The sequence below is a fragment of the Gopherus flavomarginatus genome, chromosome 12 (genome assembly GCF_025201925.1).
Source record: "Gopherus flavomarginatus isolate rGopFla2 chromosome 12, rGopFla2.mat.asm, whole genome shotgun sequence".
Classification (NCBI taxonomy): domain Eukaryota; kingdom Metazoa; phylum Chordata; order Testudines; family Testudinidae; genus Gopherus; species Gopherus flavomarginatus.
In genome coordinates, this window is record NC_066628.1 from 49,781,812 (window position 1) to 49,921,760 (window position 139,949).

The 139,949-nt window shown below is 58.5% G+C and overlaps 1 protein-coding gene and 1 long non-coding RNA gene across 8 annotated transcripts; one reads left to right on the forward strand and one right to left on the reverse strand.

Annotated features, from left to right (window-relative positions):
* Window positions 1–372: 372 nt before the first annotated feature.
* Window positions 373–86,279, reverse strand: BAHCC1 (BAH domain and coiled-coil containing 1). 7 transcript variants are annotated; one of them, XM_050921435.1, is made up of 29 exons: window positions 85,375–86,279; window positions 84,747–85,061; window positions 69,477–69,765; window positions 41,799–41,978; window positions 33,514–33,639; window positions 29,699–31,414; window positions 29,005–29,110; window positions 27,906–28,114; window positions 27,250–27,408; window positions 26,846–27,039; window positions 25,495–25,855; window positions 23,552–24,331; window positions 20,720–20,895; window positions 19,880–20,016; window positions 19,365–19,493; window positions 12,698–12,812; window positions 12,035–12,317; window positions 10,731–10,889; window positions 9,961–10,286; window positions 9,453–9,560; window positions 8,446–8,578; window positions 7,828–7,942; window positions 7,286–7,361; window positions 6,748–6,856; window positions 6,136–6,264; window positions 5,714–5,887; window positions 4,174–5,309; window positions 3,364–3,600; window positions 373–2,809 (listed from the first exon to the last, which is right to left on the reverse strand). In XM_050921435.1, exons 3-29 carry the CDS (start codon window positions 69,649–69,651, stop codon window positions 2,603–2,605), a joined length of 7,755 nt encoding a protein of 2,584 aa, XP_050777392.1. In that variant the 5' UTR covers window positions 69,652–69,765; window positions 84,747–85,061; window positions 85,375–86,279; the 3' UTR covers window positions 373–2,602. The 7 variants fall into 7 exon arrangements, with proteins under 7 accessions (XP_050777392.1, XP_050777393.1, XP_050777395.1 ...); XM_050921436.1 differs by lacking the exons at window positions 84,747–85,061; window positions 85,375–86,279 and adding an exon at window positions 73,438–73,601; XM_050921438.1 differs by lacking the exons at window positions 84,747–85,061; window positions 85,375–86,279 and adding an exon at window positions 70,224–70,419.
* On the forward strand, window positions 75,696–77,829 carry LOC127033408 (uncharacterized). Its single transcript, XR_007769094.1, has 2 exons — window positions 75,696–76,129; window positions 76,675–77,829. It is a non-coding gene; the product is annotated as an uncharacterized LOC127033408 (long non-coding RNA).
* Window positions 86,280–139,949: the final 53,670 nt, after the last annotated feature.

Here is a 139,949-nt window from a genome sequence, read left to right on the forward strand (position 1 = left end):
AGGGCACCCCAATCCTCCCCTCTGATCCTCACCCCAACACCCCTCAAAGGCAGGACACCCCCAAATCCTCCCTTCTGATCCTCACCCAACACCCCTCAAAGGCAGGGCACCCCCAGTCCTCCCCTCTGATCCTCACCCCAACACCCCTCAAAGGCAGGGCACCCCCAGTCCTCCCCTCTGATCCTCACCCCAACACCCCTCAAAGGCAGGGCACCCCCAATCCTCCCTCTGATGCCCCCTTGTTTCCCTGACAGCCCCCCCACAGCTTGGCACCCGCAGTACATAGGCCAGAGCCCTGGCCCAGTGCCTGTCTGCCCCGCAGGGCTGGTTCCACGCCCCATCCCACAAGGGACTGAACACCCGCTGCCCAGCAAGGTTTCATATATTTATTCATAAGCCAAGTTATTGATAGAAAAGTTCCATACTAAAAGGCCTTTACATCATCTGCTGTTCAGAAAACTGGGGTGTTGCCCCCTTTTTTTGTTGTAGTTTTTTAGTGTTTACATTGAAAAAACCCCTCCCCTCGGCGCAGAACGTCCCTTTACACATTTACAGCATAGCGCGGCCACGGGGAGGGGGGCACGGCCGCTCGGGGGGGACTGGGGGGTGTCGCGCGCGCTCATCAGGAATCTGGGTTACTCTGAGACCACCAGGGGGAGGGGAGGCTCCTTTCTCTTCTATCTGGAGCTTTGGGGGGGCTGGGACGGGCCAGCGTCCCCCTGCCCCAGTGAGGGTGCAGATCCTGACTGGAGTGGGCAGAAACCACAGACAGCAAAGTACTGGGAGTGTGGGGGGCTGCAGGGGCACCTCCGAACACATTACATCAGCCCCTGCTGCGGCCCTGGGAGCTGGGGTGACTGCCAGGCCCTGGGGCAGCCCGGGGGCTTGGGGACGTCTGCTCAGTGGGGCCATGCTATGCCGAGCTGGCATGGGCCACACGGAGCCCAGTGTTGTGCCCAGCGGGTGCCACCTCCCTGTGGGGCAGGCCTGTCAGGGGGAGACTGTCAGACATGCTGGCAGCCCCTGGGTGGGAGAGCTGGGATGTCACCCCACAGAGCAGGTGCAGGGGCAGCCAAGGCAGGGCCTGCTCCCGCGTGTCCCTGCTGGCTCCCCACACAGGCCCCGAGGGGGAGGAGCAGGGGGCTGGTGCTTTGGTTTGTCTGCAGGAAGCCACCCACTGTCCCTCTGGCAATGGGATCTAAGCAGGGCGCGATACTCGCTTCCCACCTGCCCAGGCACCTTCTCTCTGGGTTCTTCTGCTTTCAGAAAAGCCCCAATTCCCCCATGTGGGCAGCCTGGCCGGGGGGGTTGCTGAGCCCCACTGTCAGAGCTGCAGGCCTGAGAGCGCTCAAAGGGCAGAGACATCTCGGCTCCAGCCCGGCCCCAGCCCAGGGCATCGGGGCAGTCACCTCCCACGGGCAGCGCTGGCTCCAGCTGGGCCCCTGCGTCTTCTCCTGAGAGGGTCTGGGGGAGTTTGGGTTAATGAGATTCAGAAAAGAGGGTTAGGGCTGCCCGGCCCCAGCTGGGATGGGGTGCGGTGCTGTCAGGCAGCCCTGCACTTTGTCCTTTCAGTGCCTGTGCACCCCTCCGCATGCCCACGTCCACATGCGAATGCCCCCGCCCACTGTCTGCACAAATCCACCCACGTCCTTTAACTGGAGTCCTGGAGCGGCTGGGAGCCACAGGGAGACGCCCAGCCTGGCCCGTCTCCTGCTTGTGTGGGGCGTGGGTGCATGCAGGAGTGGTAGGTCTGTGCGTGGCGGGCGTGTTTGGTTCCTGCGGGAAGCTGGCTCTGGCTGTGTGCTCCCTGCCGAGCGTGGCATGGCCTCCCTGCCCTAGTTTATAATAATATATATACTCTCTCTGTTCCCCCGTCACAGGGCATGTGCCTCCTGACAGAGCGCGGGGTCATTAGCATCAGAATAATAATAATAATAATAATACACCGAAGGACCGAGGGAGCGCGCCGCGGGGGATCTATATTACACAGCCGGCCAGGCGGGCACCATCCCGTCAGCGGGGTGAGCGCGCCAGGGGCCCTCCCTGCTCCCTCCCTATGTACAGAAAACCCCAGCTGTCCTCGGCCGCAGCCAGGCTGAGGGCAAACAGTGCATTGCAACCCCCCTCCCCGTTTGTCTGTCGGTTTCTCTGTTTCCATAAAACTTCCCGGAAGAAATACAATATTTACACGAGAAATAAATAGAATAATACACCTGATTTCTGCTTTACCTGCTGGCAAACAGTCCGAGGTACTAGGGACAGTATGGCTTGAATTCAAATCTCTCCGCGTCTGCCAACGGGAAGGAGAGCTCTGTGTGCGGGTCTCCGGCAAGCCAGGCGGGCTCTGCCCCGCGGCCGGCATCCGGGCCGCTGCTCTGTGGGAGCTGCCGGGGTTGTGCCGCTGGGCGGGGTTTGCATAATTACCGGGCCTGGCTCCAACGGGCAGAGGTGGTGCTGCAGAGGGAGCTTCCCCGGTGTCAGCGCAGCCCCATCGTCAGCCAGCCCACCCAGAAAGGGAGGCAAAAGGCCCCAGGGTGCCCGGCCATTCCTGGCCCTGGTTCCCGGCTCCTTTCCCCTGCGTGTTTGCCGGTGGGTGGGTGGGTCAGCACAGGATGGGGACACCGTCGGCAGTCACCAGCCGGCCCGTGGTGGGGTCATAGGTCCCCGCTAGGTAATAGAGGTCCTGGCGGTCCTGGTACTTCTTGCTCCTGGTCAGTTGCTCATAGTGCTCTCGTCCCACCACCTGGCACTTGTGCGAGATGGTCTGCACGTCGTTCTCATCCTCGTGGCACGACTGGTACAGCGCGTTCTGTGGGCAGAAGTCAGGTTAGGGTCCCCTGCAGGCTCCACTGGATGGGCTGCCTGCCTGGCCCTGCCCAGCATGCTGGGAGCTCCGTGGCCATCCTGTTCGGAGCACAGCCTGTGGGCTCTCCTGGGGGGGCCTGGGAAAGGGGCCATCTAGTGCCTGGCTGCCCAGTGCCCCATCCTGTGCCCGTCTGCCCAGCACCCCTGTTCTGTGCCCACCTGCCCAGTGCCCCGTACTGTGCCCATCTGCCCAGCAACCCCATTTTGTGTTCATCTGCCCAGTGCCCTGTCCCACGCCCGGCAGCCCAATGCCCCATCCTGTGCCCCTCTGCCCAGTGCCTCCATCTTGTGCCCCTCTGCCCAGCACCCCTGTCCTGTGCCCATCTGCCCAGTGCCACCATCCTGTGCCCATGTGCCTAGCAACCCCCATCTCACGCCTGTCACCCCCATCCCAGGTCTCTCCACCCAGCGCCCCATCCCATGCTCATCCACCCAGCCACCCGTCCCACACCCGTCTGCCCCCATCCACGGTCCGTGCCCAGCCGCCCACCCCCTCACCTTGCCGTCGCTCTGCCGCTTGCCCAGCTTGGTCTCCTCGGGGTGATAGAACCACTTCACCTTCACCACCATGTTGCTGCCCCACGACTCCCACATGCTCTCGATGCGCCCGATGTAGGGCAGGTTGGGCCGGCCGGCCGAGAGGAACACGGCGCAGTCGCCAATGCGCAGCGTCTCCTTGCCCCGCACAATGGCCTTGTAGAACAACTTCCGGGCCTTGCCCTTCATGCCCCTTCTCTGCGGGGCGTGGAGACACTGTCAGGCCCCAGCTCGTGACTCTCCAGCCCCACACTGGGGTGCCAATAGCAGCATGGCTGCCCTAGTGGGATTGGGGGTGGAGGGGTGGTAGCAACGCAGCGGTTCCAGGCCCCCTCAGCGAGTCCATGGGCTCCCAGAAAGACAGGGCAGGCCCAGGGCTAGCGGCAGGGATGGGGTGCCTCTGGTGGGGGTGGGGAGGCTCTGCCTGGATCGGAGCTAAGTGGGGACCAAGAACTGCAAACCATGGAGGGAGTGGGCTGGGGGAGACGCCTCGGTGTGCCAAGCCGGTGCCCTCTCAGGCAGTGACTGTGCCTCCATGGCAGGGGTCTGCTTGGGGAGGTGCTGGCCTGTTCCAGCATCTCCCTGACCCAAGACATCCCTGTTAAGGGCGTGCCCTGCCCCTCATCCCATCTGCTGGCAGTGCCCAACCGCCTCCCTTCGGCACCAAGCTAACAAGCCAGGGACAATCACATGGGAGGCCTCTACCTGCCCTGCCCCTGAGGCTCCCCTGGGGGCCGGGCCAGATGTACCCGGGGGCAGGGCTGGACGTACCTGCGTGGGGTTCCCCGACCACTTCCAGAGCTGCCGCGCTGGCAGGAAAGCGGAGATCTTTGGCCGATTTTCCACCGACGGCAGCCGCTGCCTCCGGGAGAACTCTTTGGCTTTGGAGAAGCTCAGGGCCTCCTTGCGCTTCAGCTTGGCCTTGGTGCTGGCAGCGGCAGCCTTGGCGATGAAGCACCTCTGCGGGGCGCTGCCCTTGGAGCGCAGTGCCTGGGACTGTGCCAGCAGGGTGGGCACGGGGTGGGTGAGGCAGGTCTGCAGCAGCAGGGTGGAGTCCTCGTCGTCGGAGCTGTAGGAGGAGTCCTCGTTGTCGGAGGAGCACAGGCTGGAGGTGGAGATGGAGCCGGAGGAGGAGGAGGTGGAGGAGCCGGAGGAGGAGGAGGAGACCGAGAGGCGCGACATGAAGCGCGAGGGCACGTTGGCGCCCAGCCCGCCAGCCTCCTCGTCCTCGTCCATGTCGGAGTAGGAGCTGTGGCAGTCGCTGTCACAGTTCAGGGCGTAGTCGGCCTGGCCCGAGTACTTGCGCAGCGCCAGCCCCACGGGCAGCTGGTGCATGGGGGCCCGCCCCTTTTTGTCCTTGCCCAGCAGAGCTGCGTGGGCGTAGCCATGGCTGGGCAAGGGCCTCTCCAGCTTGGGCCCAAAGCCCTTGTCGCTCATCAGCAGGGCCTTGCAGTTCTTGTTCTTGGGCGACGTCACGCCCTCGTGGTCCAGCTTGACCAGGTACTCGCTGCCCGACTTCCTCCTGCCCCCCTTGCCCACCTCCGCCTCCAGCCTTTCCACCTTCTTGGCTCGCAGGAGCTTCTGGGCGCCGGGCAGCACCAGGCCGGTGCCGGCACCGAAGGAGGCATAGGAGCTGGCGATCCTGCTGAAGGAGTCAGCACCGAAGCCGTTGCCAAAGATGGGGGCGGCCATGCTGTGCACGGGGAAGAGCGCCTCTTTGGCCCGCAGTTTCTTGCTGCTGCCGTTGAGCTGGAAGAGGTTCTGCAGCACGGCCGGGTTCTTGCTGGCTGCCTTCCGCTTGGTCTGGGCCACCGCTGACCAGCTCAGCAGGGGGCTGCTACGCCGGCCCAGGAAGTGATCAGCCGGCGGCAGCGCCTTGGCACCCATGGCCAGCACATCGGCTTTACCTGTCGGGGAGGGAAACAGCCAAGTCAGGGCGATGGCTGTGGCTGGGAACACCTCCGGGCTCCACCAGGCTCCTGATCCACAGCCAGAGCCTCCCAACTGTGCCCCCTGCACATATGGGTCCCAGGCAAGGCTCTGCTAGTTCAGCTCTCAAGTCAGGCACGAATGCGCAGCTGGAGAGGAGCATGATGCCAGCCCCCTGCTACCCAGCCCTGGGCTGCACCACCCAGCTCTGCTGGTGCCCTTCCCGCCTGACCTGCAGCTCCCTGCTAGGTCAGTCCCAGGTCCCTATGGAGTTTCCCCTCCAGGGAAGAGCACAGCTCTGCTGGCTGGCTGGCTGTAGCTGCACGGGGGAGGGACCCTTGGCCTATTGGGAGGCTAATTCCCAGCCCCTGGCTCTACCTACCGGCTTTCTCTTTGCTAGTGGCCTTCTTGCTGGCGTTCTTGGCTGGCTCGGCGCTGTCATGTCCATCCACACACAGGCTGGGGACCGCCTCGCTGGGCGGGGGGGCATCGCTGGAGGACCGCTTCGTCCGCCGGCATGTGCTGGATACCAGCAGGGCGGGGGAGGGCTCCGTGCCTGTAACCACAGCACGCGTCAGGGCTGGGGAGGAGACTCACGCCCATAGCCAGATGGGCTGGCCTAGGCCCCAGGGGCAAGGAGACCTGGCTGAGTCCCGGCCCGGCCCCCCAGCAGTGCAAGGCCAGTACTCTGGCCCCTGGCCCTGCACACCCAACTTGTGCCTCTCTGCGGGGCTCCCCCTCAGCCCCAGGCAGGGCACGCCCCCCCCCCCCCCCCCACAATCGGGGCCCAACCAGGCGGCTCACACTGGATCTGATAGTCCGGTGGCAGCAGGCGGATATTGGACACCGAGATGTGGCCTGTGTCCCCGTCGTCAAACTCCACCACCACCGAGTCCAGGTCCTCCTCCTCCTCCTCCTCCTCGCTGGAGGGACCTGCGGGGACATGCTGTCAGTGCGCACAGAGGGGAGGGGGAGCCCCAGCGCTGAGGGAGTGAGGGGGCCACCCCACTGCCAGCGCAGGGCGTCCCTGAGGACAAGGCCCTGAGCAGGTGAGGCTGCGCCAGAGCCAGCAGGCCAGGGGAGGGACGCGCTGATGGCAGGGGCATCTCTGAGCCACAGTCACATGTGCATGTGGCAGAATGAGAGTCCTCCTCCAGCCAGGCCCATCCCCAGCTGCCCCGCCCTGCACTCACTCTGCACGCTCCTCCGTACAGCCCGTCTGCCCAGGCCTGCCAGCAGGGCTGTGTGCCAGGGAGGTGCCAGCCCTGCTGCCCTCTCCTCTCGCTGCCCCTGCCCGGGGACCCCTGCCTGGCACCTGGGCACCAGCCTCAGTTCTGCAGTGGTGCTCATGCTGCCCCATAGCCCAAATCACCCGAACGGCTCCTACCCCGTGCATGCACCCTGCAGGCTCCTCACCTCGCACAACATTCCCCGGGTAGAGGCAGCGGGACTTCTGGCTCCAGTACGCGCACACCCTGGCGCCTGGCGGGAGGTGGTGGCTGGACTGGGGTCTGATGTCCAGCACCTAGAAGGAGACAAGAGCATGGGTCACTGGAGGCTCCTCGGCAGGGCTGGGGCCTCTGCCCCCAAGGGAGGGGGATGTCTGTCGCAGCCAGGGGGGAGCTCTGCCTGGGAAGTGCACACAGGGCGGGGAACCAGTGGGGTTCTGGGTCAGCTAGTCCTTCTGGTGTGCTCCAGCCGCTGCCCGGGGTGCTGTGATGCTGGCCTGGCCTGGTTCCTGGCCCCACGCTGGCCCCAGCACATTGTGCACGTCTGGCCTTGTTTGCCTTGGCTGGGTGCTTGCCAGCCCCTCCCTTCCTGCCCGTGCTTTGAAGGCTGCCCTGCCTGCCCTGCACAGATGGCTGGGACCTTCCGATTGTCTGAGGCAGGTTGTTTCCCTCCCCAGGGCGCCGGGCCAAGCCCTGTGTTTACCCAGGGTGAGCAGAGCACTCACGGCTTCCTGCAGGAGCTGCTCCAGGGAGTAGATCCGCTGGCGGTTTCCTCTCTCCCCCTCAATCACAACGCTGTAGCTGCATGGGGGATTCAGCGAACAAAGGGGTCAGGCCAGCGCGACGGGAGGAAGGGGCTCCCTCTGCTTTTGGAGCTCACTCAGAAGGGGGAAGGTGGGATATCCGGCCCGAGAGGCCCAGAGCCCAGTGAGTGGCTCTGCTGGATGGCAGTCAGTGGCCACAGGGGCAGCCTGGTGATCCAAGGACCCGCAGCCCAGCGCTGCTGTGAGAGGGGAAGGGCCAGGGTGCAGGGGGATGGGCAGAGACAGGACTCATTTCACATCCCAAGAGCGTTCCCAGAGAGCCAGCGCTTTCATTGGCCTCTCCAGGGGAGAACGGCTGGGAAATCCAAAGGGGTCAACCCACCCTCATACCCGGGGGCATCAGGGTAGCTCTTGCGTGCTGGGGTTGTCTGTCCATCTATTCGTCTCCGTCCTTGTGGGTCCCCCCACCCCTCGTCTCTCCCCCACGCCAGCGTGGCCCTTACATGTCCGGAGGCTGCAGGGTCTTGACGCTGCCGGCGTACAGGAGACTGTCCTCCTTGGGGATGAGCACCCGCAGGCCGTCCCGCAGGTCCTCCTTGCGGATAGTACAGGAGTGCACTGAGGGAGAAGATGGGGCATGAGTCCCCCAGGGGCCAGCACCTGGCCCCCTGCCCACACCATGCCCACAAGGCAAGCCGCACCATGGGTCGCTCGCATGCCTCACAGCCCGTCCCGTGGCTTAGGGATCCGGAGCTGCTCATTGGCTTCTGTGGGCTGCATATAGGATGCTGGCTCTCGTTACAGAGCATTGAAACGAGCTGTGGGGTGTGCTGTGCCCCCTGGGATCCTGCCCCACCACTCTGTGGCTCCACCTCGCTCCAGGGATCCCAAAGTGCTGCGAGACGTGACTGGATTGAGCCCCACAGCCCCACTCTTGAGAGCCCCATGGGGAAACTGAGCCACAGAATGGGGCAGTCACACACAAAGCCAGGCAAGGACCCAGGGGTTCTGACTCTGGTGCCTTAGCACCGACTCCTCTGCCCTGGCCCCCCCGATGTGTCCATTCGTCCCATCCCCAGTGGCCTGGCAGCCCTGGGCTCTGCCTGGGGGGTGGAGCTCACCATGGGCTGCGCCCTGCTCAGCCCCCAGCCGAGGGCTCTCCTCCTCTTCTGAGAAGCTGCTGTTGTCACCAAACTCAAAGTCGTCCTCCACGGTGAAGCTCTCCAGCAGCCTGCTGACTGCCCGTCCCTTGCACTGTGGGGACAGAGTGCCGGGGGCAGTGAGCAGCCAGCCCCTTGTGGTCCGGGGGCCGCCAGGGAGCCCCTCACTCAGCCCCTGGCCAGGCCTTGAACCCGGGTCTCTCCCGACAGCACCAGCGGCCTGGCCAGCGAATGTCTAGGGGGCCCAGGGGACGCCTGGGAGTGTCTGGAGGGAGGAATGGCCCCAAGGGGTTTCCCCCTGCCCCACCAAGGACAGATTCCTGCTACTCCTCCCAACCCCCACTCCCCCCTGGCTGGGACTCCAGCCCCGTGCGCAGCCTCGGTCTCTCCAGGCGGCTCTCCGCCCACAGGCCCCTGACCAGCCCCTTATCTCTGGATGGGTGGCTGGTGATTAGTCAGGGGACCGCAGGCCGTTGGCCTCAGCGTCTGTTCCCAGCCGGGGCAGGTTGGGCAGGATGTGGTTCAGGGCTCGGCTCCTATGCCAGAGACTAGGGGCCGTGGGGGCTGCTGCCATGGCTGGAGGGGGGACAGATGGCAGAGGTGGGGGAGGGGTTGCTGAAGAGGGGGTGGGAGCAGGGCTGGCAGAAGTGGGGGAGGGGTTGCTGCAGCGGGGCGGGGGCAGGGCTGGCGGAGGTGGGGGAGGGGTTGCTGAAGTGGGGGTGGGAGCAGGGCTGGCAGAAGTGGGGGAGGGGTTGCTGCAGCGGGGCGGGGGCAGGGCTGGTGGAGGTGGGGGAGAGGTTGCTGGGGCGGGGGCAGGGCTGGCAGAAGTGGGGGAGGGGTTGCTGCAGCGGGGCGGGGGCAGGGCTGGCGGAGGTGGGGGAGGGGTTGCTGGGGCGGGGGCAGGGCTGGCGGAGGTGGGGGAGGAGTTGCTGCACCGGGGCGGGGGCAGGGCTACGAGGCTACCTTACCTGTTTGGTGGCCACCTTGCTCTTCACCTTGCCCAGCTTCTTGCCTTTGCTGAGGATGGCCTTGGCACTCCTGGGCGAGAGGGCCAGGGCCAGCGCCCCGTTCTTCCGCTGTCGGGGGGAGACGACGGGTTTGCACACCGACCGTGCATGGCACTGGCCTGGAGACCCCCAACACACCCACAGCCCTCTGCCCTGCACCGTGCAACACGTTCCCCCCGTGTGCCCGCAGCCCCCCCCAGGAGCCGCTGCCCCCCAGCACTCACCCGCAAGAGCCCCCTACCCCCCCACGAGCCCCTGCCCCCCAGCACTCACCCACAAGAGCCCCCTACTCCCCCAGGAGCCCCTGCCCCCCAGCACTCACCTGCAAGAGCCCCCTACCCCCCCAGGAGCCCCTGCCCCCCAGCACTCACCCGCAAGAGCCCCCTACCCCCCTAGGAGCCCCTGCCCCCCAGCACTCACCCGCAAGAGCCCCCTACCCCCCCAGGAGCCCCTGCCCCCCAGCACTCACCCGCAGGGCCGACTGCAGCACCTTGCTCTTGCGGGTGGCTTTCTTCAGGCGCTCGCTGGAAATCTTGGCCCCATCCTCCCTGGGTGCGAGCTGCCTGGCGTCGGTGCCGGGGAAGGGGCTGTTGCTGGCTGCCAGGCTGCCCGCGGCGGATTGCACCAGCTGCCGCAGGCTCTCCTTGGGCTTACCCTTCAGCTTCTCCTTGGTGGTCCCCTCGCAGGCCCCCGTCTTCCTCCTGGTGGGCACTTTCTCCAGCTTCCCTGCGCTGGGCTTCCCCGGGCGCCTCTTGATCTTGACTTCGCCCTCTGGGCTGGAGATTCGACACGGCCCTGCAGGGAGAGAGGAGAGGGACGGGCTGCTTAGGCCAGGGGTCCGGGTGACTGCCAGCCTGTGCCCGTCCTGAGCCCGCCATGGAGCAGGGACCCCCTGCTGGCATGTGGGCCAGCGTCCTGGGGCACCGGCAGGGGGGGCTCTCCCGGCACTGACGCTGAACCATGGCCAGCCGGCCACGTTTCCATCAGGGAAGCTGCTGAGCAAAGCGTCTGGCTTTGCTCGCTGCCTCTCGAGGTGGGCGGACGGGGTCGGTGCTGGGGAGAGCCAGACGGTGCCAGCATGAGCCCCTCCAGCATGCTGCCCCTGCTCCAGGCAAAGGCAGCAATGCCTCTATGGCCTGCCCCCCACTCAGGAGGGTGTGTGCCAGGGACCCCCTGCCCCAGCGCTCTGCGTCTGGCACCTGCCAATCCCCGGTACCCCCAGCCTGCCTTTCCCGTTACCTAGCAACCCCTGCCTTTCCTTTTTCTTCTTCGCCTTCTGATTGGCCTCCATCTTCACCACCGAGGATGGGGAGGGCCCGACCACGGCGGGGGGCACCGAGGGGGGCAGGGTCTCGTCGGGCGACAGGGCGGCACCATCCTCGCTCTCGTAGTCTGCGTCTGCAGGGAGGCCAGGCCGGGAGGGGTGAGGAAGAGATGGGGGAAGTGGGGCTGCAATGGTGGGTGTGAGGCTGAGCGCTGGCCGGAGACCACGTGGGTGCAGGGGGACCCATACTACCTAGCCCCCTCTCCCCACACTGCCCTGCCCAGCCCTGGAATCCGGGAGGAACCCGCTGGGCAGCCGCAGGGGACTCAGCATGTCCCACATGTCACAGCCCGAGAGTGGCTGGGGGGGTCTCTGGAAGCCATCCTGGGGCTTGCCGGGGGATACCCCCATAAGGGTAGGGTGCAGGGCTGGGATCCCCCTTCTCTGGCCCCAGCCCAGTGGCCAGTTGGCAGGCAGGACCCCTCCCGCCAGGAGCAGGGCTGGGCACCCAGAAGAGGTTTGCTCAGCCAGACACGACCAGGGCCGGCACAAAGAGCCCTGGATTTCCTTGTTTTATCTGCCCTTCCCACTTCTCTGCCCTTCACCCGGGGCATAGGGAGGGCGCTCCCCAGGGATGGCACCTCCTGCTCCTTCGCAGAAAGCACTTCCTGCTCCAGTTTCCTCCTTCCTGCATCCTGCCAAGGCGGGCCCCTCTCTTTGTTCTGCCGGACCAAAGGGCTTTTGGGGAGAGGAAGCTGAGGCTTTTTCCCAGTCTTGTGTGTCAGGGCCCGGCTGCCCGATAACCCTGCCCAGCAGCTGCGGGGTCGCCCCCGGGGCCTCAGGAACCAGCCCTGGGCCAGGCAGACAGAGCTATTTTTAAATTCCTCATCCCAGAGAGCTTTCTCCATCTGTCAGCCTCCCTTCCTCTCCCCCATAGCTGCAGCTAGCGCTCACCTCTGCATGGCCCCCAGCCCTAGGGAACCCCCAGCTCCTCAATCAGAGCCAGCACCCCAGAGAGCCCGCAGGGAGCCCAGCAGAGCAGCAGCAGCCAGGAACGGCTCACTGCCAAGGCAGCCCTGCCCTGCCAGCTGCCCTGTGCCCAGGGACAGATGCCCCTTCCCTCTCTCGTGCAGCAGAGTCGTGCCCAGGGCCTGCCTGGAGCAGCAAGGGCCTGCTTGCAGCAGTACGAAGGGGGTGCAGCCCTGGGGCCGGGTGCCAGGGGGACCTGACTGTGCCATGGCCCCACACCTTTGGCCCATGCCCTCTCCCACTCCCATACCTGCGCCGGCTGCCCCTGGGCTGGGCATGGCTTTGAAGTGAGCAGACTCCCGGCTGGCCAGGTCCTGCTGAGGGTACTTGGTGGAGGCCGCAGCTTTGGTACTCTTGGCCCTGGAGAGTTTCTTCTGGATCCTGCTGCCGGGGCTGGGCTCTTTCCTGCGGAAGGGGCTGATGCCCGCCGGGAGCCCTTTGCTCTTCACTTTCTGCTTCAGCTGGGAGACCTTGTGAGCCGCCTTGGCAGCGAGTTTGCTCTGGGAGCTGCTTTTCTTGCACCGCACCTTGTCCTGTGTGGGCCAGAGACAGCACAGCCCTGAGCGGCCACCCCTGCAGGCCCCCCAGCACGCTCTGCCCTGCTGCCCGGCCCCGCAGCAATGGCTTCTCCTGCCCCCCATGGCCAGAAGAGGAGCTGGGCTTCCCATTACGACCCCCAACCCCTGCTCCTCCCAGCTGGGGCAGTCGGATGGAGCCCCATGTGTGGAACAGCCAAGGGCCCCCAAAGACCCCTGGGCACCGTGCCCCGCACCTTCACCCAGCGTCCAGCTGGAGGCTCCTCTCTGGGGCAGGTGGTGCGGCCGCTCCAGGCTCTGCGCTGGGCTTGGCACCAGGTCGTCCCCTCGCCTCCCCCAGCCAACCTGGCAGGGCCATTCCTGGCACAGGCACTCACCTGGGCACCCTTGAGGCTGCTGTAGGCCACCTCGGCAATCCTGCTCCGCTTCGTCTTGGGCTCGCCGTCGCTCCGCAGCTCCGCGCACAGGAGGGACAGGCTGGTTTTCACGGCCCTACGAGCAGGGGAGAGCGGCCTTCAGTGCACCGGGCATGCAGAGCCCCCGAGACGCGGGCCTGTCCTGCCCCCAGCCTGCCTGCCCTGCCGTCAGCCCCAGCCTGCCAGGAAAACCCGCCTGCCCCACCATCAGCCACACCCCAGGAACCCTCCCTGCCCCACCGTCAGCCCCACCCCAGGGAACCCGCCTGCCCCGCCATCAGCCCCAGCCCAGGGACTCTGCCTGCCCCACCATCAGCCCCAGCCCAGGAACCCTCCCTGCCCCACCGTCAGCCCCACCCCAGGGACCCCGACTTCCCTGCCGTCAGTCCCGCCTGAGGGACCCCGCCCGCCCCACCATCAGCCCCAGCCTGCTAGGAACCCCGCCTGCCCCGCCGTCAGCCCCACTCCAGGGACCCCGCCTGCCCCGTCAGCCCCACTCCAGGGACTCTGCCTGCCCTGCCGTCAGCCCCAGCCTGCCAGGAACCCTGCCTGCCCCACCGTCAGCCCCACCCCAGGGACCCCGCCTGCCCCGCCGTCAGCCCCATCCCAGGGACCCCGCCTGCCCCACCGTCAGCCCCACTCCAGGGACCTCACCTGCCCCGTCGTCAGCCCCACTCCAGGGACCTCGCCTGTTCCGTCGTCAGCCCCACCCCAGGGACCCCGCCTGCCCCGCCGTCAGCCCCACCCCAGGGACCCCGCCTGCCCCGCCATCAGCCCCATCCCAGGGACCCCGCCTGCCCCACCGTCAGCCCCACTCCAGGGACCTCGCCTGCCCCGTCGTCAGCCCCACTCCAGGGACCTCGCCTGTCCCGTCTTCAGCCCCACCCCAGGGACCCCGCCTGCCCTGCTGTCAGCCCCACCCCAGGGACCCCGCCTGCCTCGCCATCAGCCCCAGCCGAGGGACTCTGCCTGCCCCACCATCAGCCCCAGCCTGCCAGGAACCCTCCCTGCCCCACCGTCAGCCCCACCCCAGGGACCCCGCCTGCCCCGCCATCAGCCCCACCCAAGGGACCCCGCCCGCCCCACCATCAGCCCCACCCCAGGGACTCTGCCTGCCCCACCATCAGCCCCACCCCAGGGACCCCGCCTGCCCCGTCAGCCCCACCCCAGGGACCCCGCCCGCCCCACCATCAGCCCCAGCCTGCTAGGAACCCCGCCTGCTCCGCCGTCAGCCCCACTCCAGGGACCCCGCCTGCCCCGTCAGCCCCACCCCAGGGACTCTGCCTGCCCCACCATCAGCCCCACCCCAGGGACCCCGCCTGCCCCACCATCAGCCCCACTCCAGGGACCCCACCTGCCCCGTCGTCAGCCCCACCCCAGGGACCCCGCTGCCCTGCTGTCAGCCCCACCCCAGGGACCCCGCCTGCCCCGTCGTCAGCCCCACCCCAGGGACCCCGCCTGCCCCGCCGTCAGCCCCACCCCATGGACTCTGCCTGCTCTGCCATCAGCCCCACCGCAGGGATCCCACCTGCCCTGCCATCAGCCCCAGCCTGCCAGGAGCCCTGCCTCCCCGCCGTCAGCCCCACCCCAGGGACTCTGCCTGCCCCACCATCAGCCCCACCCCAGGGACCCCGCCTTCCCCGCAGTCAGCCCCACCCCAGGGACTCTGCCTGCCCTGCCGTCACCCCAGCCTGCCAGGAACCCCACCTGCCCCGCCGTCAGCCCCACCCCAGGGACCCCGCCTGCCCTGCCGTCACCCCAGCCTGCCAGGAACCCTGCCTGCCCCGCTGTCAGCCCCACTCCAGGAACCCTGCCTGCCCTGCCCTCAGCCCCACTCCAGGGACCCCATCTGCCCTGCCATCAGCCCCAGCCTGCCAGGAACCCTGCCTGCCCCACAGTCAGCCCCACCCCAGGGACCCCGCCTGCCCCGCCGTCAGCCCCAGCCTGCCAGGAACCCTGCCTGCCCCGCTGTCAGCCCCACTCCAGGGACCCTGCCTGCCCTGCCATCAGCCCCCCCCCCCAGGGACCCTGCCTGCCCTGCCATCAGCCCCACCCCAGGGACCCTGCCTGCCCTGCCATCAGCCCCACCTCAGGGACCCCACCTCCTCTGCTGTCAGCCCCAGCCTGCCAGGAACCCCACCTGCCCCACCGTCAGCCCCACTTCAGGGACCCTGCCTGCCCTGCCCTCAGCCCCACTCCAGGGACCCTGCCTGCCCCATCAGCCCCACCCCAGGGACCCCACGTGCCCCACCATCAGCCCCAGCCTGCCAGGGACCCCGCCTGCCCCGCCATCGGCCCCACCCCAGGGACCTGTCCTGCCATCCACTCGGCTGCCCCAGGAATCCCAGCCTGCTGCCAGCCTCCACCCCGATGTCAGCCCCACTGCCAGAGCCTGACCCCCCCAAGCCAAGCAGCCTCCCAGGGACGCTCCCAGCCCAGGAGCACCAGTCCCCACAGCCACTGAGCCTGGGGCCCTGAGCAGCACTGGGAACCGCACCCGGCACCAGGCAGCCTAGGGGAGCAGGGGAGGGATCTTGCCCCCACCCAGCCCCTTTGCCCAGAGCCATATTCCATGGAGCCAAGGCTGGTGACAAACAGGTGGGAACAAGCCAGGTCCATGCTGGAGCAGAGAACCAGAGCGGCTCTGAACTCCCACCCCAGCCTGGCGCTGGGTTCTTGTCCCAGCGATGTGATTGGGGGCAAGTCGCCAGATCGCCCCGTGCCTCAGTTTCCCACTGTATAAAATGGGGGCATTGGGACGTCTCTGCATCATAAGAGGGGAACTGGGAGGCAAAATCCATTGTGGTGCTTTGAGATCCTTGGGGGCAGAGGCTGCACAGACAATGCAAAGAGTTACTGCCCTTCAGCCTCCCTGACATCGGCCCTGCGCCCCCTTCCTTCCCTGGCAGGTGTATTACTGGCGGCAGGGGGGGGCTGCGTTGGGACCGTCCCACCCAACAATGAACACAATGTAGGCCACAGCTGGGGCAGGCAGATCCACCCCCACCCAACCCCCGCATCTGCTCCCTTGCGGAGGGGGGTCCTCTGCCCGGGACATTCCTGGGCTTTCCTGCCTTCCTGCCACATTCCTCCGGAGAGCCCACGAGGCGGCTGCTGCTGGAGCTAATTAATATGGGGGGGGAACGGACCCGCTCCACGGACAATCGCCTCTTTCACCAAACATGAATAGCCATCCCCAGCTGTCAGGGCGCTTTCTGGGCACGGGGCTGGCAGGGGAAAGGCAGCTCCCACGTGGGGCTGGCCTGTCCCGTCCGAGAGGATGTCAGTGCCGCCACTGGCGAATGGGGGAGATGGGGAGACATCCCTCCAGACTGGGGAGAATGCACAGGTGCTGCCCTCCTGGGGCTGAGGGCAGTTATTACTGACTAATTGCTTTAGTCATTAGAGGACAGAGAAAACCAGCAGGGCCTGGGAGCAGCAGCTGGGCCCAAGGGGGTGGGGGATGGGAGAGGGGGGGTCCCCCACCCACCCCAGCACTCAGATCACAGCACCTCGGGAGCAGCGCACAGAGACTCTGTGGGTCAGAGTGCCAGAACCAGCCATGCCCTCTATCCCCACTGTGCACCACCAGTGCCCGCCCTGGCACTTCCACAACCCTGCCTGCGGCTCTGTGGGCACTGCCCGTGCATCTGGGCGCTCACTGGAGCAGCCAGCCCACAGGGAGAATGCCCCCCTCACCCCAGGCTCCCTGAAGGGGGCTCATTTACCCTCCCTGTTCATTCCTTCCCAGCGCTGCTGCCCACCCCAAACCAGGGCATCTCGCTGCTCCTAGGCCTGGCCATGCCAGGAGCCCCTCCGTGCCGGGAGCACTGCTGCCCACCCCAAACCAGGGCATCTCGCTGCTCCAAGGCCTGTCTGTGCCGGGAGCCCCTCTGTGCTGGGAGCACTGCTGCCCACCCCAAACCAGGGCATCTCGCTGCTCCAAGGCCTGGCTATGCCGGGAGCCCCTCCGAGCCAGGAGCACTGCTGCCCACCCCAAACCAGGGCATCTCGCTGCTCCAAGGCCTGGCTGTGCCGGGAGCCCCTCTGTGCCGGGAGCACTGCTGCCCACCCCGAACCAGGGCATCTCACTGCTCCAAGGCTGGCCGTGCCGGGAGCCCCTCCGTGCCGGGAGCGGTGCTGAGCCCCAAGCTCCAGGGAAGCTGACTTTGCTCTCCTGACCTGGAACTCCAGGCTGGGGTCTAAGGCTGCAAGGCAGCTCCCACTCACACCCCTCTCGCAGGGCCGGATGCTTTCACTCAACTTGGCGCCCTTGGGTGACCCTGGCACCCAGTGTCAGCTCGGGGCAGCAGGGAGGGAATCCCCGGGGAACCAGAGAGCCAGGAGGGGAGGCAGGGAGGTTTCCAGCTCCCCAGGTCACCAGCCGGGGCCCTTGGGCCAGCCAGGGAGGACCGGGGCCCTGAGAGGAGATTCCACGGCCCAAGGCCATAGCTTTGCTCCAGGGGAATGTCTGGCTTTGGGAGGCATCTCTGCTCAGACAGCTCTGCGCCCTTGGGGAGCTTGAGGAGGCAGGAATGTTAGTGATAGGACGGCGGCCAAAGGGCCGGAGCTGCAGCTGCTGGAGGAGCCTTTGCCGCATGGCTGTGGCCAAGATCCCACATGCAGCGCATGGGGAGGGGCAGGACCTGCGTGTGGGGCTGTGGGCTCACAGCCTGCAGAGCCAGAATTCCTGGGGTGCAGGGTCAGTGTCACAGGCAGCGTGTGTGTCAGCACGATGGATGCAGGGGTGTGAGCATACGGAGCCTGCCAGAAGGCTCACAAATGTGGTGCGAGACTGTGTGCAGCAGGCGGGTCAGGTCAAGTGGAGGGCTATGTGATGGTGCATTTGTATGTGGACTGGAGCACAGACATATCCGTGCGAGGATAAGCGTGTGCATGGATATGCATTGGAGCACACGTACATGAGTGTGCCGGTCTGTGGGGCTGCATCTGTGGAGGAAGGTATGTGCATGAGCACACGTGTGCACGAGCATGGCTGTGTGACTGCATGTGCACACGAGCAGCAGGCACACGCCTTAGTCTGGCCACCGCCCAGGTAAATGGCACAGATCCACCCGAGGTTCTTGTTGGGTCCTTTATCAGCAACGCCAGGAAAGCAGCAGCTCCAGGGACTCTGGCCCAAGCACCAGGGGAGGGAAGTGGCCAGATGTGGAGCTGGGAAGGAATTTCTAGGTATGCCAGTCCCCTGGCCTGTGCCCCACCATGGCATTTTCTGCCCCTCCTGCCCCACCAGCTGGCAGCTCAGGCAGCCCTGGCCCAGCTCCTCGTACGAGGGCAGCCGTGCTCGTGCTCAGCCCAGGCGTCTGTGGAGGAGCCTGGAAGCCCTTTTCTCCAGTCACTAGAGGAGACAGACCTGCTACGGGCAGTGGAGGGCAGTGCAGGGTGTCTCCAGGTGGGACTCTCCTCCTAGGGAGCTGGCCTTGTGTTCAGCAGGCTGTTCTGCTGAGGGTTGCAGAGCTTTGAGGATGAGGGTGGGGGAGCTTTCTCCTCTTTCCCCTGGACTGGGGGGAGGGAGAAAAACCAGTTGTCCCAATAGCCCAGGAGAATTCCCACCAGCCATATGGTCGAGCCACGTTGCAGCCCTAAGCCAACACTAACCGCTTTTTTTTTTTAACTCTAACCTTCACTCCATTTGCTAATGTTTTGTGACATAAAACCTCGAGATTAATTTTTTTCCTCTGTCTTAATTGAAGGAACCATTTAGTACAGATTTAACTATTATTACCAAATCATCAGGATTGATGCACTGCGCACACACACTCCAATCATGTTTGGACTAGCTCGGAGGATTTATGCAAATGGGCCTGCCGGGAGAGGCAATTTGTAGCAGAGAAGGACAATTATACAGGGCCCGTGAGTGCGAGAATGACTGCGCCGGGCGGCTAATGGATAATAATAAAGCGCCGGCAGCAATGAACAGCACTGCAGCGTGACCAATGACTTTATACAGCACAGATAAAGAGGCTTTTATGCAACGCTGCCTTCCCCTTCAAGGGGGGGTGGGTCCCCCGAACAGAGCAGGCAAGTCGGAACCACTCGGCGATGGGCTGGGGAGGGAGGGAGCGCGCTGTACCAAGAGGCAGAAGGAAGCCAGCTTTGCAGCCAGCCGGCCCTTTATCCAGCCCCATTTGGATCCTGGTGCGCTCTGCCACTTGCACACATGAGGACTGCGTCTCCTGCCCCCAAAGTGCTGCCGGTTCTGGGGCAGGGGAGCCGTGAGGTGGGCCATGCCACGCAGAAGCAGGAAGGAGAGCAAGGACACCAGGACACGCTCCTGTAATCGGCCTGCCAAGTGCAGCGGGCTGCAGGTTTCCAGTCCCAGCTGAGGCCCAGTGCCCTGGCGTGCCACCCGCCAGGCCCTGAAGGGTTCTCTGCCCTGTGGGCTTGTGCTGGGGCCTGCTAAGACAGCCAAGCAGGGGCGCCCGGAGTCACATCTACCACACCGGGGATGGGGAATGAGCCCTCACCCTCCCATGCCGCAAGACAAAGTATGCAGCACACCCCCTGGAGCCAGAGCACGGGGCATCCTGGGGCCAAGCGACCCCCAGAGACAGGGGCCCCATCTGCTGGCATAGCCCCACAATGCACCACACACAGCGTCACTCACTTGACTTTCCTGCTGTCAGCCCTGCTGAGCGTGTTGTTCTGCCGCAGGGTGCCGAGCACGCTGGAGTGCTTCCGTTTCCTCGGCCGCCCCGGGCCGCGCCGCGCCGGACTCCGCGAGCTCTCGTCGTGCCTGCAGGCACCAGCCACAACAAAACCAGAGTGACGCCAGGAGATCCCCTGGGAACTCGCCCCCCACCTGCCCTCTGCCCTGGGCTCCTGCGTCTTCTAAACTGACTGGCTCAGTGCGTGAACTAGGCTGAGAACGGCCTCAGACTCAGAACACCAGTGACTTTTCACCTGCCTCATTTTTCTCCCTGGGGCTCTGACACCTCCTGGGATACTGGGCAGAGACCTCAGTGGGCTCCCTCCTCTTTCCTTTGTGGCGGTTCTCCCCCATCTACCCCCACTCCATCCCTCCCCCCCTGCCCCTTTCACAGACTGGCCGCCTGCCCCATGCCCTGTGTTGGGGGGCGGCTCCGAAAAGCCAATGGGCAGGGGGCGTCAAGGTGGACATACTCATGGTCATGCCGTCGCTGCAGTTTCACCAGTTCCCGCTGCTTCTCCTTGTAGCGGCGTTGCAGCTCCGCCAGCCGCAGCCGCATCTCCACCTCCTGTGTGTCCAGCTGCTCAATTGCGGCCTTCAGGGGGCAGACCTGGGGGGGCAGGCCCAGGGTCAGCGTGAGGGAGGAGAGCCAAGGGCCTGCAGGCTGGGCGGCCGAGCACCATGTCCTCAGCTGCTCCCTTCGTTGGCGTCACCAGCCTGGCCCCCTTTCTCTGCCTGAACTGGCCTTTGGAGCCCAGCAAAGGGCCAAGGGCAGCGGCAGCCTGGGCGCATGCCCCTTCCGGCTGGGACGGCTCCTCTCTCCAGGATCCTAGGTGCAATGGGGGATCCATCTGTCGGGAACAGGCCACCCCACCCAGCCACCAGGTCCCAACGGCTCCAGTTCCCATTGTCCCAACAGGGAGAGGCATCCGGGCCCCTCAGGGAGCTGCCCGATGGGTGACCCTGGCGAGATGGGAGCGCCCTGGAGTCCCCGTGTGCCAGGGAATGCGCTTAGCTCTGGGATGTGGAATGAGCCACGCAGGCCCCTGGGCAACCCACACACTAAATATGGGTTGGGCCCTTCGACTGTTGGTGGGCCCAGGGCTCCCAAGACCAAAGAGGGAGAAAGCATGGGACTCCCAGCAGTGTCGAGAGATGCTGTCAAGGGGCTCTGGGGCCCAGGGAAGGGCTCGGGGGCCTTTCCCTGGGGGTTGCCCGTTGGAATCCAGGCCAGCGAGTGGCTCGGGTGGGCCCTGCCATGTGCTGCGGAGGCTGGGGGACTGTGCAGGCAGGGCGGCAAGGCTGGCACTCACAGGTTTGGTTTTGGGGGTCCAGGTGTATTTCCGTCGCAGGTCCCGTGCGCGGGGAGCCAGGGGGGGCACCATGGGGCTGAGGCAGGGTGGGCTGCTCTCTTCACTGGCTGCCTCCACCAGGGCAGCGATGGTCGCCAGGTTCCGCAGGTTAACAGCCACCAAGTCTTCATCCTCCACTGTGGGGAGCAGAGAGGTCAGCATTGTGGCTGGAGGGGCTCGGGGGCCCGTGGGTCGCTCTGGGTCTTCCACGGCACTGAAGGACCAGCTGCTGAAATGCTGCCGAAGACCCAGAGCGAGTGAAGGACCCACCGCTGCCGGGTGAGTAAAAATTAAAAAGTTAAGCACTCTTCCTTAGGGCGCGGGGGAATTGGCCTAAAGCCGGCCCTGCCCGGGTCCCCGTGCTGGTCCGTCATGGCTCACCGGAACGACAAGGCCCCGGGATTGTGTGATGCCAGAGGCGGGGGGCTCAGCACCAGGATCTAGCCCATGGACCAGGCTCAGTAGCCAGGCTCAGTGAGGACGGCTGCGCACATGCGTATGCTTGGCATGTGCTGCATACAAGAGAGGCGAGTGCACACACGGCTGGCAGCACGGGTGAAGCTGTGCGCTCTGTGCATGGCTGGACAAGTGATGCTGGCTTTGGCCATGCCTGTGTGAAAGGCGTGTACTGTGGGTATGCTCCTACCGAGGGCCCGCACACACGTGTGCAGGGGTTTGCTGGCCTGGCACGCTGGGCGTGTGGCGGCGTGGGCTTGTCAGGGGAAGGCGCGTGTGCATGGCGTGGCAGTGGCGGCGGGCAGGAATGCCTGCGTGTGGTTTCTGTTTCGTGCGGGTTCTGGGAACAGTAACCGTCTGAGCAGAGATGGAAGGAACAGACTTTGCTTGGCTGAAGGACTGCGGGGGTCAGGAGAACCGTCAGGGAGCAGCAGGGGCTTGTTTATACCCTGCAGTGAGGGCGGGCGAGGAGGACCCGTGGCGTGTGAGCGGGACAACGGGGCAGGCTGGTTGGAGGGGCGATGTCAGGGTGTGGAACCCCCAGTGAACTCAGCTGCTAGCGGCGCCCAAAGCCCTGGGGTGGGGATCTGGTGAACCAGGCCTGGCCCATCTGTGCTCTCCGGGAATCCTGTATGGACCAAGGCCGGGCCAGACACAGCTGGGGGGGAGGAGGCAGGGGAAATGGGCGTGATGCCGTATGGCTTTGGTTTTCCATGGTGCAGGAATAAATGAGTTGGGGGATTTTCTGCCTCTAGAATTTAAGAAAATAAACAACTCGATCCCAGAGACAAAGTCCTGGCAAGGGCTGCGCCCCGCGGCCAAGCTCCCGTGCGCTGGCCCAGGCCTCGGGGCAGGGGTGTGCCCATTTCCTGCCCTCCAACACCCCTTCCCTGCCCTCCGATGCCCCATCCCGCCTCCAGTGCCCATTTCCTGCCCTCAGCCCCATTCCCTGCCCTCCAATGCCCCATTCCCACTCCAGTGCCCATTCTCTGTCCTCCAACGCCCCTTCCCTGCCCTCCAATGCACCATTCCCACTCCAGTGCCCATTCCCTGCCCTCTGACTTGCCTTCCCTGCCCTCCAATGCCCCATTCCCTGCCCTTTGACGCCCCATTCCCTGCGCTCTAATGTTCCATTCCCACTCCAGTGCCCATTCCCTGCCCTCTGCCCCTCATTCCCACTCCAGTGCCCATTCCCTGCCCTCCGCCCCCCATTCTCTGCCCTCCAACACCCCATTCCCACTCCAGTGCCCATTCCCTGCCCTCCGCCCCCCATTCCCTGCCCTCCAACACCCCATTCCCACTCCAGTGCCCATTCTCTGCCCTCCGCCCCCCATTCCCTGCCCTCCAACACCCCATTCCCACTCCAGTGCCCATTCCCTGCCCTCCGCCCCCCATTCCCGGCCCTCCAACACCCCATTCCCACTCCAGTGCCCATTCCCTGCCTGGCTCTTGCTGCAGTGGGGTTCTGGGTTTCCTTGTTCCTGCCAGGACACCCTGGTCCCCCCAAAGAGCCCCAGCCTTAGAGTGGGGAAAGTCCCATCCCCAGGACAGGATGCTCCCCCTAGTCTGCTCCCTGGGGCCTGCAGATGGGAAGGGCTTTGGGGGGCCACCTGCTCCCTTCCCAGGGGCTTGTTTTCATGTAACTGGGGCCGTGCCCGGCGGGTTCCTCCCTCTGCTCAGAGCCTGGTGCCCTTTCTCAGCTTCTCCTTCTCACAGAGCCCTGGCTCAGGAACGCCCGGCCTCGCAGCACGGGGCCAGGCTGAGCAGGAATCTCAGGTGTCAAGGGAGGAGGGACGCTGGGCCCGAAGACTGGCACCCCACCACCTTCCCAACGCCTGCTCCCAGGAGATGTCCCCAGTGCGCCGCGTCTGCGCCCACTACGAGGGGGGTGGGGGCGCCTGGCCGTGGTGCACTCTCCTTTCTGAGTGGCTGGTGAGCGACCTGAGCGTTTGCTGGTCTCCAAACAGCCTCCAGCTCACCCGGGCCAGGCAGGCCCCACTCTGCAGGGGGGTTTACTACGCACAGAGCACCCTGGCATCTGGCAGGGCAATCACCCGCCTGCTCCCCTGCAAGCCCGAGGGGCATGCCTGGGACCTAGCCGTGTAATGCCTGGGTGGGACATGGAGCTTCTCGGCCTGTCTGCACTGGGCCAGGGCACCCTGCTGGCCACCCTGATACCCCATGCAGCCGCTGCACCCAATGCCAACCCCACACTGCACCCAGCCCGATGCCAACCCCACACAGTGGGGGGTGGGGGTCAGAGAGCAGAGGGGCTGCAATGGGGCAATGGGGGGGCTCCCAGCCCAGGGAGGGGTCCAGTGTGAGGCAGCTTCTTACCTCCCACCGCCGCATCGCACCTCTGCCGCTGGCGCTCCAGGTCAGCCAGTTCGCTGAGAAGGGTGATCCCTGAGCTGCACGGGCAGGGCGAGGGGGGATCTGCTGGGGGGGCCGCGCTGGGAGGGCTCAGGGCAGGGAGGTCTCCCAGGTCAATGCCCGCGATGATCAGTGTGTCCAGCCCGCTCAGAGGGCCCTGGAGGCCGCTGCCCGCCCACAGGAGGCTTAGGGAGTCATCTTCCTGCTCTTCTTCGCAGCCAGCCTCCCGCCCTGCTGCCTGCTCCTCCCCGGCTGTGCCCTCCGAGGGGGAGCCCACCAGTGCCCCTGTGAGCTGTGCTGCCCCCGGCTGCTCCTCCAGGTCCCCACTCTCCTCCGGAGCTCCCTGAGCCGAGGCCAAGCTGGGACCCCCCAGCATTGGGTCATAGGGCGTCTCTCCCAGCTCCTCCGCCAGGTCCCGCCCCGTTGCGGCCCCCACCAGCTCCCCGGAGGCCTGCCCCAGGGGGAGGAGGTGGTGGTGGTGGTGGTGGAGATGCTGGCCCATGGCAGCGTGGGCCCTGGGCTCGGCCGTGACACCCTGCGCCGCCCGCCCAGCCTCCTCCAGCACAGCCGCGGTGCTGGCACGGCACGGTTCCTCCGTGGGAGGGAACGTCCGGGACTGCTCAGGCTCGGCCGCCGGGGAGACGATTTGCATAGTGTTGGGGTCGGCCAGCTCGGCAGCGTGCACGGTCAGTGGCGAGGAGTAGCCCATGCTGACGGCGGGGTAGCTGTATCCAGGCGGCAGGTCTGCAGAGCAAGGCAGCGCAGTCAATGAGGACAGGGGAGGGGACCATGTGCCCCACAGCACTAGGGGCCAGCCCCCCCCGACGCTCTCCAGGAGGGGACTCTGACCCCTGCTACCCTATTCAGTGTCTGGGGGTCTCCCTCCCTTGAGGCCCTCACCTGGATGTTCCCCCTGGCCTCTCTCATGAGCCTTGTGGGCCTGCCAGCTGGTCAGAGGTGCCTGGTGTCTGCCTGCCTGGGGATCCCCAGCCCCGAGCCGGAAGGGGCCCAGGGGACTTGTCTAACTGGCCCACGCGTTTGCCAGGTTTGTGCCTCCCCAGCTGGTGCGTGGGATGACTCCCAGGCGGGCCAGGCCACCCCCTGCTCAGTCTGCTCCCCGCTGGAGCTCCCAGGCCCCCCCCATCCTCCGGCTCGGCAGGCAGGGCTTAGCCGGTGCTGGGGAAGGGGAGCTGGCTCAGCACAGGCACCGTGCCCCATTAACCCTGCTGGCGGGCATCCCCGTGGCAACCCTGGGACCAGATGCTACGTCCAACACACGGTTCCAATGTAAACGCTGGCGGCAATGCCAGCGGAGTTAAATGCCCTTGTCTGAGGGCTGGCAGGGCCAGCGGGCAGCTCGGCTGGCACAGGGAGCAGCTCAGGCAACAGGACGCGCATACAGCCCCACAAGCACCTGGTGGATTCCTGGGGCCAGATCCCTAGCGGATGCCTATCAGCTCCAGCCCCTGTGCCTGCCCTAGCACTGGGTCACTCATGGCGGGCCGCACGGGACGGGGAGGCTCTGGCCTCGTGATGCCCCACATGCCCCCTTCGGCTTCTCTCCCACTATCAGGGCTGTCAACCCTCCTCCCCCATCCCAGCACGGAGAACCAGGGCCACCCAGGCGCCTCATCTTGCCCGCAGTGGCCCTGAGCTCCCCTCACTCCACTGGCCTCGTCCCCACGGTGCCCAGCTGCAGTCCGGACAAGGCTGAATCCTTCTGCCCAGGGCTGGGGCAGGCCCTCAGCATGGCCTCCCCCCGCCCCACAGCCAGAGACCCCATCTTCCCACCTCACAGGACTGCCCTGAGACACACGAATCGGGGGCTGGCCCCACGATCTGTCTTAGGGCTCAGGCCCCGGCACTTCTCTGACTCCCATCCACCCCAGCCCCGGCGCGATCCCCACCTGGCTCCAGCGACTTGGGGTAGCCCCGGGGCGGTTGCCCCTCCACCTGCTTGTCTTCTGCTTCGTTGCCCTTGGAGCTGGGCAAGGGGCTGGGGCTGGCGGGCGGGGAGCGTGGGGCAATGGCCGAGCTGGGCGCCGGGCAGACAGGTAAAGTGCAGGGGGTGGCAGGATGCGCCGAGGGGCATTTTGACGGGTGCCGCAGGGCGGGCGAGTGGCAGCAGGGGGAGAGCTTGGCAGGGCAGGGGGCCGGCGAGGAGAGGCCCTTGGTGGGGGGCGTTAAGGCAACTGGTTTGTGGGACGGCTTGAGGGGCTTCTCGGGGCCTGGCTCCTCCAGCTCGGCAGGCTGCTCCTCTGCCTTCCGCTGCGGGGCAAGGACACAGACAGGTCAGCCTCACTGCCTAGCCCTGGACAGGTCACACAGGGCCCAGCCCCAAGCCCCAGACGGGTCACCCCGGGGCCTAGTCCCAGCCCCACCCACACCCCAGAGAGGTCAGTCCCATGGCCCAACCCCAGAGAGGTCAGCCCCAGGTCCCAGCCCCATACCCCGGACAGGTCAGCCCCAGGGCCCAGCCCTACACCCCAGACAGGTCAGCCCCAGGGTCTTGCCCCACACCCCAGACAGGTCATCCCCAGGGCCCAGCCCTACACCCCAGACAGGTCAGCCCCAGGGTCTTGCCCCACACCCCAGAGAGGTCAGTCCCAGGATCCTGCCCCACACCCCAGACAGGTCATCCCCAGGGCCCAGCCCCACACCCCAGAGAGGTCAGCCCCAGGGCCCAGCCCTACACCCCAGACAGGTCAGCCCCAGGGTCTTGCCCCACACCCCAGAGAGGTCAGTCCCAGGATCCTGCCCCACATCCCAGACAGGTCAGCCCCAGGCCCAGCCCCACACCCCAGAGAGGTCATCCCCAGGGCCCAGCCCCACACCCCAGACAGGTCATCCCCAGGGCCCAGCCCCACAGCCCAGAGAGGTCATCCCCAGGGCCCAGCCCCACACCCCAGACAGGTCATCCCCAGGGCCCAGCCCCACACCCCAGACAGGTCATCCCCAGGGCCCAGCCCCACAGCCCAGAGAGGTCAGCCCCAGGGCCCAGCCCCACACCCCAGACAGGTCATCCCCAGGGCCCAGCCCCACAGCCCAGAGAGGTCAGCCCCAGGGACCAGCCCCATACCCCAGACAAACTGGCCTCATGCCCTAGCTCGACACCCATCGCGGAGAGACCAGATGGCCCCAGCCCGGCTTGCCCAGTGCCGGCTCCCCACGTGTGAGGCTGCCAGGGGCTGGGAGGGGCAGTGTACCGGCACCACCCTCCTCTGAACCCCCCCTTGCCCCCAGCCCCCTGCCCCTGACCTGGATCTGCGACTGCCTCTGCAGCTCCAGCGCCTGGGCCGCCCGCTGCTGCTGCTGCAGGGCGTAGAGCTCCTGCTGCCGGAGGAACTGCGACCGTGAGTAGACGGGGAGCTGGCCCGCGTGCTGCAGGTGGGAGCTGGGGCCCCGGCCCGGGTACATGGGCGGCCACAGCGAGGCCTGGTCCATAACATCAGCTGCCGAAGAGAGCATGGGGTCAGCTCAGCGGCCGCAGCCCCTCGCCCTGGGCCAGGGGAAGGGGACACCCGGCTCAGCCCTGCCATGCCCCCCTCCCTGACCAGCTTTTGCCGAGGGAATCCAGGCGAGAGGGTCAAAGCCAGCCAGGGGGCCAGGCGCTGGGCCCACCCTCTGCAAGGGGCAGCGTCTACCCTGGCAGCTGCCCTTACCCAGCGTATGCGGGGCGCTGTGGGCTGACGGCTCCGTGGGCAGGATGACGAGCTGCGCTGGGGGGTCCTGGGGAAGGGGGAACACGGACTGCATGGTGCTGGGCATGGAAGCTGGGAAGCCGGGCGGCAGGTTCTGATGCAAGGCCGGGTGGCTGATGCCTGCGGAGGGAACAAACACACAAGGGTCATGGGAGCTGGGGTCACCGGAGGCACCTTCCCAGCGCTGGCTCCATGGCCAGACCCAGGGACTTGTCAGTGACAGAACCGGGCTGGGCAGTGAGCCCACGGGCCACGCGCCAGGCTCCATGCGGCAGCTGGGACGCCCAGACCACGGCTGCTGGGAGCAGTGTTAAGAGCAGGAGCCGGAGGAGTCTTGAGGCGTCTAACCCCAGCAAGCCCCGGCGCCGATCCACAGTGCCTGCATACAGGAGGCCAGGGTGGGTGCAGTAGGGGACTGAGGGGCTTCACCAGAGGTGCGTGGCTGGCAGCATGCCCAGCCCCTGCGATGCCCGGGCCCAGACAGGCCCAATCCTGTTCATAGATTCACCCAAAGAGCTGGAGCGAAGCCCGGGGCCGGCTGCCGCAGCAGCTGGAGCTGTGCTTTTCTGGGGGCCCGTCTCCCCAGCAGCAGCCAGCTGGCCACGCCCTGCACTGACCGTACGAGTGCCCCCCCATCCAGATGGAGGGGCTGCGCGTCCGGGGCAGCCAGTGCGCATGGGCCGGGTGTGTGTGGGCTGCAGGGTCCCCTCCCAACTGGCCGGCCTGGAGGGAGGAGCTGCCTGCGATCATGAGGTGGGGGGTGAGGTCTCCCGGGCAGCCGCTGGATGGGTGGATCCTGGCGAAGTCCACGAGGTCCTTGTTCTCCCTGCAAAGCGAAGGGGAGACGCAGATCAGGGTGAGAGGGGCCACCCTGGAGCCGTCTGTACTGACCGTGACCATTGCTCCCCACCTCTGCCCACAGCTGCCCCCATCACTGGAAACAGAGATAAGGTGCCTGGTGACAACACGGGGACCTGGCTGCCCCTAGGCATGGTTCCAGGCACACATCACAGCGGCCACTTGTCCAGCCGGCTCTGGGCTCCCTCTGCCTTGTCAGCCAGAACAGGACCAGCTCGAGGCGCCTTCCCTGGGCCAGCTGCCAGGTGAGTCCCACGCTGGGCCCTGAGCCAAAGGTATGCGCTGGGCTCCATGCACATCCCAGGGGCAAAGCGCTTCCCAGGGAGGGTCCACCCCACCCCTACTCTACAGATGGGATATGGGTGGACCGATAGACGCCCACCCAAGGCCACACCCATGGCAGAGCTGGGAGCAGAACGCAGGTGTCCTGGTGCCCTGCACCCATGGCCTGCGCTGCCTGGCCCTGGAGCTGCAGGATCTGGGAGTGACAGGTTTGTGTCCAGCTCTGAGATTGCTGCCTCCTCCCCTTGTTCCTCGCAGCTGTGACTGGGCCCAATCCTGGGGCGCTGAGCACCCTTGGGCCCCAGCAAGGGCTGCCAGCGCTCTGCAATATTCAGAATTGGGCCTGAGGTTGGTAGAATGACGCTAGAGACTGGTGCAGCCTGGCCCCCCTCTGGCACCCACCCAGCCCATTACTGGCCCCGCTCCAGCCCAGACCCAGAGGCCTTGGGGGCCCGTTTAAGACCCAGGGCAGAGAAATATCGGGGACGTGGGATCCGGGCTGCCCCGGAGGGGGTGGGGGAGGCCAGGCAGTCTGACTCTTCTGCCAGCGTGTGCCAGGGTGCGCTGGCTCCTTACTGGAGAAGAAGGTCTCGGCCCGTGATCCCCAGCCGCTCCTCGCACAGGCGGCTCCGCTCCTCCTCCGCCTCCAGGTCGATGACGTGCATGGGTCGTGCTGAGCCGGCTACAGGACGCCCCACAGAAGGGAGATGAGACAGAGAGACGTGAGGGACAGGATCCTGAACCTCCCCACTCATGGGGTGCAGAACGGGCACCTGCCTCTAGCCCTGGACTCCCGTGTTCATCCCGTGGGTCTCAGCCTGCCCCTGCCTGTGCCCATCTCACCCCCTAGCTGGGGCTGACGTGCGCTCTCCACAGGACATTGCACAGGGCTGGGAAACTGAGGGTGTGGCTGAAGGATGGGATTGAGGGGCACCGGCAGGGCTTTGGGGGGCAGCGCTGGGTTAGCAGGGGCTGTGGGTCGGGACCGAGGGGCACTGGCAGGGCTGTGGAGGGAAGGGCTGAGCTAGCAGGGACTGTGGGTCAGGACCGAGGGGCACCGGCAGGGCTTTGGGGGACAGCGCTGGGCTAGCAGGGGCTGTGGGTCGGGACCAAGGAGCACCAGCAGAGCTGTGGGGGGTTCTGGGAAGCGCCCTCCCCCCGCCAGCCCTGCGGACGCCACCCACCGCTGCTGCTCCTCCCAGGCATGGGGCTGCCCATCCCCACAGATGGCCTCCTGCCCGGGGTGGCGCGGCCGGTCTGGCCCCGTTACCTTTCAGGCCCATGGTCGCCCGGCTCTGCCGGCCGGAGTTGGCGCCGTACGAGGGCTCCGGCCGGCTCAGCGTGTCCTTCTGTCGTGCCACTGCCACGGCAATTCCCACAGGCGGCTGCCGCACCTCGCCCTCCCCGTGGGCCAGCTCGTGGTCTCTGCTGCGGGCGCAGTCCGGCCGCTCCAGCTCTGGCTGCCCTTTCCCTGCCTGGAACTTCCCGTCCTGCTGGGCGCAGCTGCCCTTGATGGCACCCAGCCCCACGAAAGGGGCCTTCTGGCCCACGATAAGTGCTTGGTTGCTGTATTTCAGCAGGTTCTTCATGGCCGACACCTCATCGGGGGGGCTCTGCATGTCCTGGCTCAAAACTGAGCCCTGAGTCATCAGCGCAGCCTGCTGCAAACTGGTGCTGAAGGGGTCGAGGTAGGAGCTCTTCCTCTCCTCGCCCATGGGCATGGCCGAGCCCTGCCCCTGCACGCCCCAGGGGGCCAGAGGGGCTCCATTGTAGCCCATCGCCTTCCTCCTGGCCTCAGAGCCACTCCCCGCCAGTTCCAGCTCTGGGGGGACGTGCTGCTGGTGCCGTATCCGTGCCACTTTCTGCCCGCTCTGGCCCTGGCACTCCTTGGAGCCCTTGTCTAAAGTGCAGCAGGACTGGCTGAGTTTGATGCACAGGGCGTCCTGGTGGCTGGCACGGGAGCAGTCCTGAGACGGTGCCATCTCAAAGTAGCTGCCTTTCTCCAGGCAGCCCTTGGGCGCTGGGGGCAGGCTGGGGAAGGGGGCCTCGGAGCCGGCACTGTTCAGGTATTCCAGGCCTTTCAGCCGGGCGTTGGAGCTCTGCGCCCACTCCAGCCTCCGCTCCACCTTGCCCTCTGCCTTGAGATGGTGAAAGGAGTTCCCATAGGCGCCCGTGTGCTCCGAGCCCATCTCGTGCCTTTCCTTGGCCTCGCCGCGCTCCAGGCTGCAGGCCTCAGACGCCACCTGGAATGACCTGCTCTTGTCAGTCAAGTGTCCCACCGAGGGCACGAACGTGGCCCCGGTGATCTTCAGCTCCCGCCCGGCTTTGTCCTGCAAGGGGCACAGCCCGTCGGGGCTGGAGTGGAGCTGCAGGCAGGGGAAGGTGGCGGCCGAGGTGCTGAGCGGGGGCGGGATGGCGGGCAGGCTGGACGGGACGGTGTAGGAAACCGAGTGGTGCAGCATCTGGCGCCGCTCCAGGCACTCGCTGTAGGGCTGGGGCGACTCGTGGGGAGCCAGCTCCCGCTCCGACCGCAGCATGTCCTTGGGGCAGCGGCCCTGGGCCATGCCGGCGTGGCGGGGCAGGGCGCCCCCTGTGCAGCTGGGCAGCACGGCCTTGTGGGCGTCGCCATTGAGCATTTTGGAGTTCAGTAGGCAGGAGCTGAGGTGCTTGGCCCGGTTCTCGCATGAGCTTCTCTGGTGGACCCCGTCCTTGCAGTGCCCCTCTGGGGTCATGGGCAGCACCAGCTTGTGCTGCTCCTTCACGTCCTCCTCCGCTGGCCTCTCCTTGGCCTCCCCCTTGCCCGCCTTCTCCTTGGCCAGCAGGTAGCGGTCGTATTCCTTGTGGCTCTTCTGCCCATGGCTGGCCTCGCGGTCACGGCTGCAGGACCCGATGGGGTGGCCGGGGGCGGCTCGGGCAATGGTGGGGAAGTTGTGGTTGGCTGACAGCAGGGTGGGCTGGGCCGGCAGGTTCCGCAGGTAGAAGTTATCTGGGGGGTAAACGCAGCCGGTGAGCGCGGGGCCTTCTGCAGCGATGGGCGCCCGCCTCCCCGCAGGGCCCGGGACACAGCCCCAGCGGGCCGGACGCTGGCTTCCTCCCCAGCACTCGCCCACCACCAGGCCCCACTGACCCCGCTCTGCGCACCAGCCCTCAGCATCGCCCACAGGAGGCACCTGACGTCTCAGCGCCATGACAGTCACCTCAGCAATGCTACAGCCCGCTGTGGCAGCACCCCCGTCCCGCAGCCTCCTGTCCCCAGTCCCCCTCATCCCAGCCCCCCAACCCCCCAATCCTCCCTGCCCCAGCACCCCTCATCCCAGCCCCCCAATCCTCCCTATTCCAGTCCCCTTGATCCCAACCCCCCAGCCCCACAATCCTCCCACCACAGCACCCTTCATCCCAGCCCCACAATCCTCCCACCACAGCACCCTTCATCCCAGCCCCACAATCCTCCCCGCTCCAGCACCCTTCATCCCAGCCTCCCAATCCTCCCCATCCTAGTCCCCCTCATCCCAGCCCCCCAATCCTCCCCGCCCCAGGACCCTTCATCTCAGTCCCCGCCAACCTCCCAGTTTTCCCCTCATCCCAGCCCCCCAATCCTCCCTATTCCAGTCCCCTTGATCCCAACCCCCCAGCCCCACAATCCTCCCCGCCCCAGCACCCTTCATCCCAGCCCCACAATCCTCCCACCACAGCACCCTTCATCCCAGCCCCACAATCCTCCCCGCCCCAGCACCCTTCATCCCAGCCCCACAATCCTCCCCGCCCCAGCACCCTTCATCCCAGCCCCACAATCCTCCCCGCCCCAGCACCCTTTATCCCAGCCCCACAATCCTCCCACCACAGCACCCTTCATCCCAGCCCCACAATCCTCCCCGCCCCAGCACCCTTCATCCCAGCCTCCCAATCCTCCCCATCCTAGTCCCCCTCATCCCAGCCCCACAATCCTCCCCGCCCCAGCACCCTTCATCCCAGCCCCACAATCCTCCCCGCTCCAGCACCCTTCATCCCAGCCTCCCAATCCTCCCCATCCTAGTCCCCCTCATCCCAGCCCCACAATCCTCCCTGCCCCAGGACCCTTCATCTCAGTCCCCGCCAGGCCCCCAGTTTTCCCCTGATCCCAGCCCCCCAATCCTCCCCACCCCAGCACCCTTTATCCCAGCCCTGCCAGCCCCCCAGTCTTCCCTTCATCCCAGTCCCCCAGCCCACAATCCTCCCCAGCCCAACCCCCTTCTTCCCAGCCCCCACAGCCCCACAATTCTCCCCTTATCCCAGCCCCCATCTCACAATCCTCCCTGCCCCAGCACCCTTCATCCCAGCCCCCCCAACCCCCAGTCCTCCCCTCATCCCAGACCCCCTCATCCCAGACCCCCAATCCTCCCTGCCCCAGCACCCTTCTTCCCAGCTCCCTGAACCCCCCCTGCCCCAACCTCCTTCCCAGCCCCCCCAGCCCCACAATCCACTCCTCATCCCAGCCCATGTCTCACAATCCTCCCTGCCCCAACACCCCCAATCTTCCCAACCCAGAACCGCCACTTCCATTAATCCCCCCCAACAGCTCCACAAATCGTGCCCCCCCAAACCCCCCACCCCCTGCCAGAAGTTCCCCACTTTTTGGTCCAAGTGGCTGAAAATAATCAGCCTGTTGCCCAAATCCCTCGCTCCTCCGTCCCAGTGCAGGGTTACGGGCCAGGCTGGAGCATCGCAAACCGATCCACAGCCCGCACTGCCCAGGCCGGCTCCCTGGTATGGGCCTGTGAGCCGCCCCCTCCTGCCACGGCCAGCGGGCAAGGGGGGCTCGGCCCTTCCTTTGCCACGTGGCAGGGCAGGCCTCTCCAGACAGGGACCAGGGGTGTCTCCCCATCAGCTGGGGTAACCAGCCCCACTCCACCAGCGTCAACGGCCCAAATCCCCAGCAGGAAGCTCTAGCGGGGCACAGGTTTGTGCCAAGAACTGCAGGTGGCTTCCTGCCTCTTCCCTCCTGGGCTCGGCTGGTCCCCTCCCTGCCCATTGCCTTGGGGGCCAGGAGCCCGGCCGCTGGGGTGCAGACTCCAGGCTAGGGGGCCCTGCCCCAGCCCCTCCTGGTACCTGCTTTCTGGCTTTCGTAGAACCGATGCTGGCCATAGAGGACGTTGCTGTTTCCATGGTGATCCAAATGGCTCATGGGCAGAAAGGTGGAGGCCAGACTCCCCGAGAACCTGGGGTACCCCGGAGCTGGGGAGAGAGAGGGAGCGAGTGAGCCGGTCCTGCGGTGGGGCAGAGATGCGCAGGCAGATCACGAGCACAGCACAGGTACCAGGTAAATGGTACCCCCGCCCCCGCACACCGGTGCACTCTTCTGTGGAAAGGCTTCGCCTGGCTGCCCGTCCCCCTGGCCTCTGGGCACCTCCCCAGCCAGGCCACAGGAACACCAAAGCTTGCATGGACAAGCCAGGCTCCTGGCCCTTCTCCCTTGGCGGGTTGCTGCTGTCTGGGCTCTGAACGGGGGGCCCAGAGCTAGCAGTCAGACAGTGCCTCCCCACCCAGCTATGGCTGGTGTGAGATAGCCCTGGGGCCTTCACGCTCCGGTGCCGTGACGCCCTTCCCTGCCATTCGCACCTGGGCCCCCTGCGCGCGAACCCCCATCCCCACAGGGGGGTTCACCCCACTGTGCGCAGACACTGGGGTGACACGGAGGCAAGGCAGGAGCAGCAGAGAGGACACAGCCCCGTTGTGTTTCAATCAACCCCCTGCATGCCAGTCTTACGGCGGGGGCAGATCTGGTCAGTGCACCTGCAATGGCACAATGCCCCCCTGTGCCAGCCCATCCGATCCCCTTGGTGCATCTGCCCGGCACTCCCGGCAGCCCTCACAAGAAGGGGCGTGAGCTGGCCTGGCATGTGAGTGCTCAGCTCGCTGGCTTCTGTGCGCTTGCCCGTGCAAGCTGGACGGTGCCTCAGCACCGATTGCAGTGCGCCTCCCCCGTGCTCTCCCAGGCCAACGGGCCAGCACGGGGCACCCGGTATTTCTCCATGCACCAGGGCCTGTGCCCACACGAACCCCTGGCACCACTCAAGCCCTGCCATAGCACTCAGCTAGCCCTGGCAAGGGGGCTGTCTGATCCGCCAAGGCATCTGGGCAGTTCTTGTTAGACTTTGGGCACACAGCAGGCCTCACTGCTAGGCCAGGAGCACCCCCTCTCCCCGCATGGTGACAGCCCCATCACCCAGGGAGGAACAGGGATCTCAACCGTTACACCCCGAAAGCAGCAGCTGGCTAGCCCGGCCCGCACCCAAACCTGGACAGCGCAGAGCCCAGAAAGCAGCGAAGTCGGGAAACAGCAATGGAAGGGCTGCCCAGCCTCCACAGGGAGCTAACAGCGACGCTGCTTTTCTGCGGCGCTGCTCCAGCCTGAGGCCTGTTAGCCCCCCGCTGACCCCTGGCCGCTCTTCCCTTTGGCCCCCATCAGACCAGAACGACCCTTGATAACATCCAGTACTGCGTGGTCAACGGCACTCTTCTGCCCGCTGCAACGGCACCTTCACCTCGCGCTGCACCCTGGGGCTATGCATGCGGCAGGGCAGGGCACACCGGCAGCTGAACCTCTGTCATCGGCGCCTGTTAAAAGTTTTACTGGCCCTCATTTCAGTCACATTAGTCTGTAAATTCCTGACGTCACCCCACGTCTTTCCCCATCCCACTCCGAGTCCGGCCAGGCTTCTGTGCTGTGTCAGGCCCTGAATCTCTGCATCCCCCAGGGATGTCCTGCTGCAATGGGGGAAGGGGGCAGCAGCTCTGGCCAGGTCTGTCCCCAAGCTGGCCAGGTCTGCCCCCTACGCTGGCCCAGTCTGCCCCCACGCTGGCCAGGTCTGCCCCCCCACGCTGGCCAGGTCTGCCCCTACGCTGGCCTAGTCTGTCCCCACATTAGCCAGGTCTGCCCCCCATGCTGGCCCGGTCTGTCCCCACGCTGGCCAGGTCTGCCCCCCACGCTGGCCAGGTCTGTCCCCACACTAGCCAGGTCTGCCCCCCACGCTGGCCAGGCCTGCCCCCCACAGTCTCCCGGGAGGGGGATGCAGCCTCCATGGCCCCAGGTGTCTTCCCTGGCACCTCTCTGTAGTGCTGGATCCCCACCGAGCTCCTCCGCTCTCTGACCCCGCCCTGCCGTGGGACACCAAGGCACAGAGCGATGACGTGACCTGCCCGAGGTCACGCACTGTCTAGAACCCAGGAGCCCTGACTCCCAGCCACACGCCTCGTCTGCAAGGCGCCCGGCCCCTCGCCCTCTGCGGGAGGCAGGCGGGGGAGCGGCTGAGGGAGGGGGCCTGGGGTCTGAGCTCCGGCTCACCAAGCCCCACGGGGCCTCAGCCAGGCACTCTCCGGTTACTCAGAATCCCTTGCTGCTGGCAGCAGTGCCTGTCTCGGGACACCTGTGCGCCCATCTCTGCCCACAGGTGAAGGGGGCACTGGGGCAGTCGAGGAACCAGGAGATCCAGACAGAGCTTCTGCCCGCCTGGCCCAGCCCAGCCTCAACCAGCGACTCCTGCACTGGGCACTGAGGGGTCAAATCCAGCCCTCCCCCACGGCAGGGCCCCCCCAGTCACACTTTCCAGCCCCAGCAAGTGGCCCAGGGCAGCGCCCCAGGCTGGGCTGTGGCTCAGAGAGGGGCCGTGGGTGTGAGTGGCACCTGCCCAGCCTCAGAGGTCTTGGCTCAGGCTGGGGGGAGGGGGGAGCACACACACAACTGCGGGGGAGGGGAGAGGTTTCCCTGCAGCACGTGGCTCAGAACTCCAGACCTCATCTCTGGCCCTCGCTTCAAAGGCGGCTGAGGTATGCACCGAAACCTGAGCGTGCCGCCCTGCCACAGAGCTCACCCAGCTGCACGTGGCACCGGAGGGATCGCAGCTCAAGTGTGGATACATGCCTAAATGCACACGCGTGAGCACACCCTCACACAGATATATACACGCACGAGCACACAGGCATATGCACAGTCGTGCAGCCCACACCCAACTCAACAGGCACTGCCCGTGGGAATGCAGCCTGCAGCCTCATGGGGACGAGGTGTCCTGAGCCCGAATTAGTGGGAGCAGGGAACCCCGAGGGCAGCTCAGTGTCTCCACCTCAGGCCCCCAGCACACAGAACGGAGCAGGAGCTCTGGGATGGAGCCCTCTGCTCATCCTCAGCACAACTCCCTGCAGGGGGGAACAAAGCCCAGACTCTGACCCGGCCCCCACCTGTGTCTGTCTGGCCCTGGCCTGGATCCCTCCCGCCACCTTTTTAGATGTTTCTATGGGGTGTCCAGTGGACTTACTCTTACCCTTGGGGTCACCAGCCCCACCTGCCTCCGCTGGGGCGGGCATCTGGCACACGCGGCCAGCCTCATGGCCCTGCCCTCGGCCAGGCCATCCTCTCCCCATCACTGCTGCTGGTGGCTCCCAGCCATGGGGCACATCCACACCCCACCCCTCTGGCCCAGGGCTCGGAGCCTTCCAGGGAAGCTGGCACAGTAGGGCCCAGCAGAGGGGTCTGGGCCCGGGGCAGGAAATTCCAAGCCAGGGGATGCAGCGCTCTGTCGAGATCCAGGGGCCCCATCCTGCCCCTCTGCGCAGTAAGGTCGAGCCTGGGGCTGCAGAGAGAGACCGACGGATGCCAGCCCCATCGCACACCTCCGCCAATGCCCCTCTACCGTGCCCCACCCCAATGGGCCCCACGCTGAGACCCGCCAGACTTGTTTCACTGGTGAACAAAGCCGGTGAGATGCCAGAGCTTTACCCACGGTGCCCGCAGCCCCATCTTCCCCTGCCCCACTTCCCGCAGACCCATGCCCCTTCCCACCCAGCCCCCAGGGCACTGTGAGCCCCTCTCTCTGCTTCCCTCTAGTGCAACAGGGCGGATGGCAGCCGGGGGCCCAGCGAGCCTGGCGCAGGCGCCCTCCCGGAAGCCTGAGTTATGAGCCCCACGCGTACCCAGCCCCTTTCAGCTTCATTAGCCGCCGGTGCTCGGCCTGGCTGCCCGTCAATAAGGCCTCTCGTGATCAAGCTCAGGCAGCCATGCGCTGCCTCCCCCACCCCGCCGACGCGCTGAGCAAGCCCCGGCATGCCAGAAGCCAGCTGGCACCAGTTCAAACTAGCAGCCGGGCTCAGTGCCAGGGCACCCTGCCAATACCACCTCGCTCCTCGCTCCTTAACTCTGCATCTCCCTCGCTTCCCAGCGCTGACCCAGCTCATTGGACAGGGATCAGGTGGGGACACCGCAGACTCAGCACCAAACCCAGGTGGTGGGGGACAGCAGCAAAGGGCTGCGGATCGGGAGTGGGGGGCACCAGCAGAGTTTAGCGGACAGGGCTGGTATAGCAGGGGGCTGCTGGTCGGGAGTCTGGGGCACCAACAGAGTTTAGGGAGCAGGCTTGGGATACCAGGGGGCTTCAGGTCGGGAGTGGGGGGCACCTGCAGAGTTTAGGGGGCAAGGCTGGGATAGCAGGGGCTGCGAGTCACAAGTGGGGGGCACCAGCAGAGTTGGAGGGGCAGCTCAGGGCTGGGAAAGCAGGGGGCTGCAGGTCGGGAGTGAGGGGCACCAGCAGAGTTTAGGGGGCAGGGCTGGGATAGCAGGGGGCTGTGGGTCGGGAGTGGGGGTCACCAGCAGAGTTTAGGGAGCATAGCTGGGATAGCAGGGGGCTGCAGGTCGGGAGTGGGGGGCACCAGCAGAGTTTAGGGAGCATAGCTGGGATAGCAGGGGGCTGCAGGTCGGGAGTGGGGGGCACTAGCAGAGCTGGAGGGGCAGCTCAGGGCTGGGATGGCAAGGGGCTGCAAGTCGGGAGTGGGGGGCACTGAAAGAGCTGGTGGGGCAGGGGGAGAAGCTGGAGAAGGGAGCCAGCTCTCCAGTGGGGTACAACGGGGGGCTGAGAAGAGTGGTTCTTCGGGGGAGGGGGTGGCAGGCTGAGGTTAAGGAGTGAGCCGTGATGGGACATGGATTCTGGGGGTTTGCCCAGCCCAGGGTGGGCACTGGGGGTGCTGCTTCCCACCAGTGAGTGAACCAGTTCCCTGGGGCCAGTGTGGGGGACAGGCAGGCTGAATCTCCCCAGCACAACCCCCATGATGCAAAGCAGCGTGGCTGGGGGGCTGAGCCAGGAGCCCCCCCCCCCCCGTCTACGGTAGCAGGATCCCCCTCCCCCCGGCCGTTAGTGGCACAGGAAGCCGGGGTGTCGCCGGTTTAACCACAGAGGCTCTGTGCTGATGAGCGGGCGATGGGGGGCAGGGACAGGCGCCAGCCCCCTAGTGGGCGATAGCCTGGGGGCCTGGAGCAGTGACTCCGGCTGGGCTAGGTGAGGGGCGAAAGGCTGGGGTCACCCCTGCACCTTGGGCTGCTTCTGGAAGGGGGAAGGGAACATTCACTCCTCTGCCCACCCAAGGCCCCTCTCCCTTCCCCTGGAGCCCCTGCTGCTTATCGCGGAGATCGGGCCCCGTGGCACCTGCAGCTCAGGGCCTGGAGTCGGTTATGCCGGCTACTCCCTGCGCTGCTTCCTGGCACCTGGCCCCCACCCCTGAGCTGGTCTGCGCCCCAGTGAGCTGCTGGCCAAAGCACCGATTCGTGCAGGCCCAGCTCACGCTGCAGCACGACACTCATGCTGGACTCCTGCCTGGGACGCACCGGGCCCTGCACTGCCCGGAGAGGGACGGCCCGGGGGGGGGGGGGGGGCTGCCCGGAGGGTGCCTGGCACAGCGAGCTGCTAAAGCAGGTTCCACATCCCAATGGTCACAAGTGGCATGAGTCTGACTGGCCTCAGCCCAGTCCGTGTTTGTGCACATCACACAAGCCATGGTGGGAGCTGGCACTGCCAGGCACTGTATGGGCCAGAGAAAGCCTGGGGGGGGCGGGGCAAGGCATGGCTTGGCACAGCTGTACTGGGCTCTCTCTAGCACTTTTCAGTCCTGAGCAGTCAGGTCCCTGAGTATCATGCCCCTCCAAGCCCCGTCATGCCAACCCCCCAGCCAGAGACACACAGGCCCTGGGAGAGTGAGAGGGCTGCAGGGAGCACGGCCCCCCAGCCCTGCCTGCCTCATCGCCTCTCTAAACACTTGATTTGCAGGAACCGTCATACTACAGCGCAGCCAGGTGCCAGCGGCACAGAGCCCACCGCTCACTCACGCTGCCAACTGCAATTATCTCTCCACATGCCAGCCATGCCAAGAGCCAGGCCTGCAAAGCCTTACTCCTTCGGTGCTACCCTGCCCTCCGGACGCGCTCATCCCTGGGATGGGAACCAGAGGTGGGGTTACCGAAAGCACCTGGCTGGGGCCAGTAAAGTCACCCTCGTCCTTCTCCTAAGCACAGTTATCCCAACCGAGGGGCAGGGCCACACAGCCAGCCGAGCAGAGACACATATCTGGCACATCTGGGGACACATGACCTTGGGGGCAGCCGGCACATCTAGGGATGTGCAGCGTGGGGGGGGGCAGCCGGCACATCTGGGGACGCGCAGTCCAGGAGGGGCGGCCTGCAAATCTGGGGACACAGGACCCTGGAGGCAGCCGGCACATCTGGGAAAGTGCAGCCAGGGGGGCAGCCGGCACATCTGGGGACGTGCAGCCCGGGAGGGGCGGCCGGCACATCTGGGGACACAGGACCCTGGAGGCAGCCGGCACATCTGGGAAAGTGCAGCGGGGGGGGAGGGCAGGCAGCCGGCACATCTGGGGATGCGCAGCCGGGGGGCAGCTGGCACATCTGGGGATGCGCAGCCAGGGGGGTGCGGCCAGCACATCTGGGAATGCGCAGCCGGGGGGGCAGCTGGCACACAGATTTATAGATTCCAAGGCCAGACGGGACCGTTGCAATCATCTCGTCTGGCTTCCTCTGTAACGCAGGCCAGACTCAGAGACCTGCCCCACACAATCCCTAGGGCAGAGCTTGTAGCAAACATCCCAGCTTCATTGCAAAATTGCCGTGATGGCGAATCCACCAGGCCCCTTGGGGAATTGTTCCTGTGGTTAGTTACCCTCAGTGTTAAAAATGTTCCACCTTATTCCCAGACTGACTGTGTCTAGCTTCAGCATCCAGCTGGTGGATGGTGTGAGACTTTCCTCTGCTACACTGAAGAGCCCGTTATCAAAGTTCCCCAGGTCGGTGCTTCCAGACTGGGATCCAGTCCCCCCAGAACCGTCTCTGTGTTCCCCTAAATAGGCTGAGCTCCTGGAGTCCGTCACTACAAGGCAGGTTTTCTAACCTTCTGATCATTCTCGTGGCTCTTCTCTGACCCGTCTCCGATTTATCCACATCCCTCTTGAATCGTGGCACCAGAACTGGACACAGGATCCCAGCACGGTCAGACCAGTGCCCAGTACAGTGGGGAAATAACCTCTCTGCTGCTCCTCCAGATTCCCATTTGTGCATCCCACGATCCCATCGGTGCTTTTGGCTAGTGTTGCACCGGGAGCTCATGTTCGGCTGAATTCCACCCCCCACCCCCCAAAATCTTTTACAGTCACTGCTCCCCTGGGCAGAGCACCCAGCCTGGCAGCATGGCCAGAGTTCTGTTCCTAGATGTTTACAGTTACAATTCTCCTTATTAAAACACCCGTCGTTTGCTTGCGCCCAGGTTACCAAGCAATACCAGCTGGCTCTGTCTCAGCGACGTGGCCTCTGCTTTATTTCCCACTCCCCCAATTTCTGTGTCACCTGTAAACTTCACCAGTGATGAGTTTCTGTTTTCTCCCAGGTCATTGATAAAGATGTTAACCAGTGAAGGGCCAAGAACTGATTCCTGCGGGACCCATTGGTAAGACGCCCGCTCCGTGGTGATTCCCCGCCTACAGGTACATTTTGAGATCTACCAGTTAGCCAGTTTTTAATCTACTTCATGTGTGCCAGGGTAATTTTATCTCATTCTCGTGTTCTAATCAAAATGTCGTGTGGTACAAGTCAAAGGCCTTAGAGATGTCTGAGTGTGTACATGTGGGGACACATGGCCTGGGGCAGTGGGACACAACTGGCACATCTGGGGACATGTGGGCCTGAGTAGCAGGATGTGCCTGGCACATCTGGGGAATAATGGCCCTGGGCAGCAGACCGCACCTGACACATCTGGGGACACGTGGCCTGGGGCAGTGGGACATGCCTAAGACATCTGGGGACACATGGCCCTGAGCAACGGGACACGCCTGGCACATCCGGGGACACGTGACCCTGGGCAGCAGGCCGCACCTGACACATCTGGCACGTGACCCGGGGGTGGGCAGACAGCTCACTGCCATTGGTTCACTGGCCAAATCCCCGTCGTCTGCCAGGAGGAGCAATGAGCCAAGGCTGGGCGGCTGCTGGGACTCCGCGTCTCTACTGTCTCCCCTGCCCTGCTCCCTCCTCAGTTCACCCGCGGCGCTCTGGGCTGCCAAGCCCTTACCTTCATGGGAGTGTGAGAACCAGATCTGGGAGGTGCCGGAGTGTGGGCCCCGGTAGGCCGGCTCTGAGGGGGACGAGGCGGGGCCCGTGGGATGCGTGGGGGCGGCCGAGCCCAGGCTGCTGGTGAGGAAGCTGCCCATGAAAGATGAGGCGGGCGTGTTCCCCATCAATCCACTCCCTGCTGTGAACACAACAAAGGACCATCAGTTCCACCCGCATGGGCACCCACACACCAGCACCCGGGCACCCAAGTGCTCTGAGCCCCATTCACACTCCCCCACGAAATGAGTGCCCAGATGCCCGGGCGTGCACACACCCACTGACACCCACCTCTGGTGGGAAGTTCTCGGCTCCGTGATGTCCCTGCGGGGTGGCCGTGCGGAGCCACTGGGCCATCGGGGAAACGTGGGGAAATCTGCCCCTTTCGATTCACACTCTAAGCCCGGAGCAAGGGCTCATCTCTCACGCGGCGGACACGGAGGTGCCTGCGGAGGTGTTTGGGCATGTGCACCAGGAATGCCCGTCTGTTGGCACAAGCATGCAGGGCACGTGTGTGTTTTATCTGTGGGCACTTGGCGGGCTGCATGCATTTGCCTGTTCTGGAGTGTGCACGTGGCTGGGGCCATGTGTCCCAGTGGGTGTGAGGAGCCGACAGTGCCTCTGTGTGCGCCCACATGTGGCAGCGGGCACCCGCTGCTCGTTCTGATCGGGGGGAGCAGGCAGCTCAGTCTCCCCTCAGCAAGACCATGGGACATCTCCCCCAGGCAGCCCCAGCAGGACTCCCTTCATGGGGCCCCACCCAGCACAGCTCCCCTCTCGCAGCCAAGGAGCTGCACCCTCGTCATCACGGAGGGCAGCCCAGCGAGCACTGCACCCTTCGATTGGTACAGCCCCCCGCCACCTTGCGCCCCAGGCAGCTGCCAAGCGGTGTGGGGGCCCAACCTCCTGGCCACACACAGCAAACGTCCCTGAGGGTCCCCACTTCAGACCCTGCTCACGCTGCCACGGGCTCCGAAGGGCAGGTGCCACTGAGGCAGAAATGCAGCTCAGCGCCCCCCTTCATTCTCACGCATGTTGGCTGCTCGAGGTCAGCAGGCCCCGCAGTCAGCACCAGCACCTCCATGGGCTGGGCCCAGCGCAGAATGCAGAAAGGCTGCGTAGGTGCGTGCTAGCAAGTGCGTCAGCAGGGGCGTGAGCGTGCGTGGGCCATGGGGCAGCCCATGCGCAAAGGAGTGCAGCCCCATCCAAGCCGCTCAGGCCCTTCTGCGTCCGGCTCTGGATTAGGAGCGGGCAGCGCCCCAGAGCAGAGCAGGTGTCCAGCCCCACTGGCCCCCAGCCCGTGAGACACCAGGTGCCGTTGGGGCAGGGAGCAGGCACAGTGTCCCTCCGAGTTCAGCTGCACCCACCCTACAGCGGGCGGTTGTCTCCTGCAACGCACACAGCCCCTATGCCTCAAGGCCTGGCTGGGGCTGGCATCCCCAACACCTCAGCACAGACCACTCGCCCCATGCCAGGTGCTCACCCGGATCAGCCTGCAGGCACCCGGCTGGGCAGGAGAGCGGCTGGGGCTGGGGAGGTGTGGGCTCAGAGGAGGAGGTGAGCATGGAAGACCGGCCTGTGAGATCATGTTGGAAACATCGCAGCCGGTAGCCAAGGGCCAGGCGGGCTGGCCCCAGTCCTCTCCCCGCCCCAACACATGTGTTTGCAGCCGGGGGCGCGGCCGAGGAGCGGGTCATTCCCCGATGGGAAGCTGAGCGGGGCCCGCGGAGCCTGGCCGGACGCCCACACGGGGAGGAAGTGAGCTCTGCTCTCTAAGCCGGCCCACGCTCCTGAGCTAATCCCCAGGATGCCTCGGGGATGAGTGTCGGGATGTGGTTACACTCGCCCCGGCCTTCCCGTTCGCAGAGCCAGGGGCTGGGGCTGGGCACCGCAGAGCAGGCGAGGCGAGGCCGCGCCCAGCAGCTGGGCCGGGGGCGGGCGCCTGGACCACTGCTCAGTGCGTGTCTCCAGGGGAGCCAAGCAGCCAGCGGGGCTGGGACGCCAGGGCCCGGCTCCAGGGAGGAGAAGGATTTTCCAGGCTGCGGCTCTGAGAACAGGGAGCCTGGGCCCTCCCACACGCAGTGATGGGGGATTCCCAGTGGAGCAGGGGGGCCTGGGAATGAGGGGAGGCCAGACCCCAAGCTAAGGAGCTGGGAGTCCAGGATCCCCCAGCCTGCGGCAGCAACCCTGGGCCAGGCGATGGCCTCAAGGCAGGGCCCACACCCCCGACCTCACAGCCCCTGGCCCCCCAGAGCAGTGTTCGGCACCCATGGACCCGCGTTGCCAAGGAGCGCCCGCCCACAGCTGCAATGAGGCAGGGATGGGATGGCAAAGACAGGCCCCCCTGTGCATGCAGCCAGCCCAGCTCTGCCCCAGCCCCCAAGGCAGGGGCCAAACCTGCCGCGAACCCTGGAAGCCGCCCGTCTGCCCGGCAGGGGCCACCCATGTGGGTACAGAAGGGGCTGGCGCCCCCAAGCCCTTGGCACTCACCAGTCCCAGGGACCTCACCAGGCAGCTGCCCCCTATAGCCACTCCCAGCTCAACCCTCTGTCCCCAGCTGGCAGGGCTGGGCTCAGCTCCCTGCTCTCCACCCCCCAGCCCACGTGCCATCTTGGCGCATTTGGGCATCTCTTGGGGCACCCGCAGCTAGGCCCAGAATAGAGCAAAACCAGCTGGAAATAACCTCCTGGGGTCCTCCGTCCCAAAGCCCCACTGCTCCCCTCGGGATTCCCCCCCACCTGGAAATCTCCCTCCTCCCATGCCCCCCACATTCAGCTATACCAACACTCCACAGTCCCCGGCCTGCTTGCCTGTTAGCCAGGGCTCCTGCCCATAGGCCGTGGGTTCACACAAGGGTTGCTGGGCTGGGGAAGCAGCTGGCAGGGGTGGGGAGTTTCCAAACTCCCGGCCTTTTATAATTCATTGTCACTGGCTCCTGATTTGCACCCGAACTGTCCCGGAGTGGCAGGCAGCCCCCGGCTCCCGCTGGGACCCCACTGCGCCTGCCAAACCATTTCCCATTCCCGGGCCATCACAGAGCCAGACAATGACTCTTCCTGCTCCATTTGGGGCCGGAGACTCTGGCGTTCGCTCTCCCTTCCCTGGCCCAGCCCCATGCTCAGTGCCAGCGAAGGCAGAGGAGCGTGGCGAGCCAAGGGCACCCCATGCCAGCTCACCGTGGGAGGGGGGGCCAAGGGGCTAGGCTGGGGGGCTGGAAGCCGGGACGTGGAAGTGGGGGAGACAGATCATGGGAGAGGAGATCTCAGCTAATGAAGAGATGGAGCTCGGCTGATGCTCCCTGCCTGGGGTCTCTGCCTCACCCTCCCTTTCACTCCCCACCTCTCCCCAGTTCCAAAATGCAAACATCTCTCCACGTCACCCCTGTCGGCAGGCCCTGCCCCCCAGCCTGTCCCAGCAAAGCCCCAACCACGGCTCCCCATGGCTCAAGAGGGAGGATGGTCCTAATGACCAGTCTCTCCCATGGTCGGCCCCCCAGTCCGCCCCCCAAACAGCGGCCCCCTCGCCCCCCAGCACTCACTGAGCCCTGGCAAACCGCCCCCGAACACATGCTGCTGGCCAGCGCACACCCCAATATCTGCCCCGTCCCTCCCCAAGTGCTAGGCGAGCCACTAGGAGCCCCCCGTGCCCCGGAAAGCCCAGTCTGGTTAGACGCACTCTCAGCTTGATTTAAATCAGATGCGATGAAGCAAAGTGTTTCCATGCGAACGCGGCTCCAGCCAGGAGCCAGGCCGCATTATAGGGCCCAGGCAAGCAGACAGCTCGGGAGAGGCAGCGAGGGGCTGGATTCCAAACCCAGGAACCACTGAGTCACCGAGATGGGAGGGGGACTGCTTTGCGTTCGGGGAGAGGTGTCAGCCTGGCCCCCCAGAGCCAGATGTGTCCCCTGTCCAGAGCAGGTGCCAGGCAGGCACTGCCATCCAATCCCTGCCATGTACCCGTCAGCCTGGGCCACTCTGCCCACACGGAGCTCACATCGGGGGGGGGAGGGGTGGTGTCCTGGGGTGGGAGAGCAGCATCCTGGGGGGGATGAGAGAGGGGTGCAGCATCCTGGGGTGAGCAGAGTAGGGGTGCGGTGTCCCAGAGAAAGGGATAAAGGGGGGTAGGGTGTCCCAGGCAGGAGGAGAGGAGGGATGTGGGTGTCCTGGGGTGGGAGCAGAGGGGGGGCAGGAGGAGAGGTGGGTGTGGCGTCCTGGGGGGGATGAGAAGGGGTCCGGCGTCCTGGGGAGGGTGAGAGGGCTGTGTGGCGTCCCGGAAGGGGTTGGGGGGTATCCCGTGGAGGGGAATGAGAGGGTGTGTGGTGTCCTGGGGGGGGTGAATGAAAGGGGGTGTGGCATCCGGGGGGGAGATGAGAGGGGATGTGGCATCCTGGGCAGGGTGAGAGGGGAGTGTGGTGTCTGGAGGGGAGGGGAGGGGAATGAGAAGGGGATGTGGTGTCCCGGGCGGGGTGAGAGTGGGGTGTGGCATTCTGAGGTGGGGAGGTGACAGAGGGTGTGGTGTCCCGGGGGAGGGTGACACAGGTGTGTGGTGTCCTGGAGGCGGGGTGACAGGGGTGTGTGGCATCCCAGGGGGAGGGTGACAGGGAGGTGTGGTGTCCCAGGGGGGAGGTGAAAGGGGGTGGCATCCTGGGGAGGGTGGGAGGTGACGGGGGTGTGTGGTGTCTCGGGGGTGGGGTGAGAGGGGAGTGTGGAGTTCAGGTGGGGACGTGAGAGGGGGAGGTGGCGTCCCGGGGAGGAGGGTGACAGGGGGTATGGCCTCCCGGGGGAAGGGTAACGGGGAGTATGGTGTCCTGGGGGGAGGGTGACAGGGGAGTGTGGCGTCCCGGGAGGAGGGCGACGGGGGGTGTGGTGTCCTGGGGGGAGGGTGACAGGGGGTATGGCCTCCTGGGGGAAGGGTGACGGGGAGTATAGTGTCCTGGGGGGAGGGTGACAGGGGAGTGTGGCGTCCTGGGGGGAGGGCGACGGGGGGTGTGGTGTCCCGAGGGGGAGATGACAGGGGAGTATGGCGTCCCGGGGGGTGGGTGATGGGGGGGTGGCGTCCCGGGCGGGTGTGGCGTCGGGTTGGGGCCAGGTGACACCTTTGCCCGGGAAACTGGACAAAGGCTGGAGAAAGAGCAGGGCAGGAGGCTGCTGCAGGGAGTTTCAGTTTCAGTTTGGAACTGGCTGGGAAAATGGCAGGAGGGCCCAGACGGGGCTCTGGTTTTCCTGCCTCCCCAAGACGGACCTGACTGAGGGGTCCTGTTTCCTGTACCTACGAGCTCTGTTTTAGCCTGTGTTCCTGTCGTCTAATAAACCTCTGTTTTACTGGCTGGCTGAGAGTCATGTCTGACTGCAAAGTGGGGGTGCAGGACCCTCTGGCCCCCCCAGGACCCCGCTGGGGTGGACTCGCTGTGGGAAGCGCACGGAGGGGCAGAGGATGCTAAATGCTCCAAGGAGAGACCCAGGAGGTGAAGCCGTGTGAGCTTCTTGCCCTGAACAAGTCTGCTCCAAGGGAGAGGAGGCTCCCCAAAGTCCTGCCTGGCTTTGTGGGGAGCAGTTCCAGAGCATCGCCCGGGGACTCCGTGACAGGGCCCGATGATCAAGCTCTGGCCAAGGCTCGTGGCCAAGCTGCCCCATCCCGGTGCCCCGGGACGCCCCATGCCCTGAGCCGCGCCCTCGGGGTGAACACGGGTTCTCTAACGCAGCAATCTGATTGGCTGAGCCAGGTTCAGAGTCTAACTTTCCCCCCAGTCTAGCTCCTCAGTGGAAGGGTATGGGGGGACTTTACTCAGCCTCCCCCAGGGAGCATCAGAGCTGGGCAGCAGGAGGAACCGGGCAGCGGGGCCAGAGCTGCCATGTGCTCGGCAGGGCAGGGCGAGGTGCCAGGCCCAGCCTGTTCTGGAGCTGGGAAGCAGGCGGCAAAGCAACCCAGGCTCTGCGCTGGCTGGCTCAGGGCTCCCTGAGAACAGGGCCCCCCCGGCTGCTCTCACACTCCCCCCACATTTCCGACCAGCTGACTCACAGGCCGCTGGCACCGGCTCTGCTCCCCAGGCTCTGGGTCTGGCTGCCGAGCCCTGCAGCCAGGTTCCCACCCCCCTCCTTTCACACACTCCCAAGCAATCCCCCTGCTCCCACCCTCCCTGCCAGAGCTCTCTGCTCCCACAGCCCTGCCAAGTGCTGAGGAGACGCACGTTTCCCTCATTCCAGCCCCCAGCCCTGCTCTGCAGAGCAAAACTATAAACCCATCAAAGAAACCGGAACGGTCAGAGGGAGCCCCGGGCACGGCCCCGGGTGGGGAGAGGGAGCCCTGGGTGTGGCCCCGGGTGGGGGTGGGGAGAGAGCCCCAGGAGCAGCCCCCAGCAAGGAGGGAGCCCCAGGAGTGGACCCAGGTGGGGATGGGGAGAGAGTCCCAGGCGCGGCCTGGGTGGGGGTGGGGAGGGAGCCCCAGGCGTGGCCCCCAGCGAGGAGGGAGCCCCAGGCGCGGCCCCCAGCGAGGAGGAAGCCCCAGGCGCAGCCCCGGGGGGGGGGGAGAGCTCAGGACAGACAGACAGACAGACAGGCAGAGGGAATGGACGGACTGACATCAATGTACAACCCCATTGGGAAGGTCAAACCCCACAGAGCAGCAGGAAACAAACATTTCCACCTTAAATACTTTTCTCTTTCTCCAGTTCAAAGCTGATGGTAAAAAAAATCCACCTTAAATCTCCTGTCCACGCTCAGAGCCCCAGGAGAACCGGAGCAGGGTTGGGGGGGGGTCTCCCATCTCGCCAGCCGGGTAGGGACAGCAGCCCCCTGTCCCAGCCCCTGCCCCCCACACGCTGCTGGCTGATGAGCTCCCATCCCAGCACCAGATTGCAGCCGGCTGGGGTATCCTGGCTCCTTAGGGGAAAGCCCCAGAACAGGGGCAGGGTGTGTCCTTCCCACAGCCGGGGCCTGGCTCCAGCTCTGGTTCTCACTGGCTGCTGGATCCACAGCGCAGCTACGCTGGCCCTCGGGGGCTCCTGCAGGGCAGGGGCACGGCCACACCCCTGCATGGCTACTGACTGCACAGGGCTGGCCACTGAGTCCACTCAACACCAGCATGTGTAGAGGCCACCAAGCAAGTGCTGGACCAGACCTGGGGGGATCCAGGGGGCTGACAGGGTGGGGGACCCATGCGCTCATGGGAACAGCACTTGCCAGAGCCAAAGCACCTCCCCTGCTACCTCCCAGCTCTGCCAGTGCCCCTCAATCCCGACCCACAGCGCCCTGCTAGCCCAGCCCTGGGCTCCCCCCACTCCAGCTCTGCCAGTGCCCCTCAATCCTGACCTGCAGCCCCCTGCTAGCCCAGCCCTGGGCTCCCCCCACTCCAGCTCTGCCGGTGCCCCTCAATCCTGACCCGCAGCCCCCTGCTAGCCCAGCCCTGGGCTCCCCCCACTCCAGCTCTGCCAGTGCCCCTCAACCCTGACCCATAGCCCTCTGCTAGCCCAGCCCTGCCCCCGCTACCTCAGCCGGTGCCCCTCACTCCCGACCCGCAGCCCCGATTCTCCATTGCACCAAAGTCACTAGGAATGAGTTAGTTTTTTGATGGGGAGAATGGGGGCTAGACCGAGTCATTTTCCCTTGAGAGAAGAGGCTGGATTTGAATTCAGGGCGGCTGATGAAGCAGCTCCCAACCGTGCACACGCGGTCACAAGCCATCGGCTCCCATGAGTTGACCCTGATCCAGCACAACTCAAGAGAGGCTTCCCCGGAGGACCCCCCTGCCGTGATGAGATTCCCCGCACCTGCCCCCAAAGAATTGATCAGAACACACTCCCTGCCCTTGCAATGGAGAAGGTCTCCCCCAGGGCCTAGTGAGAGTCCACAAGTCAGACTGAGCAGCACCCAGTGCCCCTGCCCCTTTTATCCACCCTTGTGACACCAGTGATATCGAGCAGCCAAGCTGCTCTGCCCGCTGCAGAGACGCAGGGACAGAGATGCAGAGGCACAGGGGAGGGGCTGCTCTCCAAGCCCCATTCCCTCCTCCCAGGCTGTTGCTCCCGGTATATGCCAGGGGGGCTGAGAGCAGCCAGAGCATGGCCCAGAGAGCGAGAGAGACCCAAGTGAGAGGCCCGCTCTGCCCAGGTCGGGCCCTTCTCCACACTAGGCCTGTAGGCCACCCAGACAGACCGAGGGAGCTCAGCAGGCGGAAGCCCCTGCCCAGGGCCGGATCACATGGAGTTCGGCCAATAGGCTCCGTCCAGACCCCTAGGCCGTGCTGTGACTGAGGAACCTAGTGGTTGGGACACAGGCTTGGATGGGCCTCAGACTCCCGCGTCAGGCCCTGATGGCGCCATTCCCACCCTATCAGGTGCCCTGGCGAGGGACGCGAGCGAGTGGCCAGCGCCTGGCAGATCCAGGAGCTGCTCAGGGTCGGCTGCTCCCAGCACAGGGCAGGGCGGGGGACCCGCTGCCTGGTCTCAGCAGCAACCTGCCAGGTTTGTCCTGCCCTTGGAGAGTGCCTGGCACCGGACTGGCTGCAGGGGCAGCACCCCCCAGTCTGTACCCCCCGGGAGCTGCTGCCCGCATGCTCTGTCCCTGGGTGAGACCCACCAGGAGCCCTCTCCTCCCACATCTCTGCCGTCCCCTACCCAGGCACAGCTGGCCCCTGCCGCCTGGCTCCCGGCAGCGCGGGCGAGTAGTGGGAAGGCTGTGCGGATTTCGTTAACATGGGCTTGCGTCCCTGCTCGCGCCAGCTAATCTCCTGAAGATGTCAGTCCCCATGAACTTCAGGAGCTAAGCCGTGCCCGACCCCGTGCCCAGCCTGGGAGAACAGCCCAGCGCAGCAGGGAGTCGGGCAGCACAGGACGCTGGGGGACAGGAGGAGCAGCAGGGACCCCACCCGGGCTCGGGGTCACTGGGTCCCCAGGCTGCAGCCAAGCCGGGAGCTCCCCATGCAGCTCTCTGGGCTCCTGTCTGCGCAGGATGTTCCCTTTATCCCAGTCCAGGCTGCAGCTCATGAGGGGCCCTCTCCACTCCACCCCCATGGTACGGCATACACTGCCCAGCCTCCCCCCAGGCCTGCTGGGGTCCTGGCTACACGGTCCCGAGCCCCAGGGAACAGGGCAAAAGGGAGACTCAGCGGCAGGCAGACCCTGCTCCTACCCCCAATCCTGGCCAGCCGCTCTGCGCCACTTGGCTTGGGCACTAGCCACGCCGGAGCCACAGCAGAACTGGAGCAGAACCACCGGCATGAGGCAAACCCAAAATCCCTGGGACTGACCAAGCGCCTCCCCTGCCCATCCCCACACACAGCACGAGCAGAGCAGGCAACCACCACGCCTCTTGCTCATGGGCCCTGACTTGGGCCGGGCCATTCCTGGGGCACAAGGCAGCACTGACGGCCTCCTGCGTCTCCGGAGATTCCCGCTCCAGACCGAAAACCTCCCCGAGTCCTCCCCATGAGACTCCCCCCGGGACGCTGGTGCACTGGGTCATTCACACACGCACATGTTCTCACACACGTGTACACATGCACATACACACGTTCATTCTCACATGCATACACACACGTGCACACACTCACATATTCTCACACATGTACACCTGCACATACACACAGAGGCATTCTCTCACACGTGTACACACGCACATACATGTGCACATACACACATGTTCTCACACATGTGTACACCTGCACATACACACACGTTCTCTCACACGTGTATACAAGCACACGCACACAAATTGACTTCAGAATTTTTTAGAGGAAACACATGAAACTCTGGGTGCAGGAAAGGGTTAAAACAAAACCTTGGGAACCAAGTTTAGACTCATTCTCCTCACCTGCCAAGAATGTGGGGGAGGGGCTGGGAAGCCCTGGGGGAGGCTTGGGGGCTTTTCGCTTGGCAGACCCACGGTAGAACCCACGTGAAGCGAGCCCGGCAGCTCTCAGCACAGCCCCCGGGGGGGGGGCAGCGGCCAACACTGTAAACACAACTGATCAGCACAGCTGAGCCTGGGCCTGAGAAATGGAACAGCACTAAGGGGCACCAGCAGAACTGGGGAGCCCAGGGCTGGCAAAGCAGGGGGCTGCGGATCGGGAGTGAGGGGCACCGGCAGAGCTAGGGAGCCCAGGGCTGGGCTAGCAGGGGCTACAGGTTGGGAGTGAGGAGCACTGGCAGAGCTGGGGAGCCCAGGGCTGGGCTAGCAGGGGGCGGTGGGTCAGGAGTGAGGGGCACAGGGAGGCCGGTGGCCAAGGGAAGTCTGCACCATGCCTTCCTGCATCCTCCGTAGGGTTATCTCCTCCCTTTCGAGAGCACCGAATTCTCACACTCATACAAATGCGCTGGGCGGATGGAAAGTTCCACTCGTCCATTCAGCTGGGCTGGGGCTGCGGGTCAGGGCTTGGCCTCTCCTCTAAACCCCCTTGCTGGGGAGACCTCGCCCTGGCCACAGACTCCAGGGGCCACACGGGAAATATGGAGGCAACATCTGTTTTGCAACTAAGCAGGTTTCTGGCCAGTGGCTGAGAGCCGAGTTCCAGCGGAGCGACAGGAGCCAGATGAGCACTGCCAGGAAAGGAAGGGGGCACGGAGCCCAGCTCCAAAATAACCTTCCTCTCCGGGTAGAGCCCATCCCTGAGCTTGTAAATACCAACCCTGGGTCCCCACTTCATCCCACACGCCCCCGTCCCTCCCCAGCACCATTCCCCACCCTCCCCCCCATGCAGGTCAGACACGGGGCAGCTCCAACCTCGCTGACCCCCCCTCAGCAGCTTTCGCCCCTCCCTCCCTGAGAGCAGCGTCCACCAGGGGAGCAGACACCGCATGAGGCCAGCGCCCCTGTGGGGAGGCGTTCACAGTGCGGGGCGGCCGGGGGAGCACCCCCTGCCCCCTTGCTCGGGGGGCTGATGGGGAAATTGTCACAGGAGCAGAGCAGCCCGCCAGGCAGGAGACGAGCAGCGCCAGGCTCTCCCTAGTGCCCTCCACCCCGGGGGCTCCCCAGAAATCCCTGCTGGAAGGAGCTGTTTCACTCCTTTCTACAGGCAGGGCGGGCTGGGAGCTGGCTGGGTCCCGGGTGCCCAGACCCACAGGCCTCACTAGCCAGCTGGCAAGGACACAGCCCCTCCTCCACACAGGCTCCTTCGCTGCCCCAGGGTCTCAGCTCACACCAGGGCAGAGGCTGTAGCACCAGCCAGCGCCCATGAGAAACACAGGCGCCTGGGAGGCCGTCCTCCCGTCATGCATCGGGGTGGAAGAGTTGATTAGTTTCTTACTGATACTGCTTAGCACAGCCTTTCGCAAACAGCTCCTTCACCTGCAGGCTCCTGAGAGGGGCTGGCGTCCTTAACTCCCTGCAACAGGAAAGGGAAACCGAGGCAAAAGGTAGGGCAGGGACTTGCCCAAGGAGGCCCCACCACCCAGTGGCACCTTCAGGAATAGGCCTCGGGAATTTCTGGCTCCCAGCCCCACGCATGGGCCGCTGGCTGACTCCTCCCTGTCGGGGACGATGTGGCTGGGTCACTGCCCCAGAGAAATGCCAGAGCGTGACTCAAACCCCCAGCAGAGAAGCCGGGGGAGCAGCGAGTTACTCATTTGTCTATTCCAAGTTTAGAACACTGGGAGCAGGGCAGGGGTCCCCGGAGCCGACAGGGAGCAGCCCGGGTTCTCTCGTGGGCCGCCTGCCGGGAGGCTTTGGGCAACACCAGCCTGTCTGACGCTGGCCAGTGCTCTCAGCCCCTCGCGCTCTGCCAACCCCAAACAGTCTATGGCCCCAATCCTGCCCTGGGCGTCTGCAGAGCCTGACACCAGGGCTCGGGGAGGTGTGAACGGCCCCAGGAACTGATTGGCTGGAACCGGAGCGTGAGCATTTAACTCTGGTGCTTTTCCATCCGATTCCCACTATTCTCTTGAAATCTGCCAGTGCGACCTCTCGCCTGCCCCTGCAACCTGATACACGGGGTGCCACTCTCACACGCAGGCTACTGATCCTGACATGCCAGAGACAGGAGACAGAGGGAGACAGGCTACCTGCGAGCCAGGAGCACCTGGGGGCCACCTCTCCCCTGGTCGATACTCATTTACTGATATCCAGGTCACTGAGTTCTAATCTCGGCTCTAACACTAACTCCCGCAGTGGGCCTCAGTGAGTCACGTCCCTGCTCGGTGCCTCAGTTTCCCCATATTTCAGGGATAATACATCTTATTTCCCACACAAGCAGCTGGTGCACCCGGTGTTATTCTAATGAGAAGATGCTCTCATAGAAAATATTTGAGGTTCAGTTTGCTGTTAAAATGCTACAGTCTAGAGATATATTGTTACCAATAAAACACTGGTAGATTACACTGGAAATAGGGAAAAACAAACAAAGAAAAAGCAATTAATTCCCCTTCCACTGCAAAAGAAAACACTTGAGAAAGGCAGAGCCGGGGGAGACGCCTGCCACCGAAGGCAGGAGCTGGTGTTCCAAGTTGACAACGTTACATTTTATGGAGACCGTTTTGTTAAAGTTTTGGCCCTGAAAACGTGTGAAAATTGCTTCAGCGAACCCAGCAATCTGTCTGTTCATTTGCAAGCCGTTTAGCAAGTTCCCTAACCAGAACGGAAAGCCGAGGGATGCAAATTAGCACCCAAGTAGCATTGCAACCCCCACCACCAATGTGCAGCCCCCACCCTCCCACCCTGGCTGGTCCTCATAAGTATCACCAACCTGCCCCTTCCAATCTAATCTTTCCTCATCTTCCTCATCAATCAATTTGTCCCATAAAGCTCCCTGACATGCTGAAATATCGGCTAAACATCCACTCCATCCGTTTATGCAAATCGAATAAATCCATCCCGCCTTCTCCAAATATTGATTATGCTTCTTAATTTATAGCAAAATAATAATAATAATAAAATGAAAAGTTGGGAGCGGCACTGGGGAGAGACGGGGGCAATTTGTGACTGGAAAATAAATGGCAGCTAACATGGAATAGGTGGAGCCGGCTGTGTGGCAGGGACAGGGGGAGAAACTCCCGGACAATGCTGTTCTATTTTGTCCCCAGCTTGGGGCAGGTGCCCCAGTATTTTCACTGGGGCAATGGTGCGAGGGACGACCAAGGCTTGGCCTAGCTCCGCGCATTCAGTGGGACCTGCCTTCCAGACCCTGGATCTCTCCAAGCCTCCAGCCCTTTACACCGGCACAGAGCAGGCCTGGAGTCAGGACTCGTGGGTTCTGCTCCTGGCTCTCGTGTGCCCTTGGGCAGTCACGGCCCCCTCCGTACCTTAGTTTCCCCACCCAAACAGGAGGCTAATAGCACCAACTCTGCCCATACCCCCCTCACCCCCAGCTCCATAAAGTGCTTTGAGAGCCACTGCTCAAAGCCCTATAGAAACAAAGCCTTGCGTAACCAATACCAGTGAACGTTTGTCCGGCCCCTGCACAGCGCGTGACCCGGCTCAGCAGCAGCACGTGCTCCCAGCCAGGCTCCAGCCTCACAGCCAGCTTGGGGCTGTGCAGGACGGGCCAGGAGAACAGGTTCCTCCCAGGCTCTAGGCGCCAGGAGGGAACGGTCCCGCAGGCGCTGGGCTGTGCTGCAAGGGGTGGACTGTCACTACAGCTCGTGAACTGGCGCTGGGGCCAAGCTGTGGGCTCTGGGCGGATGGCGCTGCTCTCCCCACCTCGCCTCCAACAGCCCTGACCCCACCGTGCCCTGCTGCAGCCAGGAGGCAGGGAGGGCAGAACAATCCACCCATCAGCCACAGCACAGGGTGCCGGCCCTCGCAGTGCTCTCCAGTGACCCTGTGTGGCCGGGCCAGAGCGAGCCACCCGCTCAGTCACCACCATGGGGCGGGGGGCTTGGCACAGCAGACTGGGGCCGACGCTGCCTGCAGAATCCCTGTGGCTCTGGGAAAGCCACAGCCAGTGCTCTGCCTGCAGGACGCCCCAGCGCTGGGGCCAGGAGCACCTCACACTCTGGTTCCAACGATAGAGGGGGAACTTGGCAATGGCGCCCACTTTCCCTGCCCATCGGAGCCATCCAGGCACTAGCATCCTGGCTACTTCTCCCCTGGTCCCTTCCCCACTGGAGAGATTCCAAGGGGGCAGCCCTGGGGAATCTGCTTTATTTATCCACAGGCAGAGGCAAAGCAAGTCTCAGCTCCCCCCATACACGCAGGGCTGGCTTTAGGCCAATTCCACCAATTCCCTCGAATCGGGCCCCATGCCTAAAAGGGCCCCGCGCCCAGTGTGAATCTCTTCCCTGGCTAGAGGCGCCTTTTTAATTTTTACTCACCTGGCGGTGCCCCGGGTCTTCAGCGGCACTTCGGTGGTGGGTCCTTCGCTTGCTCTGGGTCTTCGGTGGCACTTCGGCGGTGGGTCCTTTGCTTGCTCTGGGTCTTCGGTAGCACTTCGGCGGTGGGTCCTTCAGTGCCGCCGAAGACCTGGAGCGAGTGAAGGACCCGCTGCCGAAGTGCCGCTGAAGTCTCGGAGCACTGCCCCGTGAGTACAAGCCCCATGGGGTTTTTTACCGTTTTTTTGGTCATCCCTGCCAAGGCCCCGTCGAAACTGTTCGAATTGGGCCCCGCACTTTCTAAAGCTGGCCCTGCATACACAGCACTACCACCACCATCTGCGCAGCACAGCCCTGACCTGCAGAAACCCCTCCTCCCTCTGAGCCCCTGGCCTGGCAGCACAGGGGCCAATTAGCACCTCTGCTCCTGGTGTTTCCGTGATCTGGGCACCTGCCCCCTGGGGAAAGGGCTGAAGCCAGCAGCTCATTTCACACAGGGGCCATCAAACAGCTGTGGGGTGGAGAACAGCCGGGTGGCTGCAGAACACATGCAGGCTGGGGGGCCTGAGCTCACTCCCCCAGCTCCCCTGTGCCTTCCACTCAGAGCGCTGGGTATTTGTCAAACACGGAGTATCCCGGTACCTGGAAATGCAGCATTCTCCCTACTTTACAGGCTGCAACATCTGTGCCCGGCTCGCCTCTCAGAGTTGTGCAGAGGATTGGATGGATTTTCAGTCCTGTTTCGTGGGGTCAACTCATGGGAGGTTTGTTCATGGGGGACAAGGTGCGTATCTCCACAAATGGTAAACCTGGCTTCCTAAAAGAAACTGCAGGAAAGGAAACAGGGGATAGGGAATGCAGTTCTGCGCGCGCACGCACACACACACACACACACCTCTCTCTCTCTCTCTCTTCACTGCTGTGCATGTGTCCATTGCTCCAGGAAAGACAGGAGAGAAATAAAGAGAGGCTGCTCTTGCCCCCCACCCCCATAGCTCTACTTGGGCACTCACCCCTCGGGTGTAGCCATGTTCACACTGATATGAGAGTGATCCATGAACACCAAGGAGGGGGAAGAGGACTCCCTCTGTCCCCTGCCCACTCTTAGAACCAAACCTTTGGACTGAGAAATACCGGATTTGTCACTCAAACCTGCTCCCAAGACAGCTCAAGCTCCACTCGGCCCAGCCCCAGCCATTTACACCAGTCACCGAGGGTTTATCTGAAAAGATTTGCCTCTCCCCTCAAAAAAAAAGAAACACACAAACTGGCGTCAAGAGAAATCAACGATCACCTGATTTTATTATTTTTTTAATAACAAAGAAACCCAGTGCGCATCTCAAGTTAAACCCCAACCCTTTTCCAGTAACTGCTCCCTGCCCCATTCAGCAGCGTCCAGGCACGAGACCTAACACTGACCCTAGTTAGGAAGTAAGAGCTGGATAACTCCGCTTCAAAGACCGGAGATGCAAAGAGAACCAGCGAACAGCGTCAATAAGGACAGTCTTCTCAAGTCCTTCCCTTGCACTAATCTAAAGCGTTATCCAGACCTGGCACGTGAGTTTCCTTTGTTTTTCCCTTCAGATAACGAGATTTTTAACCTGACGCTGCCCCTTTAAATATTTGGCAAATAGGAAATAAGTGTAATATAATTTTCTGTGTTATAATTTAAGATTAATCCATATTGTTATGGCACTAAATAAATGCTGTAATATTGAAATGCAGTTCAAATTAGCTTGACAGAGTGCCAGACGCACAATTAAAACGTTATCCAATGGGTAATCACAAGCTACTTTCTACGTTGTAAGTGCCACTTGCAATCTGTCGCCTTTTGCCTGAGAGAGAGAACGGAGGAGTGGTTCTGATCAGCACCACTTCACGTCCCAGTGCTTAGAAAGCCAGACAAACAAAGGCACCAGAGCCAACCCCTCCAGAGCTCCCCCTGCCAAGTTCAGCTCCCCCATCATCGCACTGCACCACTCTGAATGCGCTCCAGCGCCAGCAGAAAGGTGCCAGTGGGCAAGCAACATGACACAAGCTGCTGCGGACGTGGGACTAGACTAAGCAATGACCCACTGGTCACACCCCTCTCCCCTTCCATGGCCACAATCACAGCACCAGTGATCCCATTAGCCTGGGACGTGGCAGACTCTGGTTCAAATCCCTGCTCTGCCAGAGTGCCAATGGGACCTTAATCTCTAAACTCTCTGACCTTGCTGCATAGGGAGGAAGAATCCATTAAGACAGTGAGGTGCTCGGATATCTCCATTATGGGGTCAGGAAGCAGCTGTGCTGGATGGCCAGGGGCAGGTGCACCCTGGGAGTGAGGGGATGCACAGCTCTCCCTGGCTGCAAGGGAGTGCAAGGTGCCTGGAACAGACAGCATACCTGGCCGACTGGAATCGGGGCAGCTTTGTGAACCACGGCAGCTCAGGGATCTCTTGGGTGCTGCCTCCACTAGCCCCTGGGCTACTCACAAAGCCAGGTGCTACTTGAATAGTCATCGCAGCCAAGAAACCCTGGGAACTGAGTCCAATCCCAGACCACCCGGAGCTTCTTGGGCACCTGGCCCCATATGCGAATCTTCCATCGCTGCTTTGGCTCCGGGCCCCACTTCTCCTGCCTGATCCTTTGTGTCACCATTCACCCCGCACACGGGGGGGCAAACGCGCGGTTCTGAGCTGAGCGGCTTCACCCCTACTTTGGCAAGGTGCAAAGCAGAGTGGGTACAGCCGGGCCGGGTGGGGAGAATCACACCTGGAGCTTCTCGCATCCAAACTGGGACCGGGAAATCGCTCCCGCCAGCCTGCTTGGCTCCCTGCGTTTCTGGAACACAAGCAGGAGGCTGCGCGCTGCACCCTCGGTAAATCCAAAGGGCCTTTGCCGACGAGCTGCTGTTTGCAGGGCTGAGAACCAGCCCCTGCAATTGCTCCATTAAGTTCTCAGAGAGTGTTTCAAATACATAAAATCCCCACCAAGGGCAAGAAGGCAGAGCGGGCCCAGCGCAAAGCAACAACACAAAAATTCCCAAACCAGAGTGTAAGCAATAAAGCACAGTGTATCGGGAGGCCAGCGCCATCCCCGCTAACATAAATATTGGTTTTACTCAGTGAATCCCACTCCAGCTTCAAGAGCAGAGCTTCTCCACTGTGCTATCTGATGATGGATTCTGAGTTACCCTAGAAAGAAAGAAATTTAACAGCTGGGTTTTGATCTGGGCCATATACACGTGCTGGGATTTGGCTAAGTCTAGTTGCTTCCAAGAGGGGGTTCTGATAACGTGCGGCTCAGCTTGCACGGCGCGTGGCCTGCTGCCCGTTGGCGTCTCTGTCCATCTCCGAGGAGGCTGGAAGAGGTGCGCATGGTCCTTTTTATCTGTAGTCTCAAAGGAAGCTGAGTTTTATCATCCTCACTTTAGAGACGAGGAAACAGCAGCTCTGAGAGGGGAAGTGACTTGACCATGGTCACACAGCAGGGCATTGGCAGAGCTGGAACAAGAACACGGGTCTCCTGGCTGTGCTGCACCTCCCACTAGCTGGGCCTGTCCCTGGAGCTGCCGGCTCTCAGCTGCAGAGGCCTCGGCTCTTTGCAGGAGGGGCGTTGGCCTGGTCTGTGGAAAGTCTTTGTTTATCGAGCCAGCTCCCCGTGGTGTTTCCCTCCTAGCTGCCCCTGGAGATTTGTTCTTTTACACAGCTGTGGTCCTGCCTCAGCCAGAGTGCTGAGCCCCGACTCTCTGCCAGCGGGGCGAGCTCACCAGCGTGGGTACAGGCTGCCCAGCCTGAAGGCTGCAATTCACCCGCCTGCAGAGAGCATGCAGCAGGCCTGCCACACTGCAGCATGGGGACCCCAAATCGCTCTGGTCAGGGAAGGGACTGGGGAGCTAACCAGGGAAGGGGCCACAGGCTCTGGACCCTGAAGGGGCATCTCAGCTGCCTGGTGGGAGGGAGGGGTCTGTCCCCTGCCAGCCCCCTGCACCCACCTTCCCAGGTGTGGAGGAGGAGGCCTTAAGGGGGAACACTTGATCCCAGTGAAGTCGATGGCCCACTGGCCTCGAAGCTGTAACACTGCCCAGCTGCACCCGGGTTCAGTACGTTTCCCCTCAGTGGTTTCTCTCTCAGACCCGCGAGTGACGGGCCCTGCCTGGGCCCCAACAGCTGTTTCTCCCTTGGAACTCCTACTAGCTTGTGAGGGGCTCCCCGGCCTCCCCCAGTGTCGCTCCCATGCTCCCTGGCCTGTGCGCGTCCCACAACCAGCAGCCGGATTAACACAAGGCCCAGCCCCCACCTCCGGGCACTGAGGCAGGTTAAGAAATCTGGGCGCAAGGAGAGACCAGCCAGGAGCTCAGGTGGGTCCCCAAAACTTGGACCAAGCTGCTTTTGTCTGACCCAGGGGTTGGATGTCTCCCCAGGGCCGTTCGTGGGACACCCCACCCCCCGCTTCCAGTCCCAGCCTGAGGGACCAAACAGGCCTGGGAGGGCAAGAGGTGGGTCAAGGCCCAGGCAGGGGAGAGCAGGGATGGGGAGAGACAGGAGGTTCCCACCCTTGGTCTGATGAGCTGTGACGAGGAGAACCGGTCTGAGGCCCCAGAAGGGAGGGAAGGGGAAATCGGGGTTTGAGCTTCTGGGATCGGCTCTTTTCCAGTCCAGAGGAATTCCCACGTCCCGACCTGGGAGTACAGTGCAGCCAGGGCAGAAGGAAGCTGAGTTTGCAACTCTGGGCCCATCTGTTTTATTGTATTTACAGAGTGGATGAAAAAGAAACCAGCCCCATAGTCCCATTCTTGGAGGATGGTGTATTCGCACACATGCGCCGAATGCGGGGGAGGGGGTGGCTCGCCCTTTGAAGCCCGTGTGAATCTTTCCAGAGTCACCTAGTAGCCAAATCCTGCTATTTTAACGCTTTGCTGCCATTACCAGACTCGCTATCACTTTCTGTAGCCATCAGCGCACGGCCCCGGCCTTCGGAGACGCTACCACTGGTGCCACCCTCCCTTCTGCTGGACGTTGAGATGCAGGCCAGCGCAGAGCTCGCATGTAGCTTTGCTGTCAGACGCCCTGTGCGTTTCGCACTCTGTTTAGGCTGGATGCAGCTTGCTGACTTGTCTCTGTTGACTCCCCGAGGCTCCGTAAGGGCAGCGGTACCCCGAGGAGAACATTTGATGCACTGGGGGGCAGAGAACCCCACATTCATCACACTGGTATTATTGGCCTTGCTGCTGGCTGGAGGTACCTTGCTCAGCTCCCAGCAGCACCTGAGTAGCGCGTTCCCAAACGGGTCTGGGAGCCGTGATCTCGGCATTCCTGTGCCCTCCACATCGGCTTTGCATGGGGAGCTCTGCCTGAGGCAGGGCACCTGCCTGCCCAGAGACCTTGCAAGATACTGGTAGGGCTGCTTTGGGGAGGGGGCTTGGGGCAATTCCCCTGCCAGTGATGGAGCCAACGCCTCCCTCCATATCTGATATGGGAGGAGTTGGACCAGGGCTCGCAAACCCACCATGGAAGAGCCCTGTTTTAAAAACGCTTCCTAATCCCAAGGTTTGTAACAAGGTTTCCCGGGATTCCACGCGCTGGTCTCACTTCCACGTTCTGCCTGCGCTGTGCGCTCCACGGGTCTTTCCAAAACAACCTATCAGCATTTACAGGAAGTGCATTTAACACAAGTTCATTTGCCCAGCCCGGCCCTGTCTCCTCCCTTGGCTCCATTCTGAAGCTGCCTATTTAAACTTCGGTGCTCACAGCTCCAGATTCCCCTTCCCCTGCATGGACCCATGGGACACCGAGTTGGTCAGGTGAAGGGGACATTTGTTCAGATCTTAGGGGCTCAGCACCATGAGGTCCCTGGGAACAGAGATCAGTGACTTGCACGGTACATTTTTCTCCCCCTAATATACACTTCCCCCTTCCCCGCAGGATCTCTCTCTCATGCCCAGACATACACAATCACTCACAGGATCTCCCTCTGACATCACCGGCAGCTGGAATATTTATGTCTCTTCCACCATGATGAATAACAAATTTATACTCCCCCCCCCAAAAAAAATCCCTCAGTACATCAAAGAGAATCACGTCCCTGAAACAGGACTCCAATTCCATGTTACAGCGTGGCCGCTCTGGCATCCCAGTGTCAAGCATTCATTTCCATATTTTGGGGCAATCATAACAGTATTTATTAGAGACACTTAGTGTCCACAGGTGAGATCATAAAATGTGCTGTACAGTTAGTCTAGCCCCAGCCTATCTGTCTCTGCCCAGATCCAAATAATAACTAATGAACAGATGAAACCACTCAAGTGTAATTCCACAAGATTTTGGTTTCTTAGTATTCTGCGTTTTTTCTCCCTGACACATGTGCATTTCCCTCCCGCCTCCCTTCCTCAGTAATCTTCAGCAGGAGTGTCACTAATAAGGAGTAGACAAGTTAATCTCAAAATCTGTTTTAACTTTGACACCTACTTTTTAAAATGCAATGCATGTTCCAGAGAGGCTGGGCTGGCACAGGCGATACGGAGGGGAGGAAGAAAAGGCTCCGTTTAGGATGATGGATAGCTAACTGATCCCTGCAACTCCACATCCTCATGCCTGCTCAGGCTATGCCTGGAGAAGATGGAAGGCTATCGTCTTCCACGGTGTGACTGGGGCTGGATGTATACACGGCCCCCCCATCCACACACACACTTTAAATGAGTCAGATTTCATCTTAAAAGCAATTAAAAGACAGTTGCAAGGTGGTTTGCCTCAAGATCCATTCTTCATTCTTGCTCTCACCCAGCATTGTTTTTGTTGCTTCTCTCACGCTTGGCGGATTGCTGCTGAAGACACACACAGCTGCACATGTATGTGTGCGTGCGACCAAGGGCTCCTGGATCCCAATTCACCAGCCTCCAGTGATGTGGATTCGGCTGCTTTCAAGGTCTTAGGAAATTAGAGAAACAATCTCCAGTCCATTTAAAAAAGAAAACACGGCCCCACCTGTTTCTGACCCATCCCTTTCTCGGGAATGCCAGATAAAAAATTAAGTGTTCGGACCGATCCCAGCCAGGAATTTAATCCACCGAGACAGCTGCAGTGAGAACAAACTGGAGCAGGAGATGCTGGCAACTTGGGCCCTGAGGGCTCGTATCTGACACACGATGGGGCCTGATTGAAAACCAGAAATCACCAGGATCACGTCACAGCGGGGCTCCGGGGCTCCTTTGGCTACCCAGCAATGTTTGGCCTGCTCCCGCCTTATGTAAAATCCCTTCCCAGCTGCTGCTCGCAGGGTACAGCATTAGTATATATTGCAATGAATAGAGAGCTTTGCTGCAGTGACAAATAGCACTACACGAGCTAACCTATATATTAGCCTATAAAAATGTCACAAGGGCAAAAATTTAGACTCCGTGTAAAGTATCAGGTTCACAGAACCTCTTTGTTGAAGTTTTCCACTTCTTTCCCTTATTTCATTTATTTATGGGCATTTCCACCCTGGTGTCTGAGCACCACATGAGATTCAAGGTCCCGGGCCAAGAGCCACCCAACTGCTAGACCAGTGTGAAGCTGCAGATTTACACCAGGATAACTTTGATGAGGCTAGTTTGTTATGAAGGCAGGACTCTTTCCCGGACCATGATGGACTCTGGCAGGCTTTTCATATTGATTCAGCGATAATCTTTCAGTTCCTTCGTAGGATTTGAATTGCGGAACAAAGTGACTTTTATAGAAAATCTGTTCTATATTCCAGGGTATGTTCCATGAGGGATTTTCAGTGACTTTAATGGGAGGTAGGCAGGAAAATTAAAATATGCCCCATAGGTTCCGAAGGACAAAAACTATTCTGTTCCATTTGGTTCTCTCTATAATTGCATCAGAAATAAGAAATGTCAAGCATCCAAACTCTGATGTATCAGAAGTCACATAGGCAACTTCCCAGAACACAATGCTGCGCTTATCAAGCATTAATAATACTTTGCTCTGGTTTAGTAACTTGCACTGGAGAATTTCAGTGCCCTTTACAAAGGTGAGTAAGTGGTCTCCACATTGTACAGGTGAAGAAACTGAGGCACAGAACAAGACTCAGAGAGCAAGGAAGTGAGAAAGCTGGAAATGGAGCTGGGGGTCATGATTCCCAGTCCTGTGCGCCAGCACTGGAGAACATTCTCTGACATTTTCATTTGCATGATCTTTGTGCCAAAACCAGATGCAAAGCGAAGCATTTGGCTGTTCTAACTGCCCAGCTTTGAATGATGGGTTTAATAAAATAACACAAACCCTTTTTATCTTATATTCTGCGCATCCACCAAGTTACCCACAACCTTGGAGCCAGCCATCTGCAAGGTATTCTGGGATGTGTAGTCCCACGCTTGAAGGGGCAGCAGGGAAGGGAGCCATATTACAGACAGACAACCACACATGCCCTGTGAATTGCACTTTGGATAACCCTGACCGAGAGGCAGCCGGTACCAAAGCAAAGGAAAAAACAGATGTGGGCAAGACATGGGTCCTCTCCTCACCGTGTGTAAGTCTGGGCAGCTTCCCTGCCTCCAGGGGAGTTACGCTGATTTGCACCAGTTGGGGATCTGGCCCGATGCTGTAATTACCGTTCTGCGCCTGTCTTTCCACCTTTTCGGTTTACAGCAACCAACCCACTATATTGTTTGGTTATTTATCAGGGAGAGTAATTATTAATCATCGTTCATTACCGTTAGCCACGTTTCCAAAGCACTCAGCGCCAGGCCATGGAACAGCAGCGAGAAAAGAATGAAATTAGGTTAACAGCTAAATAAGTAACCGTACGGTATTCTAAGAGAGCTGCGATGTCTCTTTCCTGCAACCAACTGGGCTACGTCTCTCTCCCCTCCAAATTACAGACCCAGCCACAACTAGCTGGAGTGGTTACACCCAGCTTTCCCAAGATCACATTTGGTGGCTCCATTATCCTTAATGTGTTTCTATTTTGAAGGCTCTCTGCTGGCAGCAGCTACAAGAGGAGTGTGTCCTAAAGCGGGGGGGTCGGGGGTATGGCGTGCTCTCAGACGTCCCCCCCCCAATTTGACGGGAGGTGAGAGGGCTCTTTTGTGGGTATCAAGCAGAGGAGTGGAGGGTAGTCAGAGGAGCTCTGTCTTCCATTATTTATGCTCACAGCCTGCACTAATGACATAGGTAAGCTGACAGCATACATCCTATGCGCCTGCTGGAGTGCATCTTGATTGTTCACACATACTCTTAAAGGTGTCCAATCATTTATCAAATTTAAATGACCGTGTTGCGTTCCAAAGGCCTGGAGCATCTAAATTGCATCCTCACTTCCTAGCAGCCCCTTCCCAAAACCCCACCACTGCACAGGCCGCAGGGCAAGCAAGTCCCCTTGTCCTGCCTGTGCCCAGAAATACGGCATGTCATGATTCTGCCTTGTTTCATTCTCTGCCGTGTCACAAACTCCAATACAAATCTACTAATCCAGTAGGAAATGATGGACTCCAGAAGCCCAACCAATTACATTTAGACTCATGAAAAGCTCGGTGGCTAGTAAATTATAATTTTTATTAGCTTGAACAATGTTCCCGTAAGAGAAAGTGGAGACTCTCCCATGAATGGCTCTTGTATAATTTATTTAACTTCATGGGCCTTGCCAAAGCCGGGAATATTTTTAGATCTTTCTGTTGTTGGGTTTGGCTTTTTTTTAAAGTGAGTTTCTGGAGGGGTATTTTTAGACTCCTACATGTTATTTTAACAGACTTCTTTGCATTTGGACTTCCATATGTCACACAGCCTCTCCCACCAGGCTGGGCAGGTTTCTAAGAATTGCTGGAGTCCATTTCTTAGGATGCGCTATTTGCACCAAGGCTCTGCCTGCCACTAAATTAGCATCACCCAGCATGGCTAGTCCTATAGAAAAATTCCACTTCTTATAGGAATAATTAGACATGATGGTGTAGCAATTCCCAGTGGAAAAATGCACATTCCAAAACTGAGCTTTAATTTCCCACTGTGTGTGTTAACCACAGCTGCCCTGCATAACAATGTACATCGTACAGTTCTTGTGCAAAAGCTCAGCCCTGGCAGTTCCTAGCTGTTAGCTGTGCATTGCCTTTGATGTCTCATGCTACTTGTCATTTATAAGTAAAGATAGTTAGAGTCTTTAGAACATGTCTTGGAACAGTAACTCTTTTAGCACCTATTTAATGCTGGTAACTGTGTTGCAAAAACACTCACTGGTGTTATGCAGTTAATGAGGTATTTACTAAAATGTATTTTCTTTTAAAAACAGAAGAACAGGAAAGGCAGTGGGGTGAAACCCCTTTACAGGGTTTGTCTCATCAGGAAATTACTGGATTTAACGATAACTAAATCTATATTATTCCTTGCAAGTTTCAGGGCTTGGACGGTGGCGGAGTAAAATATGGACGTACTCCACCAGAAATTCTCGGCGTGCAGCCCTTTGTGGTCCCTGCTAGAGATGGCTGCCGATCCTGATTACTATTAATCTTTATTAATTAGTACGATGATTATATTTGTGTTTCTGGCTGCAGCAGTTCACAGATTATTTCTTATTGTCATTTCCATTCAAGCTAAAACGTTGAAAGATGCAGCTACCTTGGAGGGGCGGCAGGGGAGAGAGAGACAATGTTTACATTTGGAGGTTTCCCTAAAAGATAAAAATGTCTCTCTTACTAAATAAGAGTCTACAGCAATGTTGAAATTTCAGCAGCTTGAGGCAGCAGGACTGCTAAATAACCCTGCTCCTCTCGCTCCTCTCTCAACTTTCACAGCTTTGACTTTGGACCATCTGCATTAGAGACAAAAAAATCTACCACTGCACTAAAAATAACGCTACAAAACATTTTAATTGCACCTTTTGTGACAAGGTTACTATAACAGCACTTTACCATAAAATTTCTACAGCCGGATTATAAAACTATCAGCACTCCGTTTTAAGAAAAACAATTTGTGAAACATTAAAAGCCAACTTCAAAATCAAGGTCTTTGCAGCTGACTAAAAAAACAAAGTACAGTTTGAGGGGGGAGAGGGAAGCTTTCTGTGGGGAGAGAATTCCACAGCAACGGGAGTGTTACAATAAATGCTCGATCAAATATGTGCGCCTTCTGGAATTTTGCCTGACTGGAAGAATGACTGGACATAAAACCAACGCTCACTCTGAGCGGCGCTTCTCTTATTAGAACCAATAGACCCCCAATGGCTCTGTCTCATCTGGGGGCCTTCCAAGCCGTACATTTCAATTTTTATCCAAATCTCAGCCTGAAAATTGAAGGAGTCAAAACAGTTCCGTCAGGACAGGTTTTGCTCGTCATCCTTCCTGAGCCATCCCGTGTGTGTATGTTTAAAGGCTGGGAGCAGGGGGTTAACAGACATTAATAACCTTTTTCAGATTAAAAAAAAATTGGCAAAGCTCCATCCAGTCTAGTCGGTATATTCCTATTCAGTGGCCTCTGGTCCTTGTGAGGTCGTTCCCTGTATTATAATTAAATACTCAGTGTCAAGATACCATCAATAATTTATTCTATAGGAATCAGCAATTTGCTTACCTGCAAATTTCCTCATCTCCCTCGAATTCCCCAATGAGACTTAAACACAACGCTGAGGACTTTAGAAAGAGGGTTTCTCTGAGCTACATGAGTGACTATGTGCTTGATCCAGGGAAGACTACGGGGGCTTTGGATCAAACCTTCTCTGAAGCGGGATGGGGCACTGTCTGAACTAGGGGCACTAACCCAGGAGTACAGAAGAAACACCATTTAAACACAAATCTGACTATTTGCCCCGTTTGTCCAGCTTTATATTTTAAAATAAACCTTGGTGTCATTTGGGAGCAACTGTTTCTGAAAGGCTGAACTGCAATTAGCATAGTGCCATTTTTTTTTTAAGAAAAGGAAGGAGAAGGGAGAAAATAGTAAGAGGAAATACACGTTTCATCCAGGGAAAATTCTACAAATATATGATGTAATTATTTCAAATGCAGCACATTTAAGAATAAGTATGTCTAGATCATTGTGTTTGTTAGTGGCACTTTTTTTTCATCTCATCATGCTAAAAGCCCATTAGTAATTATGCAATTTGTGTGTGTCATTTTTCTCTTTTTAGGAAATTTACAGTCATCTTTTGACTGCGCTCCCAGATGACAATTCTCCATTCTAGTCCATCTCATGCCGTCCTTTTTAATCCACGCACTAATTGTAATCCCATTAAAGCAGATATAATTTTATTAGTATTCACAGTTCATCAGGTTAGCAATAATAACTCTTACTGCTGAGTTTCAAAAAACTGCAAAACATTTACTCTGATGTTTAAAGCAAACTGTAAACAAATCGAGCCAGCTATATGCTAGTGCCCTAGGAGCATTACACCCATAAATATATCTCACACATATACACACTGCACACCGCTTCCCACAGCCCTGCCTTCTTGTCATTAAAGAACAGCTAACAGCTTTCAAATCCAGCAGGCTGGGCACAAAAACTTTTGAAGACAAAAATATATTCACTTGTGGGTTCATATACAGGCAGCTGAGGGAGCCCATCAGAATTCCACCATTCCCACTTGCAAATACATCTGCAAAGTAAATCCGGAGGAAATAAGATTTCTAACTCCAATCCTTCATTTTGCACCTAGCAGAAGCTCACTTTAAAATCCAGTCCCACCGTGGATCAACCCTCTGGAAATCTGAGGAGCCCACAAAACTCAGAAGCAAAGGCAAACTGTGAGGGCCAAATCCTGAAGCCTCCCTTCCATTTTCCCTTCCTCCTTTCTCAGGCTGACACAGCACTAGAGCAGGGACTGACCTCCGCCCTTTTGCTATACACCAGACTGAAGACCATGAATCCGCACCTCACCTCCACAGAGCCCCTGAGCTGCTCATGCCTATAACTGACCGCTTGATAGTTTTGATTGTGTTTTGTTTCATACTAAGCATGCAGCTAGTCGGTACCTAGTAGATTCCCCCACCCCTCTCTGGCTGCAGGCGGCTCCGAAGCACTGGTTGATTAAAAGGGCGCTGCAGATGATCTCCCAAGACCCTATTGCATCTAACTGGCTGTATTTTTCTTGCCACACTTCGTGCGCCTCGAGCAGGATCCCGCAGGCACTTGTTAAAGCTACTGCGCGCCCTGCAAACCCATTCGCACCCTGACACTTCAGGGCTTTATCTAGAAACAGGATTTTCCAGTCCTACCGCACCAGCCCCCTGGACACAGCCCGGCACACGCCGTCCACTGCCCCTCACCTGCCAGGCCCGAGCCAGCCCCACGGAGCAGGCTGTTCCTCCAGCGCCTGCACACGCCTCCCGGCCGGGGCTTTTCTCCTGTCGCTGCGGTGAGAAGGGGGAGAACCGCGTCTCGCCCCCAGCCCCGCGGCTGCAAAGCTCAGCTCCCGCTCCAGCCCCCCGCCGCGGAGCCGGGCCCCACTGACCTGTGTGCGCCGCCATGGAGATGGGCGCGGGGAAGAACTTGCCCGGCGGGAAGTGGCCCGGGTGCTGCCCGGGGCTGTGGCCGGACGCGGCCAGGCGGCCGGCGCTGCTGCGGTGACCCACGCTGCCGCGCTCGGCGAGGAGGTGAGGCGGGGGCGCGAACTCGCGGCCGTCCATGCCGGGGCCCGCTGCACGCAGCCCGGAGGCGGCTCCTCAGCGGGGCAGCGCTTCTCCTTCGGGGCTCCGGCGGGCTCGGGCCCCGCGTCTGCTCCTGGCGTCCCGGCTCATCCTCTGCAGAGGGGGGAGAGAGCGTGAGACAGGCTGCAGCCCGCCGGGGGCCGGGAGAAATCCCCCCCGCGCTGCCTTGATGGGGGCACGGGAGAGTTTTAAAAATACAGAACCCGCGCAGGCCCCCTGCGCGCAAACCCCCCCCCCCCAAGGCAGAGCTGCATTTCATCCAAAACGTGAATTGCATCTGCGAGGGAGACAAAACCTGCCCCCGGACCTGCAAATCCCCCGCCCTCCGGCCAGGCCTTTGACGGGGCTGGGTTTTAACAAAATTCTTCCCCGCTTCGGGAAGACGCGATTTCTCGGAGCTCCTGCCTCCGTGGCCAAGCCAGCGCCAGCGCTGCGCGGGGCCGCTCGGCGGGCGCAGGGAGCCGGGGCCACTTCTCCCGCTCTGCCTTCGGGCAGTGCCCGGGGGGGGTCAGTTCCCTGCCGCAGGACCCGGGCCTGCTTTCCCCACCCACCGATCCGGGCTGCCACCGGAGAGAGAAGTTGCGCTATTGTCTCCAGTGACGCCCCGGGAAAGCCAGGACGGAATCGGTGACACTGGCCCCGAAATCAGTCTCTCCCTCCGGCCACCTCGGTGGGCAAGGCCGGGGCTTTACATCCTTCTCGACACGGGTCCCAGCCCAGTTATGGAAGGTGCGTCCCGGGCATTCAGTCCGTTTGCACACAGGGCTGCTTGGCCCGGGCCCAGCCTGTAACATCAGGCCGATCGGGGGGGGGGGGGTCTTGCTTCATAAACGTGGGGAAAGCAAAGGACGCGGTAGCATCTAAGCATTTCCCCAGCTCCCTGCTCCGGCATCTGGCGTGCGGGGATAAACAAAAACACAAAGAACCGGCACGGCCGGGCCACGGAGAGGAAACCGTCTCTGTTCTGCTGCCGCCCCGCAATTCCTGCCCGCTCGAGTTCCAGCCCCACCGCTCCCGGCCCCTCGGGTTTGCATGGCTCATCTTCTCCTGCAATCGGTCTCGTTTTAAACGTTTCATCTCCCCCCCAGCCCAGGGAGAGAGGAGCCTCCTAGAGTCGCCACCCTTAATTGTTAACATTACAGGGGGGAGACAGTATATTTTTTTAACCCGGATCATAACAACCAAGCAATTAAGATGTTTTTCATTTAGCGAACACCATTTGCAATTGCTGTATGTAATGCTTCCAGTCCTACAGGGTCGTATTTGCAGACTATTTTGTGTTTGATTTAATCTACAACCGAAAACACAATGTATTAAGTGAACACATATTTGCACAGCTGATAAGTATTTTATATATATATTTAGATGGGGAGCTTTTGCTTTGTAAATAAATTGGAAGTAACACAATGAGCTCTCTTTGGCTTACAACTTAATACAAAGGCGGGCGGGTTTTTTCTTCCCCTATTGAGATCATAATCTATCTCTTTTAGCCTAACGAATATTTCCTACTTTGCAATTACAGGGAATTATTGGAAGGATCCTTCGCTTTGCAAGAACCTTACGGAAGGGGTTTTTTTCTCAGCAGTCAGCCGAAATCACCTAAAAAGCAGCGGAAATGGGTCTGGGAGAGAATATGGGAAAACACCCACTTCAAAGCAATATCTAGATATGAAATTCACAGGGGGAAAAATTGCAGCCTGAAAGACAAAGCTCCGCAGTTCCAGCAGCCTGGCGGGGTGAATGTCTTCACATAGCAACGCGGAGGGGAAAGGTTGTTTTGCAGAGGGAAAGATTCCCACTCTCTGATTCATCTCGGGGTCAGATTTTTCACAGCTGAATACAAGGCTGACAATCCGGCCGGGGCCTGGCTGAGCAGGAAAGTCCCGGGATCAGTTACAGGCGCGGGGGCTGGACACCCCGCCCCGCTCACGGCTTTGTTTGCACAATGGAATTATGATTTTTATTATTATTTGTACGGATCGTGTCCTGTTTGCAGGCCAGGGTGGAGCGGGCGGCGGCCGAGGGTTACACGCCTCTATTCCCAGCCGCTGCTCCTCTGCCGGAGACCGGCGGGGTCTCGGTAAATTCCCCCCCCCCCTCCCAAACAGGCCCCAATCTCCAAACCCCAGCCCCCCAAATCTCTCCTTCCGCCTGGCTCCCTGCAGCCGCGGGCCGGCGGGCCCCCGCTCCGAGCGCGCCGCGGCTGGAACAATGCGAGGAAGGACGTGGAGCGGGAAGCGCTGAAAAACAAACCGCGGGGAGACGGTGGGAGCAAAGACTCCGCCGCAAGCGGCCCCGAGTCCGCCCCGGCCCAGGCAGGCACCCGCGGTTCCGCCCGGCCCGGCCCAGCTCGCCGCGGCCGCGCAGCGCCCGGGCTGCCGCCCTCCCGCACCCGGCCGGGATCGGCTTCCCGGCCTCCTTCCCTCCGCTCGCCATCCGGAGAAGCTGGGGGCGGCTCGCGGGGCGAGCGGCTGCCCCAGCCCAGCCGCGATCGCTCTCCGCCGGCAGCCGCCGGGAAGCTGCGGGGATCGGCCTCGCGGCAGGCCCAGAGAGGGCCGGGGTTGGGGCCGGCTGGCCGCCGAGCGGGTGTTTTCCTCCCCACCCCAAGGCTTTCCCCTGTTTTCTAGCGGAGCTTTGCAACCCTCTCTGCACCGAGAGGGAAGCCCAGCTCCTCGGAACAGAGGCGCAGCCTCGAGCCGTGCATCCCTCGGTTGTGCATTTGTCCAACAAAAACCTCCCCCGGGCCCCAGCCGCTCGCATTTCCGAACGAAAATTAAACAAACAAACAAAAAGCAGCTTCCCGGTTAGAGGAGACACCCCAGGACCCGGGGAAGAGAGGAGACAACAACCGCCACGGCCATCAACCGCAGGCAGATTTGCAACGAGCCGGCCTCTCTGCGACCAACAACAAAATCTACCGAGCCCGAAGGTTTAAAAAAAAGCCGGATTTTCTTCCCCGTTCTCCAACTCAATCTTCATTTAAAATCTACTAATTAACATGCAAAGTCCGTGTGACCATAACAAAAATCAACAGCCTCAAGTTGCACCTTCCCCCAAACCTAATTCTGTTTTGGTTGCGTTTTTCCTTTGGATTTTTTTTTCCCAGTTCAGATTTGTCCTCTATTCAAATTTAACAAATGCGCTGGGGGAGAAAGAAAGGACTCCTCGGCGTTCGATGCAAAGCTGAACCTCTCCTCCAACCACCTATTATTTCATTTTTAAAACAGAAAGGGTGCAAATTTGCATCCATTGCCTTTTTTAAAGTGCTACAATGGCTCTGTTTGTTTTTCCTTGCAAAGCACCATTCATGGCTGCATTTTAAAAACCTTAGAATTGCATTAGGAAATTTGCAAACAATTGTGTTTTTGTTGGTGCTGCCCGGCGCTAGGTACAAATTTCCAGGGGTATAGAGAGCAATTTACTGTAACCATTAAAAAAATGCCCTGTAGCATTTCTTTTCATTGGAGGTGCTAAGTGTAGCGTATTCCAACATGTCTTTTTTAGTATTATTATTATTTTCAATTGATATGTGTTATAAACAGTTCCAAGCAAAACACTGCTATTAAATTTTTTACAGATGTAACATTACACAGAACTACAGAATGTTCTCAAAAGAAAAAGAATAGCAACATGGTATTTTCAACCACCAAAAGTTCTCACTATGCAAAAAAAAAAAAATTACAATCCTGGATTTTATTTTAATTCTAAAAAAAATAATAAAGCATTTTTTTAAAAGCAAACAAAAATATAATTGCAGTTACTTACTGGAGGTATGTTCCTTGCACACAGTGAATGCAATACAATTAAATCAGTAAATGGGACTTTGTATTGTATTCCTATTGGTATTTGCACTGTGCTGACTGTTGCACTGTTAAATGCACTGGCTGCTCTTGCAGAAGGGAAAGGACCCTATAGTGGGTTCCTTCCAGCCTCAGCAGCTCCCCAGCCCGCAGCTCAGTCCTACAAGCAACTCTCCCTGCATACTAATAAGCTCGTGCCACTCACCCAGGGTGAGCTCGCTCGCTGATTGGACGCCTGGCCCTCCACGGTAATAAGCTCGTGCCACTCTCCCTGCGTAAACAGGCCTCCCAATAGGCTGGCGCGGGGCCAGCGAGCTGCCAATCAGAGAGCAGCAGGGCTACTACTCAGCCCAATGGCGCCTAATTCAAGCCTTGCAGCTGCGCAGCTGCCCTTGCGCAGCTCCCGTCCCCGCTTGCTTGGTGAATGGGGATGCACGGCAAAGGCGGGGGGGGGTGTTTGGGGGTGGAGGGAAGGGGGGGCGCTGCGCTCTTCCAGGGTGCTGCTCCAGCCCACACGCACTCCGAGCGCCTGGGCAGGGAGTTTTATTTTCGCCTTCGCTTTGCTGGACTGGACCGTGCCTGGGGTGACCGCACCAGACGGCAGCGGGCTCCTGCGCAGTCTGATATGTGGGGTTGTGGACTGGGCTGGGGACGTGGGCGTTGCACCAAACCGAGCATCCCTTTGCGTACAGAAGTGCTGCAGTCTCCTGAGGGCCCCCTTGCACGCTGTGGCTCCGGGCCCGGACTGGACAATACGGGAACGGCTGCAGAAAGAGCAGGGGCTGCAGAAGTGGGACACCGACCTGCCAACTCTCTTCCCCGGCACTTGCATCCTGCCCGATCTCTCAACAGGCCCCTGCTGGGTTTTTTTTTTTTCTGGAGAAGCCGCGGGAGACTTTTATTCACTCCCAGGCAGTCTCTTTCGCCCCCTTGCCCAAAAGAGGGAACCAGCCACAAACCCTGCCAGCCCTGGGCCAGAAGGAGGATTACACTCACGTCAGCCAGCCCCACCACCCCGGCGATCCTTGGGAGGATGGTGCGCCCTTGGCCTGCTGCTGGGAAGGCCCCGCGTGGTTTGTAAAGCGCCAGGGCTCGGCTCGTAAGACGCCCCGCGTTCCCGGGATAAACACTGCGGTGGCGACCACTCTAGGGACGTGCTCTCCACCCAGCGCACTTCCACAGCCCCACTTGCAGCTCCCCGTCTCCGCCCTGCCCCTTGGGAGAGGTTTGCGGCGCTAGCAAGACACGAAAATGCAGATTCTCCCTTGCTCGATTGTTCTTTGGCAACGCAGGGGTTAAACCCATCGCTTTCAGTCTCTCCCCCCTTGTGTTCACTCCCCCTCCCTCCACGGGATGGCTACGATTGGTTGGCAGCCTGCCAGCCCGTTGTCAATCACCCAGTGTAAACAAGGCGCTGATTGGCTGTTAGCCAGTCCGCACTGGGCTGCCTGAAAAAAGCAATTACTGGCCCCACGGTTTCAAGGCGGCCCGGGGCTGCTTGATGAAAGGAGATAAGATGGGGACTGTTTCCAGGAGGCCCCTAGGCAGACCCCACTAGCCCCGGAGCCAAGAAGAGCAAAGAGTGAGAGGATCAAAGGGACAGAGACAGGGGCAATGGACTGAGCCACTCAGTGATTCCCAAAACAAGGCAGGTTTGGCGCACGGGGGCAGCCCCCTCCCCTTGGCGGGCGGGGGGAGAATCAGCCGGTGCATCGGGAAAGTTTGCACCGTGCAGGGCCGAGCTGGGTGTGAGGAGCAGCCGCAAGCCCCGGGCAGCGGAGCGCGGGGTGCTCCGCGGTGTAACTAGGTGAGAGCGGCGGGGGGGGGAGGTCCGAGGGGACAGTCCTGCCACGGCTGGGCTGGGGAAGGGAGGGTTGGAGCTATATCGATTCCAATCGCAAGCTGGCACCGCGGGAGCCTGGGCAGCTGGGGGTGGGGGGCGATCCGTGCAGGCCCCCCCCATTTCCAATGCCGGCACCCAGCGCTCCCAGACATTTCAGCCCAATTATCAGCCGCGGGGGCTAATGAGATCAGGCGCGTCAATTCGTTTCCCTGCCAGAGCGCTGGGCTGGGATATTCCCAGCCGCAGGATCCGGGGGGGCGCCGGGATACCCGGACAGAAACCAGCCAATGTCACCGCTAGCAGGCTGGGGTGGGGTGGCGAATGGCCGGGGCGATTCCCTGGAAGGGCGATTAAAATTGTTTTTTAAAAACGCCAGGCTGTAATTGATTGAAAACGCCGAATAAATCAGAATAACTCGTACGGGAGATTCGATTACCAGGGAGCTATTCATTACGCGAAGGAGCAAATTGAATTAGGAACAAGACCGAGGCGCAGACCGGCTGCGCGGGAGAGCAGACCGGAGAGGCCAGAAACCCCATCAGAAATCCCGATCCCTCCCGAGTGCAGAGCCGGGGCGCCTCGCAGATCCAGGGAGACATCCCCGGTCTACAAAATGCGGCCGAGCACAGGGATCGGCGCGGCTGCGGCGCTACGAAGCGGTTCCGTGGTGAAAGGGGGCCCGAGCCCGGGCAGAGGCACCAGCACACGCAGAGATCCGAAGCGGCTGCTTCCCCCAAGGACTGCAGGGCTGCGCGGCGATACAAGCGAGATTTGGGGGCCTAGGGGGCGGCCTGCTGCTGCGGCCAACAGCGCTGTAAGAAACCGGAATGAAAAGCCCAGCCGGAAAGGAGAAAACCCGAGTCCGAACGGGGCAGAGCCGGGAGAGCTCGGGGCTGGCGGGTGGCTGAACTCGGAAGCGAGCTCACGCTCTCGGGCCTCTTGGCAGACCAGCAGCCGCTACCCAGGGGCAGGGTTTTAAAGGGAGAAAACAGGCAGCTGCTAAGCAGGCCAGTGTCCCGCTCTGTGCTGTGTGGGACCCAGCAGCTACGATGCGCGCTGCGTTTCAGGGGTGAATTCTCCAACCGCTGCGAAACAACAGCTGAGCGCTAGGAGTGTCGAGGGGACAGGCTGCTCTCTGGTGCTGTTCCCACGGGCTGGCTCCCAGCACTTCCCACCGTGTCGCTCACATGTCGGCTCCGCCAAATTCTGTGTATTTCACCCTTCCCTGCGCCTCCCGCAGCCCGCTCCGCTTGGCTTTGCTTTCGCTGGAGATCACTGCCTGAAATCCACACGCACGTCCCGCTGCACGAGAAATGGCCTTTGGTTACTTCTAAGTTGTCTGTTGGTTTTTTTTTTAAGGCGCTGCTAGTTTTGAAAGCGAGACCTCAAATCAGCCTTCCTAGTTCCTATGGAAAAACACTGTTTCCAACGCATTGACTGGCTCCGGCTGTGTGTGTCTTGATCTGGGCTCAGGATATTATATCACCGGTTAAATTAGCAGCACAAGCCTGTAACTTCCAGGCGGTTCCTAGCAGAGTGAGGGAGTTAAGAGGCAATGTACGGAGAGAGCTGTTTAAACCAACACGAACAACCCGGTTGAACATTATCCAATATACATTCTGGCTGGCTGCTGTCGCTTGTACACTGATGTGCTGTGGGGCGGAGGGGGGGGGAGACATTAGCAGGGCTGAGAAGCTCTCGGGCTGCCTGCAGGACTGAGGGATTTGAAGACCTGAAGTCCTTTTCCTTTCTGGACTCTTTGTTTTGGGGGCGGGGGAGAGGGATTGCTCCATTCTTTCAGATGGTGCCATGTCATGAATGTGCCCGGTCTCTGAGCAGCAGCGGTTGCCTTGCAGTGGGGAATGGATGGAAGGGTAATTAATGCAGAGTGACTGATTGCGCTTGAGGAAGGCCAGCCCTGCAAAGAGGATTGTCCCTGGTCACTGAAGCGTTTCTGATTGACACTTCCCTTCTATCGTCTACCCAAAGGCAACTAGCAGAGCGGTGCATTTGTCACCGGCTTAGGCCGAGAGTTGCAAAATCTCCAGCCCTCAGCATTACAAAAGTTGGGCTATTTACTGGAGCAATAAGGGAGGGGATTTTTTTAAAGGGTCAGTTGTGTTTGACCAGGGGCACAATCCCAACGAAAGCAGCAAAGAATCGTGGGGCACCTTATAGACTAACAGACGTTTTGGAGCGTGAGCTTTCGTGGGTGAATAGGAAAGCTCATGCTCCAAAACGTCTGTTAGTCTATAAGGTGCCACAGGACTCTTTGCTGCCTTTACAGATCCAGGCTAACACGGCTACCCCTCTGATACTTAATCCCAACGAACAACGCACAAACCCGACTGGAAATAAAGCTGCGCTTGGCCCGGGGAAATGTACCGGGTGGGAACTTCCAGGGCCCTTTCTTCCGTTTCTAGACCTGATCCCCAACATCGCTGGATTGATTTTGCTTTAAACCCGTCTAGATTTTGCCCCTGCCTATAAAACAGGCCCTTTGTTTTAATCATAGATTCACCAATAGATTTTTCTATCATTTTTAAATCCCTTCCCCGCCGTTGTGACACCCACTAGCCGCAGCCAGGACGGGGGACAAAGCCGGGGCCTGCCGGCGAAGGGGGGAAATAGATCCGTGTTTTCGGCACGAAGGGAAGGAGGCTGCTGGGGGTGGGCGGGGAGTAGCTGCGCCGTGGCAGGCTTCCCGGATGGCCGAGTTTGTAACTGCCCAGACCGAGCAAATGTTTTCGTTGACCAGGAACCAAGCGCCGGGATCTTACACTTCCTCTAGACAAGAGCGAGCGCAGATAATGCACCAGAGCTAAATATTTACCCTCCTCGGAGAGCGGCCTTCCACTGAGCTTTGCAAACCCAACCCCACCCCGGTGTTTTGCAAATGGATCCTGGCGCCCCGAAGCCCCTTTGCTGGTCACCGCGCTGGGTAAAGCCCGACGGGCAAAGGGCTGCAATAACCGGGCTTTGTCGACACTCCCCGCCCCGCCATTGGGAATCTGTGGCACGGCCAAGCCTCCGAGCGCTGCCCCGGGGCCCTGCTGCAGGCTTGGCAGGACACTGAGTCAGACTCGTCCCTTCGCTTTGCAGCGATCCTGTCTGCACAGGGCCTGGTCCGCAGCCCAGTTCTCCTGAAGGGCTTGGGGCGGGTGGGGGTGGAGCTGGGTGTGCTGGAAAATGGACCCTTCCTCCCTGCAAAACCCCAGAGCGGGACAGTAGCAGGGCTGCGAGGAGCCTCGCCATGATCCCTGGGTCGCTGCTCAGCGCGCGCCTAAGCCAACCGGAGTGGCTGGCGAGTGGCTTTTTGCAAAGCAGCTTCCTTTCCTGTCCAAATGAATCTGCGATCGCTGGCAATTCTCAGCCCTCCGCCAACCTCCCGGCTCTGGGGAAACGGGTTAAAATATTGCAATTGAATATCGCTCCATCTGGCAACGGAACGGGAAAGGACCCCGGTATGTTAAATAATATTGTAGATTAACCCAGCACACTAAATAATTGCCTAATAGGGCTGCAAGATGCAAATCTCTGCATTTGGGTAATTGCATGTTGGGCGCCTCTGAGTAATGCAATTGTTTGGGGCCGGCTCATTGTTCCAAGTGCCATTACTCAAAGAGCAAATTAGAAACAATTTCTTGACTACAAAAAATGACTCTTAATTCTTCAAACCCAAACGCTCCTGGCACCCGGGGGGGGGGTGGGGGCAGTGGCCTTTGCAGCAGTCCCTCCCCCAGGGCCCAGATCTAGCGCTTTGCAAAAACCGAAATTCCCCGCCCCTCCCCCCTGGAAAAAAACCCTCATGCTCCGATCAAAACGCAAACAAGCAAATAACTCAGCTCCTCCATCACGGCCGGGTTTATTTGCTCGAACCCAGAGATCTCGGTAAACACAGGAGCCGGCTCGCGAGCTTTACATATTTTTTTCGGGGGGGGGGGGAGTCAGCACGTGCTGTGACTTGCTGCCAATCTCCCTGAAAATAAGCTCTGTTTTGCATTACTTGTTACAAAAACAGGCTACTGGGGCGGGGGAGCACAAACCCACAGAGGGAACGAGTCAGGGCATATTGCTGGGAGTCGCTGCCTCCCGCACAGAGCCCAAGCACTGACCCACCCCTGTCCTGGCCCTCCATCTCCAGCCCCACCACACGCACTGCCCACGTTAGCCAGATCGCTGCCAGGGGCAGGAGGGACCAGTCCAGGTGGCCCTATATTTGCTAGGGATTTAAAACAAAACAGCACGTGGTCGGAGCCCGCTGGGGAAAGACCCATCCCACTCCAGACTTCACAGGGGCTGGCCTAAGGACCTGGGAGAACATGTCCCTTTGTGTGGGTCTCATCTAGCTCGGCCCAAAAGCCAGGGCAAACTCCACACAAGGTAGAAGCCACAGGGCAAGCTGCCCTCTGACTGTGGCAGAGGGTCTCTGGACCCTAGAAGCACCAGATACCCCACGGGGCTGGGATGTGTGTGCCCCCCTCCCTGCCCCCTATCCTTGGGAGCTGGGAGGGCAGGCGATGGCCCACACTCCAGTCTCCCCAGAACAGATAGGAGGAGACACAAGCCCCTGCACCTCAGGCAAAGACCTCCAAGCAAAACAGAGCTGTACCTTGTTTCCACCTGGCCCTCAGGCCAGTGTCTCTGCCCCTCCTTTCGGGGGCTGGCACCTGCCTTCGCCTGCCCCCTACCCAAAGCGCCTCAGCCAGGGCCAGATGAATCAACCAACCGTGTGGCCTGAGTCATCTGCCTAGTCATTCCCCCCACCCCCGAGGGTTGAGCGTCCCCTCCCACGGACAGGCCAACAGGAGGAAGATTGGACTAGCCTCAAAGTGCTGCACGGGGTTATTCCCCAGTCCATGCCCATGTCCTGGGGACCCTGGGACAAGGAGCGGGAGCTCCCCCACCCCTTTGCTAAGCGCCAACAGACACAAGCCTGAAGACCTTGTGCAGGGGCGTTATTTATGGCGTCTGGGTTGCCATTGAGACTGAGAGCCAGGGAGGGGACCTGGGGCTTGGAGCGGTTGATAAAAACGCAAAATATCCAGGGTAGAAAGAGGTCCTTTCGGGAGTGGAACCCCACCCTGGCCGCATTGATCACAGTGGGCTCCGCCTGGAGAGGACAGCAGCGAGAAGGCAGAGAGCATCCTGACACCCCTCCCAGCCAAACCAGTTCGGGCTATTTATTGGCCAATCGCCTATAAACATCAATAGCCAAGGCAATAATACATCCTTTCTGGCCTCCCCAGAGCTAACCAGGAGCCCTGGCCTCCCTCTTTGTACAGGAGACTGACAAATTGGTTAATGGAATAAATCTACCTAGCTCAAGTGTCTGGAGACAGACAAACAGACAGACAGACATTGCACTGAAGCCAGCAACACATTTTTAATCTCCAAAGAAACCTGGCCGCTGCCTCACAAGCTTCTTGCATTGTAGGAAGGGATTGAAACACAACTGAGGGGCATATTTGCTCAAATGCAATGAGCCTTGATAACCCAAACAGGATTTCAGTGCATACATATACAGTCATATACATCCAGATACACACACATCATAAATGGTGCCTTTGTTTACTATAGCTGGGGTGGGGGCTTGGAGTGGAGAGAATCCTCCCCACCCCCAGTTGAGATGAAGTCCTGGAGTCCAATCAACCCAGAGCAGAGGTTTTTAGGTTAGGAACTCAGAGCTTTTCCATTTCCAAACACTTAGTTAATGCCCTGTTAAATGCAGCGTCCTAATGTGTAGCTAAATCTATCCCCGTGCGTTCACACCCTCAACACACCACTCCATGTGTTTGTTGTGTGAGGGTCTCAATGAAGCGACCATCTGGGGTAAATTCAAGCAAGTTTAATACCTGGCACCAAGGCCAAGGCCTTCCCCCCACTCCGGAGTTTGGGAATTATTATGAAAAGGCAGGCACTGGAGGGGCAGGGGGGCTTTAAAGGGAAAGAAGGGGGTGAAGTGAAAGAGGGTGGCAAACGCAGCAGAGCTAGCGGAATCTTCCACAGGGAGAAAGCCCCCAGCACACCGGGGCTTGATTTTAGATGCAAAGTGACAATAAATAATCCCAGTGACAGGCTCCCAGATCCACCTTGTCCCTACGGAACCCGAAGACCCCTTTGCAGGGCAGCCCGGGGACCCCTGGTCCTGGCTACCTGCACACCCAGCCCTGCCTGTCACCCAGCGCCCCTCCCACAGCACACAGAAGGGAACCCACGTTGGGGGAGGGAGGGGGACACCGTGTTCTGCGCAAATATGTTGTGACATGTCAAAAGGGGGCATGTTTTGATAAACACGCAATTAGTGCCAGAATCCTGCAGCTGGCAGCCAGGCCTGCGAACAGCAGCTCTGTGCGCCAATAGGAACGGGATTTGCAAAAGCAACCTTAAGTGATCATTAGGGCCTCTGTTTGACACGTGTGTGTGTGTGCGCGCGCGCCCGCTCCTGGCGGCACAAAGCAAATCCAATGTGGACTCCCGGCTCCTGCACTTGGGGGTTCACATTCTTCAGGCCCAACAGGCTCTGTTCTCCCCTCCAGGAGGGGATTCACAGCTGCCTCCACTGCCCCAAGTCCAGCACAAAGTCATCAAGAAAATGGACCTAGAGCCCCCCCCCTCCCATTTTTGCCCAGTGTTTCTCGCTAAGGTGGTTGCAGGGAGTTAACGCTACCTCCTGCTCCATCTCCCACTGCAAGGGGCAGCAAAGAGAGAGGGCCAGGATCCGGAATCCCCACTGGAAAGCCAGAGAGGTCCCGAGAGGGTGGGTGCTAGCGAGCAGCCTATCCCCTCAATGCAAACCAGACCTAGGCAGCCGAAGGCTGGGGAGGCCTTGGCAGACTTACAGCCCAGAGAAGGGGCCGGAGCTCCCTGCTTTCTCTTTAAATGTTTTTGTTTTGGACTTTTAGCTGCCCCCCAGGCTGGCGGGGGGGGGCAGTACAGGCAGCGCCTGGGGGGAGCAGCCAGGACTGGGAAGCCCCCTCCTGACTTATCTGCTCACACAGCGGCCGCGGGGGGGCCAGGCTGCGCATCAGTTATGAATGGCTTTTTAAAACCACAACCAAGGGGAAGAAATGCTTTTAGGGAAGCCGAGCGCGGCTGCTCTCTTGCTTGAGCCTCCTTCTCCCCCCAGCCCTGCCCCGTTGCTAGGACTGACAGGCCTCGCCAAGGGGAGCCGGCTGGAGAAAAGGGGGAGCTTTGCCTTGGCTTGTTTCTGTCACAGCCCCGAAAAGGGGGGGCGGGAGAATCAGCCCCACAACCCCCCCCCAGCTGAGGGCAAGGCCCATCCCTAAGCGGGTTCCTGCCCCTCTGGCAGCCCTGGAGCGCCTAGCGGAGCCTGGTGCTGGCCTTTCCGCGCCCCGCAGGAGCCTCCTCTGAGCCCCGCGTTCTGTTGGGAAACTTGCAAGGAACCGCGCGGGCTCTGCGGGGCCAGGCCGGAGCCGTGTCGGCTGCAGGCGCCACTTCCTCTCTGGCCCCGGAGCCGCTTCTCCGGCGAGGCGGAACCCGCGCCCCGGCCAGGGACCCCCGAGAGCTGCCCTCGCCCCGCCGGCCATCTTCCCTGCCCGTCCCCGCTCTGCCCCAGCCTCCTTCGTCCTCCTCCTCCCCGCTCCATTTCCGGGCCTTCCCATCCGCAGCGCAAAGGGGCTGCGAGCCAGGGCTCGGGTTCCCCCCGCCAGCCTGGGACTCGCCTTGGGTTCGTTAGTCCAGAGGCACCCGCCAGGCCTGGCCCGGCCTGAACCAGCCCCCAGCTTCTCGGTGCTTTTCTAAACGCACTAAAATGTCATGTCTCTTTCTCGGATTTAAAACCACCACCAAAAAAACCCCAAACCAAAACAACAACAAAGGCCCAGGAGACCCGAGCCTGCCGCGCGTTTCTTAACGAGCCCGGGGCCGAGTCTCCTTCCCTCGCTTTGCAACCGAATTGCACCGAACAAAAGAGGAGAACGGGGGAGAAGCAAACGCTAAAAATACCGAGTCTAACCGACCCTTCTCGAAATGCACCAGCCGCCGCTCGAGGAAGAGGCTGCGGGTGTATGAATCAAGCCGGAGTCGCTTCCCGTGAGCTGAACCCGGAGCTTTCACTACCGCTTTTGTTAACAGAAAAGTCGATCACTTTAATTAAAAATCGTTCCATTAATCCATTGTTTACTAGCACAAATATACTTTCTACACTGAATTTACAGGACATCTATATAAAGTTTCGTGACAGATTCCAGCGATCTGTTTCCTTCAAGAAAACAGAAACAAAAGACTGGGGAGTTGGGGCGGGATTTTTAGGGCGCCCAGGAAAGCACAATCATCCTATTTTACTTCTTCCTTTTTCTAAGTAAGGTTAGTTCCGTCTGGACGGTAAGTTTATATTGTGTTAAAAGCGTGGATAATTGTATTTATTTGTAATTCGCTTTCCAGAAGCAAAGCTGTGTTTTTCCTTGGCTATAAAGCAGCTATTTAGCCAGTGCATTTGGAGCTTTAAAAGAGCGGTGCAAAGATTGCTACATTTAAACTGCAGATTGTACAGGTCCAGTATCAGATCTGTGTTTGTGTGACACCGGGTTTAACCCGTCCTGGCTGTTTTCGAATGCAATCATTAAATACAATCCGTAGCACTAGCCGGGCCTCCCTCGAGTTTTCCTTGTTCGCTGTAAATCTATTTGCAAAGGAAACCTGGAGACACGATCTATTTTGTTCTATCGATTTATTTTTGCAAAGTCTTGTTGGGCTTTTAAAAATACAAAGACGAAAATAATTATTAAAAAAATAATCAAATGAAAAATTAAAAATCTGAGCCAGGAATGTTATTTGCAGAAGAAGAAAAAAAATTTCTCTCGTCTCTTAACAAAAAATGTCCGCGGTGAGTTTTGCTGTAAGCCCAGCCTGCCCATTGCAAACGAGACTCTCTCTCTAGGCCACACTGCAGGGCTACAAAACCCCGACTGGCAACTACGTTCTACAGACAAAGGTCAGGTTGGGCCCAGGCTCGTTCGGCGGCTGAACCGTTGCGGTTTTCTGAAAGCAGAAGCGATTTATTTGTGAGACGCTGGAACCGAGAGCCATGTGGCGGCTCGGCCTGGCCCTGAGTTGCAATGGATCGGACTCTGGCTGCAGTTATGCAGCTCGGCGGTACACAAAGTTAGTAAACAACACTCCGCTCCGCTCCGCTCCCTGACTACACGGGAGGACGCGGCCGAGCAAGCGAAGTGGGTTTAACCCCCTTTGTTGTGTGCTCCTGGGGGGGGGGGGGATTGGAATTGCCATGAAAGCTCCTTGAATTGCACCAGGAGGGGGGTGGATGCAGAACAGACCAGGGCGAGGGGGCCAGTTTCCCTCTGGAATTAAAGCTCCGTTCGCTGAGGAATTAATGAGGGGAGCAGGGAGAGAGGGGAAAAGACTTAAAAACATAAGACTGAAAAAGGCAAACAAGCCCAAGCACCTACCGCCAGGCCGCCGCCTCCCGGGCCGGAGCTGCGGGATAAGCCCGAATCCAGAGCAGGGCAGAGACCGGGGCCCCCGGAGACCCCGAAGCCAGTTTGCAGCGCGGGCCGCTGGAACACGCCTCGGATGCGGGGTAATGTGGGGGTCTGTTGCTTTAACGCGTCCTCTTGCTCTCCCGAAAGCGGAAACTGCTGCTGTTGGGGGGGTTGTGTCGGATCCCGGATTTTTCCACGGCGGAGCTGGACGCTGCGTTCTGGGGCCAGCTGCGGTTGCAATTATTTTATGATTTTGCTCCGGTGCCAGGGTCCCCGACCTGCCTGCGTGGAGTAAATCCGGTCAGTTAGCGCGCCCGGGGGGCTCCGGTTTCTGGCGAGGGACGCGCCCTGCTCCCCCACAATGGAGCCGGGGGCCGTTCAGCAGAAAATGGATGAGAGCGAAGCGGGATCGAAACCCCCCACCACTACGCACACACACACACACCCTGCCGCTGTATTTGCTGGGGCGGGGGGGCAAGGTGATCCCGCCCCTCCCCCCGCAAAGCTGAGCGGGGCTTTTCATTCATTGCCACCTCCCCGGACACCCAGGGCTGCAGGGGGCCGCCCCGGGCACGGCGCTGCGCACGGGACTCACCTGACGGGCTCTGGATTTTCTAGTGCCGAGTCGCATGGTCCCCCTGCCCCGGGAGAGAAGCGGAGCCGCCCGCTCCTGGGCCCTGCCTCGCCCGCTGCCTGGACAAACGGAACCCCCTTTTCTTCCTGCTCCGCTGCCTTTGCCAATGCAAATCGGGAGGCTGCTGCGTGCATGGCCCCGGCTACATGCCCTCCGCTCCCCAGGCCCGGAGCTGGCGCCCTCGCACTCGGAGCGGGCAGGAGCTGCTGGGATCCAGACAAAGTAACGTCCTTGCCGCAGCTGCACGAGCCGAGCGGGCTGGGGGAGGGGAGAGGAAATCCCTACATTGCACCGCGCAAAACAAGAGGAGGAAACAGAGATTTGCTGCTCGGACTCTTGCACACACAAAAAGAAGAAGCGCAGGCGGCAGCCGGGACCCCCCCGCGCGCGGCTCAGCCCAGTCCTCCCCGCCCCCGTTCCCCTCGGGGCAGGCGGGCGCTGGCTTTGCACCGGCGGCTCTTTCCCTGCACTCGGGGGGCGGCTGGTTTTTCACCTTCCTTCCCTCGCAGCGATCTCCAGCGGTGCCCTGAGGTTGGCGGCTCCGGGCTCGCTTGGCGCCTCGGCCTCTCGTGGCTTCGTTTGGCGGCTCCTCCTGGCAGGGCACTGCGGAGGCCATGGCCCCTCTGGGGCGGTGACCCCCAGCCGCTGGAGCCAGCCCTGCCAGGGTCTCCCTCTCCCCTCCTGGACTGTGGGCGGGTGGCCTTGTAGCACCTAGAGGCCCCGGCCAGATCGGCTGGTGCTGGACGCTGCACATATGTGGAGCCAGATACAACGGCCCCACCCCCACCACTTACTTATGCCAGGCCCAGGGAAGAGTGCTTCGGGCTGCGGCGCACAGCCCCTGCCCACAAAGCCCTAACACCCCGTCCTGCCATAGGTTCAGCGAGCCAGGGCCCTCCACTAACCCCCCTGGAGGCCCATGAGTCATTTGCAAGATCAAGGCTAGACAAGGCAGGTAGGTACATGGTGGGAGATGGGCAGCATTATCCCCTTGAGTGGATGGGCAATCCAGGTGCAGGGAGTCTAAGGGACTTGCCCAAGTGCACACAGGAAGTCTGTGCCAGGGCCAAGAATCCAGCTGAGTCCCAGATCGGCGCCTTTCCCACAGGCACCACAGCCTTCCTCTCCCCCCTGCTTGTACAGAAACCAAGCAGCACTGCATCGGACCCCTCTGTGACACTTCAACACTGCACACTTTTCCCCTATGGGACCCGTTTCTATGGGACTTCCTGCTAGACACGCAGGGCCAGTTTTATTGTTTATTTATCAGGTGCCGGCCCTACACTGGGTGCCGTCTGAGATACAAGTAAACACGTTGAAAAGACAGAGAAGGTCATACAGGGAATCTTTAGGTGCCAATCCTGCAAACAGACCCAGGAGAGCAGCCCCCTGTGCCTACATAGATGCATCTGGCAGTTTATTAATTGATTATAAGTAATTATATTACAATTCTATTCTATTCTACTTATATATGAATAAATTATCTGGCAGATTAAATATATTTTCCTTTTGTGGCATCACAGTAAAAGTGAGATCTGGATTCTGATTTCACTTACACGGCTCTAAACAAGGAGTAACTTGAAGAGAGTGAAGTGAGAGTGTGTGAAAGCAGCTTGAGATAAGAATCAGGCCCTGAGTCTTTAGGGGGATTGTTTACTGTCATTGCAGGGACACTGAGACATTTAGTTAGAGTGCAATTGGTTTGGGGCAGAGACCTCCTCTTTGTACTCACTTTGTAAAGCATCCAGCGCACAGGCAGAGCTATAGAAATAACGATAAGCACAACAGAACCTTTCTAATTCTCACTTGGCTGATCCACAAGCCCCAATGAATTCTCACAAAACATCCCAGCCAGTCAGCCTGCTTCTCAGCAAACATTTCACAGAGTTAGTCCAAGTCACCAGGAAAGGATCCAGAGCAGAATCCAAATGTCCCCATCTCATAACTCCAAGCATTTTATCTGTCTCGCTAGCCCTCTCCTCTTAATAGTAGTGAGGCCTGGTGTTACTCAGCGTGGGTGACTTTTATTCTGAGATCGGGATGCAGTATCCTGGGTTATTTTGTTGTAGGCTTTTTAAATTATTCTCATTGTGCTTACTGGCTAATTTGCAAATTTTCTGGTCTGCAACACTGAATGAGTTTCTGCTCTGGATGTTTCCTCAGTTTTCCACCACCAGGTTTTACTTCCAGGGGTAGACAACCTATGGCACAGGTGCCGAAGGCGGCACACGAGCTGATTTTCAGTGGCACTCTCACTGCCCGAGTCCTGGCCACTGGTCCGGGGGGGCTCTGCATTTTAATTTAGTTTTAAATGAAGCTTCTTAAACATTTTAAAAACCTTATTTACTTTACACACAACAACAGTTTAGTTATATATTATAAACTTCTAGAAAGAGACCTTCTAAAAACGTTAAAATGTATTACTGGCACGCAAAACCTTAAATTAGAGTGAATAAATGAAGACTCAGCACAGCATTTTGGAAAGGTTGCCAACCCCTGGTTTAGTCTGTTTCAAAGGTGATAGAAAACGTCTCCCCCCCGGGCCTCACTGGAGCTCTGGCCACTATTATAAGAAGAGAGGCTCAGAAGAAGATGTTCCGTAAAGGTGTCTAATAACGGGGAAGCTGAGGACATTGAAACTCAGGGGCAGAGCAGTGGGGTAGAAGAGAGCAAGAATGCCAAGGTGCAGCTTCATGGGCCTCTCCAAAAAGCAATGAGTCCTCTCAGCCAGTAGTGCAAGGCCAACCCGGCCAAGTGTGTTATAAGCAATCAGCCTCTCATTTGCACAGCGCCTGGAAGGGAAGGGCAGGTCTCCCGGTGTTCAGGCTTCCCACTGATTTCAGCTTCACAGAATGAAGGAGTTTTATCTCTGTGCCCAGGGCTATGTGTGATCAAGGGTCCTACTGACCCTCCACAGGACTGGAGGCCATGGTGAGTCCTAAGGACAATGCTGCTCTCTGGAGCTGTTGAGCAGGTGATTAGAGTGACAGTAACTAGTTGCAAGTAATCAGATTAGTTTTCAAAATATGTTACCCGGTGACATACTCTGATCCCTTCACCCACCCAAGGGGAGTGTGGATTCCTCTCCATTCCTCTGTCCTGCCCCACATGAGAGGGTCTGTGGTCATCAGGGCACTTACTATGGAAGACTGCAGTCTCACTGTGCATCACGGGCGTGTCACGCCTTCCTGGCCCTGCGCATCTTCCCCCAGCCAACATTTCAGACCTCACCTTCCATCGCATCCCCTCCACCAACCACCTTGTCATGCCTGTCTCTGTGTTTTCCTCAAGGCAGCCCCGGTGCATGGAATGGCCTCTATTCTGCTCCACTTTCTACTGTAGCAATGTTATCTATCTATCTGTCTATCTCAGGGATTCTCAAACTGGGGGTCATGACCCCTCAGGGGGTCACGAGGTTATTACGGGGGGTCACGAGCTGTCAGCCTCCACCCCAAAGCCCACTTCACCTCCAGCATTTATAATGGTGTTAAATATATAAAAACATGTTTTAATTTCTAAGAGGGAGTTGCACTCAGAGGCTTTCGGTGTGAAAGGGGTCACCAGTGCAAAAGTTTAAGAACCACTGATCTATCTCTCGCTTTATCCCCACTACACATATGTACATACCCCATATAGATCTATACATGTACAGTACTACAGCCAAGCCACATATATTCTGCCATCTCTCAAGTGCAGGGTGAGCGTGAAGTGGACAAAACAGCCCCACATTTGAAGGAGGGGAGTTTGAGTGAAGGACACCAGGGGCCTGCTGCAGAATCTTTGACGTCCATGCGCAAGAGACAGGGCTCTGGTTGTAAGGCCTTGCCCCAATGCCCTCACTGAGTGAGCTGTGTGCTCCTTGATGTAGTCCCTGAAGAAAGAAGGAAAGGTGAGCAGACCCTAGGTTTGGACCTATGGTTCTAGAGAATCCTGGATGCTGGTGCTCATCTGACTAAGCCATCCTCTCTAGGATGCATTTTCCATCTGGACTTAAAAAGGCTGACAAAGATCAGGAGGGAGCACACGAGGAGCAATAGAGGACGCATGTTCTGGTGTTGAAAGCACATGGCTGGGAATCAGAAGGGCTGGTTTCTTATCCTGGATATACAGCTTTCTCAGCTATGGTGATATCCCAGGTGGGGACACACGAGAGACATTTTTCCTTTCTTTCCAGGGAGGTGATGGCTCTCATTACACAGCTCAGAGTTGCAATGGCCTAGTTGTTTTGTTAACAAATCACATTGCAAAGTCATGTCTAATTTGCTGTCCGCTTTCACCCCAAGGTCTCTCTCTTTCTCAGTTTCCCCCTCTTACGTACACACACATCTAAGGCATCAGGTGCAATCCAATGCATTCCAAAGGCCAATGACAGACTCACCCTGGTAGCTGTGACTGAGTAGATCCAGGAAAGCTGCATGAAACTCATGAAAGGCAAGAGAACGCCTCTCCCTCCGCCCCCCCATTATCTTCTACAGTTCAAATACTGTGTGAGAAAGTGAGATATGTATATATGATTATGAATGCTCTGCCACACTGCATTTAGTTTACTGGATAGCCCTGGGAGGGGCTGCAGGAAAGCAACCCAAAACTGTTGCATGTGGTGTGTGCACTGGCAATCCAGTAAAAGCAGCAAAGAATCCTGTGGCAATACCCACTTCCTCAGATGCATGTAGTATTCACCCACGAAAGCTCATGTTCCAAAACGTCTGTTAGTCTATAAGGTGCCACAGGATTCTTTGCTGCTTTTACAGATCCAGACTAACACGGCTACCCCTCTGATACTTGGCAATCCAGTGTGTTGTACATAATACAAGTGACCTATCACTTAGCTGTCTCTGTAACAGCAAAACATCCCTGCTGCTGCTGCAAATACTTACACAACGGGACCTGAGCCAATGCCCACAGAAGTGAAGGGGAATTTTTCTCTTGACTAACTTTGGATCAGGCCCCCAATCTCCTAACTGTCCATAAACATTTCCTTTTTGGCTGCCTGCTTCGCATGGCTTGTAGCATCCATTCTGTCTGGGTCTGTGGTTTGGGTGGTGGCTATTTTTCTTTTGGGGAGAGGTGAAGGGGAGAGACACAGTTCAACCGCTCAGGCTGTAATCCTGAGAAAAAAGGAACCAACTTAACTCCTATGAGCCTGTTCCATTGTATCAGATGTGTTAATAATCGGTTTTGCTAATGCAATTGCTACTATGATGCGAAAATCCTACTGGAAAATGTATTAGAGCAATTATCCTTCTTACTGCCGCAGCCTGGTGTAGTATTAATATTCAATTTTGATGTGGAAGTCCTATTATGTTAATGACTTTTGTGACAAAAGTCGTTAACGTGAGACTTTTTCTATGGTGCAGTATTAGCCAGAGTTGAATATGCACGTGACACCAAGTACGTACATCTAACAAGATCAAACAGAAACTTGTGGCAATGCCACACAGTCTCGTCACATATCCCGAGCGCATTCGTGAGAGCTGCCATTGCTGGGCTCCGACGGAAAGGAGATGCACTGCAAAGGCAATTATATGACAAGCCGGAGCACTTTCTAGCAACAACAGACCTTGTGCTTCAGAACCACAGCCTGTTATTAGAATCTAAATTCCAATGGTTGGTCATAGCACTGGGATTACAGAAATCTCCCAGCCAGATGTACCGGAGAGCAGCTAATGCAATGTTCCCTGGAACAGACTTCACCACCCCCTCCCTCATGACACGGCAGATCACTCATTTTAAACCCAAATTTGCCCGTGTCCTGTGTAAAGCTGCAGCTGTCTCACTGGACATGACTGTAAATTACACATGGCGGAAACGCTGAATCAGGAAAACTTTCTAGCCATTAAAGCAGCAACACTGGCGTCATGGCCAGCTCTCTCCTCTGCTCTCCAGCCAGGCCATTTTTTGGTTGTGTCCCTTGCAGTGCGTCTCCATCAGACATCGGAAAGGTCAGAGTTGCCCCAGCAGGTCTCGGAAGGTTGAGCACTGCGCTGCGGAATGAAGCTAAAGTCCCTGATCCATTATTCCTGCTCAGGCCCTTTCCATTTAGAAACTGAGACACGTCCCCCTTCCGAAGGAGCAGAGCAGATACATGAGGTTGGTAAGATAAAGTGCTATCTGCTAATGTCTCTGCGTGAACTGCACTGACTCAGCCCAAAGGGCTAAGCAGAAACACAGAGCTGACGATGCTCGAAAGCCAGGACTACAAATGAGTTCAAGAGACACCTCCATTTGTTTCTTGGGGTGAGGGCAGATCAAAGGCACCTGGTGAGAAAGCAGGAGGACTGGATTGCAGTGCATCTAAAGGGTCAGAACATTCAGCCCGTGGCATTTCCTCTTCCTGACATGCACGTTCTTCCTTCACTCTTAAAGGATCCGAAGTAGCAACAATGCTGCTGCTCTGACCCGTCGGAGCAGACGGCTCTGTCTGTCTGTCACATTTTCCAAAGTGCCGAACGCCCACCTCATCTCTTCTCTGTACACAGATCCCCATGCACAGTGCGAGCTGGGCAGATGGGACAGTCAGTTCCCCGTCTCACTGCCTGGCGTAGCTGCTGGGACTTCCCCCTGCTCCAAGGATTTTGGGAATGGCTGGCAAACAGGTGGCAGGGAGGAATGGATGTGTGTCATCGCCCGGCAGCCCTTGCTCTGACAAAGGAAAGAAAACACAAAGCCTGTTGTCAAATCCTGTTTCCACAGGCGCTGAGCTGCACTCATTTCTGCCGAGTGACCTTGGCCTAGGCACCCTGTGCTGTGCTGGGAGAAGGAAAATCCGGAGCTGATCTGCAGCCCCAATCTCTGCAGCCCTCTTGGCTCCGGAGCAGGGCCATGGCGGGGAACAAAAGGAAACTAATGTAACTAACACAGAAGACACATCAAAACAACACAAGCGGATCTCTGCAATAAACAGCAGGGTTCCCCCAAGTGACATCCCCCTCCTGTTGCTTACTGCCGTCTCGGCCTCTTCTCATTGGCTGTATCCCCTCTATGAAGAGGCTTCCTTCCGAGAGACTCAAGTTAAGGGGTTTGAAGATGTTCTCAGAATCGCTCTCTTCCCGATCAGATTCCCTTCACCAGGGCCTCACCCCACACACCTTTATTTACATTTGTGCAAATCAGTGCACCCCCTTTGCATTCCATTTCCCCAGGTGTGAGCGATGAGGGAGGGTGCCGGGCACACGACTCAGCCCCTGGACCATGTGTGTCTGACGCCGTGTGCACGCACCTGGGACTGTCTGCATAATGACGAATAATGTTCTCTGGAAGGAAAATGCCTTTTTGGGGTGGGAAGGGGAAATGTACCTAATTATGCACAAAGTTCCCAAGTCAGTGAAATGAAACGTGTTCAGACTTTCATTTGCAAAGGAAGAATTTGGCAGGGCAAACAACCAGCACTTTTTGTTTGTGGGGTGGAGGAGTGGGATGGAAGGTAGAAAGACACATGAGCGCTTTCTCAAGGAGGGATTTTGCAAAGGCTCCTGGCGAAGGGTAGCGTGAAAGCCATGGGAAGGGGAAGGTCTATTCCGTAACTAGGGCCCTACCAAATTCATGGCCATAAAAAACGTCACGGACCGTGAAATCTGGTCTCCCCCCGTGAAATCTGGTATTTTGTGGGCTTTTACTCTATACTATACAGATTTCACGGGGGGAGACCAGAGTCCTGACCCAAAAGGGAGTTGCAGGGGGGCACAAGGTTATTCTAGGCAGGTCATGGTACTGCTACCCTTACTGAGCTGGGCAGTCGGAGAGCAGCAGCTGTTGGCTGGGAGCCCAGCTCTGAAGGCAGCGCCCCACCAGCAGCAGTGCAGAAGTAAAGGTGGCAATACCATACCAGGCCATCCTCACTTCTGCACCGCTGCTGCTGGCGGGGGCTCTGCCTTCAGAGCTGGGCTCCCGGCTAGCAGCCGCTGCTCTCCAGCTGCCCAGGTCTGCAGACAGTGTCGCCAGCAGCAGCAGTGCAGAAGTAAGGAGAGCAGTATCACAACCCCCCTACAATAATCTTGCGTGCCCCCCCCCACACACACAACTCCTTTCTGAGTCAGGATCCCTACCATTACAACACCGCGAAATTTCAGATTGAAATAGTTGAAATCATGAAATTTATTATTTTTAAAGTCCTATGACCATGAAACTGACCAAAATGGACAGTGAATTTGGTAGGGTCATATCCATAACTTGGTTTTTCATTTGCTAACAGAGGTCAGGTTCTACCTTCTTGCGTTGATTGGTGGATTCAGAAAAAGTTAATTGGGGGCCCTGATCAAAATAAAAAGAAGAGCAGCCAGTGCCGCAGGGAAGCAGCACCGTTCTGGCCAGGTGCTCAAAGCTCCCCTGGTAATAGCCTGGTGAGTTAGATATTATCAGAATCCCACAGGGTAGAGGGAGGAGCCGAGACACAGAGAGGTGAAGAGACATACCCAAGATTGCTGAGTGCCCAATTTCACCCATCTGTACTCAGGCTGAGTGGTATGTTACTCCTCCCAAAGGGATGGTGCAAGGACAGAATTGGTCCCAGAGCTAGGACTAGCATCCAGGCATCCTGCTCTGACAACCCCTTCCATTGCACTGGGGGAACTGTTTAACATTCTGCCTACAGCATTTCTCCTGGTCTAGGTTCCTGCCATCTAGCAATTTTGTAGTTACATCAGGGTTAATCGTGCGAGAGTCAGGAAATTCATTAGGTCTCAGCACCAAGATTTCTGTCTTTCTCCCGATGAGTTTGCGTTGTTGAGCCTGACGCTGCATTTTGCATGTGCTGCGATATTCCAGCCATGTGAGGGTGGATCCCTTGAATGCAGCGGGAGTTTTTATTTTGGCAAGTTCTTTGCTATTTGTACAGATATTTTTTTGCTAACCCATTTGACTGTGCACAGTCAGGAGGGCTCAGCCTCACATTCCTGAACCAAAATATCAAAGTGACAATGAGCCACTCATTAATTGTGAGCCAATATCAGTTACTAACTCACCTGGAATTCCCTGGCCAGCCAAACGTGACTGACAGTGTCTTACCCGGATACTTGATGTGTTGTGCAACAGCTCAGACAAAAAGCCCAGTAAGACAGTAACACACTAACGAGAGTTCATCTTCCCACCAGCTCATCGGCATTGATTACACTGGTGTACAATTTTTGAGAAGTCGCCTGCTTCAGAGATAAAATGTGATATTTATTATGTATTTTGATATGCTGAATTCAAATATGACAATTAAAACAACTGATTGGCTACTGTTTCTAAGATATTTAAGTTTTTACATTTTATGTCTATGTATATTGTGTAGATAGTAGAGAGACCTAGGTCTTTTCATGTGTTTATGGTTGCTTTACATGATAATATTTCACCTGTCCTGTTTATGTAACACTTTAAAAATCAGCAAAAGGGTTATATAAATAGAATTTATTATGAAACAAAAGGCAAAAAACTATTATGTACATAGTTTAGTCCTATTCAGTGTCTACTCGGCGCTTCTTGGCTTGTCTCTTGTATTCATTAAATGGAGCATCTCTTGTCACTGTCCAGCAATAGTCTGCAAGCATTGATGGGCTCCATTTGCCCTGATAGCCTGCCAGGAGATTCCACTGCTGTAGTCTGGAGCCCAACAGCTCTGCCTTACTCTTGGGTAGTTCCAAATCCCTGACAAGGTCATTCAGTTCACCTTGTGTTATGAGGTGTGGTTCAGAGGAGGAGGATGGGAGAAAATGTGGGTCCTGTGACATTGATGGTTCAGGACCAGAAGTTTCATCCTTTTCTTCTTCCTCATCTGACTCAAGTGAGAATGATTCTGGTGCATCAGGAACCAGCAGTCCTTCTTCATGGGGTACTGGGCGTATAGCTGATGTAATGTTTGGATAATGCTCAGTCCACTTTTTCTTTTTTGACACACCTTTCCCAACTGGAGGCACCATGCAGAAGTAACAATTGCTGGTATGATCTGTTGGCTCTCTCCAAATCATTGGCACTGCAAAAGGCATAGATTTCCTTTTCCTGTTCAACCACTGGCCAAGATTTGTTGCACAAGTGTTGCAGCATATGTGTGGGGCCCACCTCTTGTCCTGATCTCCAATTTTGCAGCCAAAATAAAGGTGATAGGCTTTCTTAACCATAGTGATTATACTGCGCTTTTGTGATGCAAAAGTCACTTCACCACAAACATAGCAGAAGTTATCTGCACTGTTCACACAAGTACGAGGCATCTCTGCTCACTTTGGCTAAACAGAAATGTGTCCCTTTGCAAAATCAAACACTGACAAATAAGAGAACAGGACACTGTATGATTTCTAGAGCTGATATAGGACAATTTGTTCAGCAGAGTGATGTAAGCTTCGTTATGATTGCATCATCCATGACTTCTAGGAATAACATGATGCAATTCATATCATGTATGATGCAATACCAGCTTCAGATGGCATCATTCATTGTTTTGCCTAAAAAGCAAGTACTGTCCAAACCCAGTCATAGATTTATTCATAGATCCAGTCAAAGATGTATTTTAGTCATTTCTGGTTTAAATTGAAATCCCTTCCCTTTAGAACTCACTTATCCTCCACCATTCCCAAGTCAAGGGTCGTATATACAGACCCAATAGCATATCTTGAAAACTAGAGCCAATCAACAATTTTAAGCATCATTTTCCTTCACAGTGACCCAGAATTAGTAAAGTTGGACTACATTTATTTCAGAAGCATTTTGGCTGTAGAGCAGTGTTATTACTGTTGTTCCCCTGGCACCTGCAGCTCCCAACCAAGGTCAGGGCCCCATTGCGCTAGGGGATGCAAAAGACATAGTCAGAACCCTGAAGAACTCACCATCTAAATAACAGAGCACTGCTCCTATCTGGGGGCATCATTCAGATCTCTTGGCACTATACAAGTCCTCACACTATTGCTTTCGTCACAGTGACCATCCTGCTAACCCAGTTGCCTGGTACCTGAATTCACTGAAGAGATCTGCCATTTGGTCAGGTTCAGCTGTTACTGATGGAGGAGAACTCTGGGCTATCGTGGTAGGCAAATGAACCTGCATTGGGAGCAGTCTCTCCAGAAATAGCCATGCTGAGCTCTGGGGCTGCCAGAGACGACCAAACACCGACCTGGCATAAGTGGACACAACAACGCTGATGTCAGCAGCGTAGCCGCCTCTTGTGGGTTTAGTGCAGAGCCTCCTTGCCCATTTCTGACATTTAAGGCAGTGGCAAGTCTGAACGCAGGGGTGTGATATCAGAAGGCATGTGGGATTTGGGGACTAATGATCAATTCTCTGCACTGCCCTGGGAGAGGGAGACCAGGCTGCTCGGCCTGATCTCCTGCTCCCTGGATCTGCAGGGGGAAGAAAGCACTGAGGAGATATGTCCCTCCCTCCCTGAGGAGAGGGAGAAGACAGGGTCGGCTCCAGGGTTTTTGCCGCCCCAAGCAAAAAAAAAAAAAAAAGGGAAGCAACAGTAGCACAAGGAAATCTAGAGACCCCAGAGTGCTGCCCCGTCCCTCAGTGCTGTGCTCAGACTCACTCCACCTAGTTGAAACCTTTGTGGAGGGGAGGCTTGGCAACCCATCTTGATGGTCCTGGCTGGGAGGGTGCTACCCAGTGGGGAGGCCTCAAAGATTGGGGTGCGTGCTGTGGAGAAGAAGATCTCAGAGATTCAGGGACCCCTTTCCCATAGGGACAGTGAGATGCAGGTATGAGAATCCCAAAGTGAAACCCAGGGGCAGGGCCGTGTAACCTGGGGAGATGCATGATCTGGAACCAGAGTGTGAAAGGATCCAGTGGAGCACTGCAGGGATCTGCAGCTCTGCAGGCACGGACAGGTCCGCAGGTGGGCGGGAGGGCGGGTGATGGGATCCCTGCAAGGAAAGCCAGGTGACAGAAGAATGGAGGTGGAAAATGTGCTGTCTTCTACCAGTAGCTCTGATGGGCCAGGGTAGCCTGACTCTTCGGTGCTGGACCTTGAAATCTCTTTATCTACGTCCTGATTTATCACCGGCTCAGACAATATGACATTAATTATATTCTGCAACATCAAAAGGTTTTCACTTGTAGATCCACGAAACAGAGAGGCTTTTCTTCCCAATGCCATGGGGCAATTTTTCCCATCAGTGTCAGTTTCAGTTTTGCCCTCAAGTTAAATGCAAACTGCTGACTCTGGGATTTTTTGTGACATCTCTGTGTTGTGTCTCCTGTCCCTCTCGCTCCCTTCTCCTCCTCTTGCACTGAAGCTTGCATCCCCCAGGCAGGCACTCCCACCTGCAGGCTTCAGCGGCAGTTCATACAGACAAAGACCAGGGGCACAATTCATTCATTTGAATGAATGGCAAACATCCAGTTGACTCCCAGGGGGCCAGGATTCCACCTCAGTCTGCTCAGGGCCTGAGCTTGTGGTCATGAGCCAGGCAGGGTGTAAAAACTTTCCTACCACGTCCTCTGCCTGCTCCAGGTCACTGGGGCTGGGGGATTCCACCCTTGCCTTTGTTAAGGCTCCATGCCCTCAGCCCCATGCCAGATGTCTCCCAAGCCAGGTGCTGCACCCTGGAGACTGAGCCGGTAGCAGCTTAGGGAAGAGGGGAGTTTCGCACCCTGATTCCTGGGGGATAATTCAGGATCCAGTGAGCACCTGACCCTCTTCTGTTTGGGGATCTTATCAGGAAAGAATTTACATACACTTTAGTCCTTCTGATGCCACCTTGATTAGCTACCGTGGCAAAGCTACAGCATCCAGTGTTGTCACCACAGCCCTGCCGTGTGCGCCAAGACTCCTTGACAAATTCCCCAGTGAACTTATTTTATAGTAAGATCTCTCCTTCTCTCACACACACAAACACACAGTTGAAGGCACTCCGTGGATTTGCTGCTTCTGTCATTAAGCACCTGCAAGAGGGTGTTTGTTGAATTCATGTATTGATCTGATTGCAGCTCTTCCTGCCCTGTATCCCCCCACCTGCACTCTGGGCATTGGCATCAGGTGAACAACGCCGATGACCTCAGAAGCATGTGCTAGAAATCCCCTGTACACTGGTGCGCTGCACTTCAAACCCAGAACGGCTCATAGTGCATTACCAGGCTACGCTTCCATCCCAGGGCCCTGACCAGAGGACGCCACGTGTTGCCTTAGGCCTGGTTTCACTGTGGTGATTTTGCAGAGTGTGGGTGAGTTCCATGTGCTTTAAAGCGACTCGCTGGGCAAGCTTCCTACAGGCCTTCCTGGCCCAGTCTTCATGTGGCCCCATGGCAGCGGTGCGGGCACCAATGATCAGGAGTGCTTTTACCTCTGTGCTGTCTAGCCCTGATCAGAGCAGCGGTAGGCAACATGATGGGAACCAATCCCAAGTCCTGCTACACTCATTTGCATAGTAGTGGGATATTCAGAATAACCCCCCCCATGCATGGACATAGGCATTCTGTAGAAAGGCAGGCAGGGAGATCTCTTGTCATTCTGAGTGAGGCTGTCGTGACACTTCTCCAGGCTTGGATTAGGAGAAAGGGAGGCCCCCGCAGATCAGCAAACAATATCTCACCACTTGCAGATTTGCATACATGAATGGGAATGCCTTGCTGGCCCTCGGCGCGAAATGAGGTGTAGGCCTGGCTTTGACACCGACCATTCTAGAGCGCTGAAGGGGATTTAAAAAGTCAAACACAGGAGTCAGGCTTCACCCATAGTGGTAAAAATTACATTGACCTTCATCTTTTTAGCAACGGGCTCATTTCAAAGAGCAGTAATTTACAGACGCGATCCTAGGGAGCATTAGCTTTGCCTGGGCCGTACAAGTGCCCTAGGCAGCCATGTGTGGCACGCACTCACTCGATGTGTCTTGATAATGTTCTAGCTGTTTGGCAAGCAGTAAATTTCAGCCTGCTCCAGTGAGGCATACCACCCCTAGCCAAGAAGCTGTTGCAATCAGAGGTGACTCATAATTCGGGGTGTCTCACTTTCAAAGAGCTGGTCTGGGATGCCTGAAAAGAGCCTGGTTTCCTGAAGTCCATGCTCAACACTTTCTGAAAAATTGGGTCCCTTTGAAACGTCTCAAGACGAGGCCCCACAAATGGAGGCCTCTGCGGTCGCCAGTCACTCCTGAGAATCTTGCCCCAGGAAAATATTTGATTCCTTAACTCTGCAAGGAATGCGAAGTGAAATACCTCCTGTTCCCTAGCACTGCCTGGAGTCTGGGTGCTGGCTGGAGCTGTTCTTAGCAGCAATTTGCAGCACAAAGGCCGTGAAACAAGATGATGTTTAGAAGTATCCTCAAGAGCAAAACACACTGGACACTTATTTTAAACACAGAGGGCCTGCTCCTGGCCCACTCACCTCAATAAGGTCTCAGTCCAATTACCCCCTCCCGGAGCACACCCAGAGGGGTTTGAGTGGGACCTAAGTGATGCCTAGGCCTCTGCCCAAGTGGAGTTTTGCCCACAGTGCATGAACTAACCACAAACTCATTTTCAGTTGCATGCTCAGGTCTCTTGTTTGCACCTGGAATTGCTCACTGCAAACCAGGTTCTGACTCTGAACATTTAGCCCAAAAGGACTTTTCCCAACAGAGACGCTACTAAAAACCAATGACGAGACGTAGGCTGCCTTAGCTTGCAAAGTCATTCCACCGAGACCCTCACAGCGTTCCAGCCACTCCAGAAAGAGGCCCTCCTGTCTGGGCATGACATGTGGAGAGGGAGATGGGCAACCACCTTGCAGATCTCCCACCCTACAATGCGCCCGCCCAAAGAACAGCTTTCCAAACGAAGGTCATTTTAAAACTCGGACCAGACTTTGAGCCAGAGCCCAGGGCCCTTAACCAGTGCACAGATCAAGTCCGTCCTTTGGCAAACTCCTCGTGCAGTCAGGGGACCAAGGGTCCTGCAATGAATTCTGCAGTCACAGACTCCACAGAACTCACTGACCTCGATGGGGCCAGTACAGTGGTGCTCCCTGCAGGATTAGCCTTTAGCAAGAATTTGGCCTCTCCAATTTAACCCTTATTCCTGTCATAAAGGGAGGTGTTCACTTTGGGGTGAGGGACCCCTTGTGGCTTTAGATTGACCCAGCTGATCAGACTGCAGCTGACTTTAATTCACTGCGTTTATATTGGTTAGACCCCCCCAGGATGTCACCAGGACGAGGCACCATCTCCTGAAGATGCCACAGCCATGAAATTTGTTTCCCTCCCCCTGCCTCTATCTGGCATAAAATGTGATCTTCCTAAAACTGAGCTTTCTGGGCCTCTAAGGCCGATGGCTGGGTGGGGGCCCGGCCCCAGTTGGGGATCTCACAGAACAGATGAAACAGACAAAAGTCACCCAGCCCAATGAGATCTCTTCTTCTGGCTGCATTGCCTTCCCCAGCCGCTCGGCGCTAGTTCTGTGCTTCGCTCGCACTCTGTAGCCGACGGTTCATCATTATGCCCTGGCTGGATGGGATACATATCACATTTATGCCATAGTCTATATTGACTGCCAGGTAATTGCTCCAGGAGAACATTGCTCTAGGACTACAATTTTTTTTTAATTACAGCAAGTAAAGGCCATCGATACAGAACTGGACAGATACGTTTTTAATGAGATGCGACTTCCTGCTGGTTCAGAGGTCGCCTCCTTGGGGGCTGACCCGGGAACCCTGGGTTTCATTGTCAGACGTGTCACAGGTTTAACCTTCTGAGACAGAGGGTCACATTTCCAGCCTTGCTACGGGGCTGCCGAGCCCCTGGTCGGTCACCAAACCAGCACCGCTGTCAGCTTGTCTGGCTGCCAGAGGCAGGGACTTTCCTTGGTGGCACTCAGCTGTTCCTCTACCGTGGAGCCTCATTTACGTTCTTTATGGAGTGGTGAGTGGAGGCAAGCCCCTCGTCCCCGCCAGGACGAGCACTAGGGGTTTGAGCACCCTAGGCGGACAGCAATTTCGCTGCCCTGCGCGCTGGTCCCGCAGCTTTGGTCGTGCCTGCGGGAGGTCCACCGGAGCCGTGCAAGGAGCCGACCGTCCGCAGGCACCACTGCGGCAGCTGCACCGGAGCCGCGGAGCACCGGACCCTCCACAGGCACCACTGCAGCAGCTCCACCGGAGCCACCTGCCGCCCCCTCCGGCAAAACGGCACCCACCAATTATTCTGGCGCCCTAGGCAATTGCCTAGGCTGCCTAAATGGTAGCACCGGCCCTGGCCCCCGCACTCGGCTCCCAGGCTCGGCCCCGTGATTAACGCTGACCCACATTCCAAAAGGAGTTGCAAACATCTTGAGGGTGTAATAGAGAGAGCGTCTGAGGCAGGCAGGCTGCGCAGGGTGAGGGGCTGAGCCGTCCCCTCCTGGCCTCGTTTTCCTTGGCTCGGCTCGGCTGGGCACCAAGCTGCCTTGTTAAACGCTTTCTGCTCCTAGACCTCAGCCAAGAGACCCAACCAACCTCTTGGGGCAGATGCGCCAGGCTCAGACCTCATTTGTGCCAACCGTGCCCATTCGGCTGCACTGGGTAGCCTGGACTCCTCCAGTCATCAGTCTCACAATCGACAGGGCAGCCTGGGCTACGCACTAGGCCAGCGCCGGCACGTAGTGAAACGGGAGGCGAGTGGAGCGCGGCACGAAGGCCCAGAACACAGAGCTGATTCCACTCCAGTTTAACCCGGTGTGAATCTGGAGCAACTCCTCTGAAGCCACCAGGGTTACCCTGTCTACTGCCAGGTTCTCGCCCACTGATGAAAAGCGCTCAGTAAGAGCTAAGTGTTTATTCTAATTATATTTACTGCCCTGGTGTGGAGCAAAGGGACATGCCCCTAGTGCCAGGCCTGGGACACTGAGCTATGACTGCGAAGCCCTGACTTAGCCAGGGCCCTGCGAGCTATTCCGCAGGGCAGAATCTGTATATCTGCCCAGACCCTCTATGAAATCCAGGCAGCTCCAGCCAGGAGTTAACAGCTGGCAGGATCAGGACCCGCAGTCCCAAACACTGAACTGAATTCCCTTCTCACTCTGTTCCCACTTCCACCTCCTCCCACAGAAAAGAAACTAAGCAGCCCAGTCACCCCGCAGGTGACACAGGGCATTAGCTACCAGGAGATCTGTGTACGGGATTCAGGAGGAGCAAAAAGTCATTTCTGAGTGTTGTCGAATGCTCCCATTCCCACATGACTCCGTGTCATGTGGAACGTGCCATGATTCCAGCTGGGTTGTGGGGAGGGGCTGCGGTGGTGCTGAAGCCGGTTCTGCAGGCGAGGCTGCAGCAGGCAGTGGACTGAGGCGGTCTAGATGTCGTGGTAGTCAGTGGGTTCTGGGTGTTGTGGTCGTTGTGATGTTGTGGTGGTTGCACGGCAGGTGGGGTTGAGGCGGCTGTGATGTGGTGGTGGGTTGTGGGGCTGCCGGCTGTTGTCTCTGTCTCTCTCCAGTGGAACACTGAAGGATCTGTTGGCAGTGCCGTGGAAACAAGTGATTCATTCTTTTGCCGAGCTGTCAGCTTTCCGAGAGATCGATGAAAATGCTGCTGTACAAGTGGAGTGGGAGGGTCGGCGTGTCGCGTCAGCCACTGTAAATCTCTGCTCTGCTTGTTCCATTGGCGATGTGGTGCTTCGGGCTGGAGCGGGAGACACAGAGAATCGATGCAGACATGCACACCGTCCATACACCTCGGCACTTGCTACCCGGGCCCCCTCGGAACCTGGTCTTGTCCTTTGCAGGCCTCAGAAATTCACCAGCCTGCTGCCAGCAGAGTGGGGCTTTCCCCTCACACATCGCCTGACCCCATCAGCCCTGTCCTGGTTCGTCCGCTGCTGCTGTCTGTACCAGGGCTGTTAATTCCCAGAGGTGAGCCCAAGCTGGAAAGGTCAGACCCAGGGTCCGGGGGGAGGGGGAGTTTAGACTGGAGCCTAGTCTGAGCCCCTCCTTCTGGGAGCCAGCCCTGCTCGTGTTAATGCAAACGCTACATCCCTCCCCCTGCGTCTCCTCCTGTCTGACTCTGCCAAGAAGCCACCAAGCTACCTCTGTAGCACAACAATCATGTTACTGAGGATCACGGCTTCCTGGCAGGGTGGCAGCACTGGAGCGACTGAGGCTGGGGAGGAGCCCTCTGGATCAAACACGTCTTTGTTGGCAGTTGGCAAATTCCTCTTTAGTCCAAGTGACACAGAGATGCCCCAACCCCCCACAGCCCTGGAATAAAGAGGGATTTGGATGGTGATCTTGCTTCTCTTTGCACCGCCCGTGACTGCGTCCTTTCAAAGCAAGAGGACAGATCATTAGGCATTAATAATGAATGGTCAGTTACTTACCTTTGTTACTGTTGCTATTAACACCAATACTTAGCAGACACACCGGGCTTCGCTGCTCCGACTGCAGCCCCGCCCCAGCCAGCTGATCTGCACAGCCCCCCGGGCAGGGAGAGACTTCTCACTTTACCGCGCTCCAGCGGAACATTGCCAGTCTGGGTGCCCTATATCCACAACCCCTGCTGAACTGGGCTCTCTCTGAAAACCAGGCCATGGAGTTCAGGTATGCCAAGCGCGGAAGTGTTGTCCTTGGCTGGGCTTCGCCTGCCTGAAAACCCCAGGCATGGGCTAGCTGAGTTACAGCCTCACTGGAGGAGGCCGCGAGCCAGGGCGACTTGGCAGAGGCCGCTCAGGACAGAGCCAGGAGATCTTGGAGACATGTCCTGTGTCCAGACCCCTCGCCCTTTCCCAGGCTGCCTCTCCCAGTGACGCAACCACCTGGGAAATCTCTTTGGGGGATTCTCCTTCCTTTGCTAAGAGGAGCTCCAAGCAGCCAGCCTGTTGTGATCCCTACGGAGCCCGCTAGGGCCACAAAATCCATGACAGGGCCACAGCGGGGGCTAGAAGTGGACGGATGAGCACCGAGGGCCAGGGAGGGGAAAGTGGAAGGAGGAGAGACTGTGGGGAAGGGAAGGGGGGGATATGCAGAGAAAAGGAGGATGAGAACTAGCAGAGAGAGAAAGCGAGAGAGAAATCCTTGGCTCTGTTTCCTCAGCACTGACCCTCTTTGCATTATGTCATATGCCAGTCATGCAATTCACAGCAGCATGTGCTGGGGCTCCAGAGTCGCTGCTCATCAAGGCATTTCCCGTGACTCCTTGGGCAGGAGGTTTGACCCCCGAAAAACAGCTGTGCAACTGCCCCTATCCCTGTCGCCGCCTTGCCCTGCGGTGAGCTCCCAGGCAGAGCACCTGCGCATGCCACCACTTTTTCATTTTCTCTCTCCTGTTGGGGGGTGAAATTTCATCGCAAGAAGGGCTGTCCCAGCAACTCCTGGTTCCCCGCTGGCTGCATCTCCAAACCTGCATGCGCTGGGAGCTGGACTGGAGCATGACAGGCAGGGGGTGGAGGGTTCCCTCATCTAGCAGCTTTCCCCTCTTTTCATGTTCACTCGACCCAGCGAGGACCCCGCTCTGCGCGGACAGAGGAGGCAGCAGACGGCTGGGGGATGTCACTCCCTGACTCACTTTCACCAGCCACTTTCGCAAGCTCCCTGAAGCCAGGAAACAGTGAGCTATATTTGATATAGCCCAATCTCCATCTCCCTGCAACAGCCTCTGAAATCCCCCCAAGCTTATTCTCCTCCCAGGGATCCATAGGGAGGTTGCAGGGAGAGCTCCCTGGGCTGCCTTACAGATGCTTGCTGCTGGACGCTCAGTGAACCTGCCTGTGGCTGTGTTGGCAATGGGGCTGGAACAGGAAGTTTTATTATAAACGAGGGGCCTTTCAAGTTCTGACAAATTCATCAACCAAGCGAGGCTGTGCACACGCTGGCGAGGGAGAGGCTTTGCTTGCTGAGCCTGGAGGGGATCCCAGCCTGCTGAGATCCCGTCTATTCAGGCCTGGCAGATGAGCAGGTGTGAAGCTGTTCCTGCTTCTCCTCCTTCCCACGCCCTCCGCCAGAGTCGTCCGGCTGCATCAGCCCGAAGCCAGCAGACAGCAAAGTTGAACAACCTGGGCTGTTGCCGTCTTGGGGCCTGTCCTGACCGCGCTGGGAGTGACTGAGCTCCAGAGTGCACCTCCAGCTCCGGTGGTGACAGCCAGATTCAGGAGCCTGACTGCAGAGAGCTTCTCAGCTGGGCTGTGTGCTCCATGGAGCCCAACACAGGGCTACAGGATACCAGGGTCACAGCTAGTCACACTGTGAGGGGGCCGCATCCCCCCCACACCTCAGCAAGGGGCCCGGCAGGAGGCCCCCCTGACTTCGACCCAGCCTGGGACGTGCGGGTCCACTCCCAGACAGGGGTCAGAGGCACCAGTAGCCGGGAGCTGTTTGGGTGCAGCTGAGCTCATGACCTCAGAAATAGCCGGGCGACCCCCAGAGCAGAGGGCACAAGGGGAACGTGACCAGATGTCCTGGTTTTACAGGGACAGTCCCGGTACTGGGGGCTTTGTCTTATATAGGTGCCAATTACCTCCCACCCCCATCTTGATTTGTCACACTTGCTGTCTGGTCACCCTACACAAGGGGGCAGGGGCGTGAGCACAGAACAGGGCAGGATGGCGCTGGGGGCACGTAGGACCATTGATCTGTATTTTGGACTTTATCGTTTGTAAATCTGCAGGGGCAGAAGGTGCAGCTGGAGACGTTAGCCAAGGTGGTCTCACTCTGGGCAGAGCCTGGGCCTTGCCTGTAAATCCTAGGCTAGAGAGGGGGGCTGTATCCAAAGCGGACCCCCAGGGAATTGCTCTCTCCTAGCATTCTGCCCTGCCCAGCCAAGCCCTGCTGCACGTGCACGGCCCAGGGGCAGCACCAGGGGCTGTGCAGACGTGTAGCCGTTAACTGGCCCGGCTCCCGGCGAGGTAAATCGAGGTGGGGGAGAAGTGATGCACCCAAGGCCGCTGAGGCAGCAGTGTCAGTGCCGGGGTAGGACTCGGGAACTCAGGGCCCAGCTCTGCTGCCCTCACCTGCCAGACATGCCTCTTTTGGAGGCTCAGGAAAGAGGCAGAAGAGGAACTACTGGGATTTCCCCGGGCTCTCCCTGCCAGAGATCCAAGTGCAGCAGGCCCAGAGGCTGCCTGCCCCCCAGCCAAGTCCAGAGATCTCGGTAGCTGGGACGGCAGAGTGGCTCAGCCGGCGCCCCTGGGATAGCAGCAGAGAGCCCCATGGCCCAAACTCCCTGCCCCTCCCCTTCCTGTTTCTCAGCCAGCCTCTGGCTCCGACCTACCTGCAGCCTCTGCCAGGAGCTCGCTAATGGGAACCAGTGAGAGGGTGCTGGACAGAGAAGCCCACATCTGCTGTGCGGCTCTTATCTCCAAAGCCCTTTATGCTCCAACTGCTTCCAGTCGTTGCGCCCCCATCACTCGGCCCTGCTTACGCTTGGCAGTTTGAACCCAGGTCACACTCGTTCCCTCAATCACGGTCCTAGGCACTGGGAGCCAGCGAAGCAGTGGGGTGCAGAGCGGGAGAGCCCACAGCCTGTGATGCCATCCCCACAGCGTCCAGACGGACAGGCAGCGCAGCCAATGCCACGTGGGACGGCAGGGGTGGGTCGATCCTTTCTGGGCTGAGAACAAAATACTCCCCACACCCAGGCCTGCACCACTGAAAAGCAAGAAGTGAGGAACTTGTCCCATCCACACACACCCCACCACCCACACACTTTGGAGGCTTCCTGGGGACCGGTGCCAAATGCAGCAAACAGGCAAAGCTGCTGAGACGAACCTGGACATACATGGCACATCCTCGGCTTCCCTGCTGCTCTGCCCCGTCTCTGACGTGTACCTGGATGGCCCCATCACTGCAGCGTCTGTGTTGAGGCGGCGGGAGGTTGCTAGGCTTACGCCAGGGTGAGGAAAGCTCTGAGATCTGGAGCGGCCAGGTCCGTGTGCAGTGAGCTGCTGGCCTCCCCTGGTTCCTAGCAAGTCCCACCAGCACGACTGGCACGGACGGTCTGGCTGTGATGAGAGACCATGGGCTGAACAGGTCATGGGGTGCCAGAGAGGGACACTGATGATCCCATTCTGTGAATATAGGATTTCAGTCCCCTGAGCAGTTACTCTAGTGCCCTTTGCCACACAGCAATGAGGACCCCATAAATCCTGGGACAGACCGACTGATGGACAGACAGCGGAGATGGCCCCAATTTCACTGTCTATAAAACTAGAAGGGTGAGGCCAGGGGTGACCCCCCACCCCCAGCTCCACGGCCCGGCAGTGCTCTCTGCTGTGGGCTGGAAGCTGGCGAGCCAGGAGTGGAAAGATGCCTGCTGGGTGCAAAGCAGAGAGCATTGCCATGGCAAAGGCCACGGAGCAGCTGACAGCAATGGGAAGAGGAGGTGGAAGGTGGACACTGGACAGCGCTGCGGGAATGAGACCAGAGGAGAGGAGAGAGGCTGAGATGGGCTTCCCAGAGCTGATCTGGCAAATTGTGGTGCTCCCAGGACCATCTCTGGACCAGGATAGAGCGGCTCTGCCACAGGGAAACGGCTGCTCTGCGTGAGCGAAGGAGGCTGGGAGGAGAGCTGCGGCCACCATGCAGGGAGGACAGTTGTATCCAGGCCTGGCCTGGAGCTCCCAGGGCAGATCCCAGCAGCTCCACAGACGCCTGCTCCGGCAGAGCAATAGCTAGCGGGCTGGAGACAAGGAAGGCTTTGCAGCCCCAGCACAGCGAGAGGAAGAGCCCCTGGCACAGGCGGAGAGTTATAGGTGCCCGTGGTGCCGTGCTCCACCAATATTCAGGAACATGGGCCCGGCTCCACCAACATTTGGGCTTATATTTTCAGAGCCGTCCTGTCCATAGGACGGACCAAGGCAACTGGCTTGGGGCCCTGTGACTCCCTCACCAAATGCCTCATGGGGACGTGGGGTCCAGGGCAGCCTGCGGGGCTAGCAGGGGGGCCTGACACCGGCAGCAGCAAATGACCCAGCCCCAGCCCGCTCTGTCCCCGCCCTGCCTCTTCCCGCCCCTGTTCTGCCTCGCCCCTACCCCTACTCCACCCCTTCCCCCAAGTTCCTGCCCCTGCCCCGCCTCTTCCTGCCCCCTACTCTGCCCCCTCCTGCTCCCATTCCATCCCACGCCCCTGTCCCACCTCTTTCAGGCTTCCACCCCCTCCCACAAGCGACACCGGCAGGTGGGGCAAAGCAGGCTGGGGCTGGGTCACTTGCTGCTGCTGGCGCCAGGCCATCCACTAGCCCCCCAGGCTGCCCTAGACCCTGCATCCCCCTGAAGCGCAGGGTCCCCCAAAACGCGAGGCCTTGTGGATGGCAGGTCTCTGCTTGGACCCCTTATGGGCACCACCAAACATTATACAGCCTGGCACCCAGGCCCTCTGGCTTATGTGGGTTTTTCCCTGGCCGTGTTCTGTCGGTGGTCTAAAGAAATCAGGGCTTGTTCCCATCCAAGGGTTCAGGGCTGGCCCCAAGGAGGGTCTCATTGCAGGCCAGTTCAGCTCAGCCTCGCAGCCTGGCCCTCCCAGGCCTGCTGCTTGGTAGCCTAGCAATGGGGGTTATTTGTCAGGGCACAGGAGTCAAAACGGCACAGAAAGAAGCAAGACTTTCCTGGAGAAGCTGAGATCGGGGTGAGATGATTTTTCCTCCCCTTCTATTTGGTGGCTGAAAGCTCCCGATTGTTTGCAAGGGCAATAAGAGATGGGCCCCAGCTCATGGGGGAGGGAGAAGGAAGGGGCAGGAAATGGGAGGACAAAGAGATGACTGTGTGACAGCTGACTTCATATGGGAAAACCAGGGTGGATCATTCCCCTCCTTCCAGAACATGTTTTTATCTTATTATTTGTACTACAATAGCATTTACGGGTCCCAGCCAAGAGCTGGGCCCTGTTGTTCCGGGCGCTGCCCAGACCCTGGCCAAGATCAGGGCCCCTTCATGCCAGGAGCTGCCCAGACCCCAACTGAGATCAGGGCCCCATCATGCCAGGCACTGCCCAGACCGCAACTGAGATCAGGGCCCCGTCGTACCAGGTGCTGCCCAGACCCCGACTGAGATCAGGGCCCCATTTTTCCAGGCGCTGCCCAGACCCTGACTAAGATCAGGGCCCCGTTGTTCCAGGCGTTGCACAGACCCCGGCCGAGATCAGGGCCACGTAGTTCCAGGCACTGCAGACATGGTGCGAGAGACCCTGTTCCGAAGAGCTCCCAGTCTAACTAGAGAAGACGGATGCGGAGAGGGCGGGATCCCCATTTCTCAGAGGGGAAATTAGGCCAGGGAGGCTATGTGACTTGCCCATCGTCACCCCGGGAGCTGTGGCAGAGCCAGGATTTGATCCCATGTGTCCTGAGTCCCACCCCGCCTTCTGAACAGAGTGTGCCCCATTTACTCCCCAAGAGAGACTGTGCTAGTTAGCGCTCTGTGCATTCGGCACAGGCGAGACGCTCCGAGGCATGCCTCTGCAGCCCAAGGGACTTAGGCACCTTGCCAAGTAGGGTGCTGTCTGCTCTGGTCCAGTCACTCTCTTAGTCTGATGTTTGCTAACCTGCCCCTATCTCCCCCCAGCACTGGGACCTGCCATGAGAGGTTGCTCTTCCTCTGGCCCCTCTGTACCCTCTGCTAGTGTATAACCTCTGGCAGCAGCTAGCTCTGACCTCTTGCCAGAGAAGTGCCCTGGGAGGGGACTACTTTTCCTTTTTGTTCGCTGGCAGAAGTACATCAGCCTTTGCAAAGACCTTGGTCTTTTGTCCCTACTGAATCCAAGGGCTCCAGTGGCTCTTGAAGACCCGGCACATGGTTCTAGAATAACAACTCTTCTGAACCTCAAAGTGGAGCCCCCCACGGAGCAGGGAACTCTTGGGAGGGGCTCCCCCGCCCTGGACAGGCCAGCCAGCAAAGACCTGGAGCCCGGACCTTGTTTTCAGCTGTCAATCCAGAGAACGAGGCACTTTCTTGGTGAGCGAGCTGCAGCCCCAGGCTGCGAAGGTCCCCCGCATGGAAGGCGTTATCCTGGCTACCGCCCCAGTTGCTTGCCAGGCAGTGCAGGGCACGGAATGCGCCCGCAGCCAGCTCCAGCTAATTGGCCCTGCGGCTCTCCTGCCATCCATCAGGGCTGGGGACTGCGGGACGGCCAGGGCTAATAATGCCAAGGCTCTGCTCATTTGGGAAAATTGCTCTGCTTTTCCCAGGTGATTAACGAGAGTTGAAAAAGGGAGGCTCTGAGGCTGGGCTCCCATTCGTATGCCAGCCCCGCTCCAGCACCCCGGAGCACTCTGCACCACCCGAGGTGAGACAGGCCCCCTGGAAGCCACAGAGCAGTTTGGCAATGTCTGTGGAAAGGCCTTGGCCCGAGTGGCAGGACCGGGCACCACGTTGCTGGGCTGAGAGCTGCCCTAAGAGCTACAGGAGGGCAACCCCTGAGGAATCAGGGAAGCTGCTGCAGGAAGCGTCAGTCCCAGGAAGCCAGGAAAGCAAAGGGAACGAGGCCTCAAGGGGCTGGGGGAAGGAAAGGCCTGTGGAACCACTGCATGTGTGGGAAAGGGATGCTGAAGCCAGGCCAGGGACTGATCCTCCCTGCTAGCCACAAGGCACAGCCAGCTGTGACAGACTTGAGAGACAGGCCAACTGGTGGCTCCGACATCAAAGTGTGCTGCCAAAAGAGGGGGCAGAGTGTCCCTCCAGGACAGCTTTGTCAAAGGCGGGGGCCACTCGCTGCCCCAGGCAGAACAACGAGAAGATATGTGGCCCCGGGTCCCGGCTCCATCCACCATTCGTAGCAGGTAATGAACACAAGGCTCTGCCATGAGGCAGCTCAGAACTGGCCAGGCAGACAGTGCACCTGTCTTTCTAAACGAGCGGCAGGTTTCCATGGACCCAGCAGAGAGTGAAAACCAAACCCACCTGCTCCTACTCCACTCTCCACAGCTTGTTCGGTCCCTGGGCCCATCACTCATTGCTGCCAGTTGAGAAAGGGGTTCCCATGATCTGCGCACTGGACAGGGTCCCAGCAGCTCATCTCACACCAGGGCTGTCAGTCAGCTGTCTGACAGTGACAACTCTTCTCTGTTGCTGATCTGAGCTGGCAACCTAGAGATGAATGGCTCTGCCTCCCTGGGCCCACCCTTTACCCCCAAAGAGCAAGAATTCGGGCCATTGCCCACACCAGGTTGGAAAGATGGATGCAGCAGGCTTTTCTATTCCCTCATGCCAGAGAGATGCTCCCAGCTGAAGCCACCGACAGCCGCTGCAGCGCACTTCGGGTTATGGGCAAAGGTCCAGCTCTGGCATTCCCTCCCTTCACCCATCTCCCAGGGACAATAGCCACAGATAAATTGAGAAGGGAAGGGGAAAACAAGAGAAATCACCTTTTTCCAGCCTGAAACAGCTGCTCAGGTCCCTGCCCTCTCCCTCCTTTTCCGTGTGTACAGGTATCTCCACCCATCTACAGATCCATCTCTGTTTCCATCTGTCCCTCTGTCAGAAACTAATTGTGCCTGTGTTTCCTCAGCAGCCCGGGAACCGCGCGGCTGATGTGTCCTTTCATGGTACCCGTCAGCTTGCCAAAGGATTTACACTCCTAATGATATGCATTCTTCTGCTCTATAGAAACTCCTCTAAGACGGAGCCTTCTGACTGAAATACATTTGCTGATTGGGATCACATGAGCCGTCAATAGACAATGTTAGGGATACAGGGCCTTTTCTCCAACTTGTGTGAAGAAATTAACATTGATGTGTTTAAAGCCAGTTATAACCCCTCTGTTAATGATGTGCGGCTCTTTTTTCCAAGCCGGATGTAGTCTTAGCGTCACCCCGCTTCCATTTAACTCCAAGCGCAGCCCCCTAAGCGCGCCACACTCCACCATCTTTTTTTACCACCCAGTGTAAACTACCCTCAACAAGATTAAATTCTGCTTCAAATAGATTGGAACCTTCCTTCCAAGGGGTGGGGGATGTCACCCTGAGCAACAGGAGTCCCTGGTGCTGCATTTGGAAGGAGATGAACTATTGCAATATCATTGCTTCTGAGGACAGGAGGCCCCTGGGTCGGTGGTGAAGGGAAATACAGCCCAGGCATTGATGAGCGAATACCCAGCCATGGGAAGGAACCGGATCAGAAGGAAGTCTTTACCCCTTGATTCATGTGCATGCTTGTCAAGAGGGCAAAGGTCCAGCCAAGCACACCCTGAAGTGGCTTATCGGTATTAGTTCTGATGCTTCATCTTCAAGTTTCAAAATACAACGTTGGGGTGGAGGGTTTGTGTCTCATGTCCCGCCGCTCTGGAGCGTAGTCCTCGGCAGAAAGCTAAGGGCATAGACTAGGGAAAGGCGGGAGAAATACTTCATCTTTGTCCCTCCACCAGTTTGACTCTCTGTAGTGGAGTATTTTACAATCCTTTCTCCCTTTGGTTCCCAGATTCCCTGGACTCGGCTGCCCTCTCAAAGATCAGCTACTGCTTCCTTCACAGTCTGCGGCCTGATGGTGAGTTAGTAAGGGCCAAAGTGCCACAATATGCCACTGGCTAGACAGCCGGACCTGCTCTCCTCCACTCCCCTCTCCTTCCCCCGTCCAGAGTGGCTGGGATAGTTTTCTGCTTAAGAAGCTGAACTCAGCTCCCATGTTCACTTTCTAGAATGAACTGTCCCTGTATAGAGCTGCCCTGCCACCTCTCAGGGGGATGGCTGGGAAGGAGCCGTGATTTCCATGTGCTGCTGCTAGGGGACAGCAAGTACCTGGGCACCCAGCTGTTTGTAGAGGCCCCTGGAAACAGATGCATTACTCCTCCCATTTACAGCACACTGTCTTCACAGTGTAACTCCCAAATACATCACACAACGGTAGCGTCTGGACTGGCACACTCTATGCCCCAAAAGCAGCAAAGAATCCTGTGGCACCTTATAGACTAACAGACGTTTTGGAGCATGAGCTTTCATGGGTGAATACCCACTTCCTCAGATGTTAGTCTGTTAGTCTATAAGGTGCCACAGGATTCTTTGCTGCTTTTACAGATCCAGACTAACACGGCTACCCTCTGATACTCTATGCCCCAAAGCCATCTTCTGATTTACCACCTTTCACGATATCATAACCATGCACCCACTCAGTTATATGCTTTGACCTGCACCCACTGGCCCCTATTCTCGACTGCTCTGCACCTTGGGTAATCACTCACCCTCATGCAAAGCGAGCGTGGAATGCTGCTAAGGCAGAATGGTAACAATTTGCACCCAATTTGCATTCACTGTGCATGGGTGTAAACAGCATGTTGGATTTGGTGCCCAACACAAAGCTGTGCTCACACCTTTTTCACCAGTGCAGTGAACCACCTAGCTGGCTCCAGTGATCCACCCCTGGGCAGACACACAGCTTGCCTTGCCTTGATTATTTGTAGTGCAGTACTATCACGAAGCCCCAGCCAGGTGGGCCCCACATTGTGCTAGCTGATGTACAGACACATAATTCAAAAGGAGAATAAACAACAGCAGTTATAAAACTATGTTCACTTTTTGTTTTAAGTCCAACTTTATTATAAACCATTTGCATCCCACTTCTACAACTGCTGGAGCCAGGGAATCCAGAACAGAGCAGAGGCTATCAATATCAATAGTGGGATGGTCTATGCTGGTCAGTGGTCTGTATGCAGTTTAGTGGGTCTCAATACAGTTCCTAGTGATCAGGAATCCATGTCACATGGAAATAGGGTGACCAGACAGCAAATGTGAAAAATCAGGATGGGGGTGGGGGAGGTAATAGGAGCCTATATAAGAAAAAGACCCAAAAATTGGGACTGTCCCTATAAAATTGGGACATCTGGTCACCCTACATGGAAACACCATCCCCACTGGTACCAGCTGACAAAGTTCCAGGCAATCTCAACAAAAGAAGACCAAGGACTGAGCAGGCCATGCAAACGGAATGCCTCTCTGGCTTGTGGAACTGGTTCCTGCAGGTCAGGGTAAGGCACTCTGGTGCAGCTGCTGCCTGTACTGTAACGGTTCTGTGAATTAATGGAAACCTTGAGTCTCAAGAGGCTGTCAGTCTATAAAATGCATTTATCCATAAATGCATAAAAAACAAGGCAGTCAGAGGGAAGCCTAGCAGTGCTGGAGAAGACAATAACCAATGAACTACTTAGTGCTTCAATATTGCCCTTCAGAGGGACTTGATAAGTAGTTTAGAAACAAAACTTAAGATTTGCTCAATAGTAATAATGATCACAGGTTTTTCAAAATGAGATAGTAATAGAAATGTTTCATGACATCTAAAATAAATGTCAATTAAAACAGTTTGATTGGTTTGGAAGTAAACTTTCCCCATGCCCTGTTTGCAACTGAGACATTGCAGCATTGTGCTAATGCATGGAACCCAGAAATGAAATTGAGTAGAAACAAGAGAGAAAGTGGCTAAGCTATTGTAGTCCTTTGCTTTTTGCTAATTCACTCATCTTGGACAAACAGCATAAAGGCTGCGAAGTAAAGTGCAGTCATAACATGCTCTCTGTTTTAATCATCCAATGCTGTTAGTAATATCGACAATGATCTTGTATTTAAAGGGGCGCTGTCAACTTTAAAAACATGCTTCTGCATTGTACCTTGCAATAGTACAAGTACAATCTAGGATGACAATCAAATTAAAAAAAGTTTTCCCCATTGACTCAGTTTGTTGACTTTGGGCCTTAGCCAGCACTTTGCGAGTAGTCAGTTTCACTTTTTCTCCTGTGACCTAGTAAAGCTCCTTTGTTTGTGTGGGTCTTTCACACAACACCCAGACAGAGAAAACCCATTTACAAAAATAAGAAAATGTGTTTGCAAAACCACGAAAATTGGCAGGCCACCTCTTAGCTCAGTGTAAACAGTAACAACCCCCACCAGCTGGGGAGTGGGCTGTCCTTTAAATCCAGAGCCACCCTCTGCTCCCATGCCAGGGGCGGCGGCACTGGGGCCAAGGGGGCAGAGCTCAGTCCACACCATGTGTAATCCGCCTGTGCCCCACAGCGTCTCGGCGCTTGGCCCTGGGAGCAGCCCAGGCTCGAGGCTTGTTCGGCCCGGGCTGACGAGCAGAGACCCAGGCCCGGACACGCGGGCAGCGCCGGCTGGCTAAGCACATGGCGAGCCTGCGCCTGGGGCATCCCCAGCGGCGCGCACCAGCCTCTGCTGAGAGCCGCCTGCCCATTGGCCCGAGGGCCGCGGCCGCTGTGCCCCCCCGTCCGATTGGAGGACGCGCTCCCCACCAGCCCGGAGGGAATCATTCTGAGAACGGCAGCGCCTCTTCTGATTGGCGGAGACAGGAGGGTGCGCGGAGTGGGGCGGCGCGAAAGATTTAAGGTGACCCGGTAACGCTCCGGGCTGCGGCGCTGCCCAGTCGGGGCGCGCCCGGGGCCTGCAGCCTCCTAGACACCCCCTGCCCGGGAGCGACCCGAGACCCGGCCGGTCTCCCGCCGCCCGGGAGCCTCTGCTGCGCTCGAGCAGCCGGTGCGGCCCGGCTGCCTCCGTCCCGCCTTAAAGGGGCTGGGCCCGGGGATCCCGGTGACTCAGGCTGCTGGGGGAGGGGGCGGCTCTTCCCCGCGGAGTCTCCCCTGCGCTGCCCGGGGCGTCCTTCCCCGGGGCGAGCCCGGGAGCCGGTGCCCCGAGGAGCCGCTGCAGCCTGGCCAGGGGCCGCGCCCGAAATAACTCGGCAGCCGGCGGGAGCCCGGGTCGCACGTGCTGCGGGGCCAGGCGGGGGGGCTGCGGCCGGGCTCTCTCCGGAGTCCCCGAGGAAGATCCGGGGGGGGGGGGGGAAGGACAGAGCCCGCCCCAGCCCCGGGGACCGGGCTGCCCGGATCTGGAGTTCGCACCCGGATCGCTCCCAGCCTGCGGAGCCGGCGAGCCCGAGTCTGCTGGATGGAGCCGCGAACTACGGAACAGCAGGGCCCGGCCTGGGCGCACCGAGCCGGAGACCCCGCTCGGGAGCGCGGCGGTGCGTGGCCCAGCTGCCCGGGGGAGGCACGGCGGGGGGGGGGCAGGGGCTCTTTCTGATGAGGGGGCGATTCGGTTTGGGTGGCAGCCGCTTGTCCCTAGAGGTAAAAGCGATCTGTTGGCCGAAGGCAGAATCCCAGCGTGAGGCCCAGGCCCGCTCCCGGCTTGCAGCGCCAATGGCTGCTGCGCCTGGCTCTCGACCGTGTTTACTTTCCAGCCGGCGGGAGGGCCGGGCCGGGCTGCAGACTCTGCCTTGCTGTGAATAGCTTCCCCTCCCCGGATTCTTTTTCTGCGGGGGGAGGGAAGAGGCTGGATTTCGGGATTGCCAGGTATGTGCCCGTTTCCCTCCCCCAAAACAATCAGGCGATGATTTTGGTGATTTAAAAAAATCATTTAGGTCAGGAAAAAAGTGCTGAGGCGAGGAGCTGGTTTCCTCAGGTCAAGGGAGCTGAATTCAAGCCGACGGTTGTAATAAAACGTAGAACCGCAGCGGAACGGATCCTTCCAGCACGCGAGCGGGTTGCGGTCTCTGGGTTATTGCGTGATTCGTTCTTCCAGGCAGCAAACAAATCGTTCGGCCATTCAGCTTTTCCGCTGTCGCCTGCTCCAGCTTAAAGAATGTTAGATGAGTCTTTTGTTCTAGGTGATGGGGTCTTTAGGCTTTTAATTTTGTTTAAAGTGCTGTTGGTTTTGTATCGAGAGTGAGGGAAAGAGCTGAGTGCAATTTTTGAGCTAATAGTTGCCCAGAAAACAATGGGGAAAAACCCTTCAAAAAATAAAAATCCCGGTTAGAAGTAAATCCTCTAAAGGAGACTTCGGTCTTTGCTTACTCGCTTATTTACTTTTTATCTCCAACACAAATCCGGCACGGGGCCCTGAACTAAACCGCAGAGAAATCATTTCCCGTGTCTCTTTCTGAATCAGAGCAAATATTGAAAACTCGGGATGGGAAAACTCCCTAAACGGGGTAAGAATAATTATAATTAATGTTACTTTCGAAATGGAAGTAGGAAAACCGTTTAAAATAGAAAGCGGGGAGAGTGGATTTGAATCTAGAAATCTCAGCTCCTCGGCGCTCATGCGGTTCCTTCTGAACTGACCTTATTTCCCCTGTAACTACTTTCCAAGGGATTTGATTATTTTATTTTAATTCTCCGGGCCATCGGGCATAAATGTATTATTTTAAAAAATATATATTGTAGGAGAACAAGGAATGTATTTTCTGATCTGGGGGTGGGGGAGCCCACGGAATAACTGAATGCTACATGTGTATCTTTTTAAAAATGAGAGAAATTGCATTTAAAAAATTTTTTGTAGATCAAAAAGGGAAAATCTAGCGCTTCCCCCCCCTTTTTTTTCTTTGGATAATTGGATTCCTGGAAAACAATTTGGTTTTACGAGGCTTCCCCCAAAATGATTCCAAATATCCCGGGTTCTTTCCGGGAGGGTTTAAGGGAGCTGGATTTTTTTGATTATTTTTGTGACCTCGCTAAAATAAAATAACGCCCCTCCCCCGCCATGCAGGGCCCTGACTCGGCTGGGAGGGGAGCGCAGGATGGGGCTGGGGGTGTTGCATTGTTGCAAAGCTTGGAGGTTCTCCCTGGCTCGGTCGGGCCAGACGCTGCAGCACACGGGAATGGCTCGCTCCGGGGGGTCAGCGCCTCCCCGGCCAGTGGCACAACCAGGGATCAGTAAGCGAAGCCGCTGGGCGAGTTGGAAGCGGGATTTCCTGCCGGCCAGGAAATACACGGAGGGAGATTTTTAGTCTGGATTAGGGCACAATTGGTTTCCCGCAAACCCGGATGGAAGCGGTACCAGCCCGCTATTGAAGGGGTAAAATTAAAGCCATTCTCTCCAGGCGATTCTCTTTAAATTATAAGAGGTTTTGGGTCCCCCCCCCTTGGATTAAAAATCCTCTTTCTTGTAATGACCATGTCAGAGGACTGGTGTGGGCAAAGGGGCAGAGCCAGGGCGAGGCGAGCCCGATCCCAGCTTTGGTCAAACATACGAAGCTTTTCGCTCTCTAAATAAAACTAAACAATCCATAAAAATATGATTTGATTGAAAAAGCCTCGGTAGATTTATGGGCTGGGGAATTCCCAGGCCTGCGATCAGGCCCGTTTCGGTTTGTTTAGGGATGTCGGACTTTCCCTCTTTTCCGTGTGAACGGTTTTTGAAAGAAGTCTCTTAATTCCGTTCGAAATCTCTTGTCACGGGTCACGCTGCTGCTTTTTCGGATTTGTTTTTCCCCAGGAAAACTCGCTTCTCCCGCCCTCCCCCCCGACTCACCTTCACCGGCTCCCAAACGGGCTGAATTTACTCCGATTTTTTCTTCACTCTAATCGAGCCTCTAGTTTCATTTCTCCCTCCCTGCAAATGTATGAATGGCTCCTGCTCTAAACACAGACTGCCCCCAGAACAAGAAACTACCTTCAGCAAACTGCAAAGGACAAAACAAACCCTGGCGAGCAGTGGGGTTTTTGCCTTTGGTGCATGGTTAGCTGATGATTATTTATGCCCTAGTAATATTTAGCTAATTCTATTTATTTGCCTTGCAAACATTTAATTTAATTAGAAAGCAGGTCCCAAATCCACCCTCTTCCCCCTGCTCTGCTGTCATTTAATTATGTTCTTGTCCGCATGCCAAATATGTTGTCCCCTCCCCAGAAAAAAAAGCAGTTCGGGATCCGAACCGTCTCTGGAAGTGGATGGTTTCTCCTGCAGGGCTGCAGCTGGGGTTTATTTCGAGGCTTTTTGTCGCCAATAAACGCGCTAAAGTGTTGACCCCGGTGCTGGTTAGCCGCGCTTTGCGGACTGTCTCGCTCCCGGGTGGAAGCTGTTCTGGGGGCTGCGTGGAATTTCCACGCCCCGCAGATTCTCCCGAGTATTTTAAGAATGTTGTAAGTGCAAGTATTAGCTTTTTTCCCTTTTCCCCCTCCCCCCCTTTTAAGACACTAGGTTGCAAGCGGCAGAAAAAATAATTAGCTGGAAATCAACGCTTAGCGGAGGAAATCGGGCCGGGCTTTAGGCGGCTGGGGCAGTGGGGACATTCGCCTTCCTGGAATAAATCTCTCCCGAGCGCTGAGCAAAGCTGGAGCCTGCCCCTATGTCCCCTCAGCTCCAAACTTAGCGGCTCTGGTTTATGGTGTTTTCCTCTGCCCTGTTCCTCAGTCTTTGTTCCCTGAACGCGGCCCTGGCAAGCGGCTTCCCCGCACACACACTGGTTTGTGCCTGGTGTATCGCTTAATTTCTTCAGCAAGGGGATGCAATCAGCGAGTCTGCGGGGCATTTTCCCTCTCGAGTCCCACGCCACAGCACGAAGCAGGACTCCGCTCGCACCATCTTTTTATCTTTTAAAAAATGGCCAGGCCGCGCCTGGGCCGCCCTTTGCGGTGTGGAAAAGTGAACTGCAAATGCAGGTACCCAGTTCTCTCGGCTGAGCCCTGCCCGGCCCGGGGGTCAGGCGTGGGAGGTCCGACTCCCCGGTCAGGTTGGGCGGTTGCTGCCTGCCCGAGGAGCTGGGGGACCCGCAGAGCCCCGCACCCCGCTCTGTGCATGCCTCTCCAATGGGCCCGTGCTTTGCATCAGGCCCCGGACTGCGAAGGGCCGGGCCGAGGTGGGGTGTTTCTGTCCCGGGGTGTTGCCAGTGTATGACCTGCTCATGCCGTTAAAAGCGGTGTCTTGCCACAGCTCATTCTTGTCCCAGTGACGCGGGGGGGCCCGGCATTTTGAAGTAATTTGGTAAGCCACCAAGTAGCAAATCCGACAGCCGGGGGGGGGGGGGGCTGTTACAGGTCCAGTTTTCTTTATAACCCGGATTTACAATGGACGCGTTCTCCTTGATGGATATAATAGATTAGATTTCACAACTTACTGCCGCCGAATGGTGCCGTTTAAGGAGCCCCGACTGATTTTTATTACACGCAGCCAAATTGGATGTTTGTGCTTTTAAAGGGAAACGATTGTGACATGAAGATATATAATTTTTAAAGTAAAAAAGACAACGGATGGGGCTCGCCAGCCAGGATAGGCAGCGCACTCACAAACACACACACCGCACTTCACAAAGACACTCACACATACCCCGCACACCGCACTCACAAACACACTCACACACACACCGCACTCTCACACACACCCCCCGCACACGCAGAGCTACTGACGCTAAAAGTTTGCTGGGGGAGAACATTTGCAAGGACCTGCCTTTAGCAGAACCTGCCTCCCGCCCTTCCCGCTCGTGTGACCCGCCCCCCCACGCGGGTGCTTTGTCCCCCGGTTCTTTGTTTAGCAAGGGCTGCCGGGTCACCCGGCGAAGGGGGGCTAGGGAAGCAGAGATGTTTGTGCGGGTCAGTGAATTCTCGGCTCGGCGGAACCTCACCCCAGGGAGGCGGGGGCACGTTCTGCCGCCTCCGCTCCCCCCCGGGGGCGCTGGGCAGGAGGGGACCAGCCCGGGGACCCCGCCGTTCGCCCCGGGGCGTTGAGGGGCGCAGGATCGGGGCACTTGGGGGAGCTGCCGGTCGCTCCGCTCCGCGAAGCGGGGATTCCCCAGGCGTTGGCTAATTGCTCGCCAGTGACCCTGGGTCCAGGAGCCGCTGTCTCCGATTCGGACCAGCCCCGGGGCCCCTGAGCTGGGGGAGGGGCGCTCCCAGAACCAGTGGAACCGGTTTTCTTAATTAGAGTTTGAAATGTTAAAACGATGGCCAGGGTCGCGGGTTCCGGGCCGAACGCGCCTCCAGGGCCAGGGATCGCTTGGGGCGGGGGGGCTCCGCTGCTCCGTGTGCTCGCGGCTCTCGCCTTGAATAGTTCTTGGGACTAGGGCTCGGCCCGGGGGTTGCGCTGCGGGGGCATGGGCGGCTTAGCGGGGTGGCTGCGGGCCTGCCCCGCCGGGCTGGGGCTGTGCACTGCACGCGCGGGGCTAGTGTCCAGCCCCCGCTCTGTTCCTCGCGTCCTGGCGCGCGGCCCGGCTCGTTGCAATGTGCCGCGTGGGCTGCAAAACCCGCGTGGGGAGGTGAACGTGGACGGAGGCGCCTCTTGGCACACCGGTCGCCTGGGCAGACGTTCCCGTGCCGGGGGTCTGGGCCTGCGACCTCTCCTGCCCCCCCCCGACCCCGCAGAGCTAACCTGACCCCCTCAGTAACTTGTGTCTCCCACCCCAGCAGCTTGTCCCGTGTCTCCAAGCCCCAGTGCGCTGTCAGCCCTTGTTAAAGGCTCCCCGAGCTCTGATCAGGAGAAACGGCCCCTCCTCCACCTTGAGTATCTGCTGCCTTGTTGAATGCAAATTTGGCAGCGGGGGGGCTGGGGCCTCTCCAGTGGGCAAAGGCAGGAGGCTCTAGGCACACGGCCGCAGCCAAAGGGCCTCTGGTTTCACCTTAATTTGTATCATCCCTGGATATTGTGATTTAATCAGAACCACCCTGGCCCAGCCCCAGGCTCCAGCAGTACCCCTAGCCCCCTCTCACTGCAGCCCCTCAGCCCACCCCACAAATGGGCCCCCAGTTCCGCTGAGGGGGGGGGGAGAAATGAGGAGGCTGCAATGCGCAGGGCCAGCCCTCTGAAACCTCCTGCCTGCCCTCCGCCAGTGGCGCAGAGGTAAAGCAAAAGTCACATTGAACAACACAACCCCCCACCCCCCACATGAACCTCAGCTGCCTTGGCCAGCTCGTGCCCAGCCCAGGGCTGCAGGGCCACATGCATGGGGGGCGGCATGGCTGGCCTGGTTTTGAAGTTGGCCTTGGCCTGCGTTTGGCCCTGGAAATGGCAGGATTTCCCTCTCACGCTGCACACCTGCTTTGTTTGTTAGTGTCACCTTTCCCTGGCTCCCCTAAGAGGGATGGAACAATAGCATCCTGCAGCCCTCACGCCGACCCGTTGGCCCTTCGGGTTTTCACACTCACCAGCTCCCCATATTGCTGTTGTTTGGGCTTTTCTCTTTCACCCTGGGACTTTGTTTGCAGCGGGTGGGGCGAGGGAAGAGGGGACTTGTTTCTCCCCCGCCCTTGGGGGAGGAATACATGGAGAGTTTGCACCCTGGGCCCGGCGGGAGGATTTCTGGTGGCAATGCCCCCCCCGACCAGACGGGTTTTGGCAGATTGCTAACCCACACGAGACATTGAGGCTGAATTTAATATGAAAAATGAGACATCAGATCACCCAGCAAGTGCAAAAAAATACAGCTTAGGGAAAGCAGCTTACAGCCGCTGCCCTCCTCTTGATCCACTCGCCACAGCGAATCTGGGGCCGGTCAGCCACATGGACACCCCTGAGGGAGCAGGGCTGAGGGGCACCCGACTTGGGCCAGACTCCAAAAGATGCCCCAAGGCAGTGCCACAGCAGCCTCTCCACAAACACAGCCCTGCGGACGGCCTGCCTGGTGCCTTTGCACCTGGCTCTGAAGCTGGCCCAAGGGCGGGTGATAGGCTTTTTGGCTGGGGGTGCATTCTGGTGCTGGGGGGGCCCTGGAGGGGAAGCAGCGGCGTCCCACGCTCACCTGCACTCAGGCTAGGGATGGTTGAATTCCTCCCCACATCTACAAAAGACCCTGCCCTGCTGTTCACCCAGTGATACTTTGCTGTGTGTGTAATTGTGCTAGAGATCAGTTGGCTCTCGAAGTGGCCTGGCTCAACAGGCTCCTCTCCAATCACCTTTCTACAGCCGCTTCCCAGCCCTTGGCTTTTTCCTTCCCTTCTGAACCCCTAGAAAGCCAACCAGCTCTGGCAAATGACAGGCCCCGGGAGCTGGGCTCCTGAAGCCGCTGGCTGGGGGTAGGGGTAGGGGTAGGGGAGCTGCCCATAGGAGCTCAGTGATTTGGAGAACATGACCAGAGGGGAGAAAAGGGCTGAGGCTGCAGAGACTCACAGATACACCCCCCACACACACCCCAGTGGAGCAGGGCTCAGTGATCTCCCCCCACCCTGCACACACACACACCCTGCAGGAGCTCAGAGATCGCAGCTCCTCTCCTACTCAAAGTGGGGCTTGCCCTTCGCCTGTAGGAGATGCCAGTGCTCATGCCAGCTCCCTCGGCCCCTTTCACTTGGAGTTGGATTCGTGGCCCAGACTGACCTCCATCCCTCTCCCTCCATCCCAAAGCTGAGGAGGGGGCTCAGGCTCTGCACACTTTGGCATTCCTCACACTGAGTGACCCCGGAGTTTTCACTGTTATGGGGCTGGAGGGGGCAGGGGCAGCTTGCTCTGTCTATGGCATGTGGCTGGCCCCCAGCCCAGCCCACTTTTTGGGGAGCCACCTGTCCCTTGGGGAGTGGGGTGTCTGCAGGACACAGGCGCCACCCCCAAGCTGCCAGCATGGCAGGGCAATTCCATTTCTGGCGCAGAAAGCCTCCATGCTCATTTGGTGTTTACTCAGAATCCCCAACACACCAACAACTGGAGTCATGTTAAAAATTAAACAGGCCAGGCCCTGGCTCCCAGCTGCACTGGGGTTATTCTTCAGGGAGCACAGATAACAGAGTTGAGCAGTTATCGGTCCTGGGGGCTGCACCTGCCTTTACAGCTGAACAAAAAAAACCAGGTCCCCTTTGTTCCGATGTTAAACATTACAGGAGTTTCCCACTGCTGAGACCTGCCCTGCCCCTAATGGCAACATATTCCAAAGTGGGGGACAGAGAGGGTGGGCGGGGTGGATCTCTAAAGGGGAAACTAGTGGGGGAGGGATTTAACAATTATTTTTGGAACAGTGGAGCAGCCCCAGTAGCCTATAGTTTTGCAGGTATTTTTTCCCTCCTGGGTTAATTGCATGTTGTGGGGGTCCGAAGGAACTGCTAAGTAGTGAGCTCTGGCCTGAGTGGAGGCACTAGAGTGCATGCTCAGGAGAGCTGGAGTTGGTTCCCATCTTTGCCAGGTCTCTCTGTGCTGCAGTTCCCCATCTTTGCATGGGGATAAAACTTCCCAGCCTCGCTGGGGTGTAAGTTCATTAAGATGGAGGCCATGCAAGCTAGATAGGTAGCATGGGGCCAGCTTAACGGTAGGGTTATTATAGCAGCTTTTGTTAATGTCTGTGCTTTTCTTATAGGGCCTCTTTATTCCTTTGCTATTTAACCTCCACGAGTTCTCTCTTATATAAATAGATTGGATAAATAAGGTCCCTCTCTTCCATTTTCCTAATAGTGACCATAAATTTATTTACATTTCCAATATGCCAGGTACGCTAACATGACACATTGCATCTTCCAGTGTGCACTAAAGATATGAACTGAACTTTAGTCTCTGAGCAATTAAGGCGTCTGAAACTGCACTTCATTAATGGTTGTTATGCAATAAAAACGATAAAACTGCCCTTATTTGCGATATAAAAATGCAATTTGTTTTAATTTATGTTTTTAAATACTTACTGAGTTTCTTTGCAGGCCCTGCCAGGCATCTGTCTCCAAGGCTGGGCGCGGAAGGCAAGGGGCAGAGAAAAGTCAGAGCTACAGCAGACATTTTATACATTTTTTGACGTCTCTTCACGGAAATGCTGTTCAGACCGAGATTTCTATAAACATCCCCACAGCGCAACAACTGCGAGGGGCCGGGGTGCACCGTTTGGTGATGGGTGGGAGCTGCCAGTGTTAAAGTGAATGGAGCCTGGGTGATGGAAAATCTCCCCACCCTCTCCAACCACAACTCCTTCCTTCTCCCTACAGCCAGGGCAGAGGGTGGGGACCCTTCCTACCCCCATCTCCAGAGCGTTACCTTCCAAACCCACTGAGCTCGTGCCCCCAGGTGTGTCAGGGGAGTGAAGGCCTCCAGAGCTACTCACTGAGTCCCCAACTCTTGCAGAAGGAACAGCTGACTGAGGGTCCTGGGTTTGGGGGAGTTCCCACATGCACAGAGTCCTTTCTGAAGTGGGGTGATGGCAGGGTGAACCCCCACTAGGAGAGAGGAAGAGAAGCCCCCCATAACCTCAAACATGATGCCCCTGTGCTGATACAGGCTTGGGCTGTCTGTCCCCCAACAGCTTTGCCTTGCCCTGAGTGGCAGACACTTGTCGCAACTCCTTGTGCAGAGCTGGGAGGACGCAGGGTCTCTTGCTTGGTTTGTGTCTTTCACGCTTTTGGGCCGAGCGGGGATTTGACTCTCTCCGCAAGTGCTGGCAGCAAGCAGAAAGTTTCTGCCATCTGAGCAGAAGGAGAGAAACATTTTTCCTCCCACTGAAATCACCTCTGCCCCGAGGAAAGGGTTTTCAGGGGCTCAGCACGTCGGTTCCCTTGGGGAACATGGCATAAAAAGACCATGCATGCCCTAAGCTCCTTCTGTGGCAGAGGCCAGGTATTCTCAGACCCTGCCGCGTGCATTCTGCGTCAACTGGCTCTTCCAGAGCTGCAGGAGGGGGTTTACCCGGAGTTCCTCTCGCAGGGCTGAGGAGATGATCAAGAGTCAAACAGAGGGCTTGAGGCTGCTCTCATTTGTGCCATATGTACCCCAACGTGACCCCAGTGGAATCGCTCCTGATTTACACCAATGCAAGCGGGAGCTGAATCAGGCCCCAGGACCTGCTGTTTGGCTTGTTTTGCAAGCAGAGGCCAACAGCCCTGGGAAATGTACCAGGGACTGGGGGGCTGCGAAGGCTGGATCGTTCCTCTGAATTAATGATTGTTAAACTCCCCTATCTGCCTGTCCTGGTGCTGAAGCAGGGAGTTTAACCCCCAAGGTTTAACTTTATCATCTCATGCGAAAGGCCATTGGGGTCACCGGGGACCTGTCATGCAGAACAGGCCTCGTGCCCTTCTGCCTTAGCAGCTTTTCCTCGGCAGTGAAGCAACACAGAGCGTCTCTTCCGACTGCCACACAGAAAGCTGGCTGCGTCCAAGTCAGACAGGGACCCTGTCTCCGGAGGGCTGAGCCCCACATCCTGCAGTGGGGAAGGGGAGGGGCTGGAGGGAAGCACATCTGCTCTTGTCACATGACACGTCCCCCTCTCCACCCCGGAGAGCCCCAGCTCATTGCAGTTTGTGGAATGCCTGTGGGTCAGGGCTGCTAGCTGCCTCTGCATGGCTCATCCCACCTTCACCCGGAGGTCACTGCTCTTTCTGCGAGGGCCCCCCCCATGCTCCCAGGGTTGTGTGTTGAGAAAGCATCTTTGCAAAGTTAATTGCTAAACTTTCCCAGAAGTAAACTTGACTGATTGAAATGAATAATGTTGCAGGCTCTCTTCTCATTACTAATCAGGCCCGACTGGGCGGATTGGGGTAAGCAGCGAGTCTGAAAAACCATTATTAGAGGGAATATCTTGGGGCCGGCAGAGGGATAGCAGTGCTGGAGGCCTGGGGGGTGGCCCGGCTTTGGAGGCAGCCTACAGGCAAGTGAGTATATTTAGATTTAGACACCAGATTGCTCTGCAGTGATTAGTGACAAGTATGAACTCAAGCGAATGCTCCGTCGCAGGGATGGGCTTCAGACACTCATGTACTTCTGTCAGGGCGGTTGTAGCTGTTGCCCTTCACAGGCACACTTAGATGTAGGACCGAGGCGCCTCGTGTCCTGGGCAGTGACCATAGAGATGTCCGAACAATAGCCGCACTCAGGCTGCCCAGGCCTGGGCCCCTGCGTTCCCTAGCTGGGGGAGTGACTCAGGCCTCCAGCTACTTTGAGTCACTTCTGGCCATCACCAAGGAGATGGGAGAGTTCGGGGCCAGAGGGAGAATAGCCTTGGGTTCTGTGGCTCTGGCGTAGGCTCTGGAGATGTAGGGTCACCCTGAGCTGCTGCGTGACCTGGAGCCAGTCGCACCCTGGGCCTGTGCCTTGGGGTAAAATGAGGTAATAATTCTTCTCCTGTCGATTTCGCCTGTGAGCTCTCTGAGGCAGGGGCTGTCTCTCACTCTGTTGTTGTGCAGTGCAGTGGGGCCCTGAGCTCAGCGGGGGCTTGGACATGCTATTGCGATGCAAATCATTACAGTAACTCGCTGCAATGGATGCCCCTGGAATAACAGGCCACAGTGACTTAGCACCTTATCTCCCAAAGGACCCCTCTCCTCCAAATGTTTTGCAAATTGTATGTGGATGTCCGCTCTGAAATGCAGCCTCCTTGGTGGTGGTGGTACATTAGTCCCCTGTCTGGAGTGGAAGGAGGGATCATTCTGGCTTGGGAGATCAGGGAAAACTTTCTGTTTTACCAACAGCACGAGGGGTCTTAAATCTCCAGAGAGAATCTTGATTTTCCCGATCTTTTGCTTCTGGCTTTTACTTTGAGATTGAATTCCTAGCTCTCCTGGTGCTTTTCCAAGTTTGGAGGAGGGGAAGGATACACTCCTAATTATTCTCCTTGAGGCAAAGAGACTTTGAGTGACAGGTCACACGGCAAGTCAGGATTAGAACCCAGATCTCCCAGCACCCATGCTCAGCCTCCTAGGCCATAGCTGCCCCTTCTACAAAAATATAAATAATAAATAATAATAATAATAGTAATATATGGAGATATACCTGTCTCATAGAACTGGAAGGGATCCTGAAAGGTAATAGAGTCCAGCCCCCTGCCTTCACCAGCTGGACCAAGTACTGATTTTGCCCCAGATCCCTACGTGGCTCCCTTACACACTTACACGCCCTGGCTGTGCCTGGAGGGCTGTGTAAAGGCCTCCACCTCTGGCCAGTGAAAGCTTCCACTGCCACACAAGGAGTGGGTCAGATGGTCTCGACAACAACCTGGCTCTTCCCCCCGCCCCCTTGCATGGAAAATGCCAGTGCACAAAGTCACATTCTTGCAGGCTTGGGGGAAAAGTCAAACCCTTTTTTGTTCTTGTCTGGAATTTCTTAGTATGTGGAAAACTGTCATTTCCCCATGAGAGCTGTTTGCATTGCTCCAACCGCCTCCTTCCACCTGGGCAAATTCTCTGTTGCCCGAAGGGAGGGCGGGATTTCACCATTTTTCTTTGCCTATGGGAAGCCATGTCCCTCGGCTGAGGCTCACAGACCTTTGTGAAAAGCTCTTGCTTTTCACCAGGGTCATTTCTCAGAGCCCTGCTGCTGACCTCAGCAAAGCTGCTCAAGGAGAGCCTCACCGTACAGAAACCTATAATATTTGAGTTGGGGGAGGAGGCCAAAAGCAATTGGACATATAGCTGCCAACAAGATGAATTCCTAGAGTGAAAAATGTCAGCCATGGGAAGGAAATCAATTGCTGGACAGAAGGGTTGGCCTAGACAGGAATTCCAAACTCCAGCAATTGGATTCTGCCCAGCAGAAGACAGAGCGAGTTGTTTTCTTGAGGAACAATGTTACAAATTAAAATTCCAAATCTGCCTTTATTTTCTCAACTGCTGCATCTTCGCACACATGTGCATGCACACACACGCACATAGATGCATGCACACACACAGGCACGCATGCGCACGCACACACATGCACACGCATGCACATACAAATACGCATGCACACACGTGTGTGCACACACACACAATTAAGCTGCTTAAGACAAGGTTGGTTGTCAATAGGAAGATCTGTAATCAGTTCCCATTTATTGAGTGCTGGACCTCCTGGTGTTTTTTTGCATTTTCATACACTCGACTGAGAGCCTGAGCTTGTCCGAGGCCACCTTTTCTAATTAAAATAATTACAGGCTCCCAGCATCCCTTTGGGGTGTATTTATTCTCGTTAGCTCTTGAAATCCAACCAAAAGGAATCTGGTACATCAGGCATGACTGGAAAAGCTGCCCGCCCCCTCCCGAAACTGCCTGGAATTTCTTATCAGAAACCATATCCATTGGCTCCTCTCTTATCTCCTACTTTTTAAAATAAATATTTCTTTATTTTGCCTTTGAAAAGTTTGTGTAAAACACGCGAGAGTCTTGCAGGACAGGTTCATGCCGCAGCCTGCCCTTTGCTGCCATGGCCAGGGAAACACGGTGCGGGAGGGAGGGAACATCTTTGCTTGGACCAACTCCTGGTGGTGAGAGAGGCAAGCTTTCCAGCCACCCAGAGCTCGTCCTCAGGGCTGGGAAAGGTCCTCTGAGCATCACAGCTAAAGGCAAGACCGTTTAGTCATTGGTGCGTATTGGAAGGGACCCTGGAAGGGAGTGTGGCCTGTTAACACCTCTGCAGTCATAAGACAAGAGGGGGTCAGTGGGTTACAGGTTGCTGGAACGAGCTGTCTATCCAGTGTCATTTCTCAAGGTGCTTGAATGGCCTGGCCCTGTGTTCCAGGAGCATCCAAAACTGCCCTGGATTTCCGTGAAGTTTGCCATATGCCAGAGTTAGTCGCACTGGTGCCCAGCCTCGTTGTGGGAGGTGCTGTGCAAACACCTAAGGAAAGACAGTATCTGCTCTGGAGCCGTAGAGTCTAACTGACAGAGCGCAGAGAAAGGAGTGGGGCAGCAGCTCCGCATGGCCAGCAGCACACGCCGAGAGCAGGCCTGAGACACACTGCTCACTGGGATTGCACCACATAGCCAGACTCCCAACACAGAGCAGCCCCAGGCCTGGACTGTCCCAGAAATACGCAACTGCCTCTTTTTGTGACCCCCCTCCCCTGGCTTGGGATGATCTCCCCCCTTGTCCTTTCTAACGCAGACTGGGCAAGCACTGCCTCCGGTCTCTGCTCAGGCCCCAGGCCCACCTCTAGAAGCCCAAGAACTCTGGTGCTATGTGCAGCCAGGGCTGGATCGAGGGCCATTTGCCATGTTGACATTTCGGTAACATGAGGACTTGGTTTTGTCACACGTGTAGAAGGAGAATCAAACAAACGCCTCTTCTTTGCAAAGGCCGGCATGCAAAACAGCAAACCCTGGGGGGCCAAATCTGCTCTCGTTTCCCCGGGGGTAAATACAGAGGAATCGACGTTGCTGGCTGGAGTTATTTTGGATTCACATTGATGTTGCAGAGCAGGATCTGGCCCTAGCTTAGGAGCTGCTGGTACCCAAGGAGCTCAGCAGGCCATTGTCCATCTGTGCATGGGGAGAAATGTCACCTCCCACAGAGCGGAGGCCCCTCAGAGAAGCTTCGACCTTTCAGAAAGTGTGTCAGGACCTTTCAGCCGGCGCAGGGTGCTCTGGAGATCCAGACCCTCCCTGTTCACAGCGTCAGTCCAACAGCAGAGCCAGCTCCTCCGCTGCTCCATGCAGGCGCCCCATTCTGGACCCCTCCGGAGCTCCGTGGGGTAGGTGGTGTGCATGGCCCAGTTAGTGCTCGGCCTGTCCGGTGGGACTGGCAGTCAGTGCTGGGTGGGGCGTGGGACTCGCATGGAGGCACCTGCCACAGGCCACCAAGCAGCTTCTCTTCGTCGCTCCCCACCCGAGCCCTGACTGCAGCCAGGGACTGAGCGTAGAAAACCCCTCCACAGCCCAGCTGTACCCCTGACCCATGGCCGGCTCAGGCACCAACATTCACCTGGCTCCTTGATGCCCAACTTGCAGGGAGTTCCCGCTCGGGCCCCGAGGCGACGGGGAAGCTGGGGGCTTGTGAGGCTCCTGGCCTGCCAAAGGGGCCCCAGAGAGAGAGTGAGCAGCAAGGTGAAGAGCTGTTCCAGCGGAGTCCTGCCCAAAGGGCCGCAGAGCCGGAACCTGCCTGTGGGACTCGGCCAGGAGGGAGAGCGGAGCTGACCCTCAACCCCTCGGAACCAGGCCGCCAGCACATGCGGCTTGTCTGCCCCGAGCAGGCCCGGCGGGCCCAGGCAGATCGCACCTCGGGCTGACCGTTGCTCCGTATCTCACCAAGCCGGGGGTCACATGCGGCGTCTGCTCACAGCTAAGCCCCGGCTGATGGCAGGGTTCTGCGAGATGTTTGGCCAGGGAGTGTTTTAAGAGTTATGTAAAATATTGGCTCCCAAAGCCACTGGAGGGGAAGCAGGTGGGGTGGGTCTCGGAGTGAACTCATGCAAGGGAGAGAACAATCCACATGTTTCCAGCCCAGCCCTGTGCTAACAGTCTGGCCCAGATGCAGCCTTGAGCATTGACAAAGCCCCCCAAGACAAGACTGACTGGGAGACCCTCCAGGCTGAGCAGAAGCTAAGGAAACGCCCTGACTGTGAACAGAGACAGGCTGCGACTGTATAAGAGAAGGCAAAGGGCCCGCGATGTTCTCCATTATGGAGGGCACATGGCCAATGGGAGCATTGCATGGGAAGTGGGTCCCGGCAGCTCTGAGGACTGGCCAAGCCCTGCCCAGCCTGCCCACGGGGTGAGAAATACCTGAAGGCATTTTGCTTGTGGAACCCAGGGAGTTGCCTGCCAGGGCGGGTCTCTGCCTCCTGCCATGGCAAGCGCCGTTATGGCAATTCCAGCCAAGGGCCCTCCTCCTCGTTTGGGCCTACTGCAGACAGCACCCATCCGCCAGGGCGCAGAGCATGGCGAGGTGGCCAGGCGGACATTGGGCTCCCCTAATGCAGCACAGCTTCTCCATTTGTGCTACAGGCCCCAAGAGCCTGGGTGCCAGTCCCCTGTACTGGTCCCTGATGGGCTTTTTGGGACCAGCCCCTCATGACCTGCCTTAGGGCAGGGAGGGCTAAGGGATCCCGGTGCCCATATGACTCTGCCAGGCTGTAAAATGTCCTCAGTTGCCATGACTGGCACTGCCTGCTCCTGCTTCCCATTCTCGGGCATGACATGAGGTTCATGTGAGAACCACTGGAGTGGGACCAGGGCTGAGCTGCTGGCTGGCTGGGCTGAGGGTGCCTGCTGTTCTCTAGGCTACGTAGGGCTGGAGCATGTGAACAAACACCAGGTGCCCCACACCAGATGCAGCTGCCTCCTGCGGACACCCACCCTGCACTCTGGGCAGGGCCCCGTTATACCCCATTCTCCGCTCTCTTTTCCCGCATCCTCACCCCCCAGTCCCAGGCTCTGTGTCCGGCTGAGCACAGGTCTGCCAGGGAACCCCCATGGGGAGCTGAGGAGGGGATGGGTGGGGAGCACCGAGACATCCAGGGGTCCCACCACTCAGCTGAACAGCCGGCCAGTCTCTCTATGCCAGAGTCCTGGACCTGGACCCAAGAGAGGAGAGACCTTCCCCTCCAGGGCCAAGCAGCAGAACAACCAGCTGGGAGCCCATAGACGGAAATCCTGTTAAACCAACACTCCCCACCCCTCCGGACGCCCTGGCCAAGTTGGGTACCTCTGTTCCCCTCGTAGCTCATCAGGGCAGCTGAGTGATTCTCAGATCAGGCCCTCCCCAGGTGTGTCTCTCTCCACGAGGACTCACGCCTACCTGCCTCCCCGCAGGACCAGCACAACTCTGGGAGACCTGCAGCCTCTTCTGTGGGCCCGGTGCGTCCATGCAGTGCTCAGCCGCATGCCGGTGGCACAGGCTTTATTCCCACCAGCCGAGGGAAAGGCAGACACTGTGGGTCAGGCTGGTGCTAGCAGGTGTGAGGATGCGGCCTGCGGTAGGGCCTGTGATACCAGGACTCTCCAGAGCAGCGAGAGGCAGGCTCTGCCCCATGGAGCTCAGCCGGAGAAATGGGAGCAATAGACAAATGGAGGAAGGTCGGGGAGCAGGGACAGGTCATGCGGACTAGCTGTGGACTCGATCCAAAGCCCATTGCAGTCCAGAGAGCCTTATAACTGCCTTTGGTGGGGCAGGCCTCCCACGCTGAGCTGGATGGTTCTGAGCTGAGGCTGGGGGTAGGGGAACCAGATGTTCTGATTTTACAGGGACTGTCCTGATTTTTTGGTTTTTTTCTTATATCGGCTCCTATTAACCCCCACCATGACCCAATTTTTCACATTTGTTGTCTGGGCACCCTAGCTGGGGGCGAATGCTGCCTGCTGAGGCCCTGGCAGCTTAAAGTGGGATCACTGGGAAAGAAGCAACGTGGACATAGACGTGGCCCCAGCAGAGGGGACCCTGCTCCCCAGTCACAGGCCCCAGCCGTCCTGGTGCTGTCAATCTAAAGGCAGGAGAGCGATTGCCATGGAAGCAGGCTCCTCAATGGGCTGGTGTCTGCTCCTCTGCCCGGGGCCGCACGCCTCTTTGGTCCCCCGCTGAAGCATCACCCTGCAGCCCCTGCCATGCTGAGAGCATGGAGGATCCCACCAGACAGGCTGTCCTCTGACCCGGGTAGCCTGCGAGTGAGAGACGGCCTGTCCTCCTGGGACTTCCAGCCCAGTCTCTAACATTGAACCTTCCTTCTGTCCAGGCCTCCCCGCTCCACTCCCTTCAGAGCCATCTCCTTCCTGCTGTCTTCAGGCTTTCCCCTTACTATTCCCTGGCTACCCCTGGCCACCCCTCCCCTTCAGCAAAATCCCTCCTTAACACTTTCTTCCTGCCCCACACAGGCGAGGAATGTGGCTGCACCCCTAAGAGCACTGGGGTTGGGACCAGGCTGGCTGCTCCGGGGGCATGCTGGGCCCAGGCTGTCTGTCTAGGTTGATTGGAGGCTTCTCAGGGCAGGGCTTTTGTCCGTGCTTTGGACAGCCAGGGCCAATCCGTCAGCTCTTCAGAAACAGTATTCACGAAAAGTCGGGGCTGAATTTGGAGCCGCTTTGGAGACCCAGACCCAGCCCCCTGCCCCAGCACCCCCGGTTTCCAGGGAGGCAGGGGAAGCCGTTGCAGATACAGAGCTCCTCGGCAGCTAGAGCGTTCAGCTGAGCATGGGGCCATCCCCGCGTGGGGCTGTCTGGCTCCGTAGGGGGTCAGGGCACCATGCTACCCACTCTCCCCTTCTGTGCCGCGCTGACCCCTGCCTGGCGGCAGAGCAGCTGTCCAGGCAGCGCCAGGCTTCTCAGTCACCCCGGAGATGTATGTGTCGCCTTCCCACCTCAGCGCAGCGTGTGCTCATGGGGCACTGATGCCAGCACGCAGCCCTGGCCCCCGCCTGTGTTCAGGGGGCACCTGCCCTGGGAGCAGACCCCCTGCTTAGCTCTTGCATGTCAGGAGTCTCCCTGCGCCCTCTGGTGGACATCACTCACACCTGCAGATTCACCTGGGACAGCCAGCTGCCTGGAGGGGGGGGAGGCCCCAGGTCTGTTAGGGTCTGTCCAATCCCTCTGGCTTTGGTTTCCCAGCTGATGTCTCTTCCTGGAGCCTCTGGCGGGCGGCTGAGAGAGGCAGAGCAGGAGGAGGGTTCCTGGGAGGGGACCATGTCACCCTGCCCCTCTCCCCCAGACCTTCCAGGAGAAGTTAAATTCCTTCTCTCTGATTTTGTCCAGGTGAGGGCAATTCAGGGTGGGGTTTGCAGAGTTGCTTAAGGGACTTGGACACCCAGTTCCCAGGGCCTTCCCTTGGAGTGCCTTAGTCTAGATGAGAGTCAGCCTCGGGGTTAGCCCGGAGTCTGGCAGGGATGCTAGAGGAGACGGATTGCTCAGTAGTGGCCGGGAAGGGCTCTGTGTGCCTAGCCTAGGGCCTCACCCTGGTATCAGAGCATCTTCAATCATCAATGCTGGTGCTCAGACGCCACGTGGGGCAGTGCTGCTGGCTCCAGTGTGCAGCTGGGGAGCTGAGGCTTAATGAGACCAAGTCACACACCCAAGGGAGCCTGGATTCGGCCTTGAATCCAAGCGTCTTGAGTCCCAGTCCGGTGCTCGAGCCACTGCCACGTCCTTCGCACAGACGGTCTCTGAGTATCAGAAACAGCTTCTCATCAGGGAGATGCCGGTGCAGAACAGCCTCTCCTGGGACATGCTGGAAGACTCAGGGCTTGGGAATTTTAAGAGGAACTCTTCCATTGATGGGGAGCTGGACCAGAGCCGTGATCTCCCTCCTCATGACCCCGTGTTACAGCAGCAGAGAGTTGAAGGAGCTCCCTTCATCGAGACGAACAGAAAGGGAGGGTGCTTAGGACTCAGAGCCGCAGACGGGGTGACCTAATAGGGTTTTTCTGTCCCTCGGGTCTATGAGCCAGGGCTGAGAGCAGGAGCTGAGTTTACAGGGCTTGTATAATGGCGATTGGGTTGGCTCGTGGTTCCCGAGGTGCTGGCTGGGTGATGGGTTACACAGGCTGGGAGCGTTCTGGGAAATGAGTGGGGTTAGGGGGTTGATATGGTTTCTAGGGGCTGCGCTATGGATCTGGAGCTGGGCTGTGGTAGCTGGATTACATGGGAGTTGGGGTAATGGCAGCGGATTAGCGGAGCAGACCTTGTGGATAGCAAACCAGACAGAGAATATGCTGTTTTCTTCCCTCCTACGAAGGTGGATTTTTGAGTGAGTCACCAGCGCGCCGATCCCAGGAATAGGACAGGCCTCAGCGGCGGATTAGCAGGTACGTGTATCCGGTTCACAGCCCGGTGCTCCCCATCTCTGCACACACAGGAGCAGACCAACACAGTCAAGGGGCTATGGCGAGAGAGCCCACCTCACCCGCCCGAAGGTCCCTCGAGTCTTCCCTTCTCTCTGCTAAAGGCATCTGCATGGAACACACAAGCTCCCACTCAGTGTCTTGCTTTCACCCTCAGGGCAAGAATCAGCCGCAGTGGCCTCCAGTCTGGTGATGAATCACACGCACACCCTGACACACACATACCTGACACGCCCTGACATGCACACGTACCTGACATGCCCTGACATGCACACGTACCTGACATGCTCTGACACACACACACACACCTGACACACACATACCCAACACGCCAACATACCTGACACACCCTGACACACATACATACCCAACATGCCCTGGCATGCACCACACATACCTAACACGCCCTGACATACCTTCACGCACACATACCTGACACACACACCTGACATGCCCTGACACACACATACCCAACACGCCCACATACCCAACACACCCTGACACACACATCCCCGGCATGCCCTGACACACACTTACCCGACACACCCTGACACACACACACATACATACCCAACATGCCCTGACACACACACCTCAGCCCTACATTCATGGCTCTGCATGCAATTTCCCACCCAGATGTGGCCCTCAGGCCAAAGTTTGCCCACCCCTGGTCCAGAGGGACCCCACTCATTGAGCAGAGCTACTCCATTCACAGCGCAGCCACTGGCGGCTGAGTCAATGGAACCCACTCACTTGCACCCGGTCACAGCCTTGTCTGTGACACAGGAAACCTCCTGCCCCATGGCTCCCCACTCAGCCCTAACTCCCCAGGCCCCCGAGCATCCTATGCCTGGCTGGAGCTGACGGTGTCTGGCACTCGACATGGAGCAGAGTTAGCTAGAGCCGGCATGCTTCTCCTGGCTTCTTGCAACGCAGCTCCCATTGGAGCAGGCTGACGTGGCAGTGTGGCCAGTGTGTGGAACCTATTTATTCAGTAGCTGGGAGCTGATTAGTTGCAGGTGAGCAAATTGCACGTGGTCTGGATTGCAGGGATATTCGGGACAATTCGATTGGAATTGGAAACACATTGTCCTCGGGTCCCGCTGGCTCACAGAGGAAGGAGCGGCTGGGCTGGGCAGTTAATGATGTGTTAGCAAAGCCGGGTAAAATCAGACCCCAGCAGCCCTCTCCTTCCTGCCCTACTTGGCTGGCTGGTGCAAAGCCAAATGTGTGTGTGTAGGGGGGGATTCTCGCTCAAAGAGTTTAGCCTCCCCCACAATCCCATCTGCCCAGCGAGCTTGGTCTGCAGCTGGAAATGGCTCCCTAGCCACTGAGTGGAAGGGGGAGGCTGGGGAGAGAGGGCTCAGGGACCAGGCATGCTTGCACTTTGCACCTTGTGAGCTGAGACCCAGCGTGTCAGTCACCTGGGAAACGAGGCCTCATCCCCATTTTCTGTAGAGCACCGAACAGGTTGAGCGGATGGGGAGCTCTCACTCAAGGGAGCCCCACCAGGCCCCAAAGAGCAGGGGGTCTGCAGGACTGGAACAGTATACATGGGGGGTGGCAGGTCGAGGTTGAGGGCACCGGTGGAGCTGTGGGGGGAGCCCAGGGCTGGGATAGCAGGCAGCTGTGGGTCGGGATTGAGAGGCGCTGGGGGTGGGGGGAACCCAGGGCTGGGATAGTGGGAGGCTGTGGGTCAGAGTTAAGGGGCACTGGCAGAGTCGGGGGTGGGGAGCCCAGGGCTGGGCTAGCAGGCAGCTGTGGGTCGGGTTGAGGGGCACTGGTGGAGTTGTGGGGGGTGGAGGGGAACCCAGGGCTGGGCTAGCAGAGGGCTGTGGGTCGGGGTTGAGGGGCACTGGCAGAGCTGGGGGGTGGGGGGAGCCCAGGACTGGGCTAGCAGGTGGCTGCGGATTGGGATTAAGGGGCACTGGCAGAGTGCAGGGGGAACCCAGGGCTGGGATAGCAGGGGCTGTGGGTCGGGAGTGAGGGGCACCGGCAGAGCTGTGGGCAGAGGGAACCCAGGGCTGGGATAGCAGGCGGCTGTGGGTTGGAGTCGAGGGGCACCGGTGGAGCTCCGGGGCAGCATTGCTCAGCCATTGCTCACCCTGACCCCAGGACCATCCTGTGCCGTTAAGCTGGCAGGCAGCCGGTCTGTGCTGGGGCTCAGGGTGCTGCAGCAGGAATCCGCCTGGCAGTTCTCTAAAAGCGTCAATGATTAGAATAGCACCAAGGCCCCCGGAGAGAGCTGCTGTCAGCGGGAGCGACGTGTTAAGTGGGGACTTTTCTCCATGCAACAAGATTACAGTGTTTAGCCGGGTCCCGGTTTAATTTCAATCACAATTATTAGCGGCTCTAATATTCCGCAGGCTTCCGGCTGCTGAGGCTTGTTCCGGGGGCGGTGGCTTTTCGGAGACTTTGCTGGGTCATTACGTGGCGTTTGCGATCTCCCTTGAAGGGGCTGGGGGTTGGGAGGTGGGTTTGGTACTTCCCCCCTCCTCCCCCAACTCCCCCACTGCAGTGACCTGTGACCGGGGATCTCCGAAGTGCCCAATGCTGCCTTCATTCAGAGGGAAGGAGAGCGCAGTGTCCTTCCCTCCAGGGCTGAGTGTGTGGCTCCATAGGGGCTGCTGTCATGGGAGCAGCCCACAGCACCCTCGGGAAGGCGGGGAAGAGTCTCAGGAGTGAGGGATACACACACCCCCTCCCCAGCCCCATGGGCCTGTGCGCTGTCCTAGATTCTCAGTGCCCATTTGCGGCTCTAACAGGGAGTGGGTGCCAGGTCTGTCAGCCGTGTGCGGAGGGTCCCCTTTCTCCTCCACCTCGTGCTGCGAGTGACGGCACCCATCAAGAGTATTCAATGGGGGGGACAGGCAAGGTGAGGCATCTACCCCGGCACTGGGGCAACAGGTGGTGTCCCTGGACCTACACAGTCTCCGCATCCCTCCCAGCAAGGGGCATGGTGCAGGGCAGGGCAGCCAGGGGGCACTGTGCTGGGAGGGACACTCAGAGGGTGACCAGATGTCCTGATCGTATAGAGACAGTCCCGATATTTGGGGCTTTGTTTAATATGGGCTCCTATTACCCCCCACCCTATCCCGATTTTTCACACGTGATCTCTGGTCACCCTAGACACTCAGTTCAACTACACGAGCAAAGGAGCCAGTTCCAGGTCAGCTGAGACTCCGCCCACGCACCCCTCTGCCAGGATAGGACATCACAAGCATTACATCATTGGAACCAAATTTTATTGGCTAGGGGTTGAGCCTGAGGGCAGGACCCTGTCACCTAGCAACTCCTCGCAGCTGGCTAACCCTTTGGTGGCTCTCTCCCTCCCTCACTGCAAAAGTCTTTAAGTCCCTTCTTGGCCTCTCCTCCCTCACTCACCCCACTCCCTCTTTCTGCCACTCCCTAGTTCCCCCCCGCCAGTGAACCACTCTCGCCACCCCCAAAGTCTGCCGAGTGTGAGCTAATTATTTGGATCGGCTCTGGTCTCTCCCGCTGCCAAGAGACATGTGCATTGTGAGCGTCTCTAGCCTGCAATCTTATTCACTTTAATTGTTACGCTTCCCAGCTGGGTTTTGTGTTGCTTTCAAGTAGCGCTGCTGAGGCTGCCGCCACGTTCTTCTTGCTTTTATAGCCCTCTGTCTGGCCTGGTTATTCATGCTAACTGTAAATGAACATTGGGAATGATATAGCCGGGAAGAGATGGCTTTCCACCCTCAGGGCTCAGCGTCAGTGCTGCAGGGCGTCCCAGCAAAGTCTTGTGGAACAAACAGCTAGTGGAAGAGAAGAGCCGGGGAAAAGCCTCAAGGCTGGAGTCTGTACAGATCTTATATGGGTCACCACTTTGCAAGGCATCAGTCTGTACTGTACTGGGCGTCAGTCTACGGAGATCTTCCTTAGCTATATACTGTAGTGACCGGTCTCTATAAGCCCTTGGCAGGACGCTAGTATCCAGTGAACAGCTTATGCTACTTAGATCCAGTACATGGCACCAATGTGCACCGATTCTGTATGGGGCATCTACCTACACATCATGTATGGAACATCAGTCCATACGCATCCTGTGTAGTATGGGCCTGCACAGATGGAGCACTAATCTGTTCTCGTATGCACAGGCCTAGACTGGGTATCCTGATTTCAGTAAGTTCCCGTGGGCTGGGGCATTATGCCACCAGGGCCAGCTGGCATCTGTGGTGCTAGTGGCATTGCCAAATAACTGGATTATCAGTGCAGGAGGCTTGGGGGCATTATATGGGCTGTGACACTAGACCCCAAGCAAGACCTGGCCAATGCCAATTGCTGACCATTGGAGACACCCCTGATGCTGTCTCTCCTTTCTGTGCCTGTCCTGCCCCATTTTGAACAGGTGTCATTTGATTGCTCTGAATCTGGAAGGCACTGGCAGAGGGAGGGGGAATTGGGGCAAGGGGGTGGGGAGCCAGGACTCAGCTGGAGTGTTACCCTCCCCCAATGACCTGAGCATCCGTCCCCAAATCTCTGAAATCCTTCCGCTTCCCAGGGACTGGCTAATTAGGATGCTCTTAGGAAAAGAGACAACCTGACCTTGCCCCTCAGAGACAAGCTGCGTGATC

Excerpts from the sequence above, each read along its gene's own strand:
- BAHCC1 (XM_050921435.1), bottom strand. The coding sequence starts at position 69,651 with ATGGACGGCCGCGAGTTCGCGCCCCCGCCTCACCTCCTCGCCGAGCGC. Across the intron at positions 28,115-29,004 it reads GGCCGAGACCTTCTTCTCCA|GGAGAACAAGGACCTCGTGG; the intron begins GTAAGGAGCCAG and ends TTCGCTTTGCAG. Across the intron at positions 7,943-8,445 it reads TGAGCAGGGCGCAGCCCATG|TGCACTCCTGTACTATCCGC; the intron begins GTGAGCTCCACC and ends CTTCTCCCTCAG.